This window comes from Macaca mulatta, chromosome 2, assembly GCF_049350105.2.
Source record: "Macaca mulatta isolate MMU2019108-1 chromosome 2, T2T-MMU8v2.0, whole genome shotgun sequence".
NCBI lineage: Eukaryota > Metazoa > Chordata > Mammalia > Primates > Cercopithecidae > Macaca > Macaca mulatta.
Window position 1 is genome coordinate 96,429,058 of NC_133407.1, and position 113,013 is coordinate 96,542,070.

The following is a 113,013-nucleotide window of genomic DNA, read 5'->3' on the forward strand; positions in this document are numbered from 1 at the left end:
TTTATTTTTACAGAAAAGAGGGTGGGAGGGTGTGGTCTTGGCCCTTATAGGACCCTGTGCCAATAAATAGACATGCATCCGTCAGCCTGTCTCTTCCTTCAGTCCTGTTTTCATGGATCCATTCACTCATTCCACCAGTGTCTACAGAGCAACTACTGTATGCCAGCCACTCTCCTCAATGCTCATTTACTCACTCAGCAGATACAGGGGACTGAGATTTGAAGCCCAGAGAAGACAGAGAAAGAGAGGCAGGATGGAGGAATGGAAGGAAGTTGAGTCTGGCTGGGCAGAATACATTGTCTGCTAACTGGTGGCCATAGCCCCATCCCCAGCTGTTCTACAGCTGGAAGGATTTGCTGCTTCCCTCCACTGGTGCATGCAGCCGGGCCTGACACTGAGTCTGGGTAACTACTGGGCCAGGGTCAACTTGGAAGATGGGCAGCCCTTACCCTGCAGTGGTGGGAAGTCCTGGGCGAGGTAGCATATCACTCCCTGAGCTCCCAGAGCTCAAAGCCCTGGCCTCCGCTTGTAGCTGAAAAGACAAACATTTCCTTCTAGCCTCAAAGACTCAGAGCTCCTGAGAGTCACTCATTCCACCTACACGCACTCATCAGGCCTACCAAGTGCCAGGCACAGAGACTGAGCATATGGACTCTACCCTCCAGAGTGAGGGAGGGAAAAGGAACATTGACTGAATACCTCCTGTGTTCCAGGCACCTGTGCTAGGTGGCTCATTTCTTTATTCATTCATCCATTTATTAAGTTATACTTTCATAGGCTTATTTTCAAAAAATATATTGATTTATCAACAATGTGTCAGGCACTGGTGATATAAAAATGAATAGGATAGGTGAGGTGGTGCACCTGTAGTCCCAACTACTCAGGAGGCTGAGGTGGGAGGATTGCTGGAGCTCAAGAGTTCAAATCCAGCGTGGGCAACATAGCAAGACCTCATCTCTTAGAAAAACAAACAAACAAAAAACCTGATGAATGAGAAGTTTCTTCTTCCCTTAGGTGACTCTTCTTCTGTTGGCACTTCCACCTTTATGAGCTCACCTAATCCTTGCAGCAATAGCCCTTTACAAATACTCTAGTCTCCATTTTACAAATCTAACCCTAACTACTACACTGCAGTCAAAGAGAGCTGGGCTGAAATGGAAGCTCTGATAGTTTTGTGAGCTTCAGCTCATTCCCTAACCTCCATGAGCCTCAGTTTCTTCACCTATGAAATGAGAACTACAGCAAAACAGTGGAAAGAGTCCAATCTCAATTATCTTTATTTTTTATTTTTGAGATGGAGTCTCGCTCTGTCACCCAGGCTGGACTGCAGTGGTGCAACCTCCGCCTCCTGGGTTCAAGTGATTCTCCTCCCTCAGCCTCCCAAGTAGCTGGGATTACTGGCATGCGCCACCACACCTAGCTAATTTTTGTATTTTTAGTAGAGATGGGGTTTCACCATGTTGGCCTGGCTGATCTCAAACTCCTGACCTCAAGTGATCCGCCTGCCTCACCCTCTCAAAGAGCTGGGATTACAGGTGTGAGCCATAGCACCCGGCCTCAATCTCAATTCTCTTTAAAACTCAGTGCTCTAGGCGGGGCGCGGTGGCTCACGCCTATAATCCCAGTGCTTTGGGAGGCCGAGGCAGGTGTATCACAAGGTCTGGTGTTTGAGACCAGCCTGGCCAACATGGTGAAACCCCATCTCTACTAAAAATACAAAAATTAGCTGGGTGTGGTGGCGCATGCCTGTAATCCCAGCTACTTGGGAGGCTGAGGCAGGAGAGATTGCTTGAACTGGGACCTGGGAGGTGGAGGTTGTAGTGAGCTGAGATTGCACCACTGCACTCCAGCCTGGGCTACAGATCAAGACTACGTCTCAAAAACAAACAAACAAAAACACAAAAAAAACCTTAGTGCTCTCCAAGGTGCAAGTAGGGATGAGTTTGTTCAGTCTGGAAGGGGAGGAGTGAAGCTCTGGTAATGATTGCTGCTGGTCCTTGGCCCCTTGGTGAATGGCACTAGTATGTGTCCCACAATCTCTCCATAAAGAGCTGTATGTGGATCTCTGTCATGTGACCTCAAAGTGCTGGCTGCCCATGAAAGGAAGAAAGTAGCCGGCTGCTGAGAAAGGAGGAAGGTGTTCTGAGGAACTCCATGACCCGGGGAAAGCACAGCCTGAGTCTCTAAGAGCATGACTCCAGGGTAAATGACTGTGTGTATTGGAAAGAGGAGGGCCATCACATCTGCAGGCCCGGTCTAGCTCCAGCTCTGCCACCCTTGAGCTGTATGACATTAGGCCTTCAGGTCTCAGTATCTTCTGCAGTCTGTAAAACAAGTGAATTGGATGAGACGATCTCTGAGGAACATTTCTGCTTTAATGCTCTAAAAAGTGAATCCATGGGCTTAGCAAATTCCAGCACCCAAAGAGATAGTAATAAATGACTTGTGACATTCAGATGAGATTTATAATGTCAGACAGCATAATGACAGAGGAGAGAGGCTTGGCAGATAAAGCCTTAGCCTTTCCCTGACACCTAATTTCAGAGGCCAGTTTACGATTCTGACAGGCTGGCCAGTGGGGTATTAAAACCTCATGTTGCAAAAAGGTCAAAGTGTCAAATAATGATGATGATGATGGCTAACCTTAATTTACTGAGTCCCTATTTTGCTTAAGCTTGTGCTAAACACTTTAAACATACCTTCTTATGAAATGCACACAACGATTTGCAAGGAGGTTCTATCATTGTCTCTATTTTACAAATGGAGAAACTAAGGGAAAAGATCACGTAACTTCCAATGTCAGACAAGACAGATTGCATTAAAGTTAGATTTGGAACTCAGATCCCCTTAATCACCATCAGTTAGTCTTCCGACACAACAGAATTTAGACTCAAACACAGACATCTGTCTTCTGGGCAATTTCACCATACTTCTGAGTGGGACCATCATCAGCAGATGCATTTCCATGCAACCCAGATCCCCTGGGCAAGGCACATGTGACAACCAGACAGCTTCAGGAAACCTAAGCACACATTAAGCTGAAATCAAGCCAGGGAACACCTGTTTGTTGAACACTCTGCAGGTGCTTGGTTCCAGAGGCAAGGCAAGGTGAACATCAGGTAAGAGATGTAACCTTTACCCTTAGTAGCCCTGTCAGGCTGAGTATGCATATGTAATATGCTCTGGTGTGTCAAGGCAGAAGGGGAAATAAAGGATGGCGCTCCTCAGTGGACACAGGAAAGCAATTATTGGTAAAGTGCTGGGCCATCCCTTATGCAGTCCCATTGATAAGTCTAACTAATTCCCATCCACAATAAGCTAACATATGCCAAGAAGTATGATTTCACACACCTGACAGCACTTTGGAAATGTCCGGGTGGAAGAGAGTCCCTCATAAAACTAAGCACAGTTTTCTGCAATATTGGAGATCCAATTTTTTTTTTTTTTTTTTGAGACGGAGTCTCACGCTGTCGCCCAGGCTGGAGTGCAGTGGCGCGATCTCGGCTCACTGCAAGCTCCGCCTCCTGGGTTCCCGCCATTCTCCTGCCTCAGCCTCCTGAGTAGCTGGGACTACAGGCGCCCGCCACCGCGCCCGGCTAATTTTTTGTATTTTTAGTAGAGACGGGGTTTCACTGTGGTCTCGATCTCCTGACCTTGTGATCCGCCCGCCTCGGCCTCCCAAAGTGCTGGGATTACAGGTGTGAGTCACTGCGCCCGGCCTGCTTTTTTAAATTAAAAAACAACAAAGGCCGGGCGCGGTGGCTCAAGCCTGTAATCCCAGCACTTTGGGAGGCCAAGGCAGGCGGATCACCACGTCAGGAGTTCGAGACCAGCCTGACCAACATGGTGAAACCGTCTCTACTGAAAATACAAAAATTAGCCAGGTGTGGTGGTACGTGACTGTAATCCCAGCTACTCAGGAGGCTGAGGCAGGAGAATCGCTTGAACCCAGTGAGCCGAGATCGCGCCACTGCACTCCAGCCTGGGCGACAGAGGGAGACTCCATCTCAAAAAAAAAAAAAAGTGGTTTTAGTGGATCTGTTATGATTCACAAATGGAGAAACCTGATGATTTTCCAATGCCTAGTTCTGGCCTCCAAAGACAGCCCCCAATGGGTCATTGTTATACACAAAGATGGCCTGAAGATGAATGCAAAGCCATTCATTCATTCATTCATTCACGCATGCATGTATTCTGCAAACATTTATCAAGGCCTACCACAAGCCAGGCACTAGGCTGGAGGCAAGGAGCATAAAGATGAATAAGACACAGTTCCAGGCCAGGCACAGTGGCTCATGCCTGTAATTCCAGCACTTTGGGAGGCCGAGGCAGGCAGATAACTTGAGGTCAGGAGTTCGAGACCAGCCTGGCCGACATGGTGAAACCTCGTCTCTACTAAAAAATATAAAAATTAGCTGGGTGTGCTGGTGCATGCCTGTAGTCCCAGTTACTTGGGAGGCTGAAGCAGGAAAATCACCTGAACCCGGAGGCAGAGGTTGCAGCAAGCTGAGATCATGCCACTGCACTCCGGCTTGGGCGACAGAGCACAGTTCCTGTCCTCCAAGGGCTCAGAGTCTAGGGAGGGAGAGGTATGTGCCAAGCATGATGAGAGCACAAGGAAGAAATGAATAACCTAAAGGTAGGGTAGGAAAAGCTCCCTGGACTGGTGACATGGAGCTGGAGCTCAGAGGATGGGAGAATTTACTAGCTGACAAACAGTGAAAGGCGTTTCATACAGAAGGAGCAACAATGTGAAATGGGCAATCAACTGAAGGGGCAAGGCCTATTCAGAAATGGTGAAGTGTTTAGAATGATCAAAAGGGGATAAGTGAAAGGGACACAATAAGGGATTATGAGTCTGTAGAAGGGTGGTAGTAATAGTGGGTATGAAAAGAGAGAATTGTAAAATCTTCTGTGGGACTAGGTATGAAAGGGAGAAAAGGCTGGGCGCGGTGGCTCACACCTGTAAGCCCAACATTTTGGGAGGCCGAGGCTGGTGGATCACTTGAGGTCAGGAGTTTGAGACCAGCCTGGCTAACATGGTAAAACCCCATTTCTACTAAATATACAAAAAATTAGCCAGGTGTGGCGGCACATGCCTGTAATCCCAGCTACTTGGGAGGCTGAGGTAGGAGAATCACTTGAACCTGGGAGGCGGAGGTTGCAGTGAGCCGAGATTGTGCCACTGCACTCCAGCCTGGGCAACAAGAGGGAAACTCTGTCTCAAAAAAGAAAAAAGAAAAAAAGAAAATAAAAAAATACAATTCGCTGTCAGTCCCAGGAATTAAGAGTAAGAAGGGCCACAGCACAATCTGGCTGTTTGAAGAATATCTCACAAAGAAAGAAGCAAGCCAGTGGAGACAGTGCAATGCTGAGTGCTGCCAGGAGCATGCCTGGTGTTATGTAAGTGATGGCTTTGGGTTGAACAGTTCTCTGATGTGTGAGCTATCCATAAGATACTATAGCTCTACGGCTTAGGCTGTGTTTGGGGGGCAGCATGGCAGGCTTCCAGATGTAATGTAAGGAAGGAGGAAAGTAGGGTCAGGTAATGGGCTGGCCCCGATTGGAGAGCAGTTTGGCCACAAGGCTGGGAGTTTGGTGATATGGTAGGAAGGAGTGCTCCTAGAAAAATACTTTGGATGAAATGAAGTGTGAAGCAGGACATCAGTGTTATCAAGGGGCCTTGAAAAAATGCCCACAGCTGGGCACAGTGACACACACCTGTAATCCCAGCACTTTGAGAGGCCAAGGCGGGTGGATCACTTGAGATCAGGATTTTGAGATCAGCCTGCCCAATGTGGCAAAACCCCGTCTCTACTAACAATACAAAAATTAGCACTGGGCACGGTGGCTCAAGCCTGTAATCCCAGCACTTTGGGAGGCCGAGACGGGTGGATCGAGACTATCCTGGCTAACATGGTGAAACCCCGTCTCTACTAAAAATACAAAAAAGATTAGCCAGGCGTGGTGGCGGGCGCCTGTAGTCCCAGCTACTCGGGAAGCTGAGGCAGGAGAATGGCGTAAACCTGGGAGGTGGAGCTTGGAGTGAGCTGAGATCGTGCCACTGCACTCCAGCCTGGGCGACTGAGCAAGACTCCGTCTCAAAAAAAAAAAAAAAAAATTAGCCAGCATGGTGGCGGGCACCTGTAATCCCTACTACTCAGGAGGCTAAGGCAGGAGAATTGCTTGAACCCAGGAGGTGAAAGTTGCAGTGAACTGAGATGGCGCCACTGCACTCCAGCCTAGTGACAGAGTGAGACTCCGTCTCAAAAAGAAAAACAAAAGAATGGCCAGACATTTGCATTTGGCAAGAGAAACTTGGAAGCTTGAGGGCTTGGAGGCAGGGAGTAGGGGACAAGAATATTTAACTCACCCTGTAGATTTGAGGTAATTGGAAAATAAAATGACAACTGCCTGCTTTCTAGTTGCCAGGCATCTACCTGGGCACTTTAAATACCTCAGCTCTTTTCTTTTCTTTTTTTTTTTTTTGAGATTGAGTCTCACTCTGTTGCCCAGGCTGGAGTGTAGTGGTGCTATCTTGGCTCACCACAACCTTCGCCTCCCAGGTTCACACCATTCTCCTGCCTCAGCCTCCCAAGTAGCTGGGACTACAGGTGCATGCCACCATATTCGGCTAATTTTTGTATTTTTAGTAGAGACAGAGTTTCACTATGTTGGCCAGGCTGGCCTCGAACTCCTGACCTCATGATCCACCCGCCTTGGCCTCCCAAAGTGCTGGGATTACAGGCGTGAGCCACCGCTCCCAGCCTCATTTCTTCATAACAACTTACAAGAGAGATACTTTATGATTCACATTTTACAGAAGCAGAAACCAAGCTGAGAGAGATTAGGTAGCTTGCCCAAGCTTCACGGCTGGTGAATGGCAGAATTTGGTTGTAAATATCAGATCTACCTCTAAAACTTGTGTTCTCCTATGTGTAAAACCCCCAATGTTTTATTTCAAAACATTTCAAACCTACAAAAATGTTGAAACATACTACAACACCTATTCATTTACTCTTCATCTGCAGTCACCTGAGCTTTATTAAAGCCACATCACCTTACCTCCTCTAAGGTACTGGCTGGGGTGTGACTGGTATGTGGCACAAAATCTGCGATCTGATAGAAGTCATGGGGCTGGGCACGGTGGCTCACACCTGTAATTCCAACACTTTGGGAGGCTGAGATGGGCGGATCACCTGAGGTCAGGAGTTCAAGACCAGCCTGGCCAACATGGTGAAACCCCGTCTCCACCAAAAATACAAATATTAGCTGGGCAAGTTGGCGTGTGCCTATAATCCCAGCTACTCGGGAGGCCGAGGCAGGAGAATCACTTGAACCCAGGAGGCGGAGGTTGCAGTGAGCCAAGATCGCGTCATTGCACTCCAGCTTGGGCAACAGAGCAAGACTCCGTCTCAGAAAAAAAAAAGAAAGAAAGAAAAAAAGAAAGAAAAGAAAAAAAAGAAGTCATGGATAAAGAGGAGATTTAGAAAAAAATCCCTCTACAGATGACTGAAGAAAGTGAAAATGTATGGACACCGTGAAGCCAGAGATAGAATAGGCAGAACAGTTATGGACTGTTGAATTTTTGTCTAAAGACCAGCGATGGGGGAGTCATCGGCAATGGCAATGGAAGGTCATGCCTAGAATCCAAACACTGAGTGGAAAAGAGCAACAGGTATTTAAAATGGATTCAGACCTTTACTTCTGTATCTACACGAACATTTAGCCAACATTCATTCAGTGCTATGTTGTACTAGGTGTCTTTCACTCTTCAATGTGTCAGAACCCATAAAATAAGATTCCTAGAAGACTCCTGAGTGTTCCCACTAGGTGAAGGGGAGAAGAGTTACTTCCTTTTTTTCCTCACCTTACACACACACACACACACACACACACACACACACACACAGCCGAAGAAGAAACTCTGAGCCGGGCGCAGTGGCTCAGACCTGTAATCCCAGCACACTTTGGGAGGCCAAGACGGGCGGATCACGAGGTCACGAGATCCAGACCATCCTGGCTAACATGGTGAAAACCCGTCTCTACTAAAAATACAAAAAATTAGTCGGGCGTGGTGGCGGGTGCCTGTAATCCCAGCTACTCCAAAGGCTGAGGCAGGAGAATGGCGTGAACCCGGGAGGCGGAGCTTGCAGTGAGCCGAGATCCCTCCACTGCACTCCAGCCTGGGCAACAAAGCGAGACTCCGTCTCAAAAAGAGAAAAAAGAAGAAACTTTGGGGTTTGCCTAAAACAGTCGAGGGCTTTGAAGACTGGAAGACTGAGCTTTAAATCCTGATTCGGCCAGGCGCGGTGGCTCACGCTTGTAATCCCAGCACTTTGGGAGGCTGAGGTGGGCGGATCATCTGTGTTCGGGAGTTGGAGACCAGCCTGACCAACAGGGAGAAACCCTGTCTCTACTAAAAATACAAAAATTAGCTGGACGTGGTGGCACATGTGTAATCCCAGCTACTTGAGAGGCTGAGGCAGGAGAATCGCTTGGACCCGGGAGGCGGAGGTTGTGGTGAGCCGAGATTGCGCCATTGCACTCCAGCCTGGGCAACAGAAGAGAAACACTTTCTCAAAATAAATAAATAAATAAAATAAAAAATAAATCCTCATTCTACTACTTGATATGATCTCCTCTGTCAAATGGACCTAACCCTACCAATCTCAAAAGGTTGTAAGAAGTGCATGGACTCACTCAAAAGCAGTCCTGACATAAGCGGGTCAGTCACGCTCCTCTAAGACTGCACAGGGAAAGACGAGAAGATAGCGGAGGAAGACCTTGTCTTGTTCTGCTTTTAACTCCAGAACTTGGCGGGGAGCACAGGGCTTTATTGATCGATTTCGACTCCACCTGGCTCCCCAAAGTATTTAAAATGGTAGCCACGGGAATAGCAGAGTACTCTCTTTCAACTGAGTAAGAATATCAAATGAGGTTAATAAGCCGGGCGCAGTGACTCACACCTGTAATCCCAACACTTTGGGAGGCCAAGGCAGGCGGATCACCACGTCAGGAGTTCGAGACCAGCCTGACAAACACGGTGAAACCCTGTCTCCACTAAAAATACAAAAATTAGCCAGGCGTGGTGGTACGTGACTGTAATCCCCAGCTACTTGAGAGGCTGAGGCAGAAGAATCGCTTGAACCTGGGAGGCGGAGGTTGCAGTAAGCCGAGATCGCGCCACTGCACTCCAGCCTGGGCGACAGAGGGAGACTCCATCTCAAAAAAAAAAAAGTTTTAGTGGGTCTGTCATGATTCGCAAATGTAGAAACCTGATGATTTTCCAATGCCTAGTTCTAGCCTCCAAAGACAGCCCCCAGTGGGTCATTATTATACACAAAGATGGCCTGAAGATGAATACAAAGCCATTCATTCATTCATTCATTCATTCATTCATTCATTCACGCATGCCTGTATTCTGCAAACATTTATCAAGGCCTACCACAAGCCAGGCACTAGGCTGGAGGCTAGGAGCATAAAGATGAATAAGACACAGTTCCAGGCCGGGCACAGTGGCTTATGTCTGTAATTCCAGCACTTTGGGAGGCCGAGGCAGGCAGATAACTTGAGGTCAGGAGTTCGAGACCAGCCTGGCCAACATAGTGAAACCCCCATCTCTACTAAAAAATACAAAAATTAGCTGGGCTTGGTGGCGGGCGCCTGTAATCCCAGCTATTGGGCTGAGGCACGAGAATCGCCTGAACTCGGTATGGGGAGGTTGCAGTGAGCTGAGATGGCGCCACTGCACTCCAGCCTGGGCGAGACAGCGAGTCTCCTCAAAAGCAACAACAACAATAACAAAGACAAATGAAGTTAATATTTCACAGTGGGCTAGACACAGTTACACAGACTTTATACAGGCGGCAATCAAGCGTCCTGGACTTCAAGAAATCTACTTTGTCTGTCGCGCCACGCAGCCAACTGGAGTGTCACTGTGGGTTCTATTTACACCGTTATGAGAAAAACCTATGGCCAAGGAAAACTCGGTATCTCGGGTCGCAAACCGCCCATCTACGGCAGCGAGCGTACCCAAACGCCACACGGCGAAGTCCCGCTGGATGCAGGAAACTCCGAAGAGGTCGGGGACCAGGAGTGCCTATGGCGCGAGGGAGGCTGGGAATTGTAGTCTCCGCCTGCCTCCGAGGGCGGGGTCAGGGGGCGGGGCTCTCAGGCCATGTGGGTGGATGGGTCGCCGAGCGCCCCCGGCTCGCCCCGGCGTTTCCGGTCGCGGGTGGCCTCTGGAGGAGGAGGGGCGCCGCGGCCGACGCGCGCGAGGCGGTCTGGGAAAAAGGGCGGTGCGAGCGGGTGCGCGCGCAGCGGGCCGGCAGTGGCGGCGGAGATGGAGGAGGGAGGCCGGGACAAGGCGCCGGTGCAGCCCCAGCAGCCCCCAGCGGCGGCCCCCGGCGGCACGGACGAGAAGCCAAGCGGCAAGGAGCGGCGGGATGCTGGGGACAAGGACAAAGAACAGGAGCTGGTGAGGCGCGACCCCAAGAGCCGGCGGAGGAGGCCGCGGGGCTGAGTCACGGCGGCTCCACAGGCCTCAGGCCCGACACCCAACGACCCCACCGCACCAGGGAGAGGGCGGTTGGGGCGACCCTCGGGACTCCCGGCACCCTGCCTCTCTGCTCCTCATTCTCCGTTCCGCGCTGTCACCTCCGCCGTCTCCACCAACCCTCACCACCGCCGCGTGAGGTGGACTCGGGCGGGTCATTGTCACCTCCGTTTCCTAGAGTGGCTTTCAAGTAGAGCCTCGTTCAGAACCCAGGCTGATTTCCCACCAGAGCTTCCTATTCCCACTGTTTCCTTGCCCACCTGGCCCCTCCTAAGAAGGCAGGCTTATTCTCCACCTGCCCCGGGTAAGTGGGAGGAGGACGTCTTTGGGATTCCTTCTCTTAATGAGCTGCTTCTCCCAACCCTCCAGTCTGAGGAGGACAAACAGCTTCAAGATGAACTGGAGATGCTCGTGGAACGACTGGGGGTGAGTCACGATGTTAACACGATTCGGACATGTTTGGATCTTTCCCACTTGTTTGTTTTATTCTGTTTTGAGGCAACTGCTGTGTGCGGTGGACTGTATTTTAGAGTCAGTGTTATGATGATGTTGGGAGGCAGGAGAGTTACAAAGGGTATTCGTGCAGTTTTGCAGCTTTCTCTTGTGGGAGAAGCAGAGTTCTTAACTCTTAACTTGGGTCATTTGTTTTTGTGCCAGGCAGGGTGCAGGGAGTTGAGGAATCACAGATGAATGAATAAGACACGGCTATTTCCTTGGAGGAGTTGTTAAGTTAAATATCTCTGTATTATGACTTGAAGGGGTGTGACTCCTTTTTGTCTGAGCCCTGTCTTCTCTTGATCAGGAGAAGGACACATCCCTGTATCGACCAGCGCTGGAGGAATTGCGAAGGCAAATTCGTTCTTCTACAACTTCCATGACTTCAGTGCCCAAGCCTCTCAAATTTCTGCGTCCACACTATGGCAAACTGAAGGAAATCTATGAGAACATGGCCCCTGGGGAGAATAAGGTAAAACAGTTTCAAACCTGGTGGAGGCCTAGTTTAGGAATTCCTTTTTACCCAGACCATGGGGGGGCTCATTGTGAGTCACAGGCAGCCTGATAGACCTAAGCCCTGATCTATTTGAGCAGAGTTCATCACAGTCAAAATATCCATAAAAGAGCTGAAAGGAAAATCAACTTCTCAGAAGACACCGTTTCTGTTATTTGTGTTGGACTTTGGGGTTTCATTATAATGGTTTATTTTTAACTTATGTTTAATCTTGGTTTTTCTCTTTCCTTCTATCCCATGCACATTCATTTATCTCTAAAATATGTTCCACATTCAGTCACTTCTGTGCTTGCTGGTACAACCCTCATCCTGGAAATGTTCAGTTTTCGCATGGGCTATTGCAGCACCGCTTAACTGATGTTGCTTTTGTCCTTTGTTCCTACACAGTCTGTCTCTTATGTAGCAGCTATTGTGATCTTTCTCAGTTATGGGTCTTTTCTGCTTAAAACCTTTTAATCGTTTATAATTGCCATTAAAGTAAAATTGAGAGCCTCCATTTTTCTCCACATTATCCCTTGTTTATCACCCTTCAGCTGTGTTAGTTTAAAAGGAAGATAGTGGCTGGGTGTGGTGGCTCACACCTGTAACCCTAGCACTTTGGGAGGCCGAGGGGTGGATCACCTGAGGTCAGGAGTTTGAGACCAGCCTGGCCAACATGGTGAAACCCTGTCTCTACTAAAAATACAAAAAAAAAAAAAAATTAACTGCGTGTGGTGGTGGGCACCTGTAATCCCAGCTACTCAGGAGACTGAGGCAGGAGAATTGCTTGAACCCTGGAGGCAGAGGTTGCAGTGAGCCGAGCGCACCATTGCACTCCATTACTCCATCCTGAGAGCGAAACTGCATCTCAAAAAAAAAAAAAAAAAAAAAATGGAGATAGCAACACCAACCTTGGTTTTTGTGAGGTTTAGCTTAGATAACGTGTTAAATTTCTAGTACAGAGATTGGTATATAGTTAATAGTTAAATTTTGGAGATAACGATCTTGATTCCACAAGGCATGTTCCCTTTATGCTGGACTGTTGGGTTTGACTTCAAAGGACTGTTTTCTTTATAGCGTTTTGCTGCTGACATCATCTCTGTTTTGGCCATGACCATGAGTGGGGAGCGCGAGTGCCTCAAGTATCGGCTAGTGGGCTCCCAGGAGGAATTGGCATCATGGGGTCATGAGTATGTCAGGTAAGATCTTTCTTCTTGGGAATCTGAAGGGGGCCTCTGAGGCTCTGAGATAATTCAGAATTCTCTTGTGGAGAACCATCTGTCTTGGAGTATCAGTGTATTGAATTTCCCAGACACTGGATTCCTTGACCCACAGAGAAGTGCTTCCCCTGAAGCTGTGCTCCCTTAATCGTCTGGGCGTATCTGTAGGCATCTGGCAGGAGAAGTGGCTAAGGAGTGGCAGGAGCTGGATGACGCGGAGAAGGTCCAGCGGGAGCCACTGCTCACTCTGGTGAAGGAAATTGTCCCCTACAACATGGCCCACAATGCAGAGCATGAGGCCTGTGACCTGCTTATGGAAATTGAGCAGGTGGACATGCTCGAGAAGGACATTGATGAGAATGCATACGCAAAGGTCTGCCTTTATCTTACCAGGTGAGTGAACATGATAGGGATGGGTGGCAGGCATGCCCTCCTCAGCACCTCTCTCTCTCTCAATTGTGCCTCCTCTATTTTCCCAGAGCATTTGCTCAAGCATAGCATCACGCTGTAGTTAATCTGTTGATGTCTGAGTTTCTTGAGGACAGAGACTTTGTGTCTTCTTAGTACTAACATCTAGCACAGTGCCTGGTGTGTAGTAGGTATTCATTATTTATTTTGGGTAAGTGAATTCAATGGGGAAAATGAGTGCCTGGCACTTTCTGAATTCTTTGTTACTTTTACTTTTGTAGTTGTGTGAATTATGTGCCTGAGCCTGAGAACTCAGCCCTACTGCGTTGTGCCCTGGGTGTGTTCCGAAAGTTTAGCCGGTTCCCTGAAGCTCTGAGATTGGCATTGATGCTCAATGACATGGAGTTGGTAGAAGACATCTTCACCTCCTGCAAGGATGTGTATGTAGGGAAGAAGTTGGCAAAGAGATAAGCTCACGAATAGGACATTTGCATAAAGAGCTGGGACTTGTAGTTTCTGGTTAGGGCTTGAGGGGTTTTCCTGTGCCCTTAGTGGGCAGTGGTGAGCAGATGTACGGACTCTCTCCACAGGGTAGTACAGAAACAGATGGCATTCATGCTAGGCCGGCATGGGGTGTTCCTGGAGCTAAGTGAAGACGTTGAGGAGTATGAGGACCTGACAGAGATCATGTCCAATGTACAGCTCAACAGCAACTTCTTGGCCTTAGCTCGGGAGGTGAGACTGCCCTTTTTTCATCAAGGCCTTTTTATCATAATTCTACCTGCCATTTCACCTCGCCGACTATACCTCTGACTAGACTCTCCTTGATTAGAATTGCCATTCAGTGGGATAGCAGAAGGGACAGCTGGGGGAGTTCTAGGGGAGCAGTTGTGACCCTCTGACTTCTCTTCAGCTGGACATCATGGAGCCCAAGGTGCCTGATGACATCTACAAAACCCACCTAGAGAACAACAGTGAGTATCCCTCTCTGTGTATGGGAGTTGGGGGATTGTAGTTACGCCCCTTGTATTGGGAGTGATGGCTTGGCCAACATGCTTATCCTACTGAGCTCAGAATCCCCATGAACTTTTTTTCAGGTCACTGCTTGGGGGTATAGGTAGAGGATACTAAAGGACTAGTTCAGAACCAGAAACCAGCTGCCATGCTGTGTTTCTTTCCTGTCCTAGCTGAAACCTTCTTTCCTCTCCCTCCTGTTGCAGGGTTTGGGGGCAGTGGCTCTCAGGTGGACTCTGCCCGCATGAACCTGGCCTCCTCTTTTGTGAATGGCTTTGTGAATGCAGCTTTTGGCCAAGACAAGCTGCTAACAGATGATGGCAACAAATGGCTTTACAAGAACAAGGACCATGGTATAATTCCGTTCCTGCTTTGCCTTTTGTTTTGCTTTGATCACTTCTTTTGTCCTCTTGGAGTCATAAGTTATCTGACAAGGGATCCACCGTGCAGTTCTTTGGAGAGCTCTTTATAATAACAGGATCCTCAGGATAGGACCATTTTAAAACTAATAGATTCTTCCCTGGTATAGGAATGTTGAGTGCAGCTGCATCTCTTGGGATGATTCTGCTGTGGGATGTGGATGGTGGCCTCACCCAGATTGACAAGTACCTGTACTCCTCTGAGGACTACATTAAGGTTCGTCTACATACAGCCTGCTCATGGGGACTTCCCCCTTCCATATTCTATTGCCTAGCAGTGCCTCTCTTGCACTGATGAGGTCTGCCCAGTTTTTAACTCCAGTTAGGGCAGGTGCTGCAGTGAGGCCCATGTTGCATCCTTTGTGGTAAGGAAGGTAGAGTATCCTGAGTGAAGAATCTGTTTACTCTTTATAGTCAGGAGCTCTTCTTGCCTGTGGCATAGTGAACTCTGGGGTCCGGAATGAGTGTGACCCTGCTCTGGCACTGCTCTCAGACTATGTTCTCCACAACAGCAACACCATGAGACTTGGTTCCATCTTTGGGTAAGGTTCCTCACTTTTCTTTCTGGTAGTGCTCAGCCTGTACACTCTGGAGAACAGGAATTGGGCCCTTTACACCTATATTGCCAAGGGCTACCACTACGCCTACTGGGTATCTGACTCTTGGTGAATGTTTGTTGAAATGGTGAATGAATGACCGATTCTCTTTTTGTTCTTTTCTTGCTGCATCCTTGGGTATGTGTTGGGGACCGCCTCCCCATGGCTTTTGCAGGCTAGGCTTGGCCTATGCTGGCTCAAATCGTGAAGATGTCCTAACACTGCTGCTGCCTGTGATGGGAGATTCAAAGTCCAGTATGGAGGTAAGTAGAGGCTAGTGAGCATTTAGAGTAGGTAGAGAAGGTGCTTTGAGTCCTACTTTGATAAATAATGAAAAAGAAGTAAGTGTGTGCATGTGTGCATACGTGTACATGCCTCTTTGTGTGTATTGAGGGGTGTCACCTCAGTGAAACCCCTTGATCTAGAATTCTAAGCCTCTGGTGGTTTTAAGGCTAAAGAGTTAACATTTTAGGCCTGGTGCAGTGGCTTGTGCCTGTAATCCCAGCACTTTGGGAGGCTGAAGTGGGCAGATCACTTGAGCCCAGCAGTTTGAGACCAACCTGGGCAAGACTGTGAAACCCCATCTCTACCAAAAATACACAGAAAAATTAGCCGGGTGTGGTGGCACTCGCCGATAGTCCCAGCTACTAGGGAGGCTGAGGTGGGAGAATTGCTTGAACCTGGAGGTGGAGGTTGCAGTGAGCTGAGATTGTGCCACTGCACTCCAGCCTGGGTGACAGAGTGAGACCCTGTCTTTAAAAAAAAAAACAAACAACAAAAGTTAACATTTTAGTATTGCGTTCTGTCCCTTGGAATGTCTGAGAAACTACTTGGACTAGAGTGAAGTGTAACTTAACACAGCCTGGGATTGATGATTCTCCTTAGTATTACAGACATTGGTCAGCCTTAAATGTTCATACTTGTGCAGCGTCATTAATGGATAAATATAGCATGGTGGCTAGTGGCATAGGTTTTAGAGTCAGAAAGTCTTGAGTTTAAATCTTGCCACCTCTGCTTATAAGCAGTATGATCTTGAACAAGTAATTCATTCTCTTCAGGCCATATTTTTCTCATCCATAAACGGGGATAACAGCCAGGTGCGATGGCTCACGCCTGTAATCCCAGTACTTTGGGAGGCTGAGGCGGGCGGATCACAAGGTCAAGAGATCAAGACCATCCTGGCCAACGTGGTGAAACCCCGTCTCTATTAAATACAAAAATTAGCTGGGTATGGTGGCATGCACCTGTAGTCCCAGCTACTCGGGAGGCTGAGGCAGGAGAATCACTTGAACCCAGGAGGCAGAGATTGCGGTGAGCCGAGATTGCGCCACTGCACTCCAGCCTGGCGATAGAGGGAGACTCTGTCTCAAAAAAAAAAAAAAAAAAAGCAGTGCAGGGGATAACCTCAGGACCTGTGATCCTGGGGTTGTCATGAGGGTTAAATGTCGATAGTATGCAAAACAGTTGACCTAGTGGCTGGCATATAGTATATATTCAATGAGTAATGGCTACTATTGTTATTTTGATCTACCATCAAAAAGGGATTATAAACTAATGTTATTAGTGAGAATATCTTGCAGTGGACTGTAGAAATAGGCTATCTTGAATCTACATAAATGTTTTAATAACTTACTGTGTGTAATACTGATTTTCCTACCTCTAGGTGGCAGGTGTGACAGCTCTAGCCTGTGGAATGATAGCAGTGGGGTCCTGCAATGGAGATGTAACTTCCACTATCCTTCAGACCATCATGGAGAAGTCAGAGACTGAGCTCAAGGACACTTATGCTCGTTGGCTTCCTCTTGGACTGGGTCTCAACCACCTGGGTGAGGGGATGTTTCTATTTGAGCAAAGAGCTGACAGTAACTGGATACAACAGGGAGGGTTTATGTGTCAGGCTGTGCTGGATGGAGGCAAGTATCCTCAGACGCCTTGAATCTGTCCTGTAGGGAAGGGTGAGGCTATCGAGGCAATCCTGGCTGCACTGGAGGTTGTGTCAGAGCCATTCCGCAGTTTTGCCAACACACTGGTGGATGTGTGTGCATATGCAGGTCTGTGTCTTTATGAGTCTGTTTTGTGCTTCCCCAGTGACTCCTCACTTCTTTCTTGGTCCTTATTTTCAGGTTGTTTCTCCTTTCTCCTTCATTGTGATCTGCTCTAGATTCTTTAGACTTATACTGTTTTCCAAAGCATTTCCTTGGTAACTTCTCATTTCTGTCCATTCTCCCTCACCACCCTGATGCAGGCTCTGGGAATGTGCTGAAGGTGCAGCAGCTGCTCCACATTTGTAGCGAACACTTTGACTCCAAAGAGAAGGAGGAAGACAAAGACAAGAAAGAAAAGAAGGACAAGGACAAAAAGGAAGCCCCTGCAGACATGGGAGCACATCAGGTTATATGGGCAGCTGGGCACTTTCAGAGAGGCTGTGAGAAGAGATAAGCATACAGGGGAACTGGGTTTGGTTTTTGCTTTAGAGCCCCTCTGGGTATTGCCACATATTGAAATAGCGTGAGACTGGGTTCTGTATGTAAGGGGTAAGGGTGTTCCCCACAGGATGGCTTTTTATTTTCAGATGGGACTTGAGGCAAGGGTGACTGTTTTTTATTCCTTGAGCTTAGTGGGTTCTGGTGTCTCTTCAATTGCAGGGAGTAGCTGTTCTGGGGATTGCCCTTATTGCTATGGGGGAGGAGATTGGTGCAGAGATGGCACTACGAACCTTTGGCCACTTGGTGAGTATAGCATGAAGAAAATTGGAATATATTGGTTTTGATGACCTGGGGTTCCCCAGCGAAGACTTTTCTGATGGGTTTTCTTGGTGGACAGGTGGTCTTTTTGCTGTGCCTTTTCTTTTTTTTCTTTTTTTTTGGAAACAGAGTTTCGCTGTTGTTGCTCAGGCTAGAGTGCAATGGCATGGTCTTGGCTCACTGCAACCTCTGCCTCCTGGGTTCAAGTGATACTCCTGCCTCAGCCTCCCAAGTAGCTGGGACTGCAGGTGCACACCACCATGCCCAGCTAATTTTTGTATTTTTAGTAAAGACAGGGTTTCACCATCTTGGCCAGGATGGTCTCAATCTCTTGACCTCGTGATCCAACCGCCTCGGCCTCCCAAAGTGCTGGGATTACAGGTGTGAGCCACCGCGCCTGGCCTGCTGTGCCTTTTCTACAGAAGTTAAGACCCCCTTTTACCCATCAGTCCACTCCTGTAATGGAACTTGTTTTTACTGCATTCCTCTTTACTGTTGTATTTTCTTGGATCATCAGCTGAGATATGGGGAGCCTACACTCCGGAGGGCTGTACCTTTAGCACTGGCCCTCATCTCTGTTTCAAATCCACGACTCAACATCCTGGATACCCTAAGCAAATTCTCTCATGATGCTGATCCAGAAGTTTCCTATAACTCCATTTTTGCCATGGGCATGGTGGGCAGTGGTGAGTATCGGGCAGAAGAAGATCATAAACAGATTGGGGGAAGATTTGAGGCCCCTTTTTTCACTTCTGTAATGCTTAACATTTCCAGGTACCAATAATGCCCGTCTGGCTGCAATGCTGCGCCAGTTAGCTCAATATCATGCCAAGGACCCAAACAACCTCTTCATGGTGCGCTTGGCACAGGTAAAGAATAGAACTCTTCTCCACAGAGCATGCCGGGGAAGTATCTGTGGTGATGGAAGGAGGAACATGGAGTGCTGGCCCAGGAGGAAAGATGTGACCACATGGGAGATTTCTGTTTGGCTGGGTTAGGCAATGATTCCTCAGTGGTGACTCCTCACCTCTACTTCCCTCTGTTTTTTTCAGGGCCTGACACATTTAGGGAAGGGTACCCTTACCCTCTGCCCCTACCACAGTGACCGGCAGCTTATGAGTCAAGTGGCCGTGGCTGGGCTGCTCACTGTGCTTGTCTCTTTCCTGGATGTTCGAAACAGTGAGTTCCTGTCAGAAATTTTATATCATAGCATGTAGTGCTCTGACTCCACCCTTTCCAGGACCACTTGGATAATTTAGGTTCAAGACCCCAAGTTAGCTCTGTATCACTCTACGTTCCTGAGATTCTTTGGGCCTTTCATCACCCACACTTTCGATCTGGCCCGAAGAGGCTTGAGGGTGGTGTGCCCTGCATCTGCTCCTAAGTCACTGGGGAAATGTGATTTTCAAGTCTAAGGGCTGTAAGCAAAGTGAGGTGGGGGTATCTCTGGGTTAGTAGTAGGGTATATGAGGGGAGGAGTATGGATTCAGTCATATGACTGAGAGGTTAAAGGGTTAGGGCTGAGGTGGGCTCTAGTGTTTCTGGCCAGGCCTGCCCTTTTGTCTCCCAGCTTTTTGTCCTGTCTGCTTCCCTCAGTTATTCTAGGCAAATCACACTATGTATTGTATGGGCTGGTGGCTGCCATGCAGCCCCGAATGCTGGTTACGTTTGATGAGGAGCTGCGGCCATTGCCAGTGTCTGTCCGTGTGGGCCAGGTGAGAGGTTGAGTAGAGGGGAGGGCTCAGGCTGTATTCCCAAACTGGAGAATGTACATATACTTGCTTTGCTGAAACTAGCGTGGGCAGTGGGTTGTTGCTACTTTTCCATCTTTTCAATTTTCTTACCCTACAGGCAGTGGATGTGGTGGGCCAGGCTGGCAAGCCGAAGACCATCACAGGGTTCCAGACACATACAACCCCAGTGTTGTTGGCCCACGGGGAACGGGCAGAATTGGCCACTGAGGAGTTTCTTCCTGTTACCCCCATTCTGGAAGGTTTTGTTATCCTTCGGAAGAACCCCAATTATGATCTCTAAGTGACCACCAGGGGCTCTAAACTGCAGCTGATGTATCAGCAGGCCATGCATCCTGCTGTCAAGGGTGGACACGGCTGCAGACTTCTGGGGGAATTGTTGCCTCCTGCTCTTTTGTTACTGAGTGAGATAAGGTTGTTCAATAAAGACCTTTATCCCCGACGCCTCTCTGTGTCTGTTTTCTGGGGTGTCATGGCTGGAGTCGAAACTAGGGTAAGGAGTGGAAGTGAGAGGACATTGTTTGGGGCAACTCTGAGTCTAGGTTAGCAGTGGGGCTGCCCTGGATGGAAAGAACTGAGCCCCTCCCCTCCCCTGGGTGGAAAAAACTAAGCCCCTCCTTTCTAATCATCTTCTGTTTGCATTTTCTTAGAACCCTTGAGAAGCCAGTAAATGTAATGGATATTCTTTTTGTTTTGTTTTGTTTGAGACAGAGTCTTGCTCTGTCCCCCAGGCTGTCGTGCAGTGGGGCAATCTCGGCTCACTGCAACCCCTGCCTCTCGGGTTCATGCTCTTCTCCTGCCTCCGCCTCCCGAGTAGCTCCCGCCACCATACCTGTCTAATTTAGTATTTTTAATAGAGACAGGGTTTCGCCATATTGGCCAGGATGGTCTCAAACTCCTGACCTCAGGTGATCCTCCTGCCTTGGCCTCCCAAAATGCTGGGATTACAGGTGTGAGCCACCATGCCCAGCCAGTGGATCTTCCTAGGAGATGCAAACACAAATTTTTATACAAACTCTTCCAAATAACTTTTCAGGGGGCTTGTGGATCCTGTAAATAACCCCCCACTCTCACCCTCCATCACCAATACACCCTCTTCAAGCCTATCATCTCCTGACCTTGGGCTAAGGATGCCCAAGAGTGGGCAGCCTCATACTTTTGTAACTTGACTTCTGTGCTACTGAATGAAAGGGACATCTTTACCTCCCACAACCCTCTGTCTCTCTTGGAAGGCTGCTATTTGAGGGATTTCATCACGTTAACATCTTCTAGGATGTCCTTGTAGAAAGTGGATTCAAGAAGGCTTGACCCTCAGCCTCCCAAGTAGGTAAGGTAGGGTTACAGGTGTGTACCTCCACATCTGGCTGTTTTGTTTTCTGGGTTTTTTTTAGAAATAGTCTTACTCATCACTCAGTCTGGAGTGCAGTGGCACAGTCATAGCTCACTGTAGCCTCAAACTCCTGGATTCAAGTGATCCTCCTGACTCAGCCTCCCAAGTAGTAACTAGGACTATAGGCATGAGCCACCACACCTGGCCTATTTTTATTTTTGTAGAGGTAGGGGTTTTGCTATGTTGCCCACGCTGGTTTCTTGGCTTCAAGGGATCCTTCTGCCTCAGCCTCCCAAAGTGCTGGGATCACAGACATGAGCCAGTGTGCCTGGCCAGTTATTTATTTATTTTTTGAGATGGAGTCTCGCTCTGTCGCCCAGGCTGGAGTGCAGTGGTGCGATCTCAGCTCACTGCAGCCTTGGCGTCTGGGATTCAAGTGACTGTCCTGCCTTGGCCTCCTGAGTAGCTGGGACTATAGGCATGTGCCACCATGCCCTGCTAATTTTTGTATTTTTAGTAGAGACGGGGTTTCACCATGTCTGTCAGGGTGGTCTCGATCTGACCTTGTGATCTACCTGCCTCGGCCTCACAAAGTGCTGGGATTACAGGCGTAAGCCACCATGCCTGGCCCGGTTACTTTATTACTGAAGTTTTTTAGAGACAAAGTTTCACTTTGTGGCCCAGGCTGGAGTGCAGTGGCATGATCAGAGCTCACTGCAGCCTTGAACTTCTAGGCTCAAGTGATCGTCCCACATCAGCCTCTCAGGTAGCTGGGATTACAGGCACGAGACATCAGCAATTTTGGATTGAGTCATCTTGGCAGCCTGTATAAAAAGGTTGAAACAGGACTAAGGAATCCCTGTTGAGCCTCTTTATTGTTCCTGCCATAATCTTCAAGTTAGCATGTGTGATATGATGAGCCTCTGTTATTATATAATGTGGATACAGTAGTTGCCTTACCTGATTTCCAGTGGTGGTGATGTTAAAATAAATTAAAAAGTGATTTGTAAACCGAAAAGAATAATTCTCTCCCAAATTGTGATTTAGGTGATTATGCATTAGAATAAGACAGTTTCATAGTGGCTTTTAACCTTTCACCTTTAGTTCTTCATTCAGCAGTGAATAGCAACCGAGCCTTACTCTGCATCAGACATTAGTCTATGGGGATGCAAATAGAGAAAAAAAAATCTATGCTCAAAAAGTTTAATGCAATGTCAAAACAATTGTGATGGATACCAGGGTGTGAACGAGGTACCCTGGGATCACTGAGATGGGGCCTAAGTGCCTGGGGCGGTCAGGGATGACTTTGAGGAAGCTTATATGCTTAGAGGAAGATAAGTTTGTACAGAGGAAAAGAGGGAAGAATATCGCTAAGGGAGTAGCAAAGGCAAGAAGGAGGAAAAGCTATTTTCAGAAACTTACTGATAATTTCGTTTGGCTAAATGCATAGGGGCCAGGGAAAAGTGTGGCAGGAGATACAGCTAGAAATTCAGGCTCAGACCAGGTTTACAAGAGCTTTGTTGTGCTAAGAATTTGACAGTATCTTTCAATGGGGCCCATTGAATGCAAGCAGAAAAGTGATGTGATCAGCTATCTGGGTGAGAAAGCTAACCCTGGAGAGCAGGAGAGCAGGCAAGGAAAATGAATGCTTGAACTAATGCAGTTGAAATGGGGACATAGGGAAGGGTAGAATAGTTATTTTTTAAAAGATAAAATCAATAAGACTTGATTTTGATCCAAATACCAATAGGACCTGGTGTCTGATTAGATGTAGTGTGTGGATGGAGAAGGAATATAGGATGAATCCCAGATTTTCAGGTTAGGCACTATCCATTAGGTAAGCAACAATATATTTGGGGGACTTGATTGAGTAAGGAAAGTTAACAAATTCTGGCCAGGTAACAAGTATCAGAGTTTGGATGAAAACCCAAGCTATCTGACCTGTGGATTTGGCTCTGGATGATGGTCCCCGGCCTCTGTCAGTGTTTTTTGTTTTTTGTTTTGAGACGGAGTTTCACTCTTGTTGCCCAGGCTGGAGTGCAATGGCAGGATCTCGGCTCACTGCAACCTCTGCCTCCCGGGTTCAAGCAATTCTCCTGCCTCAGCCTCCTGAGTAGCTGGGATTACAGGCATGTGCAACCATGCGCAGCTAATTTTTGTATTTTTAGTAGAGACGGGGTTTCTCCATGTTGGTCAGGTTGGTCTCAAATTCCTGACCTCAGGTGATCTGCCTGCCTTAGCCTCCCCAAATACTGGCATTACAGGCGTGAGCCACCGCCCCTGGCTGGCTGTCAGTTTTAGGATTACTTCTCTTCCGTCCTTATTCTTCCATCCTTACGCTTTTGCCCCTCCGTGGGAGTGTCTGCTCTTTTTATATTTTATTTATTTATTTATTTATTTGAAACAGAGTCTCACTCTGTCGCCCAGGCTGGAGTGCAGTCGTGATCTCAGGTCACTGCAGCCTCCAACTCCCAGGTTCAAGCAATTCTCCTGCCTTAGCCTCTCCACTAGCTGGGACTACAGGTGCTTGCCACCACATCAGGCTGATTTTTCTATTTAGTGTAGAGATGAGGTTTCACCATGTTGGCAAGGGTGGTCCCGAACTCCAGACTTCAGGTGATCTGCCCACCTTGGCCTCCCAAAGTGCTGAAATTACAGGCGTGAGCCAGCGTGCCTGGCCTTATTTTTTATCTTTATTTTTTGAGGCGGAGTCTCACTGTCATCCAGGCTGGAGTGCAGTGGCGCAATCTTGGTTCACTGCAACCTCCCTCTCCCGGGTTCAAGCAGTTCTCTGCCTCTGCCTCTGCCTCCCGAGTGGCTAGGACTACAGGCGTGTACCACCAGGCCCGGCTAATTTTTTGTATTTTAGTAGAGACGGGGGTTTCACCATGTTGGCCAGGATGGTCTAGATCTTCTGACCTTGTGATCCGCCCACCTCGGCCTCCCAAAGTGCTGGGATTACAGGCGTGAACCACCGCGCCCCGCCCACGATCTTTTTAAACTACAAATCTCATACTACTTGGCCTAGTTAGAATGTTTCTATCCTTTTAATTTCCTTTGTTATAGCCCTTTCAATGACCTAATCTAAATTATTTTCAAAGGCTGCATAATTCGTATTGTATCACGATTTACTTAGGCAGGACTGAGTCTTTAATTTCTTTTCTTTTTTTTTTTTGATATGGAGTCTCACCCTGTCGCCAGGTTAGAGTGCAGTGGCACAATCTCGGCTCACTGCAACCTCCGCCTCCCGGGTTCAAGCAATTCTTTGCCTCTGCCTACTGAGTAGCTGGGACTACAGGCGCCCGCCACCAGGCCCGGCTAATTTTTTGTATTTTAGTAGAGACGGGGGATTCGCCATGTTGGCCAGGATGGTCTCGATCTCCTGACCCCGTGATCCGCCGGCCTCGGCTTCCCAAAGTGCTGGGATTGCAGGCGTGAGCCACCGCGCCCGGCCCATGATCTTTTTAAACCACAAATCTCATACTACTTGGCCTATTTAGAATGTTTCTATCCTTTTAATTTCCTTTGTTATAGCCCTTTCAATGGCCTAATCTAAATTCTTTTCAAAGCCTGCATAATTTGTATTGTATCACGATTTACTTAGGCAAGACCGAGTCTTTAATTTCTTTTCTTTTGTTTTTTGAGATGGAGTCTCGCCCTGTCGCCAGGTTAGGCTAGAGTGAGGTGGCACAATCTCCGCTCACTGCAACCTCTGCTTCCCGGGGTCAAGCAATTCTCCTGCCTCAGCCTCCCGAGTAGCTGGGACTACAGGCACACGCCACCACGCCCCGGTAATTTTTGTATTTTTAGTGGAGACGAGGGTTCACCATGTTGGCCAGGATGGTCTCGATCTCTTGACCTCGTGATCCGCCCACCTTGGCCTCCAAAAGTGCTGGGATTACAAGCGTGAGCCACTGCGCCCGCCTTTTTTTTTTTTTGCCAAGTCTTTAATTTCAGTTTCTCAGGCCCCAACCAGCACTTCGCCTTGTACTTAGCATGCACTCAATAAATGGTTGCTTAAAGTATGAATGAACTGAAGAATCGCGGAACAGACAGAGACCCAGAGGGGAGTCGGTCCGGGAGTCTCAAAGTTCGGGAGGGGACACGGGGGCGGGCTGTGGCTGTCATGTGACGGGGCGGGGCAAATCCCATGTGCTCGGCGACGCAGAGCGCCCGGCGCGGCTCCGCCCCCTGCGCCGGTCACGTGGGGGCGCCGGCTGCGCCTGCGGAGAAGCGGTGGCCGCCGAGCGGGATCTGTGCGGGGAGCCGGAAATGGTTGTGGACTACGTCTGTGCGGCTGCGTGGGGCTCGGCCGCGCGGACTGAAGGAGACTGAAGGTAAAGCCGCCATGTCCGGGCCCGACCCGGCCCCCCCACCCCCTCCCCCCGCATCCGCCGCCATCCGGGCCGGGACCGGCCACCCTGCGCCGCCGCCCCGGCGCCCTAGCCCCGCGGCCCGAGCCCGGGCCCCGGCCCGCCAGGGCCCCGATCCCCGGCCCACGTGTGCCTGGCCCGGCCCGGCCTGGCTGCTGGGTGGGGGTGGGGAGCGCAGGGCCGGACTATGCGGGCCCCGCGGGCTGGGAGGGCGCCGGGTTCGTCGCAGCGAAATGCCACCTCGGCCTGACCCGAGGAGGCCCGGCAGCCCACGGGCGCAGGCACCACGGCTCCCGGCCCGCCGCCCCCTCCCCCCTTCGCGGCCGGGCCGCCGGGAAGTGACACGTTGTTCTTTGGCACTGGCCCGCGCTGCGCAAGGAGGGCGCAGGGGAGGGAGGAGGTGGCGGCGGGCAGGGAGGAGCCCCCGGCCCCGCCCGCCCTCCGGGCCGACCCTCACTTGCCTGAAACCGGCTCCTCGACGGCCGCCGCCCGCCTGGCCTTTTAGGGCCTGACTCCCGCCCTTCCTGGCCTACACTCCTGGGCGGCGGCAGGCCTAGCTTCTGGCCCAGTGCGGGTTCCCTGGCGGCAGGCGTATCTTGTGTGCCCCTGGGCCAGGCCCGAACCCGGTGTGCCCGGGTGGGGGGTGGGGACACCACGGCCGAAGCAGCTAGCTCCGTTCGTGATCCGGGAGCCTGGTGCCAGCGAGACCTGGAATTTCCGGTCTGGTTGGTCTTGGGCCCCGCGGAGCCAGGTTGATACCCCTCACCTCCCAACCCCAGGCCCTCGGATGCCCAGAACCTGTAGGCCGCACCGTGGACTTATTCTTAATCGAGGGGGTGAGTGAGGGGACTGTTTGAGTAGACCAGGGGTTGGTTGGAAGTGATGTGGGATTGACAGCATGTTGGTGGGGACAGGCTCTATCTTTTCTGCTTCACCCTCTTGGCATCTCTGGGACTCCGTATGGGACCCAGCCTTGCATCAACCCTTCTACCGCCCCATTTGCCTTAAGCTTGGGTCCTTTCCTCTTCCTGAGCGCCACTCTTTCCCAACAGGTGCTGGGGGGACCCTGATGTGGCACCAAATGAAATGAACAAAGCTCCACAGTCCACAGGCCCCCCACCCGCCCCATCCCCCGGACTCCCACAGGTAATTAGGGAGGAATTAGCAGGGGTGGGGGTGGGGGAGACCAGGCAGTCGGGCAGGAACAGGTTCCAGCCTCTGGATTTTCCTACCCCCATCTGTGTCAGGGCAAAGTGCAGCCGCCTGCTGCCAAATTGAGACAGGGCCCCTGGGCTGTCCCCGGGGGCTGTCACGGGGAGGGGGTATGTGGATTGTTAAGGCTCTTGCCGCAGATCTGCTCCCCTTATTTCACCAGCTTGGGTTTCTGCCCCACCTGGGCTTCCCCTCTTGCTGAACTCTGGTCTCCCCTCTTCAGCCAGCGTTTCCCCCGGGGCAGACAGCGCCGGTGGTGTTCAGTACGCCACAAGCGACACAAATGAACACGCCTTCTCAGCCCCGCCAGGTGAGGGGCTGTGGGGAGGGGAGTAGGGGTTCTGGGTGGGAGCAGTGGAAAGCTTTGGCCAATTTAGGCCTAAGATGGAAACTGGAGGCCCCGTACCTGGCCTTAATCCTCTGTGTTCTTTCATGCGGCTCTGCGCCTTGCCCTGTTGATTACTTACGGTGGCTGGTCCCTTGGATAGTATATTGTCAATGAGGGTGGCATTACTGGGATCCTAGTGCATCTAAGAATTGGGGGCAGTGCTTTGGGCCCTGCTGCCAACTCTTGCTTTCCTATTTGCTCCTTTTACCGGAGGCTGCCATTGCTCTATTGCTCTCTCTGCTTTCTCTTTGGACTGTGGTGAGGTAAACACTTCAGCTGGTCCTTGCCTTTCTCTGTTCCGCAACTTCTTCCTTACTAAGTGGGAGGATTCTTGTCCTGTCCTATTGCCTTCATTCCCTCCCCCCGCCATCACCTTGGGGATAATTCTCTTCTTTCCTGTCCCCATGTGCTCTCAGGGAGGATTCAGGTCTCTGCAGGTAATACCCCTTTCCTAACCCTGGACGGTCTCCTGGTCTCATCCTTACCCTCCATCCTAGTCAGGGGCTAGACACAGGGAATGGGAGTCTTCAGGGTGGTGACTTGTTTGGTGTCCAGGTTCTCAGTTGGACGCCGAGTGATGCATGTTAGGGGCTACATCTTGAAGAAGGCGCATCTGGGGACTGGGAGGCTGTTGCATGTTATGGTTAGCTCCTCATTACATGCTGGTGGAGCAGTGCATGCTGGGGGTATGTTGCCCGAAAGGGCCTTACTTAGGCATGATGCATCTGGGTGTTAGGAAGCCTCTGCAGAGGGGTAGTTTGGTACAGGTGACATGCGTAAGCATGGCAGTGAGAGAGTAAATCTATACAGGATGCAAACTGTACATCTGAATTTGGAGGGTGTGTGTGTGTTCAAGAAGCTGCTTAACCATTTGGTCAAGTGGTCTTGGAAGGATTGGTCTCGATGTTCTGAAGCCCACAGTACTTTCCAGGCTATAGAGACATTGTGGAGTGGCTATGTTTTGTCCACTTCTTCCTCTTTACAATGCCAACTGCTTTCCTCCCTCCTGACAGCACTTCTACCCTAGCCGGGCCCAGCCCCCGAGCAGTGCAGCCTCCCGAGTGCAGAGCGCAGCCCCTGCCCGCCCTGGCCCAGCTGCCCATGTCTACCCTGCTGGATCCCAAGTAATGATGATCCCTTCCCAGATCTCCTACCCAGCCTCCCAGGGGGCCTACTACATCCCTGGACAGGTGAGGCTGGGGGCTTGGAGCCTAGAAGCCACAGACCCATATACTTCTCACTTCCCTCACCCTGACCCTCCAGTTCCATTCCTTTTCCAGAGGTGGGACTTACTTCTGATCATTGCCCAGAGTTGGCTTGTCTTGTCTTGACCTCCATTCTTTTTGGAGTCTGATATGGAACTCATAGCTCCCTCAACTCCTTCTCTCCCCCTCCCCAACCAGGGGCGTTCCACATATGTTGTCCCGACACAGCAGTACCCTGTGCAGCCAGGAGCCCCAGGCTTCTATCCAGGTGCAAGCCCTACAGAATTTGGGACCTACGGTAAGCAGGGGAGGGAGTCGGAGGTGAGATCAAGCCCAAGGGAGCATGTAAACCCATCTGCTGATTTCTAAAGCAGAAGACCCTTCCCAGGCTTGGCTTTTGGTCTAAAAATGATAAAGTTAATAGGTGGTAGGGATTGGTGCTTAATATTTAACTGGTGTTGATTTTGGGGAGAAAATGTGATTCTATTGCCAGGAGAGTTTAGGGTCTTCCCCACATCAGGGAATGTAGAATCAGGTATCAGCCTGAGAGCCTGTTAGTAGGCTTTCCCTATGACACTTCTTCCATGGTTGGGAGCCCATGTAATGCAAATTCGGGAGGTTTTTGTAGCTATTTTTTATTTATATTCTAGGAAAGGATTAGTCTGTTCTTTATGGCAGTGGTTTCCAAGTGTTTTGATAACCTATCAGGAAAAGTTTTGAGTATGAATCTCTCATACACATATGTTTTTGTTTATATGTATGCAAAATTTAAACATACACTCGTGCTTGTCAAAAACAAAACAAGTGGAATTTAGGGATGAAGTTAAAGAATGCGTCCTGGCCGTGTGAGGTATCTTGCCTGTAATCCCAGCACTTTGGGAGGCAGGAGGACTGCTTAAGGCCAGGAGTTTGAGACCAGCCTGGGAAACATAGTGAGACCCTGTCTCTTTTAAAATTTAAGGGGGAGCTGAGTGCGGTGGCCCATGCCTGTAATCTCAGCACTTTGGGAGGCTGAGGCAGGTTAATCGCTTGAGGTCAGGAGTTGAGACCAGCCTGGCCAACATAGTGGAACCCCGTTTCTACTAAATTTTATTGTTATTTTTATTTTCTTTTTGAGACAGTCTCACTCTGTCACCCAGGCTGGAGTGTAGTGGCACAATCTTGGCTTTCTGCAGCCTCCACCTCCCAGGTTCAAGTGATTCTCCTGCCTCAGCCTCCCGAGCAGCTGGGATTACAGGCGTGTGCCACCACACCCAGCTAATTTTTGTATTTTTAGTAGAGACGGTGTTTCATCATGTTGACCAGGCTGTTCTCGAACTCCTGGCCTCAAGTGATCCACCTGCCTTGGCCTCCCAAAGTGCTGAGATTATAGGCGTGAGCCACCACGCCTGGCCCCGTCTCAACTAAAAATACAAAAATTAGTCGGGCGTGGTGGTGCAGTCTTGTAATCCCCACTATTCGGGAGGCTGAGGCAGGAGGATCACTTGAACCTGGGACGTGGAGGTTGCAGTGAACCAGGACTGTGCCACTGTATTCCAGCCTAGGCAACAGAGTGAGACTCCATCTCAAAAAAATGCATATATATTTAAGGGGAAAAAAAGAACGCACCCCACTTTGGAGATAGTTTGCTTTAAGGAATTAATTTTTCTTCATATTGAGCCTAGCTCATAATGTTACTTTGTTTCTTTGCCCCTTTGTAAAGGGCTGGAGACAGGAACTGGACTCAAGTTAAATGGAACAGGGTTGTCAAATCTCTTTCATTCCCAGCCAAAGACCTGGTTCTGTTTCAGGTTCAGAGTATGTGTGTACACGTTGATAGCGGGTGGGGTACCTACATGAGAGTACCTTGTACAGTAGAAGGACAGACATAAGTCCTCTTGGTTGCTGGTGTGTGGTGGGTAAGGAGTGCCTGCCTATGAGATGTGTGTATGTGTGTGTGTCAGTGTTAGGAATTCTTGTAAACGCAGTTCAGACTGGTTCCCCAGCTTTGACAGACACCTGATTCCCTGGGGGAGGAGGGCAGGGCAGGGCAAGGGGCCGGCTGTGGGTGTTGAGAGGTTTTGGGGTGGGAGGTGTCAAGCAGGCATTAGGATATGGTTGGGCCCTGACGCTACCACCATTCTTCTCCGTCCCCCTCCCCCAAGCTGGCGCCTACTATCCAGCCCAAGGGGTGCAGCAGTTTCCCACTGGTGTGGCCCCCGCCCCAGTTTTGATGAACCAGCCACCCCAGATTGCTCCCAAGAGGGAACGTAAGACGGTGAGTAGCAGCGAGGGGCTCCGGGACATCTGGGAAGGGGAGAATCAAGGTCAGATGCTGCTGGGACATTGTGCCGGAAAGAACAGTGACTTGAGGAAGGAGCTGAGAGTGGGCAGAGAATGGGGTCTGTGGAAGGCTCAGGTTCTTTGTAAGATACTAAGATTTTAGCATAGAAGCAGGTCATGGGAAGACTGAAGTGGCTAGCGAGGAAGTTCCTGTGAGACCTGGGTGCTGGGAGGTTGGAAGAACTGTGCTTGCTTTTGGGCTTCTGGTGGCTTGCCTTGGAAATGGTTTGTTTTCTGTGGCCCCAGCCCCCATCCCCACCCGGCCCCCCCCACAAGTCCTGGAAGCTCTCAAGGCCTCCGCCTCTGCTCAGTCCTCAAGCCCTGGGCGTGGTGCCCAGAATAGGGTGCCAGAGCTGGGGAAGCCGCTGAGTCACCCTGGCTCCACCTACTGGATCTGGGCCCTGCCCCCAGAGATCAGGCACACTAGCCACAAGTGAGCCGATTGGGTGCTAGATGGGGGTCTTGGGCCCCAGGGTGTGCAGCCACTGGCTTGGGGACTGCTGGTGGGGTAGGGATGAGGGAGGGAGGGGCATTGTGATGTACAGGGCTGCTTTGTGAGGTCAAGGGTCTCTTAAGGGTGGGAGCTAGGGCAGGGACTACAAGAGCAGCCAGATGGGCTGAAAGTGGAACTCAAGGGGTTTCTGGCACCTACCTACCTGCTTCCCAGTGTGGGGTGGGGAGTTGGCCCAGAGTCTTAAGAGTGGGGCAGGGTGGAGAGGTGGGCTCTTCCTGCTTCCCACTCATCCCATAACTTTCTTTCCCCAGATCCGAATTCGAGATCCAAACCAAGGAGGAAAGGATATCACGGAGGAGATCATGTCTGGGGCCCGCACTGCCTCCACACCCACCCCTCCCCAGGTACTGTCTGTTTTTTGAGCGATACCCTGACTGGGATGTCTGTTCTGCCCTGGACTCCCAAGTCTCTGGATCTTTTCTTTCAACTAAGGGATTTATTTCCCTGCTTTCCTGGATTTCTAGGCAGAGCTAAAGTAGAAATGGCTCTAGTAAAGAAGGGTTGTGGGACTCTTCAGTGCAAACTTGGTAACCCTTTGTGTCCTGCAGACGGGAGGCGGTCTGGAGCCTCAAGCTAATGGGGAGACGCCCCAGGTTGCTGTCATTGTCCGGCCAGGTAAGTAAGCGGGTGGGATGGAACTTTTACGGGGAAAGGGAATGTTGACAGTTTGCTGTCACCTCAATGCTGAGGTGGTGGAGTGACTTGAACTGGGTACCAGAGAAGGATGACTTAGATTTCAGGTCGTGGGATTTTGAGGGTGAATTGGGTTTTGGATGAAAGTGGAAGTATAGCTTAGGTGGGAGATGATGACGTGGGAGTGTTAAGTTGGAAATACCTTGGCTGGAGGATGGGGAGGAACAACAGCAGTGAAGCACTTGCCTTTAGTTGCTCATTCTTCCTTCCTATGGTGCAGATGACCGGTCACAGGGAGCAATCATTGCTGACCGGCCAGGGCTGCCTGGCCCAGAGCACAGCCCTTCAGAATCCCAGCCTTCGTCACCTTCTCCGACCCCATCACCATCCCCAGTCTTGGAACCGGGGTCTGAGCCTAATCTCGCAGTCCTCTCTATTCCTGGGGACACTATGGCAACTATACAAATGTCTGTAGAAGAATCAACCCCCATCTCCCGTGAAACTGGGGAGCCATATCGCCTCTCTCCAGAACCCACTCCTCTCGCCGAACCCATACTGGAAGTAGAAGTGACACTTAGCAAACCGGTTCCAGAATCTGAATTCTCTTCCAGTCCTCTCCAGGCTTCCACTCCTCTGGCATCTCACACAGTGGAAATTCATGAGCCTAATGGCATGGTCCCATCTGAAGATCTGGAACCAGAGGTGGAGTCCAGCCCAGAGCTTGCTCTTCCACCAGCTTGCCCCTCCGAATCCCCTGTGCCCATTGCTCCAACTGCCCAACCTGAGGAACTGCTCAACGGAGCCCCCTCGCCACCAGCTGTGGACTTAAGCCCAGTCAGTGAGCCAGAGGAGCAGGCCAAGGAGGTGACAGCATCAGTGGCGCCCGCCACCATCCTCTCTGCCACTCCAGCTATGGCTCCTTCAGCTACTTCCCCCGCTCAGGAGGAGGAAATGGAAGAAGAAGAAGAAGAAGAGGAAGAAGGAGAAGCAGGAGAAGCTGAGAGTGAGAAGGGAGGAGAGGAACTGCTCCCCTCAGAGAGCACCCCTGTTCCAGCCAACTTGTCTCAGAATTTGGAGGCAGCAGCGGCCACTCAAGGTAAGGATTGGTTGGGCAGTAGAGGTAGGGTGGGCTAGGGGATGTGGTTCCTTGCCCTCCTTGATGACCTCCCGTTTTTGCCATGTTTCTGGGTCATAGAGGCCCTGCAATGGAATCTAAGAACTAGATTAAGGACTTTTAAGCCTGAAGACTGTGATGCAAAGGGGAAATATGTACTTTGGCTGCTTTTTATTTCCCAGGGATTAAGGGTACTCCTTAAATTATTGGCAAAGACCCATGCTTTTATTTATTTTTTAAAATTAGTGGCAGTATCTGTGCCAAAGAGGAGACGGAAAATTAAGGAGCTAAATAAGAAGGAGGCTGTTGGAGACCTTCTGGATGCCTTCAAGGAGGTAAGGGAGCAGAAAACGGAAGGGGAGAGGGCCAAGTTGAGGTATGGAACAGTGGTCATTGTGCAACCAAAACTGGTGTTCTGTTGTTCTAGGCAAACCCGGCAGTACCAGAGGTGGAAAATCAGCCTCCTGCAGGCAGCAATCCAGGCCCAGAGTCTGAGGGCAGTGGTGTGCCCCCACGTCCTGAGGAAGCAGATGAGACCTGGGACTCAAAGGAAGACAAAATTCACAATGCTGAGAACATCCAGCCCGGGGAACAGAAGTATGAATATAAGTCAGGTATGCTGAAGAAAGGGTTGAGAATGACTTGAGTTTTCTTATTAGGGCCAGAGAAGACAGTATGATTGCTTCATTCTCTTCCTCGCAGATCAGTGGAAGCCTCTAAATCTAGAGGAGAAAAAACGTTACGACCGTGAGTTCCTGCTTGGTTTTCAGTTCATCTTTGCCAGTATGCAGAAGCCAGAGGGATTGCCCCATATCAGTGATGTGGTGCTGGACAAGGTTAGTGGCTTGAGTCAGGGAGGGGACGATAAGTTTGTGCTGGATGGATTGGGGAGGAGCCTGAGGTCCTGAAAGAGTAGTCAACTGCTCTAGCCTGCTTCTAAGACCTTTTCCTGTCCTCTTTGCAGGCCAATAAAACACCACTGCGACCACTGGACCCCACTAGACTACAAGGCATAAATTATGGCCCAGACTTCACTCCATCCTTTGCCAACCTTGGCCGGCCAGCCCTTAGCACCCGTGGGCCCCCAAGGGGTGGGCCAGGTGGGGAGCTGCCCCGAGGGCCGGTGAGTGGGGCTGGGTAAAGGGGCAGGTGGGTAAGGAGTGGGAGTGGATGATTCCCCTGTGTCTCAGTGCTGACGGGGAGGGTTTTGCCCTGGAGGCGTGTAGTAGTGGTATCACATATTGTGCTGACTAGTTCCACGTCCCCTCTTGTCTTCATCTCTTGCTTAGCAGGCTGGCCTGGGACCCCGGCGCTCTCAGCAGGGCACCCGAAAAGAACCACGCAAGATCATTGCCACAGTGTTAATGACCGAAGATATAAAACTGAACAAAGCAGAGAAAGCCTGGAAACCCAGCAGCAAGCGGACGGCAGCTGATAAGGACCGAGGGGAAGAGGATGCTGATGGCAGCAAAACCCAGGTACTGGCGAGTCCTGCTTTTGGTCTCTCTCCATTTCTTTTCCATGTCTGCTGTCAGTGCCCTCTTTGCTGCTTTTTGTCCTTATCAGTAGCATCTGTCATGCCTAAGTCCCCACCACTCTCTCCTGTCCCTCTGAACAGCCTGTTCTGAGACCCTCACTGGAACTCTTGTCTCCTCTTCCTCCAGGACCTATTCCGCAGGGTGCGCTCCATCCTGAATAAGCTGACACCCCAGATGTTCCAGCAGCTGATGAAGCAAGTGACGCAGCTGGCCATTGACACCGAGGAACGCCTCAAAGGGGTCATTGACCTCATTTTTGAGAAGGCCATTTCAGAGCCCAACTTCTCTGTGGCCTATGCCAACATGTGCCGCTGCCTCATGGCGGTTAGTTTCCACTGGGTTCTAAATCTTATGGTCTAGTTGCCCATTTCTATTCCCAAGACTCCTTGAGTCCAGCTTCTTGGTTCTCCTCCAACTTGCACCTCTTCCAGCTGGAAGGAGGCACAGCTGGGGCCAGATATCTTCCTGGGTCAGGTAGTTAAAGGCTCTTGGAGGGCCTTCCCTGCCCAGTACTAGTCTGAGTGTGACATTCTCTCCGACCTGCAGCTGAAAGTGCCCACTACGGAAAAGCCAACAGTGACTGTAAACTTCCGAAAGCTGTTGTTGAATCGATGTCAGAAGGAGTTTGAGAAAGACAAAGATGATGATGAGGTTTTTGAGAAGAAGCAAAAAGAGATGGATGAAGCTGCTACGGTGAGAGAAAACCCACTACCGATTCCACTCCCCACTTAGCTCCTTCCCTCACCCAGATTCTACTCAACTGTAGAATTTGGAATGGAAATAGTGGTGTCTTGGGGATTTCTCTGGCTCAGAACTTTTTTTTTTCCTTTTTGAGACAGAGTCTCGCTCTGTCACCGAGGCTGGAGTGCAGTGGCGTGATCTTGGCTAGCCTCCACCTCCCGAGTTCAAGCGATTCTCCTGCCTCAGCCTCCCAAGTAGCTGGGATTACAGGCATGTGCCACCATACCTGGCTAATTTTTTTGCATTTTTAGTAGAGACGGGGTTTTACCATGTTGGCCAAGCTGGTCTCAAACTCCTGACCTCAAGTGATCTGTCTGCCTCGGTCTCCCAAAGTGGTGGGATTACAGGCATGAGCCACTATGCCCAGCCAGCCTGCCTCAGGACTGAGTGCTTATTGCTAAGTTTGGATATCCAGGTAGAAAAGGGTTTTAGCAGAGTGGCTGGCTATCTTTTTGACACAATCCCTGTCATGTGAATGGCAGGCAGAGGAACGAGGACGCCTTAAGGAAGAGCTGGAAGAGGCTCGGGACATAGCCCGGCGGCGCTCTTTAGGGAATATCAAGTTTATTGGGGAGTTGTTCAAGCTGAAGATGTTAACAGAGGCAATAATGCATGACTGTGTGGTCAAACTGCTTAAGAACCATGATGAAGAGTCCCTTGAGTGCCTTTGTCGTCTGCTTACCACCATTGGCAAAGACCTGGACTTTGAAAAAGCCAAGGTAGAGGTTCTTGCATCTGGAGGGGGATGGGCTGAAGCATGCGGGGCTCACTGAGCCACAGGGACGGGGCGGAAGGCCTGAGGGGAGGGGTGGGGCCTGCAGTTATAGGTGAGACATGAGAAGTTCCTGGTCTGATGCCTTTCTCCTCCATAGCCCCGAATGGATCAGTATTTCAACCAGATGGAAAAAATCATCAAAGAAAAGAAGACGTCATCCCGCATCCGCTTTATGCTGCAGGACGTGCTGGATCTGCGAGGGGTGTGTGTCCCCCTCCTCCCCACTGCCAGCCTGCTGCCTCCAGTTTCTGACACTGTCTTGTCTGGCCTTCCCTGACATCATCGTGACTGGCCTTCTGTCTCCACAGAGCAATTGGGTGCCACGCCGAGGGGATCAGGGTCCCAAGACCATTGACCAGATCCATAAGGAGGCTGAGATGGAAGAACATCGAGAGCACATCAAAGTGCAGCAGCTCATGGCCAAGGGCAGTGACAAGCGTCGGGGTGGCCCTCCAGGCCCGCCCATCAGTGAGTTCCAGGCTGGGATTGAGAAGGGAGCAGTGAAGAGACTGGGAGGTTATACTTTCCTCTGATGACTTCCTGTTAGTGCCACGTGTCTGGGCCACTGAGACCCCATGATGGAACTGAGGATCTGAGGAAGGGAGGCTGGGGGTGGCCCAAGGGGAAGGGGCTGCTAAGGTTTATTCATTATTCCAGTATGCCCCTCTTTTTGTGTCAGGCCGTGGACTTCCACTTGTGGATGATGGTGGCTGGAACACAGTTCCCATCAGCAAAGGTAGCCGCCCCATTGACACCTCACGACTCACCAAGATCACCAAGGTAGGGGTGTGTGTGGGAGTGGGTGATTCAACTCAGGTTTAGATCTTCGTCCCCTCACTTTTCTTTTTTTTTTTTTTTTTTTTTGAGACGGAGTCTTGCTCTGTCGCCCAGGCTGGAGTGCAGTGGCCGGATCTCGGCTCACTGCAAGCTCTGCCTCCCGGGTTCACGCCATTCTCCTGCCTCAGCCTCCTGAGTAGCTGGGACTACAGGCGCCCGCCACCTCGCCCGGCTAGTTTTTTGTATTTTTTAGTAGAGATGGGGTTTCACCGTGTTAGCCAGGATGGTCTCCATCTCCTGACCTCGTGATCCACCCGTCTCGGCCTCCCAAAGTGCTGGGATTACAGGCTTGAGCCACCACGCCCGGCCGTCCCCTCACTTTTCTAAGGTTGAGAAGGTGACAACTAAATGTTTCCTCTTAGACTAACTGGTTGGATTGGTAGAGACAGTACTGCCAGCTGTAGAGGGAGGGTGGTACTCCCATTAGTCTGGACCAGTGTTTGGCAAACACACACACATGCCAGATCCAGCCCATTCATACATCCCAGGACCCAGTAGTGGGTTTTTACATTTTAAAGTTGTGAAAAATTAAAAAGTGAATGATAATTTATGCTGTGGAAATTAAGTAAAATGTAAATGTCAGTGTCCATGAAGTTTTATTGGAACACAGTCACAGCCATGCCTTTATCATCTACAGCTGGTTTCATGCTGCTGTGGCAGAAATGAGTAGTTGCAATAGAGACTGGCCCTTTATTAAAAAAGGTTTTCTGATCCCTGGACTGGGCCGTGCACTACCTGTTTGGCTGCATGTGGTGGTGCTGGCCAAGGGACTCACCCAGGTTAGACCTATGACTCTACTCCCCTTTTCTTCTTCAGCCTGGCTCCATCGATTCTAACAACCAGCTCTTTGCACCTGGAGGGCGACTGAGCTGGGGCAAGGGCAGCAGCGGAGGCTCAGGAACCAAGCCCTCAGACGCAGGTACGGAGGCAGTGTCAGGAGCTGGGTGGTGATCCGTCAGAGCTCCCTTGAGGACAGAGCCTTTCCTGTTAGAGAGGCTTTCAGTACAAGGTAGTTAGGCAATGTAGGCAATAGAGGAGGTTTGTGTTGTGGTTCCAGGGATTGAACTGCTTTACTTTTGGGACTGGGACCAAGTGTCTTAAACTGGCAAGTAGGGGATAAAATGCAGGAAAGGAGAAAAATATTTTAATACGGATTTTCTGCATCCCCAGCATCAGAAGCTGCTCGCCCAGCTACTAGTACTTTGAATCGCTTCTCAGCCCTTCAACAAGCGGTTCCCACAGAAAGCACAGATAATAGGCGTGTGGTGCAGAGGTGAGGTTTCCTGGATGTCTTTGTTATTCACACTGGGGGTACCATGATTGGGTTCTGGTTGTTGCCATGGGATGGAAATTCTTCATACCTGTCCTGGTTGGAGCCCTTGGGTTAGATTGGGGCATATTCATTATGCCAAGAACAAGGCCCAACAGTTGCTTAGCATGTTGTGTAATTATATGAGTGCCTGAGCAGTGCAAGTGAGTGAAAATGTGCCTGTCTTTCTTCCAGGAGTAGCTTGAGCCGGGAACGAGGCGAGAAAGCTGGGGACCGGGGAGACCGCCTAGAGCGGAGTGAACGGGGAGGGGACCGTGGGGACCGGCTTGATCGTGCGCGGACACCTGCTACCAAGCGGAGCTTCAGCAAGGAAGTGGAGGAGCGGAGTAGAGAACGGCCCTCCCAGCCTGAGGGGCTGCGCAAAGCAGCTAGCCTCACGGAGGATCGGGACCGTGGGCGGGATGCCGGTGAGAGTCTGGGAGAGGAATGGAGGGAAAAGTGTTGGCTGCCTTGGGACTAGCTGGTCCCTGCTTTTTGAGAGCTCTGAATCTTGTTTGCTGGGAAGACTAAAAAGTCTCTCTAATCTGTGTTCTCTTCCCACAGTGAAGCGAGAAGCTACCCTACCCCCAGTGAGCCCCTTGAAGGCAGCACTCTCTGAGGAGGAGTTAGAGAAGAAATCCAAGGCTATCATTGAGGAATATCTCCATCTCAATGACATGAAAGTAGGCAGTGGGAGCGGTGTGTGATTGAGGAGTGGGCAGGAAGGGATCATGCTGGCAGGCATGGGGTGCATTGTGTGGGTCAGACAGTGACTGGTCTCTTCCTGCTGTGCCCTGCGCCCCTCAGGAGGCAGTCCAATGTGTGCAGGAGCTGGCCTCACCCTCCCTGCTCTTCATCTTTGTACGGCATGGTGTTGAGTCTACGCTGGAGCGCAGTGCCATTGCTCGTGAGCATATGGGGCAGCTGCTGCACCAGCTGCTCTGTGCTGGACACCTGTCTACTGCTCAGTACTACCAAGGGTATGACCAACTTCTCTGGGCCTCCCACTTTTACAGACCCACAATTTTTTACCTCCTTTTTGGGACCCTTGGAACCTTGCATAAGAATATAGGTTCCCTGGCTGGGTGTGGTGAGTCACACCTGTCTTCCCCAACACTTTGGGAGGCCAAGGTGGGTTGGATTGCTAGAGGATCACATGAGGTGGGGAGTTCTAGACCAGCCTGGCCAACATGGTGAAACCCTGTCTCTAGTAATAATACAAAAATTAGCCGGGCGTGGTGGTGCAGTAATCCCAGCTACTCAGGGTACTGAGGCAGAAGAATCGCTTGAACCCGGGAGGTTCAAGGGAGGCCACCTCTGTGTCCTTAGCTTGAGATCATTGTCCCCATGTCTAGAAAGTGTTCCTGGGGGCCAGGCACAGTGGCTCATGCCTGTAATCCCAGCACTTTGGGAGGCCGAGGCGGGCGGATCACAAGGTCAGGAGATCGAGACCATCCTGGCTAACATGGTGAAACCCCGTCTCTACTAAAAATGCAAAAAATTAGCCGGGCGTGGTGGCGGGCGCCTGTGGTCCCAGCTACTCGGGAGACTGAGGCAGGAGAATGGCATGAACCCTGGAGGCGGAGCTTGCAGTGAGCCGAGAGCGCACCACTGCACTCAAGCCTGGGCGACAGAACGAGACTCTGTCTCAAACAAACAAAAAAATAAAACTAAAAGAAAATGTTCCTGGGGGTTCCATAGTTGATCCCTTAGCCATGCCATGTTGCCCCAGAAGGAAGAGTGGGGACCTGGCCTAGAATGTCTTGACTTTGAATTCCCTTTGCAGGCTGTATGAAATCTTGGAATTGGCTGAGGACATGGAAATTGACATCCCCCACGTGTGGCTCTACCTAGCGGAACTGGTAACACCCATTCTGCAGGAAGGTGGGGTGCCCATGGGGGAGCTGTTCAGGTAAGTCCCCTGGGTGGAATTCAGGGGAGGTAAAGACCAGAGGAAAGGTGGTAGGGAAATGTGCTGGGTTGGATACCCGGGTTTGGAGGGAGATGGAGAAGTGGCGAGAGAACTGTGGAGGCTGTCAACATTAGGTTTTTCTCTTCTTGTAGGGAGATTACAAAGCCTCTGAGACCACTGGGCAAAGCTGCTTCCCTGTTGCTGGAGATCCTGGGCCTCCTGTGCAAAAGCATGGTGAGTGAGGGCCAGGAATCCAGAGATGCCTCCCACGGTGTGGTTTTGGCTGTTTGCTGTGGCCCTGAAGCTTCATGGTCCATTGGTGGAGTGGAGTGATGGTGATGGCAGGACTGTGTTGGTACCTGGGAGAGGAAATACTGAGGTGGGCCATCTCCCGCACACCAGTTCCTATCATGAGTTCTGGCCAAGACTGGAGGAGAATGGCAGTCTAAGACCCTATGCCCATGATTGATGCATTTATTTATTCATTTATTGAACTAGGGTTTTGTTGATCATTTATTGTATATTAAGCACTAGGGATACAGCAATGAATAAAACATAAGAAACAAGTTGGTAGAGAAAAAGGAAGAAATGACGGCTTGATAAAAACAGTAAAGTGTGAAATAAAATAGTTGAAGTAGAGTGGAGTATCTTAAGTACTGTGGGGTTGCAAAGGAATATTTCACAATATCTGTGACAGCAGGCTTTCCTCAGGGTGCCGAGGTGGCTTTGTGAAAGTTAATTGGTAACTAGCAAATGTAAAGGCAAAAAGATGGGGAAAAGTAAGTTGAGTGTGGTACTTAGTGGAAGTGAGAAGTTGGGGTGAGTGTGTGCAGTTTCAAGGGTTCAGCCATCTTGAACCTGGAGGAATCACACTTGGGATTTAAAGGAATTGTTATGTCAACATCATTTAAATCTTTTAAATAGATGTGTACCAGGACAAGTTGTTGTTTTTTAACAACAGATAAGTGTATTGAACTATTTGTGTATTTCATCCACTCCAAGGTGCCATAGATTATAAGACATTCTTTATGCGCTGTTAAGAAAGAAAAGACTGGGCCGGGTGTGGTAATTCTAGCACTTTGGGAGGCTGAGGCAGGTGGATCACCTGAGGTTAGGAGTTGGAAACCAGCCTGGCCAACATGATGAAACTCTGTCTCTACAAAAAAATACAAAAAAGTTAGCTGGGCCTGGTGGTGCGCACCTGTAGTCCCAGCTACTCGGGAGGCTGAAGCAGGAGAATTGCTTAAACCCAGAAGGGGCAGGTTGCAGTGAGCCAAGATTGTGCCACTGCACTCCAGCCTGGGCGACAGAGCAAGACTCCATCTCAAAATAAAAAAAGATATATATTGGCCGTAAGATAACTTTTAGTTAAAATATGAAAAAAATGGACATGTTTTAAAATATATGAACTGCAATAATCTTGCTAAGGGCCAGTGCTATCATTCTGTTATAAAGAAAAGAATGATGTCTTCATAGTCTGTTGTCTCTTGCAGAAAATGCACTCAGACTGCTGGTTTTATGAGGATTTTTTAATTCATGTTAGGGGTGGGGTGTATCTGTGTCTAACATTTTCTGGGTTTAAGAAACAAGCATACTTGTTAGAAGTTGTCCCTTCCTAGAGGACTTTACGTCGTTTTTCCTACTCTGGTGTCATAGCACTGTGGTGGACAAGTTCTCTTTTATTTTATTTTATTTATTTATTTTTTCGAGACAGTCTCACTCTGTCGTCCAGGCTGGAGTACAGTGGCATGATCTCAGCTCACTGCAACCCTCGCCTTGGGTTCAAGCGATTCTCCTGCTTCAGCCTCCTGAGTAGCTGGGATTACAGGCACCCACCACCACGCCTGGCTAATTTTTATATTTTCTGTAGAGACAGGGTTTCGCCATGTTGGTCAGGCTGGTGTCCAACTCCTGACCTCAGGTGATCTCCCACTTCCACCTCTCAGAGTGCTAGGATTACAGGTGTGAGCCACCATACCTGGGATGAGTTCTTACTTGGGTGGTTATTTGACTGACGTCTGTGCCCTGCACTAGACTATAGGAATGGAAGGGCTGTGCCTGTTAGTACTTCTATAGCATCTTTAACGCCTAGCAGGTACCTAGTAGGCTTTCAGTAAATATTTGTTGGATTCATGTGGTAGAGCTGTTGGGTCCTTGGAGAGAGAGAGCATTGGTAAGTTGGGTTGGTCTTGTGTTTTCCAGGGTCCTAAAAAGGTGGGGATGCTGTGGCGAGAAGCCGGGCTTAGCTGGAAGGAATTTCTACCTGAAGGCCAGGACATTGGTGCATTCATCGCTGAACAGGTTTGGGGCTGGAGTTGGGTTAATTCTAGCATTTGAGACTGGCCAGTCTTCTTTCGTGTCTCACGTTGGCAACCTTACCTCTTAACTGCGGGCCTTTTCCATTGCAGAAGGTGGAGTATACTCTGGGAGAGGAGTCGGAAGCCCCTGGCCAGAGGGCACTCCCCTCCGAGGAACTGAACAGGCAGCTGGAGAAGCTGCTGAAGGAGGGTAGCAGTAACCAGCGGGTGTTCGACTGGATAGAGGTAGGTTTCTCCTGGATATCGGTAAAGGAGAGGTAGTTCTTAGGGTGGGGCTGGGGGGTAGCAAGAATGAAGACCGAAGGGCACAATTCAGAGTTGCGGGGTCATTTGTTTCTCCCGTATAGGCCAACCTGAGTGAGCAGCAGATAGCATCCAACACGTTAGTTCGAGCCCTCATGACGGCTGTCTGCTATTCTGCAATTATTTGTAAGAGGAACCAGGGAGATGGAGGGGCAAGGGTGGGCCTGACAGACAAGTGGAGGGAGGTGGGTGTCAGCCTTGGCCTCCCAGTTCTGAACCGGGGTAAGGGTATATTGCTCCACTCATCCCTGTCTTCTTGTAGTTGAGACTCCCCTGCGAGTGGACGTTGCAGTGCTGAAAGCGCGAGCGAAGCTGCTGCAGAAATACCTGTGCGATGAGCAGAAGGAGCTGCAGGCACTCTACGCCCTCCAGGCCCTTGTAGTGACCTTAGAACAGCCTCCCAGTAAGAGCCAGGCCACGGGGACAGGGGTGGGGTGGAGGGACTTCCAGACAGCAGGGCATCAGACCCTTCATGGAAGGGTCTTAACCCAGGAAAGGTAGGTAGTCATTAGAGAGCAAAATGCCCTCAGGGTTTCATTCCTTCCTCTTAATGTTTGTGTTGTGTTGTTCCTACCAGTGGAAGGAGTTAGCCTTGAAGGTTAATTGACTGCCTGTTTTGTGCCTAGCTATGTGTTTGATGCCAACAGTGCAGAGGTGATAAATGATAGGATCTTCTCAGTACCATGTGCCCCCATGGCGTGGCACAGGACTGAAATGCTTTGCTTACCTTGCCTCATGTAGTCCTCACAAATGTTTAGGGTAGATGGTATTACCCCTATTTTCCACATGAGGAGACCGAGGTTTCAGTGAACATGTCTCAGGCTATGCATTCAGCACATAGGTATGTGTCAGGGCACTGGCATGCTCACGGAAAGGAAGCCGAGCAATTTCCTGTGCTGGCATGGAGTTAGTACTGGCGCGAGCAATGAGCCTGGGAAGACGGGTCCTGTTGGAGGGAGGACACCTGGTCTGAGGGATAATGGGTGGGAATTCGCTCCACAACAACTGGGAAGGTGGCGGGGAGAATGCTTGAAACGAGGGCACTGTGTGTGTTCTTTCTACCTGTGGTAGGGAGAACTTGACATAGGGAAAAGAAATACTGAAGAAAGGCCAGTGTGGGACAGCACAGCAGCCAGTCCTAAGTGAGGCAAGATGGGGCTGAAGAGAGGGATGTGGGCCTGACCACACAGGGCCAGGTGTAAGCCATGGCCAGAGTCTGGGGCTTATTTAGTCTGAGGGCAAGAAAAGGCCTTTGTGGGATTTTAAGCAAAGAATAAAGGAATTTGATTTTAGTGTTTAGATCATGCTGGTCATAGAGGGAAGAGTGATTTGGAATGGGGTGAGAGTGGATGTGGCAGCGTTAGCACCAGTGGCTCAGCCTTGCTGGTGACAGTGGAGAAGAGTGGGCAAATCAAGAGATACTTAGGAAATGGAGTTGGCAGCTTTTAGTTACACTGGTCTGGGGAGGGGCCATGAGAGATTAGAAGTCATGGATGACTCCCAGGATGGTTTTAAATCATGGTGCATTTAGAGGCCATAGTGTGATGGCGGCATTTGCTGGGGTAGGCAGTGCTGGATCAAGTTGAGTTGTGGTCCTTGAGTAAGGGAATCAAGAGATGTCAGCTCGATAGCTGGGGTATCTGGGTCCTTTTGGAAAAGAAGAGGTCAGGGCAGGAGGCAGCTTTGTGAAATGCTGGCACAGGGTAACTTATATGCAAGTCATAAGAGGATATGGGCTTGCCTGAGGGAGAGTGATAAGGGCCTGAGATACAGCCCCAAGGAGGTGGAGCAGACATACTGGTAGGGACTGAAAGAGGACAGGCCCCTCTGAACAACCAAGGACAGAAATTTGAGGAGAGGGATGTGGTTGGTAATGCTAGATGCTGCTGTGAGCGTTTGTAGGAGCAGGCCTGAAAATGCAGGATGTCTGGAATATAAAATCAGAGGCCACCCTGGCAAAAACAGTATTTAGTGGGGCGGGGGATAGATTCTGGGTCGGAAAGGACTGAGAAATATTTAAGTGAGACAGAAGGGAAAACATCAAGTGTAGACAAAATCTTTAATTAGCTGTAATATAGTGGTTGAAAACGGGTTTTTGTTTTTAGGTGGGAGAAACTTGGGCTTGAAAATACAGGGCAGAGTGCCTAATCGATTGGATGAGGTCCCTGGGTGGGTATGCATGGGATTTGGAGTGTAAGAATGGGATAAGTGAAGGTTCTGCCCTGCTGTGGCCGGTTGCTGTGGGGTGGGGGTAGCAGGTGACTGTGCCCATAGGCAGAGTTTGTGACTTTGAGCCCGGGCATGCCCTGCAGAACATCCTGGCTTGAAGCATTTCATAGATGGCTTGGTTTGGAAAGACTGGTACTGCCTTGTGGGCACTGGGGTGGGTGTGTTTCAGGAGTTATAGGACACGTGCTTGGGAAGGCCACCCAGCAGCTAGGGGTTGAGGAGAAAGAGGGTCCAAACAGGTGATGCTTGAGTTCAGTCCTGAAGGAACGTGACAAGACGAAGTTTCCGGCAAAGGATATAGCATCCACAAAAGTGTCAAGGCCAGAGAAGGTGTGTAGAGGAAATGTGTGCGGAAGGAAGGGAAATTGAGATCAGGAGTTGTCAGGATCTGTTTGGGGGGCAGTGAATTTTCAGGTTACATGTAGCATATATATAGGACTTCTATGTATGATATATATATAGGACTTTCAGCGATTTCCTAAATTCAGGAGTACCAATTCTGAATATAGTTTTCTCCATTAAATACACCATGGGCAGAGACGTTTCAGGCTGCCAAGGTGAGGCTGAGCAAGTTTGTAAGGTTTTTCCGATGGCCAAGTGACTCATTGCTGTGCAGCGGTCTCTCAGATCATGAGATTAGCATCCTGTCAGAGGCCTAGTCACTCTGGAATGGTCACAAATGTCAGGATGGTGCGTCAGGGCCTTGTTTGAACAGTGGAGCCTGGGAGGGGTCCCTGGGGGGGTGGGCTGGGGTGGCAGTGGCGGGTCACCTCTAACTGTTGTCCTGCCTGCTTGCAGACCTGCTGCGGATGTTCTTTGATGCGCTCTATGACGAGGACGTGGTAAAGGAGGATGCCTTCTACAGTTGGGAGAGTAGCAAGGACCCCGCAGAGCAGCAGGGCAAGGGTGTGGCCCTTAAATCTGTCACAGCCTTCTTCAAGTGGCTCCGTGAGGCAGAGGAGGAGTCTGACCACAACTGAGGGCTGGTGGGGCCGGGGACCTGGAGCCCCATGGACACACAGATGGCCCGGCTAGCCGCCTGGACTGCAGGGGGGCGGCAGCAGCGGCGGTGGCAGTGGGTGCCTGTAGTGTGATGTGTCTGAACTAATAAAGTGGCTGAAGAGGCAGGATGGCTTGGGGCTGCCTGGGGCCCCCCTCCAGGATGCCACCAGGTGTCCCTCTCCTCCCCCTGGGGCACAGAGATATATTATATATAAAGTCTTGAAATTTGGTGTGTCTTGGGGTGGGGAGGGGCACCAACGCCTGCCCCTGGGGTCCTTTTTTTTATTTTCTGAAAATCACTCTCGGGACTGCCGTCCTCGCTGCTGGGGGCATATGCCCCAGCCCCTGTACCACCCCTGCTGCTGCCTGGGCAGGGGGAAGGGGGGGCACGGTGCCTGTAATTATTAAACATGAATTCAATTAAGCTCACTGCCTCTCTGCTTTGTGGCCTGCTCCCTCTAGAGAAGGTGTGTATAGGTGGGGATCCTTCCCAGAGCTGGCACTGTAGCGCTGTTCCCTGTAACCTGGCACCCCTCCTGCCTCTTCCCCTGTCCATGATTGCAGGGATCTGAGGTTTCCCAGAAGGTTGGGCCCTCAGGTGGGCTTGATGGTGCCCTCCTGGTCCGGAGAGAAGGGAGATTAGTGATAGGACATTCTTGCTAGACTGCTCTCCTACCAGAATGAGTCAAGCCCCTGTGTGGAGAAGGCTCTTGGATTTCAGGTTGTTTATAGTTGGAGAATCCCTTTATGGCTTCAAGGTGTCATCTGTAAAATCAAGGGGCTGGATGCATCAAGGGAGGCTTTCCGGCCCCGTGTAGTGTGACTCGGCTGGCTTAGTGAGTGTTCGCCACCCCTGCCTTCAGGTGGCAGTCGGGTCTGGGAGGAGAGGACCGGCGTTTTCGAACCCGGCCCAGGCCGCCTCTGCGTGGCCGTGACGTCGCTGAGCCCCGCCTACTTGGGTGGTGACGCGACGGCCACGCCCCCGCGCTTACGTCACCGGCCCGGTTCCCTCTCCGGGGAGCGGCGGCGGACGCGCGGCTCCCACCCCCTCCCCTCTCACGGGCTCTCCCCTCCCCAGTGGTGGCCGCGACCCGACCCTCTGCAAGGCGATGGCCCGCGCCCCCAGCGCAGGCTAGCGTGCCTGGGTGCCCGGCCATGGGCTGTATCGGCTCTCGAAGCCCGGCGGGTCAGGGTAAGAAGAGGCGGCGGCCGGGCACGGGTTGGGGAGTCGGGCTGCGGCCGCCGGTGCGCGGTGCGCGGGCCGCGGCTGGGTGGGGGCCTTGAGGAGGGGGCCGGTGTCGGGAGAGGGAGGAGCCTGCACCGGGAGGCGGGCCAGGCAACAGGAGGGAACGGGAATGAGCAGGGAGGGGGCCAGACCGACTCCGGTTCGCTCCCACGGCCTGCCTGCCTCGGGGTTTTGCAGGGCAGACGCATGGTCTCGCCGCCAGCTGCCGTGTGCCCACTGCTCAGGGTGGCCGGAGACGCACAGCTCGGGGAGGGGCTGGGCAGCCCGATGCCCCCACCACTCCAGCCCGCGGCGACTGGCCTTGCGCGCCCACACACACGCTCCCCTCCGCCTATCCCTCTGCCTTCACTGTCCTGGGAGTGGCCCTGCGCTGGGAACCTGCTTCCCCCAGCCGTGTCCCCATCTTCTTAAAGAGGTAGCCTTTCGGCCCTGGCTAAGCACCTTACCACAGAATTTTTGTCGGACATTGACTCCCCGCTTCAGAGTCAGTTGGTGAAGGGGGACTGAGGCCCCGTTTGAGGCACCTGTGAACACTGAATCACCTCTCACCTATTACAGTTGTTTTAATGTCTTGCCCCCACTCAGCAAAAACAAATCGCCCTACTCTGTGGAGGGAAAGGGGAGCCCAGAGGCAGGCCATCAGGGCTTCCTTCCCACAATGCTGACCCCTGCTTGGGCCTCGGTTTCCGTGGGTGGCCGTGCACACCGGGCCTGACCATAGTCCTGTGCATTGGAGGTGGGCCAGCTTCCTTTACTCGGGTGTCCTGGATTTCTCCACGCATAAGGCCAGGCAGGACTGGGTTTGGGATGGGACCTGGGCCTTCAGGGCAGGTGGTCAGGCCTTGGTGTGGTTGGTACTTGATATTCTTTGGAACTAAGACTGGCTGAGATTTGTACTTCCCTTGAGGAATTCTGGGATTTGTAGTCCCAAGTTAACCTCGTGGCTTTTGAAGCTGAGGAGCAGCTGACTGCTCTGATCTCTTTGGCCCTGCCAAGGCTTGGAGTTCAGGAAGTCATCACTTCCTCTAGTCAGGGGTGAGTTTGGCTGACCTCAGGACTGGCCTCGAGAGCCCTGATTAGGTACCAGTTGGGGGCCAGGGATGGCCTGTAACCTCCTGTTTTCCTTCTGGTTGGTAGCATTTCTGGGGACCAGCAGCTGATTGAGGCTCAGGGATAGAGACGGCTTCTCCAGCTAAAGGTCAGTTGTGATGTACATTGCCTGTTGGCACTCTCTAGGGAATGGGCCTCAGCTCCCCGAGCCCCAGAGAGCTTGGCTGAGCCCTGATGTTCCCACCTCCTCAGAGCCATGAGGCAGGAATGTTCTCCTTATGTGACTAGGCACAGGTTCCAAATGGGGAGGGGACTGGCTCAGCATCCGGAGCCAAAACAGGAATAGAACTGGGAGCTGAGCCTGGAGCGGTTCTGGGCTTTTGGTTCTCCGCATCAACACAGCCAGCATGCCTATGATTTCTGTGCTGGGCAAAATGTTTCTGTGGCAGCGTGAAGGGCCTGGAGGACGATGGACTTGTCAGACAAGTCGCAGAGGTGAGACCAGGGATCATGGATGTGATCTGGGAGACGATGGGAAGCTGAGCAGTAGGGTGCTTAGGTGGAAAAGGAAAATTACTCTGGCTTAGATATTAAGAACCAGGCTGAAAAGGGAGAACCAGGCTGGGGCCAGACAGGGCATCAGGAAACGACTTCAGTGGACAGGGGTGAAAATCAGAAAAAACATCATGAGTTCGTCAGAAAAGAAGAGTAAAGAGCTGTGGACCAGCTGAGGCTGGTGAGAGGAAAGAAGGCAGCAGGAAGAGAGAAGGAAGGCAACACGCCTGCAAAGGGTCCAGGGTGGCTGGTGGTGGTGGGGGGACAGTGATGGCGGAAGAACTCAGTGTGCTTTCCAAGAGAAATGGGTAGGCTGGGAAACGGGGAGGAGAGTCAGAATTTATCATTGTTTGGTTTCACCCTAGGGTTTTGAGGCAAAAATTCATCTAGAGCAGGAAGGTGGCCAGTGGGCTGCCACAAAATGGCCCTAGGGGCCGGAGGGTCAGGGATGTGTGGGATAGGGGCTTTTAGAGTTGAGGAGAGCACTCAGTGGGTGCTGGTCTTCTGGAAGGTGGGGGAGGGGCTGAGAAATGATATGGCAATACCTGATGAAAATGGGGATTTGGGCAGAAGTAGGGGCACAGCTGAACAGCCTTTCCCCTTCCTCTCAGTGTCCTCGGACCCCGCGTGGGCTGTGGAGTGGATCGAACTTCCTCGGGGTCTCTCTCTATCCTCCTTGGGATCTGCTCGAACCCTCCGAGGCTGGAGCAGGTCCTCCCGCCCTTCCTCGGTGGACAGCCAGGACTTGCCAGAGGTGCTGGGCCCCTGGTGGTGGGGGGAAGGAGGACGGCATCCATATAAAGGGGATCTGCAGCCCCCACCCACGCCTGGCCAGCCAGCTTCTGGCTCCCTTTTCCGGCAAGCGGAGGCGCTATCCGGCGGCGGGCCGGGAGGCCGCCCCCGTGCAGGTCTGCTCTGCTCGGCGCTGTGCCAGCGGGCGGAGAGCTCGCGCCTTCTGCGCTGACGTCAGCGCATCCCAGGCCGTATCCCGGGAGACCCTGTTGCATGGTGATGGGTTGCCAGGGAGACATACACCTTTTCTCTGGGCCTGGGCCGCAGCTGCGCGGAGCGCCGGGCACGGATGGCGGCGGCTGAGGGGAGCGAGGCGAGGGAGGGAGAGCAAGCCAAGAAACACCCAGCAGGTGCTCCTCCCCCTAGGCCTGGCTGGAGGCTACTGGCGCCACCCTGGGGGCCCTGTCAGCCAGGTACCCAAGGGGAGGGATGGAGGGTGGGCCTCAGGTCAAGGGGCAGTGTTAGCCGCCCTTGTGAGGGACGGAAACATGATAGAGGAGAGCAATGCCGGGGAGGGGTGCGTGCCTCCAACTTCATTAAGTGAGGGAAACATTTGCTGGGGCTTGTCAAGGAGCCCTGAGCCAAGTACAGGGTGGAGTTAGGAACTTAGGTGCATCAAACTTAGGCCTTGCCATCCCGAGCTTCCTCAGGAGACAGACAAGGGCAATGATGGGGGCGGGGTGTGTCAGAGAAAAGAGAGAGGCTGTCGGCTGAAAGCATTATTAGCAAGTGACACTCGAGATGGGCCTTAAGTGATGGCAAGCATTTTTACAGGTAAGGGTGGCATTCTTGGCCCAGAGGAAAGCTGAGTTCCTTTTCCTGAAGGCAGGTGGGCTGCTTGCTGATAGGGTTTGGTGGAGAAGGATTTTTTGTTTTTTGTTTGGTTTTTTTTTTGGAGACAGAGTTTCACTCTTGTTGCCCAGGCTGGAGTGCAATGGCGCGATCTCGGCTCACTGCAACCTCTGCCTCCCGGGTTCAAGCAATTCTCTTGCCTCAGCCTCACGAGTAGCTGGGATTACAGGCATGCGCTGCCACGCCCGGCTGATTTTGTATTTTTAGTAGAGATGGGATTTCACCATGTTGGCCAGGCTGGTCTCCAACTCCCAACCTCAGGTGATCTGTCTGCTTTGGCCTCCCAAAGTGTTGGGATTACAGGCGTGAGCCACCACACCTGACCTGAGAAGAGGGGTTTTATTGGGCAGAGGAGATCAGTAGTGGATTCAAAGGAGGCTTGGAAGGAGGCAGGGGCGTCACAGAGTGGGATCCTGCAGGGCCTGGGTATGACGCCTGCACTAACCTCACTGGACAGTGGGGTAGCCTAGACAAGATTTTAGAGGTGTGTTGTGACCGGCTGCACTCCAGGAAAACTGTTTACATTATATCTTACCTCATTCATCCAGCCTTTGTATTTTTGTTTGCTTGTTTTTGATACAGAGTCTTTCTCTGTCACCCAGGCTGGAGTGCAGTGGCACAATCTTGGCTCACTGCAACCTCTGCCTCCTAGGTTCAAACAATTCTCCTGCTTCAGCCTCCTGAGTAGCTGGGATTACAGGCATCCGCCACCATGCCCGGCCCATTTTTAAAATTATTTTTAGTGGAGATGGGGTTTCATCATGTTGGCCTGGCTGGTCTCAAACTCCTGACCTCAGGTGATCCACCCACCTTGGCCTCCCAAAGTGCTGGGATTACAGGTGTGAACCACTGCGCCTGGCCCAGCCTATGCATTTTTTTTTTTTTTTTTTTTTTTTTTTTGAGACAGACTCTTGCTCTGTAGCCCAGGCTAGAGTGCAGTGGTGTGAGCTCAGCTCACTGCAACCTCTGCCTCCCGGGTCCCGGTTCAAGCAATTTTCCTGCCTCAGCCTCCCGAGTAGCTGGGATTACAGGCATGTGCCACCATACCCAGCTAATTTTTGTATTTTTAGTAGAGACAGTGTTTCACCATGTTGGCCAGGCTGGTCTTGAACTCCTGACCTCATGATCCGCTCACCTCGGCCTCCCAAAGTGCTGAGATTACAGGCATGAGCCACCGGCACCCGGCCAGCCTATGCATTTTTTTTTTTTTTTTTTGAGACAGAGTCTTGCTCTGTTGCCCGTGCTGGAGTGCAGTGGCCGGGATCTCAGCTCACTGCAAGCTCCACCTCCCAGGTTTACGCCATTCTCCTGCCTCAGCCTCCCAAGTAGCTGGGACTACAGGCGCCCGCCACCTCGCCCGGCTAGTTTTTTTTTTTTTTTTTTTTTTTAGTAGAGACGGGGTTTCACCATGTTAACCAGGATGGTCTCGATTTCCTGACCTTGTGATCCGCCCATCTCGGCCTCCCAAAGTGCTGGGATTACAGCCTTGAGCAGCCTATGCATTTTTAAGAAATTATTCTGTATTCGGTGCTATGCTAAACACTGGGCACTACAGTGACCAAAACAGACTGAATTCCCCAAGAGCCAAAGACCAGTGAGGGAGACCAACAAGAAACAGGAAATGCAAAAAGACCATTATTACTCACTATGATTAAGGGCCACAAATGGGATACATTGACAGAGAGTGATTTGAGACTAAAGAGAGAGGACAGACTACCAAGAAGGGGGCCAGGAAAGCTACTCTGACGAGGTAGTATTTTGGCCCAAACTGGAAGAATGAGAAAGAGCCAGCCAGCCATCAGAATAGTCCAGAGGAGAAGAGGAGCACTACACTCACTACACTTTGGCCTGAGAAAATACATGAGATTGGAGGAGGCTGGGGGAACACCACCTCTGCCGACCTGGGCAGGAGACATTGAGGCCTTGAGAAAGGGCAGTGGCAGTAGGAGTAGAAAGGACAGGGTAGGAGCAGGGAGCTTGCCGGTCGAATTATTAGGTCTTATCAACAGATATGGGCAAGCAAAGCCTAGGGGAGAGTTGATGGTAATGCTGAGGTTTGGAGCCAGGCTGGATGGGAGAATGGTGGGTGATGCAAAGGAAAGAGGTCAGGAAGCAGGGCTGTATGTGGGGAGAAGGTGTTGGGGTTTGGTTTCCATCTTGCTGAGTTTGCCAGAATGTGGATGGGAAGACCAAGAGGAGGAACAAGGGGCAGAGGGGAGGGGAACCTTTTTTTTTTTTTTTTTGAGACGGAGTCTTGCTTTGTTGCCCAGGCTGGAGTGCAGTGGCATGATCTCAGCTCACTGCAAGCTCTGCCTCCCAGAGGCAGAGTTGAGTTCCAGAAGCTGAGTTCCTTTTCCTGAAGGCAGGTGGGCTGCTTGCTGATAGGGTTTGGCACGCCATTCTCCTGCCTCAGCCTCCCGAGTAGCTGGAACTACAGGCGCCCGCCACCACGCCCGGCTAATTTTTTGTATTTTTAGTAGACATGGGGTTTCACCGTGTTAGCCAGGATGGTCTCGATCTCCTGACCTCATGATCCACCTGCCTTGGCCTCCCAAAGTGCTGGGATAACAGGTGTGAGCCACCATGCCCGGCCGGGGAGGGGAATCTTAAAGAAGTCCTAGCCCAGGTGCGGTGGCTCATGCCTGTAATCCCAGCACTTTGGGAGGCCGAGGTGGGTGGATCATGAAGTCAGGAGTTCGAGACCATACTGGGCCAAGATGGTTAAATCCCATCTCTACTAAAAAATACAAAAATTAGCCAGGTGCGGTGGTGGGCGCCTGTAATCCCAGCTACTTGGGAGCCTGAGGCAGGAGAATTGCTTGAACCTGGGAGGTGGAGTCTGCAGTAAGCCGAGATCACGCCACTGCGCTCTAGCCTGGGCGACAGAGCAGGACTCCATCTCAAAATAAAAAAAAAAAAAGAAGTCCTGGATACCACACTCTTCTCCCTTCCTCCTCTTCCCTCTCCTCAGAGGTCCCACTCGTGGTTTTTCATTTCCTACCCTGCCTCCATCTCCTCTGGGTGCTGGGAAAGTGGAGGATTAGCTGAAGTTTTGCTTCTTGGGGCCTGTCTGAATCTCCGTTGCTTTCTGCGAGGACATAACTCACCTGTCCTAGCTTCTTATCATCTTACATTTCCCTGTAGCCACTGGGACATATGTGCTGTTCCTTCCTAGCTCTTGTCTCCTCATGCCTTCGCTGGGGTATGGGCATGTTAGGGGGAAGGTCATTACTGTCAGAGGGGCACTGACCTTCTAATGGTGTTATCCAAGGTGAATGTTGGAGACACAGTCGCGATGCTGCCCAAGTCCCGGAGAGCCCTAACTATCCAGGAGATCGCTGCGCTGGCCAGGTCCTCCTTGCATGGTATGCAGCCCCTCCCGTGTTTCTGGCCACTTTGTCCTTTCTCCTCCGTTTTGCACAGTCCCTTTGGAACTGTTTCCTGTGAGCACATGCTGGGGTCTCCCCTTTCTTCTCTCGCTCAGGTGAATCTCAGCCCCTTCTCCCACCCAAAGGTTCACATAGATCCTAACTACTGCCACCCTTCCACCTCCCTGCCCCTGTGCTCCCTGGCCTGGTCCCTTACGAGGCTTCTCCACCCTCCCCTGTCTCCAGGTATTTCCCAGGTGGTGAAGGACCACGTGACCAAGCCTACTGCCATGGCCCAGGGCCGAGTGGCTCACCTCATTGAGTGGAAGGGCTGGAGCAAGCCGAGTGACTCGCCTGCTGCCCTGGAATCAGCCTTTTCCTCCTATTCGGACCTCAGCGAGGGCGAACAAGAGGCTCGCTTTGCAGCAGGTGGATGGCAGAAAGGGAATAAGTTACACTCTTTGCACAGGGCTGCTTTTTTTTTTTTTTTTGAGACGGAGTCTCACTCTGTCGCCCAGGCTGGAGTGCAGGGACGCAATCTCAGCTCACTGCAACCTCTGCCACTCCAGTTCAAGAGATTCTCCTGCCTCAGCCTCCCGAGTGGCTGGGATTACAGGTACCTGCCACTGTGCCTGGCTAATTTTTGTAGCTTTAGTAGAGATGGGGTTTCACCGTCTTGGCCAGGCTGGTTTTGAACTCCTGACCTAGTGATCCACCTGCCTCAGCCTCCCAAAGTGCTGGGATTACAGGTGTGAGCCACCGCACCCGGCCAGGGCTGCTTTCTTGTCTCCTCAGGTCTGACGTGGGGGTTGGAGTCTTTCCATACCCTGTTTCTCCTCTCTCCTGTCTCCAAGCTGAGCCCTAGACTTAGCTCACCTTCTCTGCTTATGCGTTCTGTCCCTGCGACAGGAGTGGCTGAGCAGTTTGCCATCGCGGAAGCCAAACTCCGAGCGTGGTCTTCTGTGGATGGCGAGGACTCCACTGATGACTCCTATGATGAGGACTTTGCTGGGGGAATGGACACAGGTGAGGGACATCCTGGGCTATTGCTGTGGTGGATCCGGCTGATAGACCTTGGGATTCATTCAGAGCCACACCCAGAACACTCAGCCTTTGGAAGGGCAGGGGAGAGGGGCAGACTCAGTCCAGGCAGGCCTGGACACTCCAGGGACAGGAAGGCTGTCCACACTCACGGGTGGGAAATGAGCAGAGAGAAATGGAGTCGTTCCTTTCCCACAGGTGCTGAGGCCTCTCTGCCTGTCTGCACAGTTGTGCCTTGCAGTCCTCAAAAAAAAAAAAAGCCAAAAGACCTCAAGGACACCTTCTGTGCAGCCACGTCTCTGGGAGGGTCTGCAATGCCTTTGCCTCTTCATCTCCAAGGCAGGCTTCTGGCTGGCTGTGGCAGGGCAGATGAGTTGCAGTGCACAGCCCAGCACCTTGCAGGGCTGCATCCCAGGTCAACAGGAAGGCATGCTGGGCCTGGAACACCCACGGGCCGTGCTGGCTCCAATTCAGCATCCTTGCATTCCAGCCTGTGGGCCTTTCTCCGGGCCAGTGCTTGCAGCGGGGACCCTGCAGGGCTCTGCAGCTGTGTTCGGCCCTCTCATCTTTCATTCCCTAGACCACATGGCTGACTTTCTCTGTAGCTTCTGGGCTCAAGTCTCACAGGCCACCATTCCCCACAACCTCTTTGCCTTTGAAGATTACCTCTACCATCCCCTACCCCTCCAGTGAATTAATAAGTTCTCCAAGGCAGGCAATACATGAGAGCAGGTTGGAAACTGCTGCTGTGGTCTGGGGGGTTGATTTGGATGTCTGAAGCCAAGATGGAACCTTAAACCACAGGCATTTTTGTTTGATTGAGTTCCAGGCCTACTTTGACCCCTGGAGTAATGATAATAACTAACATTTATCCAAGGCTGCTACTAGCCATGTGGAATCTTTGTGCAAATTAGAAAAAGGCACCCCTTTCTCTGGCAGGCCAGGGCATGCTGCTTGGTGAGCAGAGTATGGGTTAGATTTTGCTATCTCTCACTGCCTTGGACAGGCCCTGTTGTGTGATGAGCAACCTGTATGGCCATATGTGGTGACCCTGCATTTACTGCTTGTTTACTGTGTGCCAGACACTTTTTCTTTTTTTTGAGATGGAGTTTCACTCTTGTTGCCCAGGCTGGAGAGCAATGGCACAATGTCAGTTCACCGCAACCTCCGCCTCCCAGGTTCAAGCAATTCTCCTGCCTCAGCCTCCCTAGTAGCTGGGATTATAGGGATGTGCCACCACGCCCAGCTGATTTTGTATTTTTAGTAGAGATGGGGTTTCTCCATGTTGGTCATGGATCCCTGAGATCCTTACCTCAGGTGATCCGCCTGCCTCAGCCTCCCAAAGTACTGGGATTGCAGGCGTGAGCCACCACACCCGACTGTGTGCCAGACTCTTGTTCTTGTATTGTTAGAATCTCCATCTCACCATTAAGGAAACTGAGGTCTCAAAAAGTTGTGACTGGTTCAAGGTTACCCAGCACCTACCTACCACCCCCAGAGCTATGCCAGGGGTGGAGTGGGGCGAATGTGGCTTCCAGGTTGGCCAATTGAAATGAAGCCAGCAGGACTATCTTCTTTTCTCTTCCCCTCACAGACATGGCTGGGCAGCTGCCCCTGGGGCCCCACCTCCAGGACCTGTTCACCGGCCACCGGTTCTCCCGGCCTGTGCGCCAGGGCTCCGTGGAGCCTGAGAGCGACTGCTCGCAGACCGTGTCCCCAGACACCCTGTGCTCTAGTCTGTGCAGCCTGGAGGACGGGTTGTTGGGCTCCCCAGCCCGGCTGGCCTCCCAGCTGCTGGGTGATGAGCTGCTTCTCGCCAAACTGCCCCCCAGCCGGGAAAGTGCCTTCCGCAGCCTGGGCCCACTGGAGACCCAGGACTCGCTCTACAACTCGCCCCTCACGGAGTCCTGCCTTTCCCCCGCTGAGGAGGAGCCAGCCCCCTGCAAGGACTGCCAGCCACTCTGCCCACCACTAGTAGGCAGCTGGGAACGGCAGCGACAAGCCTCTGACGTGGCCTCTTCTGGGGTGGTGTCCTTAGATGAGGATGAGCCAGAGGAACAGTGACCCACATCATGCCTGGTGGTGGCATGCATCCCCTGGCTGCTGCTAGGGGCAGAGTCTCTGTGCCCAAGTGTGGGCTCAAGGCTCCCAGCAGAGCTCCACAGCCTGGAGGGCTCCTGGGAGCGCTCGCTTCTCCATTGTGTGTTTTGCATGAAAGTGTTTGGAGAGGAGGCAGGGGCTGGGCTGGGGGCGCATGTCCTGCCCCCACTCCCGGGGCTTGCCGGGGGTTGCCCGGGGCCTCTGGGGCATGGCTACAGCTGTGGCAGACAGTGATGTTCATGTTCTTAAATCAAAATGCCACACACACATTTCCTCCTCGGATGATGTGAACCACTAAGGGGGTTGTGACTGGGCTGTGGGGGGGTGGGGTGGGAGGGGGCCCGGCCACCCTCTACCCTCCCCATGCCTCTCTCTTCTCTGCTTTTCTTCTCACTTCCAAGTCCACGTGCAGTGCTTGATAGAATCACTCCCACCTGGAGGGGCTGGCTCTTGCCCTCCCGGAGCCTATGGGTTGAGCCGTCCCCCAAGGCCCCCTGCCCAGCTGGGCTTGTGCTGTGCTTCATTCACCTCTCCATAGTCTCTAAATCTTCCTCTTTTTTCCTAAAGACAGAAGGTTTTTGGTCTGTTTTTTCAGTCGGAGCTTCTCTTCTCTAAGAGGCTTTGGAATGATGAAAGCATGTACCCTCCACCCTTTTCCTGGCCCCCTAATGGGGCCCGGGCCCTTTCCCAACCCCTCCTAGGATGTGTGGGCAGTGTCCTGGCGCCTCACAGCCAGCCGGGCTGCCCATTCACGCAGAGCTCTCTGAACCGGAGGTGGAAGAAAGGATGGCTCTGGTTGCCACAGAGCTGGGACTTCATGTTCTTCTAGAGAGGGCCACAAGAGGGCCACAGGGGTGGCCGGGAGTTGTCAGCTGATGCCTGCTGAGGGGCAGGAATGGTGCCAGTGAGTGACAGTCATGAGGGAGTGTCTCTCCTTGGGGAGGAAATAAGGTAGAGCCTTTCTGTCTGAATGAAAGGCCAAGGCTACAGTACAGGGGCCCCGCCCCAGCCAGGGTGTTAATGACCACGCAGTGGAGGCCTCTGGCAGATCCTGCATTCCAAGGTCACTGGACTCTAGGTTTTTGTGGTTGTGGGAAGGGTGGGTGGCTTTAGAATTAAGGGCCTTGTAGGCTTTGGCAGGTAAGAGGGCCCAAGGTAAGAACGAGAGCCAACGGGCACAAGCATTCTATATATAAGTGGCTCATTAGGTGTTTATTTTGTTCTATTTAAGAATTTGTTTTATTAAATTAATATAAAAATCTTTGTAAATCTCTATATACATCTGGTCATTGGAGGTTCCAGTTATAAACCCATCTTAGTTCTACCCCTTTCCCCTCAAAGGGGGAGCAGGGGTCAAGTGACCCTGCCAGGGCAGGGCTGATCTTCCTGCCCCTGGAAAAGTTGCTGTAGGTGGGCAGTGGGTCAGATTCCAGGTAGGATAAACTGGGAGAAGCTGGCACCCCAGGTCTGGAGGGGGCTGGGGTTCAGCCTCCGGCTGTAGCTGCCTCCTGCCTTCCCAAGGCAGAAGGAATGAGAGATGCACATTCTGGGATGACAGGCATGGCTAGCACCATCCTAGGCCACCCACGAGGGGCTCATTGGCATTTGTCATCGCTGTCGGAAGGGCTGCCCTCCCGGGGGAGGCCATGACGGGAGTGGGGCCCCCAGAGTGCATGCACCTCAGTGGTCTCCGTGTCACTGCTGCTGGTGGCACTGTCTCGGAAGCTGGCGAGGGGCGGCCGAACTTTCACACCCTGTGCTGTGACAGAGCCCTCGATAGCCTTCCGGAGCTGGAAAGGTGAGAGGGACAGATGTCTGGACCCAGAGCTCCTGGCTCAGACTCCTCCCCACCTTCCTCCCCAGGTGAGCTGGACATAAGTTTCCATGCCTTTTTGGAAGTGGAGCAGTTTTGTAGGCCACCATCACCTCACCTCCTTTAGAGTAACGATTCCAATGAGTCTGCCAATACTGGTGACATAAGCATGGTCCACTCCCAGCAGTGAGAAGATGGTGTGAGTCTGCAGTGTGGGAAGAAAAGAGATTGGACTTGATGGACAATGGGCAGCTCTAAATGACAGGCCACAGGGGCCCAGGACAAGGTTGGTGTGGAATAGAAGGGGTGCCACAGATTGGGAGGGAAGGAGACAGGACTGCTGGAGGGAAAATAATGACAATAGTAATAGAATGTTTCTGTGTCCAGGCCTCAGAAACTTGATACTCAAAATCCTTATGTTGCTTATATTGACGGAGAAATAGGATGGGGGAAGAATTCTTAGCCTCATGTTAGAAAGGGGGATGCAGGACAGAACAACTCTTCACATGTGAAATCTAGTGATTGGCCAGGCTCCATACTAGGTCTTCATTATCATTTAATTCCAGTACTGTCCTGAGAACTAAGCATTAGGAGAAGCAGCATGGGGCTCAACAGTGAAGTGACTTGTTCCGGGCAGGTCATCAGGAGTGGCTGTGCAGCCCCAGTCACTTTTCATCACACTAGAGAGGGACGCATAACCCCAGTCCTGTTTAGTAGCAGATATACCGAGAAGAGAGAGTCCACACACACCTTAAGGGCACCGGGGCCCTGAATCCCTCGTTCCACTGCTTCTCAGTTGCCCTCCTACCTGGCTGGCCAGGTTTGGAGTCTCCCGTGCTCTGGCATTCCAGTCTTGGCCTGAAGCATGCTATGCTCTCATACAGTCTGCCTTTTCTAGGGTCCAAGCAGTATCCCAAGTTCTGTTGAGATGCAGCTTGCAGTCCAGGAGGACAATGGTCACCCCCATCTTCCCATGTTTTCCTTTTTTTTTTTTTTTTTTTTTTTGAGACGGAGTCTCGCTCTGTCGCCCAGGCTGGAGTGCAGTGGCCGGATCTCAGCTCACTGCAAGCTCCACCTCCTGGGTTTACGCCATTCTCCTGCCTCAGCCTCCCGAGTAGCTGGGACTACAGGCGCCCGCCACCTCGCCTGGCTAGTTTTTTTGTATTTTTTAGTAGAGACGGGGTTTCTCCGTATTAGCCAGGATAGTCTCGATCTCCTGACCTAGTGATCCGCCCATCTCGGCCTCCCAAAGTGCTGGGATTACAGGCTTGAGCCACCGTGCCCAGCCTCCCATGTTTTTCTTGCTTTGAGCCTTCCCCTAAGCTTTCAGATATAATCACCAGCGGTTCAGAAACTGTCAGCCAGTTCTCCTTATGCTTTCAGTAGATTTTCTTGGGGACAGATGTCTTGAAAAATGCTCTCCTGACTCAGCAGTTCCTGGAATTTTTGGCCTATCATTTATCTCACTGTTCTGAGTTTACTTGTAAGCCTCTTGGCTTAATGTTTGAATCAAGACAAGCATAATAACAGCTTCTTGTGTACCAATTACTCAGAACTCACTTAAATTACCTTAACACTTTTAAAATGTTCTTACACATTTGAAATTCTTTAGGGAAGGATTTCCAGAACCTTCCTAAATTTCTCCACCCATGGCATGATAGTACTTAGAGGGGCAAGAAGTTCAATTTTAGAATAAGCTCTTCCGGGCGCGACAGCTCATACCTGTAATCCTAGCACTCTGGGAGGCCAAGGTGGATAGAATGTTGAGCCCAGGAGTTTGAGACTAGCCTGCAATATGTGAAACCCTGTCTCTACAAAAAGCCAGACATGGTGGTGCATGCTTGTAGTCCCAGCTACTTGGGGGGCTGAGTTGGGAGGATCACCTGAGCCCAGGAGGCAGAGGCTATAGTGAGCCATGATCATGCCACTGCACTCCAGCTTGGGTGACAGAGTGAGACCCTGTCTTAAAAAAAAAAAAAAAAAAAAGTTCTTCTGTGTTCCTTCGGTACCTATAACACAGTTGTCATGTGGTTAGCGATTCCTCCTCCTATCTAACTTGAGTCCTGTGTGCTACAAGTTAGCTTTAATTTCCTTGTCTGACTTCAGAGGGAAACCTTTTTATTATAAGGTTTCCTGTGTTAATAATCCCTTAGACTTGTCTTCTTATGGTCAAATAACCCCTCTCATCTTCTCCCAAGGAGCCTATTAAATAGTTCCCTTGAATTTTCTTTTTCTCCACAATCGTAATCAGGTGAGCTTCTGGCTGGTGATATGCCTTTCAGGTTTGCAAACCACTTGCCCCTGACAGTCACCAAGCCTTACGAATCCACTTCCTGAACATCCTGGCCATTACTGACTCTAGCCTCACTAGCCTCACAAAGACTGGGGCTGCAACAGCCTGATGGGTTCTCCTTTCTGCCTCCCTTCCCTCCAGTCTGGCCCTGCTTATTCTATGCACTTTGTCAAACCTGAGTACAGCCCAGACTCCCTAGAAGGCCCATGAGACCCTTCCCAAGCCAACTCCAGCCTGTCTTTGTAGCCTCACAGTCTACTGTGCACTCTAGCTTCCAGCCTCCAGCTTCACATAATCACTCTTCTTTTTCTGAAAACATTCATTTCTTTCACACTTCAGCTCTTCTCTCATTATTTTTTTAAACATTTTTTTAGTTAAAAAAATTTTTTTTGGCCGAGTGCAGTGGCTCATGCCTGGCCAATATGGTAAAACCCTATCTCTACTAAAAATATAAAAACTTAGCTGGGCGTGGTGGCATGCTCCTGTAATCCTGGCTACTCGGGAGGCTGAGGCAGGAGAATCACTTGAACCTGGGAGGTGGAGGTTGCAGTGAGCCAAGATCACACCACTGTACTCCAGCCTGGTGACAGAGTGAGATTCTGTCTAAAAATAAATAAATAAATAAATAAATAAATAAATAAATAAATAAAATTTTTTGGTTAGAAGACAGTCTTGCTACGTTGTCCAGGTTGGACTTGAACTCCTGGGCTCATGCAGTCCTCCCACCTCAGCCTCCTGAGTAGCTGGGACTACAGGTGTGCACCACCATGCCCAGCATATGCTATCTTTTAAAATTCATCTCTCAGTATAAGTAGTAGTAGTAGTAACAGTAATTCCTAACATATATTGAGTATTTACTGTGTGTTAGGCCCTATTGTAAGTGCTTCACATGTTTCAAGTCCTGTAATTCTTAGAAAACTCAGTGAGGTGTGATCCCCATTTTACAGATTGGGAAAGTGAAGCACAGAGAGGCTAAGAAACTTACCAAGGTACACAGCAAGCCAGCATGTAGCATAGTGAGGATTTGGGTTCAGTTGGTCTGGCCCTAGCATTGGCCCCACTCTGGCCTTTACCATTGCTTCTCCGTGAGTGGCTTCTGAATGAATTAATTATTAGCTGGCACAGTGATCTCCAGTTGCACGGGTTCCTAAGTAGTCTCCAATGTTTTCTGTCTCTTATCTGAATGTTCCCCTCCTGAACTTAACTGGGTGACTACCTATTGATTCCTCAGGCCTGTAAGGACATTTTGAGTTCTAATCTTTTATGTTCTTATCACTTCTAGTTCTTTGTACTTTTGTTAGTTGGTTCCTCAAAGGCTTCTTCTCTTCCTCTGATTTTCAAGTTTGTAACAAATGTCTACTTTGTTCTTTTTCATTTGATTTAATTATACATCACGGAACCCATTGGAGGGCCCATACTTCTTGGGCTTGGGAATAGTGAACTGACACGGAGAGGGACAACATGGCCTTCTGAAAGAATCCTGGGAGCAGGGCCAGGAAATCTGGGCTCTGGGCCTGACTCTGCTGGGCTGACTCAGGCACATTACCTCCGTGCTGCATGCCTCAGTTTCCCTGTGTATTAATATGGTTAAGACCACAGGCTTTTGAGTCAGACCATTCTAGATTCCAGGCCCAGTTCTGCTAATTATTATTATTTTTTTGAGATGGAGTTTCGCTCTTGTCATCCATGCTGGAGTGCAGTGTCGTGATTTCGGCTCACTGCAACCTCCACCTCCCACGTTCAAGCAATTCTCCTGTCTCAGCCTCCCAAGTGGCTGGGATTACAGGTGCCAGCCACCACACCTGGCTAATTTTTTGTATTTTTAGTAGAAATGGAGTTTCACCATGTTGGCCAAGCTGGTCTCGAACTGCTGACCTTAAGTGATCCACCTGCCGCAGCCTCCCAAAGTGCTGGGATTACAGGTGTGAGCTACTGCACCAGTTCTGCTACTTATTAGCTGTGTGTCCTTGTGCAACTTGCTCAACCTCTCTGAATCTCAATTTTCTCATCTATGAAAACTGGAACATAATATCTAATAGTGTGGTTGTGATGATTCAACACTTGAAGAGCTTAGCACAGTGTCTGGCACATAGCAAGCATTCGAAAAATGTCAGCATGATCATCATCATGAAAGTCTGAGGAGTAAGATCATTGTGGAAAAGCCTCAGAGGTTTTGGGAAGAAAGGCTTTAGAAAAAAGCCCTCTCAGGCCTATTACCTTTTTTCTTGCAACTGCATTGCAGTTTGCCACTCATCCAAGGACTTCCACGTTCCTTTATTACCTTTTACCTTTTTGTTTCTCTTTTGTCCCCTATGCTTCCTGCCTTAGTCTCCACTTGTCCATGCTATGCTGGCTCTTAGGCAAAGTTTGTGTGTAAGCTAAATGCCCAAGCTGCAGGTTTTGGGCATGTCTACCTGCTGCTTATCCCCTCCCCCAAACCCCCCAACGCTTCAAGGCTTGTACATTATGCCTGTCAAAAATTTAGCTAAAACACCCCTTGGCTTCTGCTGGGTCCCAGGAGCCACTTTACCCATGCAGGCTGCCCTCCTTAGGAGTCCTGGAAGCAGAGAGCTCCTGGCCTCCTCTGGTGTCTGCCTCACCCACCACCAGGCAGTCTACTCAGTTCCTCGCCCCCATTTCTACAGGCTGCTTTGCAGTTCTGCTGAGCCATCTTCCTGCGTCCCCACCAGTTTTCCTTCGGCCCACATTAAGGCAGACTTTCTGGGGTCTGACATTCCAAGCCCCCCACTGGGTGTTTCTCATCTTTGTTTATCTCTTCTCTGCAGTCTCCCCACCCCTACTTGGATGTTTGTTAGCTTGTTTATTGGATTTTCTTATCCTGCCTGTTTCTCACCCATTTTTTTCCGCATGGGCGTATCAACCTTGTTGGGCTGTGGTGGCCTCCTGCCTAGCTCTGACCCTGGGCTGGCCTTCTGGCTTCCACCCAGCTCAAGCCCTGTCTTTGTTGCTTCTTTGGTCCAGAGTTCCCTCGAGGGCAAGGCTGAGCAGAGGAAAAACGATGCCTGGCTCCACCACAGAGCAGGAGGAGGCTGCTCCCACCTCCCATCATCCAAGCAATATGTCTAAAAAACATCTCAGCACTGAGCCAACTCTCTTCTCCTCCCTCCTTCCCCACTGGCCTGAGTCCAAACTTGTAGGGGGACCAAGATCCCCACTGTGTCCTGAGAGCCCAGGCCAGCCCTGGGCCAGGCTGCTGGCCCTACCTTGTGCAAAGAGGTCCGCTCCACCAGCTGGAAGGGAGCAGGATCAATTTTGCAGTCACTGAAGTTGACAGGTTCATCTAGTTGTTGCTCCTCCCACTCCAGAATCTGAGGGGAAGAGACTACGAGGGTTAGGGAGAAGGTGCCTGTAGCTGACCTCACCTCCCTGAAAGCTGACTTGCCCTTTTTCCAACCCTGTGGTCCCTCCCATGGGGACAGCAGCCAACATGATGACTGAACACACCCAGAAAGAAACAGGGTCCAGAGTCCAGTGGCACCTTACCTCTTCAGGGCTCATCTCGCCTTCCAGGTCCGCGTCACTCTAGTAGAGAGGGAGGGAGGCTGGCAGCTAGGGGCTCTGGAGTTTATCCAGCCTAGGCCCTGCCCTCCCTGCCCGGTGCCCCCGAGCTGCTGGAAGAGCAGGCATACTTACTGCCAGGGAGATTCGGACCCGCTTCAGCTTGCGCTTCTCACAGGATTCCAACTTCTTCAATTTTGTTAGAGCCAAATCAGAAAGATGAGGAGTTGAGGTTATAGGGAAAGGGGAGGTGAGGGGAAGTGGTAGAGCCCAGGGGGAAGGGCATGCCGCAGGACCCGAGCTGACAGCAGGGAGGGCCGAAGGGCAGGGAGAATAGAGGCAGGCACTGCAGGGTTAATGATGTGGTCTCAGCATTGGCGAGGGAGCTGGGGAAAAAGCAAGCTAGGAGGAGAGGCTCCAACCACTCACCTCTGAAGCAGCTTCAGGGGGTGGACTGCCACAGAAGAGGCTCCGGAGGGCAATGCTTGCCGACTCCGCGCTTCCTGTGTTCCCAAACATAAGGCCCCAGGGGGCAGTGTCATCTTTGGGGGAGAGGACCAGGAAAGGTAAGGAAGACAGGGGGAGAGGTATCGTAGTTCCAGCCCTGGCCCATGTGGGCAGCCTCTTCCAGCTGGGATATGCCCCAGCAACAGGGCTGGGCAGGGACTCTAATGGATCTCAGTAGCTTGGCTGAGGCTCTGTTGACACAGGAGAGATGGGCTTACCTGTGGAACTCTCTCCAAGGTTCCTGGTGACACTGGGCCCCCTCTTGAGTGCAGGCTTTAGGGGCTTGTGGGTCTCCCCCCGGGCTGCCGGGAAGCCTGAGTCTTCTGTGTTCACCTGCATGGGCAGGAAGGGGCTGGTGGGGCCATGGCCCCAGACCACCCTCCCAATCAGTCTACACAGAGACATTTAGGAAGTGTTTGTGGCTTCTCCTCTCACCTGGAAGCAGACAGAAGCCTCAGGGCTAGGGGGACCCTCCTGATCAGATGGTGGAGAGGTCTGGGTGGCTCTGCGCTCCTGCATGTGCTGCCGCCGGCGGGCTGGGCTCAGCTGGGCCCCCAGCAATGCCACCACCTGTGAACGCTCGATGGAACCCAGCAGAATCATGGACTCTGGACAGAACAGGTGGAAGGACTCAGGAGCTGAGAGGGAGCCCTCCAGCCCCGTCCTTCTCTCACACTCAAGAGTGGGGCCTTGCATTCAGGCCACACACCAGAGGGAAGCCCCCACCTGGCAAGTGCTGGCCCATTCCCTTTGGAACCAAGGAGACCAGTCCTGAGCTCCCTGCCCCTTCCCGAAGCTTCGACCCTTGGAGATGCCCCTAGCACCTGGACCCCCTCCTGGCCTCACCAGGGGACTCCACTAGGGCCAGCATTCGGCCCTTGGTCCTGTGCAGTGCCAACCGCAGGTCCCGGAAGGTGCAGCTGAGGGCCACATGGGGAACATCCCGCACCATGATGTCCTCCACACGCACCCGGTACTGCCTGGGGGCCGAGAGGGGCGCTTGGTTTATGGTCAGCATGGGGAGAGTTGCCCAGAGCATTACCATCCCAGGGCCACAAGGAGGGCTCCAGAGCCCATCCATGGGGATGGGGGCTAAGGGCCAAGGGGTGCTCCCACCCTTCTTTCTGAACAGCAGGGGCCAGCTACAGTCCCTCCGGGGTGTGGACGAAGGTGGCTCATCTCCCAGCTTCATAGGCTCCAGGACCTTGCTGGAGGTGGGTGTAGGGGGATCTAGGATGCCCTCTGCCCCTCACCCACAGCCCCCTTGGCACCCAGCCCTCCGTACTGGTGGCGGCCCCAGCCCAGCTCAGGCAGGTAGGGCAGTTTCTTGATTCGGATGATGCTGTCATAGAGGGAGGGCTGTAGACTCTGGGCGACAGCGTTAGCCAGGATGACGGCGATCATGACAGGCAGGATATGGGCAATCTGGCCTGTGAGCTCGAACACGATCACAGCCGTGGACACTGTGTGTGTCACCGCTCCTGCCAACGCAGCCGCCCCTGGGGACGGTCACACTCAGTCTCCTCAGGGTGCCCAGGCCCCAGAAGACTCTCCACAGCCGGGGCAGGTCCTGAGTGGGTCCCTCAGGGCTGCCCAATACAGTCCTGGGATTGGGCCTGTGCTTCTGATGGAAGCCTGCTTTCTGCCAGCAGGGGGCACCAGAGTCTCAGACCCTGTGGCTGGGGCGTGGGTGGGGGGGTCTTCCAAGGCTGATGGGACCTGAGGCACTTACCAACCACAGCGTAGCCCCCAGGCACAATCCGGTATGTGCTGCTGTCTGTATGAATTCCATCTGGGAACCAGGCAGCCATGCTTTCGCCCACCAGACGCCCAAATGCTGCTCCTTCAGGGAGGGGGGTGGGAAGAGAAAGAGGCAGTGGAGGGGGAGGGCAGAGGGCACTAGGAAGAGAGAGGGTCAGAGGGTGAGGGAGGGGCCAGTGGGTCATTCAGTGCAGGGCACAGCCCTGCGGGGTCAGGGTTCAGGCTAGGGCTGGACCAAAAACCCGCTCTTGGGCAGAGGGATGGCCCGGGGGCGGCCAGAGGGTGGGGAAGGTGCAGGCCCGGATAGCAAGCAGCTGAGAACTCACCAATGACAAAGACAGGCATGAAGGCGCCACAGGGAACTGGGATGGTGGTGGCCAGTGCAGACATCCAGAACTGCAGGCAGGGGGTGGTTCAAAGGCGAAGAGGCTCCACCTGGCCCCAGGCAGCCCACAACTCCACCCAGGAGAAGTCTACCTCGCTGGTCAGGTAGGCATAACCCTCCCAACTACCCCATAATCCTCTCAGCTACCCCGGAACATCCCAGGTGATGGCAAGGGGAAGGACCCTGGAAGCAGATGGCTTGGGTTCAGATCATCGCTCTGCCCTCTAGCTGTGTGACTTTGGGCCAGCTACTTCACCTCCTTGTATTTCGACTCCCCATCTTTCAAATGGGGCTAAAAATAGTGTCTTTCCCATGTCACTGTGGAGAGGCTTCAAGCAGTGAGCACTGCATGGCAGGTGCTTAGAAGGGCAAGCTATGTAAAGGTTAGCAGTGTACACATGAGGAGCCCACCTTCATGAGAATGAAGATGACCAGGGTGAGGAAGACGTTGGCACGTGGTGGGTTCCAGGCCTGTGAGGTGCTGGGTGGTTCTAGCTCCTCCACCAGGCCCTGGTGGACCCACGTCCGATTGTCAAACAGGGTGACCAGCGTCTCTTTCTGTGAGAGCTAGAGTGAACAGGGTGCCTCAGGCTGGGGAACCAACAGGATGAAGGGAAGAGGCCATGGCATCCCATGGGGAACAAGGGGTCCCACAGTCACACTGGGGCTGTTGGCTTTGGAGGGAATGCCTTCCAAGGGAAAGCACAAACTCCTGTTCTGCCTGTGGTTACCTGTCCAGCCATGAACTGTCCAAAGCCAGGGGGGAAGGTCAGCGTGGAGATGAGCAGCGTCACCAGAGCCGGGAAGAGCAGGCGTCTAGAGTCGTAGGTTTCACGTCAGTCGTGGGTGGCCAAGGGCTGGGTGCCCTCGCATATCTCAGGGCTGAGGTCAGAGCAGAGCCTTGGCTCTTTCATGAAAACACTCAGTCCTGACAGAAGGTCTCCTCTGCTGTTTATGATATGATAGCCCCAAGGGTGATGGTGGACTGGAGTTACTCTAAGTGCAGGGGTCTGACCCGAAGACCTTTCTGTCAGCCCCTGACTCTGTAGGTGGGTAGCAGCAGCAGAAAGTCCATCCTCCAAGCCCTCCCTGGGGCCCCTCCGAGTTGTTATTCCACCCTCCGCCCTCAGAAGCCCATCTGAAGGGCATATTGTGTGGTGGGGTGGAGAAGTTTCTGCCTCTGTTTGTCTCTCTGCGGTGACTTAGAGTGAAGGTCAATGTTGGGGGAAGGTGGGGGTCACTTGTGAAGTTGACCAGAGGTGTGTAGGGAGCAGGTTCAGCTGGGTGCCCTCTCTCTGAAGGATGTCAGTCCCAAGGGAAGTCATGTCTCAGGCCTCCTCACTCCCAATTCTCAGGGTCACACTGACAGAGTTGTGTTCTGGAGATAAAAAAAAAATCTCGGCCATGCACAGTGGCTCACGCCTGTAATCCCAGCACTTTGGGAGGCTGAGGTGGGCGGACCTGAGGTCAGGAGTTTGAGACCAGCCTGACCAACATGGCAAAACACCGTCTCTAATAAAAAATACAAAATTAGCCAGGTGTGGTGGCACATGCCTGTAATCCCAGCTACTTGGGAGGCTGAGGCAGGAGAATAGCTTGAACCCAGGAGGCGGAGGTTGCAGTGAGCCGAGATCGCACCATTGCACTCCAGCCTGGACAACAAGAGTGAAACTCCGTCTCAAAAAAAAAAAAAAAAAACAACCAAGAAATCTCGTCCATCCTCATGGGTCACGGGGGCAAACAGGCTCAAACACTCTCCAGGGAGCATTCCTATATGGGCCAGGCCAGCGGACCTGAGGAGGCCTTAGTCTTTGATTCCCAAATGTCCTCTGCCACTGACTATAAACTTAAAAGTGCCAATTTTCAGGTAATTCATATGAACATAAAAATGCTCACTCAGCCTGGAAAATACCCTGGCTGATTTCTCAGGGGAGTGCCTGTTTTGACTGGGCCACTCTCTCGCCATCACTGTCCCCTGACCTACTGCGGCCCTTATACAACCCAAAGCAGCCTGGAGAGGAGCCGAGAGCCACTCACTTCCTCATGAGGAAGCGATTGATGGTTTTCTGCTTCCGCATCACCTGGACAATCTTCCGGTTCAGGTAGACAAAGAGGGCTCCACCGAAGCCACTAGCAATACTGGAAAGGGAAGAGGCACCCGACTGAACAGGAGTCTTCCGGAAACCCCCCCTCCTCTCCAACACCCCCAGGCCCCTTAGCTCCTCACCCAATGACAGCAAAGGCTGGCAGCTCCTGCAGGTCAAAGGGGAAGTCGAGCCGGAATCGGGTTTTGAAGAGGGCCGTAATAGTCTCTAAAGGGAAGAATAGCAGAGGGAGGCAGGCCTAGCCTCGTGGGCCCCCTACCTGGCACCATCTCGGGCTGCCCTCATCCCCTGGGTGCCCCCCACCTTCATCCCGGTTCCAGACTGCCAAGACCCGGAAGATGAAGGCACTGAAGGTGGCAGCGAAGAAGCCCCGCCAGTAGTTCCGTACCGCGAAGAAGGTGGAGGTGACCTCGATGCTGAAGAGGACGCCTGTGATGGGGAGGGAGACCGTCACTTGAGGCCTGGGCCTGGCCTAAGGCCTCGGACCCAGAGAAGAGGGGTCAAGGAGGAGAGGCCAAGGGCAGGGTTGTGGGGCTGGACAGACCTAGGAGCCCTGCCTACCTCCAATAGGTGCCGCAAAGCAGCAGCCCACCCCCACGGCACAGGCGGCAGCCAGCATCTCTGTGTTCCGGGATTCATTCTGGCGAGAGTGGTGGCAAGAGGGGGTCAGCCGTGGGCTCAGCAGCCTCTGCCCCCCACTTCCCTCAGGGTTCCCCTTACCTCATAGATACCCCCAAAGAGGGAGAGGAACTTGCTGAGAAGGGCAGCACACATGCTTGCGATATGCACAAAAGGGCCCTGCGGGGTGGGGCAGGCCATGAGTCGGGAGGGGGCCCACCCTGACCTTGGCCTGGCCTCCTCTTCCACCAGGAGGGACTCCTTCATTCCCCAACCTGCAGTTACCTCTTTGCCAAGCGGCATTCCGCTGCCCAGGGCGCAGGTCAGCCCAATGACCTTAGCTATAAAGGTCTTGAGTGTGAGGTATTCTTTCAGCACCACTCCCCGCAAGATGGTCTTCATCTCAGGGATGCCAGAGCCTGGAGAGGGAACAGTCTCAGGAGAGGCATTTGGTGTGCCTATTTCAGGGGTCCCACCTCTGCCCTCCCCTTCTCTTCTAACATACCGACAGCCTGAGGGGCCAGGATCTGTGTGAATCCGGCTGAGAAAGTGATGAGGACAACAGGGTAGGTGACCCAGGCCAGGTACTGGAGTAAGATGCTAGTGTTCAAACCCCGGGACATCCACTGCTGGGCTGTGGGAAGATGACCTGCTGGACCCCCAGTGCACAGACCCACTACCTGCCTGGCCAGTGGACCACGCTGATATGACAGGCTGTCCCAAGGAATACATGTCAGGGTATGGGGGAAGGAAAGGGTCCCTGAGGGCATTCACTGGGACAAAGCCCAACCTAGGCAAGAGGGTCACTTGGAGAGGGGACACAAGAAGCTGTACCCTATGGGAGTGGCTGAGAAGATGCCTGAATCTGGGCAGTCAGACTGGCTGGGGAAAGTGGTCAGTGGCCAAGAAGCCAAGATGCCTTCCTCCACGTCTAGATGAGTGTGGCATGGACGCAGGAGGTTTCTTCCCAGTCCTCCCCCTGCCAGCTGTCGCCCTCACCTTGCAGACAGGCAGCAATGGCATAGTCCATGGCCCAGCTGACCAATGCCATGAGGAGCCCCAGCAGGACCAGGAAGATCCAATCTTCACCAACCCTGGATACTAGGAACTTGTGGCAGCGGACAGAACAGACTGGATGCAGGGAAGGGAAGAAGGGGGAGGCTGGCACCAAAGTGCTCCTACCCCTTTTACGGCCCCCTCAGCTGCCCCCTCTCCCCCATCAGCAGCTCTAATGGCCTCTGCTCCCCTCAGCATAGCACAGCCAGGTCCCTTGCCCCCAACCCAGTTCTCACTCCGGCATTGGGCACAACGGCTCCGTCCATATTCCAAGAGCTCTGGGGCAGCCCGAGGGGAAGGGGGACCTTTCCAGGGTTCAGGCCCTCCCAGGCGAATCCGAGCAGCTTCCTCTTTGGCAAAGGCCCCAAGGTCCTGAGTGTACCGGCCATACATCTGGAGCAACAGGAGGGATGGGGGCATTTGAGGTCATGGGCTGAGTGGGAATGCAGGGAGGGTTCTTAGAGCCTCCACTCCCCTTCTCCCAGCCCCCACATTGGATATCCCTCTTGAACGCACAGTTCCCACTCTGGCCCAAGGTGTGGGAACAATGCACATTGCAGACTGTGGGGGCTGTCCTGGCCAGAGTGATGGGGACAGCCAAGGTACAGGGACACAGCTCTGGGGGTGGCAGAATAATCAGTCCTCTTCTCACAGGCCTGGGGCTGGGGCACTGAGGAGGAGTGAGAGGGAAGCCCCAGAAGAGGAAAAGATGGAAAAAACCTGTGGCACAGTCTAGAAGTGGGAGGTGGGAAGGTCAGGGAGTAAGGGATGATCAAGGGCACATGGGCAACAATAAGAGCCTCATGGAGCTAGGGGCAGCTGAGTTGGGCCCAGGAAGCAGGCGCAGCCCCAATCCTTATCACGTTCCTGCTGGGCCTCTGGCCTGTGACCAACTCAGCTGCACCCCTCCCACCCACCCTAATCCCCTTGTCCCCATTCTCCACTGCCACCCCCACCAGCCTGCCAGCCCAGCTGGGAGTGGAAAGCCTCTTGCCTAGGGTGGAGAGGGCTTGGTGACCTCAGCCCCACTATGGAGCTGCACTGAGCCCAGTGGTGGGTTGGGGGACAGCGGAGGCTGAGGATGGCTGGGCTGTGACTGTGGATGCTGGGGTGATGGGACCGGAGAGTCGCCTGAACCATGGCTAGACCTGCCAAGCTGGGCGTGTGTTGGGGGGCGGGGAGGAGTAGATTCCGGCTGCCACCCGCAGAGCTTCGGGACACAAAGGGCTCCTGTTGGGGCTGGGATTGGAGGGGGGGAGGAAGGGAGGGAAAGATAGAGACAGAGAGGGTGAAAGATAGAGAGTGAGGAAAGGGAAAGCAAAGAGAAGAGAAGAGAAGAGAGAGAACTAGAGAGGAGAAAGGAAAAGAAAAAAGAGAGGCAAGGTGAAGGGACAGAGAAGAGAAAGAAGGGGATGAGAGAGGAAGAAGTCGGAAGGAGGAAGAGAACTGAGAGTATTAAGAGGCAAGCACGGTGTAGGAGGAGGGAGACGAGAGTGGGAGAGAAAGACAAAGGGACAGGATGGGGAAGGGGGGCGGGGGCAGGCTGGAGCACCGAGTGCCGGGGACAGAGCTCGACCCTGAGAGCTCATTCCAGAGACAGCTGGAAGGGACGGAGATGGAGAGGTGGTGGCTGGTGTTAGGAGGCACCATTTCAGAGGCCAGGTGCCTGGCTTCCTTGACCATGCTCCTATCCTGGTCTGGGCCGATTGACAAGTGTCTCCTACCCCATCCCAAGGGTTGGCCCCTTTACCCTTGCTCTATTCCCACCTCTCCCTGTCATCCTGATTCATCCAGCTACTTTCTCCTAACTGGGCACCTCCCAGACTTAGTTACAGCCTCTCCTCCCCAAGACGTTCCCTCCCTGCCACCTTCCTGGGCAAATTCCAGCCCAAGCTGGTAAAAAGGAACCAGGGGCCCCTTCCTTTCCTTAGGGCTTGGGTCTTCCACCCCAGTGACATGAGGAGGGTCACGTGGCTTCTCAAACACCAAGTAACAATGGGGGCGATAAGTTGGCTCAGAGCCCAGGACCCCTGCTTCTAATGAGGTCAGGGGACACACCCAGCGGTGGGTGGGGGCTAGATACCCCACATCAGCATGGACAAAGGTTCCAATTCCCACACCCATTCCTGCTTCACCCACCCTCCCTAATGCTCCTGTCCCCTAGAGTGGCAAGCCACCTTTTTCCAGAGTCAACTGAGGGGCTCCTAGAGCCAACGCTGGGTGTGGAGCCCCCAGAGGTAGGGTCTGGGGCGGACCATCTTTCTACACACTAGATTCTATGCTTAGCATGGTGCCATGCACGTGGCAGGGACACAGAGAATGTCTTGGGTGGTGGAAACTTCAATGGTGTGAATGGTGCCGCGGAAGGGGCAGTGGGGTGCTAAGACTTGGGCCCAAGTGGTGAAGGGGAGGAGCAAAGAAAACGTGCATGTTGGGGGGGTCAGGGGAAGGACACCTGGGACAAGTACCTGGTGTCCTTGTCCTCTGCAGGCCCTCAGCCTCAGCCAGAAACCAGCATGCAGTTTCCATCCCTTCGGCCCTGCAGCCTCAAACTTCCAAGCCTCAGTTTCCCCAGCTCAAAAGGCTGGGACAGGATTAGGGTAGGCCCCTGGTCCTCGCGCTTCCCAGGGTAACCTGGAGCGGCGGTCCCGGAGCGCACTCCTCGGGCTCAGCTCATCTTCACTTACCAGGGTCTGCTCGTACTGCAGCGCCCGCGGCTCCATCCCTTCCTCCGCCGCCGCGGCCGCCATCTCCGCGCACTGCCCTCTCGCCTCCCTCAGCGGCTCCGGCTCTGTCCTGGACTTGGCTCCCGGCCCGCAGAGTCAGCGCAGGTAGCCGTCCCGTCCCCGCAGCTCCGGAGGCCGAGAGCAGAGTGCGGCGGGCCCCCGGCGGGCGCCGCTGGCGCAGCCTCCCGCTCGCGTCCCCTCCTCGGCGGGCGGGCAGAGGGCGGTGCCCTCTGCGCTGCTCCGCCCGCCGGCCCATCCGGAGGGGACGGCCCAGCCAGGCTGGGGTCCGTGCGGGGCCTCCCGAGAGGCGGCAAAGGGCGCTGGGAAGGCGTAAGCCCGCGCCGGCTCCCTGCAGAGGCCCGGGTCGGAGAGGGGCGCCCGGGAGGGGCGGGTCTACTGGCACGTGGAGGGGCCCACCCGGGTTCGCAGTTCCCAGTGCCCAGGCAGGAGGGGCTGCAGACGCCTGAACTCCGTAGGGGTTGGGGCTGGGAGCTGCGGAGCTGTCTACATCGGATTCCTCCGGGTCAGCCCGTTAGGAGCCGCCTCCCCTCTGTCCCTCCGAAGGGACGAGCGGCCCAGACAGGCCCAGGAAGGCCCCTCTGCCCCGTCAGGGGTGAAAAGCAAAGCTGGGAGAATTCGGAGGGAATTGGAGCCGTCTTCCTCATCCTTCCTTTTCTCGGGGCTCCCCTGGGGAGGTGCACTTGGAGCAACCCGGCCTACGGGGTGTGCAGGGGTGGAGGTTGGGGAGGGCACCGGAAGGGGTAGGCCGGAGGGAAGGGAGCTCCAGGTGCCGGGAAGTCCACTTCTGGGACGCGGGCGTGGGTCGCTTCTCCCTGGTTGGGCCCAAGGAGGAACCAGAGTCGCTGCTTCCATCTCTCCGCTTTGGGGGAACCGCCTGCTGGTGCTCTGGGTTCTCTATCAGGGGCTGGTGAAGGATAGAACAGATGGCAGAGCGCGCGCAGGGTGGATGGGCAGCATAGAGATAGTGTGAGAGGAGCGAGGGCAGCGCCCAGGAAACGCACAAGTGTGCGGGACAGCCAGCACCAGGAGGAAGGGGCATTTGGGAGGCAGAGGAGGGCCTCAGGGGGCGGGGGCAGTGCCCGGGAAGGGGGAGCCTTGTGATAGAAGCCAGTACCCAGGAGGAAGGGCCAGTGTGAGGGAAGAGCTGGTGTCCAAGGGACAGGGCAGTGCCAGGCTGAAGGGGCACGGAGGGGATCCGTGTCCAGGAGAAGGCAGTGGAGGACTAAGTTGGAGGGGTAATGCCCGGGGGAGGCGGGTGGCGGGAGCCAGGCTGAGGGGGCGGTGACGGGGAAGACAGCAGGGCCTGGGGGAAGCGGGCAGTGGTGGGAGGGTGCAGTACGAGGGGAGGGGACAATACAGGCTTTCCTCTTCTCCATAGCGACATCATGGCAAATTCCCAAACTGGACGGATCCGGCTCGGGTTACATCCAGCAGGGCCGAGCCGGCCCGGGCAGGCCCCGGGGTCCGCGGTGCCGGCTGGAGGGGCTGGGCACCTCTGGGGCGGGGTTCTGCTCCACCTGCCCTCGGCGCGGACTGTGCCCTAGGCGGGCACGCAGACCGGCGGGGTAGGGCTAGGGCCCGGCTTCTCTGGGCCAAGGATCAAGGTCCCTGCCTGGGTTAGGCCCCCACGACTTCCAATCTTCGGGACCCGGCCTCTGAAGAGGGCGCAGCAGAGCCCCAGCTGAGCGCTAGAACCCGCTCTACAGCCGCGGGAGGTTGGACCTATTGTTTCCCCGCCCTGGGCGGGGCCACCTGGACGTGAGACCCGCCCTCAACGCCGAAGCCTCTCGGGAGCAATCTTTTGGGGCGGAAGTTAAGTAGCCCCGAGCGGGAGTCTGTGGCGGAAGTGGGCGCGTTACCACTTGTTTGTGCGCATGCGCCACTCTTGTCTGGCTGCCGCGCATGTAAAAGCTGGTTTTGCTCTTCTCCCCTCTTCTGCACCAGAGCGGGTGCGCGTACTCCCAGCTGTGGTCGCCCGCTCACCCCTTCTGCTGCTCTCGTGGCCCCCTCGCGATGGCGGGCATCCTCTTTGAAGATATTTTCGATGTGAAGGATATTGACCCGGAGGGCAAGAAGTTTGACCGAGGTAAGTAAAGTAGGTAGGGGCGATTTGGAGGAAGAGGCTAACCTCGCGGACATGCCCCTGGACCCCGTGTCCACCCAGCTCTTGTGGCCTGCCCCTACCAGCAGGTCCTGATGTAGGGACCTCCCTCAGGAAACAATTTATGGATGAGAAAAGGGAGACTCCCGAGCTTTCTCTGGCTTCACGCATGCCGTGCCCGGTGCCTAGGTGGCCTTTTGTCATGGTGCTGGCAAACTCCTGGGCATCTTTATAATCGCTACCTGCTCTGTGCTAGACACTGTCTTGTGAGACCAGCCTGGCCAACATGGTGAAACCCCGTCTCTACCAAAAATACAAAAATTACAGGCGGGCGCCTGTAATCCCAGCTACTTGGGAGGCTGAGGCAGGAGAATTGCCTGACCCTGGGAGGCGGAGGTTGCAGTGAGCCAAGATTGCGCCGCTGCACTCCAGCCTGGCAACAGAGCGAGACTCCTCAAGAAAATGAGAGTCCTCATGAGGTGGGTGGTGCCTTCCCCATTTTTTTCTGAGAGAGTAATCCACCCAAGGCTTCACAGCGAGTAATCTGACTTCAGAGCCTATATTCTTGTATTGCCCTCATAATCCTTAGCGCTTTAAGTCTTCTCTGAGTTAGAGTTAGCTGCTTGGTATATCCTTTTTTTTTTTTTTTTTGAGACAGAGCCTCGAGCCCAGGCTGGAGTGTAGTGGCACGATCTTGGCTCACCACAACCTCCGTCTCCCGGGTTCAAGCGATTCTCTGCCTCAGCCTCCCAAGTAGCTGGGATTACAGACATGCTCCACCACGCCTGGCTAATTTTGTATTTTTAGTAGAGACGGGGTTTCACCACTTTGGCCAGGCTGGTCTCGAACTCCTGACCTCAAGTGATCCACCTGCCTCAGCCTCCCAAAATGTTGGGATTACAGGCGTGAGCCACTCCACTGGCCTACACCTCTTAATTTTGTCATCTATCAATAATTTTCTTTTTGATGTCTCATTCTTTGCCTGGAGACTCAGATGTTTTCAAGACGGATACCAGTTCTTATACATCTTGATAACTCCCCTCAGCACAGTGCCTGTCATAGAAAGAGGAAACCTTTGGATGATTGAATAACTTGCCCAGAGTCAGGTTCTCAGTCATCCAGGCAGGCCTAGAACCGGGTATTATTTGCTGCTGAAGTATCTTTGGTTGTTTTCTGGGGATTACGTTCACTTGCCACAGTTTTTCTCCCCTTTTCCTTCTTGCATGTCTGGTTCTGATGGAGCCTGCATTTCTATGAGAGCAGATGAGAGACCAGTGGTTGTAGACTGGGTTAGATTGAGTATTCTGTTGCATACAATCCCACACTGTAGGATCTGCCTTGGGCCTGGCAATACCTCTGTCACTCTTTTCCTGCTTCTCCCCAGTGTCTCGACTGCATTGTGAGAGTGAATCTTTCAAGATGGATCTAATCTTAGATGTAAACATTCAAATTTACCCTGTAGACTTGGGTAAGTATTGAACACAGACAATAATAAGAGGCATTTTGCCGCTTCCGCTATTCTTCACTCTCTGATATTGCTGTTATTTTCAGGTGACAAGTTCCGGTTGGTCATAGCTAGTACCTTGTATGAAGATGGTACCCTGGATGATGGTGAATACAACCCCACTGATGATAGGCCTTCCAGGTGAGGTAGTGGAGAAGGTAATACTTGGAATATGCCTTGAGAACTAAGTAGATAAGTGATATAGAAAGACTCTTCTTTAATTCCTGGAATAAATGATGATCAGCAGAATCTGAGTAACCTTAAGGAAATTTCTGCACTTAAGAATTCAAACAGGCCAGACACCGTGGCTCACACCTGTAATCTAAGCACTTTGGGAGGCCGAGCAGGAGGATTGCTTGGGTACAGGAGTTCAAAACCAGCCTGAGCAACATAGCGAAACCTCACTGCTACAAAAATAAGAAAAAAAGAAAAAAAAAAAAAAAAGGCTGCACATGTTGTCATATGCCTGTAGTTCCAGCTACCTGGGAGGCTGAGGTGGGAGGATTGCCTGAGCCCAGGAGGTTGAGGCTGCAGTGAGCCATGATTGTACCACTGCAATCCAGCCTGGGTGACAGAGTAAGACCCTGTCTCAAAAAAAAAAGAAAAAAATTCCAACAACCAGGTATTTATCTATAACAGTGATTACATGCTTGTGAGTTGTAGCCTTTTGAAGGCTGAGGAGGTGACTGCTGAGTGCCCTAGGCTATGTGGGTCTTGTGTCTTGGGAGGGAGCTTGGTGTGATGGAAAGACTTTGGCACCCCACTTGAGTTCATTTCTCAGCTCTATCACTTATTTGTTGAGTAACCTTAATCTCCTTCAGCCTGTTTCCCCATCAGTAGAATAGAGATGATCATGATCATGCCTAGCTCACGGGGTTGCTGCGAGGACTAAATGACATCATGTTTGTTTGTAATGTGCCTTTTTTTTTTTTTTTTTTTTTTTTAGACGGAGTCTTGTTATGTCGCCCAGACTGGAGTGCAGTGGCTCAATCTCGGCTCACTACAAGCTCCGCTTCCTGGGTTCACGCCAGTCCCGAGTAGCTGGGACTACAGGCGCCCGCCACCACGCCCGGCTAATTTTTTTATATTTTTAGTAGAGATGGGGTTTCACTGTGTTAGCCAGGATGGTCTCGATTTCCTGACTTCGTGATCTGCCCGCCTCAGCCTCCCAAAGTGCTGGGATTACAGGCTTGATACACTGCGCCCAGCCGACCAGTAACCATTTTTAAATGGGATTTTTTATATTGTTAATTACTGTTAAGAATAACTTTGCTGCTATTGCTCCACAGGGCTGACCAATTTGAATATGTAATGTATGGAAAAGTGTACAGGATTGAGGGAGACGAAACTTCTACTGAAGCAGCAACACGCCTGTAAGTTACATAATCTTATGAGGTTCTTTTCCCTCTCTGTGTTCTGAGACTTTGAGCTATGCTCCTGCTTCCTCTGTTGGGTCCCTCTCCTCAGGCACCTCAGACCTAGGTAGGAACTAGAAAGAAATGGTTCTGAGAGCAGTTTCCAGTCTGAAAGGTAGACTGCTCTTTGTCAGGCCCTCCTGGCCCAGCAGTCCAGATGAGAAACTGGTTATCTTACTGTGTAAAGTGCAAAGGAGACTTGCTTCTCCAGAAACAAATGCAGCATTAAGTGATTATCCTATTAGGCTGTGTGTGTGTGTGTGTGTGTGTGTGTGTGTGTGTGTGTGTGTGTGTGTGTGTTTTGCTACTCTGTAACCCAATCCCTAGTTCCTTGGTTTTCCTGTCCAGCTATTTTTTCTTTTCTTTAAAATCTTATTAAAACAATATGTGCTTTTTGTAAGCAATTTGAAATGCAGAAGAGTAATGTGAAGAAGGAAAAAAAAAAGTCACCTGTAATTCCATACCCAGAGATAACCTTTTACATAGACTTTTTTGCATATCCTGGTGTTCTGTTTTTTCCTTTGAGACTGTGGTGTTTATTATGTTTTCTTCTGCTCTTTTTGCTTAACATTATGTAAAATATGTTTCCCCATGTTAGTGTGAAGCTTTTCTTAAATGTTTTAATAGTTGCATAACATTTCAGTAAGTGGATACATCTTGATTCATTTGACCATTCCCCTGATTTGGGGCATATAGGTGTTTTCCACCTTCGCTAATATAAAGAACAGTGCCTTGCACATATCTGTACATTGATCTTTGTCAGAATTTTGGTTCCTAGTGACAAAACAGTAGAAAGATGCCTCTTCTTTTTCTTAGGCTGAGATGGAGAGCTGCTGAGTAGCAGTGCTCCAGACTCATGGGATGGGGCCTTCTGTTTCAGCTCTGCCTATGTGTCCTATGGGGGCCTGCTCATGAGGCTGCAGGGGGATGCCAACAACCTGCATGGATTCGAGGTGGATTCCAGAGTTTATCTCCTGATGAAGAAGCTAGCCTTCTGAACCTCGCCGGAAGCCAGCCTTGCTGCCTAGTCACTCAGGTCATCGGCATTGTTCAAGCCTGAGTGGCAGCCAGTCTTGCTCACCTGTTGAGGAGGGGCTGGCTCACTGTCCACTGTGGTGGCATCTTTAACTGGCCTGCACTCAAAGGGAAACTGACTCGCCTGTGAAAGACAGTGGGAAAGCTGCAAATGAATCAGAAGCTTTGTGTATATGATTTTTAAATTAAACTTTACTTTTTCAGACTGCCCCTCCCCTTTTTGTAAAAAGTTCATTTACTGTAAAATCATTTTTTTGCAATTTGTCTGTGGTGTACTGTTTCTGGCCCACAGCCAGCTGATCACTTGTCAATGTAGGATCTATTCCAGCCTTTTGGTATCTGGGTTCAGGGTTATCTCAGTCTCCTGGCTGACTGTTCTCAACATTTATCCTCCAATGCGGTTTTCCGTTTGGGAGAGAGTGTTGTACTTTTGGCTCCTGAGGGTACCCCAGGCCCAGAAGATACCACCCATTTGGCGCGGAATTTTGAATTGGCAAGGAGCCCTGCTCGGGTCCTTCCAGCACTTTCAGGCTCTTAGGAAGTCAGTTCACGCTGACTTGATTGAGTCGCTTGCATAGTCTAGAAATGTTCATTATTTTTATGGAAGATGTGCACAGAGGCTTTTAGCCTTTTAGGCATGGGAGATGACTATGAAGAGAGTAGGAGGAGAGGACTTGGTGGTTCTGGAAGCAGCTGGAGGAGCTGGCTCTCTACATTCCAGTGGGAGGGAGGGTAAGTGGAAGTGGACAGGGCAGCAATACCAATGAAGCTGGCGGGCCAGAGCCAGGACAATGTGGCGGCCTGACTACAGTCACTAACTTATGAGTGGGGGAAGAAAAACATTAAGGAAATGGCTCTGATGATAAGGACTCCTTCAGCATGTGAGCTGGCTCTTCAGCCTGGCATTAGGGGTCTCTAGGAAAGCATATGGGGTTCTGTTTTCCCCTAGGAAGTTTAGGGTAACAATCCAAAGAGATTCTCTGTGTATTAAACAGTTGTCTGTTTGATCTGGTTTTGCCTGGGAGCTGGTTCCCCTGCTGGGATACCTGGGGTATTTCCTTCCCCATCATTTTCAGGTCTTTACGTGAGGTGTTAGAAATCGTATTTAGGGAACTGGGTTGAAAATGAATGGCCTCAGCAGGGAGGAGGAAGAGGTGTTTCTTTTACCTTACTATGGAGTAGGGGGAGTAGATGTACTGGGGGTTGGGATGAATTTTTGTGAAATCTTAGAACCTTTCCATGGGGTGGGTTTTTTTTGTGGGGTTGGAGAATGACAAATGAGAGTGAGATGAATGAATTACCAGTAATAGTTTGTAGGTTATCATAGATGGTCCTGGGGTAGGAGAAGAAAGAACTAGTAGAGCGTTGAATAGGGATAGGAGTGTTCTGGTTGTAATTGTGTTTTTGTGTTAGTGGGAAGAAGGGATGGGACCAACGAGACTGATTTGGGAATGGATTCGATTTGTAATAGGGCAGGTAAGTTCATACTGGAGAAGTCCATGAGTTATTTGCATTTGCCCACAAGTGGAGTAAGTCAAATGCCAATACCAGATGCCTGGTGACATTTGCAGTTTTGCCATTCTTTTTTTTTTTTTGAGACAGAGTTTCACTCTTGCTGCCCAGGCTGGAGTGCAATGGCGTGATCTTGGCTCACTGCAACCTCCGCCTCCCGGGTTCAAGCGATTCTCCTGCCTTAGCCTCCCAAATAGCTGGAATTACAGGCATGCGCCACCACGCCCAGCTAATTTTGTATTTTTAGTAGAGACGGGGTTTCTCCATGTTGGGCAGTCCGGTCTTGAACTCCCAACCTCAGGTGATGCACCACCATGCCCAGCTAATTTTGTATTTTTTAGTAGAGATGGGGTTTCTCCATGTTGGTCAGGCTGGTCTCGAACTCCTGACCTCAAGTGATCTGCCTGACTCGGCCTCCGAAAGTGCTGGGATTACAGGTGTGAGCCACCACACCTGGCCCTGCAGTTTTGCCATTCTTGTCTCTCATCCGTCTGTGCTGGGAACCCATCATTCTCTGGTCCCACTGGTATATCGTATCCTAGGTGCTGGCACTTTCATGTGCTACAAAGTGTTTCGTTTGATTATTAAATTTAACCTAGCTCAGTATGTCAGTAAGTTAGTTTCCACTTAACATTCCCTTGATTGCATGCTGGAATTTGTAGTGTGAATGAACTACTTCCCTTCCATGCAGAAACTGACAGCATTTGAGATTTGGACATTTTTGAGCTTTGTGCATTTGTTGATTCCTTCTCTAGGAAAACTATTCTGTCCATGAAGGGAGAGAGGGACATGGCGAGATGTCTAAATTGGTCACCTCCACCAAGAACTTTGGTTTTCTACTCAGAACTCTTTTTTTTTTTTTTTTTTTTGAGATGGAGTTTCACTCTGTTGCCCAGGCTGGAGTGCAGTGGCACGATCTTGGCTCACTGCAACCTCCGTCTCCCAGGTTCAAGACTACAGGCATCTGCCACCATACTCGGCTAATTTGTCATATTTTTAGTAGAGACAGGGTTTCACCATGTTAGCCAGGATGGTCTCAATCTCCTGACCTCATGATCTGCCCGCCTTGGCCTCCCACAGTGCTGGGATTACAGGCGTGAGCCACCGCGCCTGGCCCCAGAACTCTAATTGTTACTCTTTAAGGATTTGTATGTCTTTCCCAGTAAATAGAATCATTAAATGACATATAGGACTGTGTACCACACTGGGGAGAGTATGGACCCTAGAATGAGGTTGGACTAGGGTGTTTCTTCTGCCCATAGGGTGTGTAACCACTGATAACTCACCTGGCTTCTCTGAGCCTCAGTTTCCTCATCTCTAAAATAGAAAAGATAATACCTGCCTTACAGAGTTGTGTGAATGTTACAAAAGGTGAGGTACACAAGGTTCCTAGTGCATTGCCTTACATTCTACTGCTTTGGAATGCCTTTGGTGACCCTGCGGTATTTGTGGCAGTGTTTGGGTTTCTGGGTTCCTGGCTCCTCTACCTCCATGGTAGCCTTTCCTTCCTCAGGGGTGAGGGAGAGCAAAAAGCTTCCACTAGTTTTCCTACAGGAACCTCTGGCGGTAGCAGGTTGACTTTTGCAATGGAATTTGTGTTTTTGTGCAACATAAACCTCCTTTTCCTGAGCACCAAGGCAGCACTTATTTGCAAAAACCCATAAGCCTGACTCCTTTTTAGAGATCCCCTAGCAGAGTTTATGGTGGTCACACAGGGCTGCTTTTTAGATGCATTTGTGGGAAGTGGGAAATGAGCCTTCGACTTGTACTTGACTTGTACTTGTTTTCCTGCTGTGTGAGCTCAAGAAGCCTGACTCATGCCACTTCCTGCACTTCCCCCTGACCTCCACAGGAGGGAGGCAGGCGTCCATGCCTGGCAAAGCCTCCTGCTGAGCTGCCAAAGCTCTAGCTGTTTGCTCAGCTGTCACATCCAGGTCCTGTCTTTACTGAACTGTCTACACAGCTTTACCTGGGGTGTGAGGCTCTCCAAGGCTTCCTGTTAGCTTTTTTGTTGGGGGTGGCAGCGTGAGGGGGATCTATTGCCACTCTCGAAGAACACGTTTCCCTTGTTTTTCAGGGAGCTTTTGGGTGCTCTCATTTATTCCTTATACAAGCTCAGTTTTGTCTATTGTATAGGGACAGCATCTCTGAGAGGCAGCTTATTCATTTCTCAAGAGGAAAGATCTGTTAAGAATGTGGGATCAGAGTCCCACTGAGAATGATAGTAAAGGGGATGGGGGCATTGGAAGGCCTTGAACTTGAAGCAAAGGAAATTACCCTTTCTCTGTTTTCTGATGCAAGACCTTTTCTGATGCAAGGTCTCTCCCTCTGTTCAAATGCCAGGCCAGCCCAGGCCTTTGCAGAATTGTCATAGAAAAAGAGCACATAGAGAACGAGTGAGTTGCAAGTTTCTGCAGAAAACAGACCAAAGATCTAGCTGCTCTGATGAATATTGTTGATAGCTTAAAAAAATAGCTTCTGAAGGCTTATAATGTACAGTGAAAAGTGATTCCCTTTTCAGTCCTGTGTATCCCTTTTACCAGGGCTTTGGGTTTCAGGAGAAAGTAGGAAATCTTGTCCAGTTGTCTCCCAGGGGCTCCCTGCAGGGAAGGGAGCTGTACATGAGACAATGCTGATGTCGGCAGTGTCTGAGAACCTTACCCTTCCTGAGACAGATTCTGGGAGTGGGTGTGGGATGTGTTTAGAAGAGGGCTGGTAGGGGTGGGTGTTGGAGCAGAAGGGTCAGGAAGCAGGGGGTGGAGCTGGACCACAGGGGAGGGCAAGGTGGGTGGAAGAGGAAAGAGTGTGTACTGTCCAGTAGGGGGATGGGTTGGGGAAGGAGAATATCCAGGCTGGAGGTTGGGTGGCAGGGAGCCTGTGTCTGATGTTCCTGGGGAAATGTCCGGGGCTCCTAGGGTCCTGCGTGAGGGTCCAGGAAAGAGTCCACGAGTTCCATTCAAGAGTTTGTGTATCCTGTTCAGGTATCCGGGGATTTGGTCCAGGGACCTGGAGGTTTGGTTCAGCAGACCAGGAATCTTGGCTCTGAATCCCTGCTGCCGCTTCTGAAGTCCAGAGCCAGTAGTTCTGGCCGAGGCAGTGAAGTTTGTCTCCAACAATCCAGAAGTCCTGTTTGGGAGCTCGTTCAGTGTGAGGACTAGAGAGGTTCTGCTGGGGACAGCTGTGGTGGGTGGGGCCCGCCTGACGCAGAGGGTGGGCCCTCCTACAAGCAGCAGGAAACGCACCTTTCCTCGGAGCAGGTGTTGGAAGCTCAGGAAGATGGCATTGGGATCCTTGTGAGCTGTGGTCCTGCCCTGTGGAGGAAGCTGAGGGCAGAGGATGGTCCTGAGGCCGAAGACCAGGGCCAGATCTCAGGCCTCCCTTGTCTAAGTAGGAAAAATAGGATACCAGCACCCAGGCATTGTGGCTGGCAGGGAGCACTCTTAGTAGATCAACTCTTCTGCCCTTGAGCTCCCTGGAAGACCCCTTCTTCCCTCAGGTCTTCTAGGGGGACTGAGTCAGAAAAGAACAGTTTCTACAGATCCCTTGACTGGGGACCTACCTGGGTTCCAAGGAGGCTCTGCAGGGCCCCGAGGAGGAGACGGACCTGTCCAGAAAGCTGCCCCAGAAGGGATGAGAGGCAAGTGGGTCCCAGTTGTCCCCGTGCTGCCATCACTCCCTCCAGCAGAAGGGTCACTGCTCCCAGAATGTCCTGTGCCTTGGTCTCCTCCTGAGAAAGAGATGGAAGACAGAAGTGCACTGCCTCAAAGGGCACACTAATAGCGGGTGGGGAACCTGTAGGAGTAGCCAGCAGAGTGAATCATATGGGCTGAGAATTGGACAGGACCAAGGTCCCACCCAGGGCAGGAATTCCTTCACAGTATCCCGACAGCTGGTCATCAGCCTCTGCTTCAAAAACTCCAGGGTCCGCTAGTCCAGCCTGGTCTTAAACTTGGTTTCAGTGAGAAGAGCTCCTTTTTTTCTTACGTTGCTGAAATCTGCCCTGTTATAGCTTTTACCTCTTGGTTCTAGTGCTGCAAATTTACTCTTTCTGCTGCAAAACCTTAGGATCATTTGATTTTTAAACTGAATGAAGGCCGGGTGCAGTGGCTCACGCCTGTAATCCCAGCACTTTGGGAGGCTGAGGCAGGTGGATCACCTGAGGTCAGGAGTTCAAGACCAGCCTGGCCAACATGGTGAAACCTCATCTCTACTAAAAATACAAAAATTAGCTGGGCATGGTGGTGGGCAGCTGTAATCCCAGCTACGTGGGAGACTGAGGCAGGAGAATTGCTTGAATCAGGGAGGCTGAGGTTGCAGTGAGTTGAGATCGTGCCACTGCATTCCAGCCTGGGGAATAGAGTGAGACTCCGTCTCAAATAATAAATAATAATAAATAAATAAACTGAATATAGATATGAGACTCTATCATAATGATCATAAGGATGAAAAGAAAGGACTAGAAGGGACCCATAGGAACTGCCCTTCTTCCCTGACTCAGTACTGAGGGAAGAAGGGATGCTAGGGCTCTTGGGGATAGATTTTAGTTTTTTAAATTATTGCTCATAAAACATGCTCTGGTCTCTTACTGTTCAGGCTGCTGCTTTCTGGACACGTGTTAGTTTAATATGGTCTCTCTTAACAAATTAGCATACGTCTTCAGGGGGATGTCCAGTGTTCAGGCCAATATATTTAAGTGTAGTCCCCTCGGAATAGAGTTCTCTAGGAGCATTTCCACAATGGGGATGCTAAACATCGAACAGAAAAGAATTACTAGCTTTAAGAATAGCTGCTTCAGTAATGTTACATGGCAAGTTTGGGGGCAATTTAATTCTTTCAGATCCTTTTCATAGGAAGTGCTAGGGCCAGAGGCTTAAATGATGGAAGCAGGGCATTGTGGCCTGAAAGCTGGCATAGGACTTTACTCATTAATTTACACATGTAGAACTTTTTTCTTTTTCTTTTTTTCTTTTTGAGATGGAGTTTTGCTCTTGTCGCCCAGGCTGGAATGCATTGGCATGATCTCGGCTCACTGCAACCTCTGCCTCCCAGATTCAAGTGACTCTCCTGCCTCAGCCTCCTGAGTAGCTGGGATTACAGGCATGTACCACCATGCCTGGCTAATTTTGTATTTTTAGTAGAGACGGGGTTTCGCCATGTAGGCCAGGCTGCTCTCAAACTCCTGACCTCAGCTGATCCACTCGCCTCGGCCTCCCAAAGTGCTGGGATTACAGGCGTGAGCTCCCGGCCCACATGTAGAACTTTTTATCTCTGTTATTTCACCTTGTTTTTGACCTAGTCTTTCAGTGATTTGAATCTTGATTCAGTCTTTTGTTATTTTAGTGGTACTTCCCAGCTTTGTGTCATCTGTGGATGACATATGAGTCTTACTTCTTCATGCCAATTTAAGAAGATTGAGTGGGAATAGGTCAAAGGCATGGCCATGAGTGATTTCTCTCCAGCTTTTCATAGTGTTCAGCTTCAAATCTATTCACATATTGGACCTGCAAGCCATCATCTTATCCACAGGCTATCATTATAGGTGAATGTAGATTGGGTTAGGGTGGCCAAGCTGAAGGTGAGATATTTTTAAAAAGCTCAAGAATGTTGGAGAATCCATGGGAAGCAGTAGGAAACTGAAGACAGGACTTAGGGAAGCCAAGGTTAGGAACGGCTTTCTTACCATCTGGGTTTTCCATTCTCCCAAGCTAAAGTCCACAGCAGGCAGCAGGACAGGTGTGGGTAAAGGGTTAACCTCTGGGCACAGGCTCTGTTGAAAAAGATTGTTGGGGGGAGAAGGGAGCTGAAATAGAGAGGGCTATGGTAGCCTAGTGAGAAGGGTAGTCCTCCATGAGTACTACGTCTAGACGAGAGCTTTTAAATGATGGCTGTATTGCAAAGATTAATCCTTGTCAGGGAGTGTGATCAGTAGGTGGTGACAATATGGGAAGAATAGTCATTGGCTCAAGGAGTTAGAGGAAGTGGTGTCTTCCCGGGAGTATGGGTCTCTTACCAGTTAACGCAGATAAAGGGGATAATGTTGGGAGTTCTCACCAGTCTGCTGTGAAGGACACGGGAGTCACGAAGCAGTTTACTGAGGACTCGGGGGTCACAGGCAGGAGGAGCCGGGCTGGACAGAGTTAGCCTTGCAGTTAGGAGAAGCATGACCACGAGGAGCAATTCTTAGATGAGGAGAGGTGAGGTTGAAAGATGAGGAGGAAATCATTGTCAGCTGGTATTCCAGGAATTCCCATTCAGGACCCAGACCCGAAATCCAGGGAATCCACCCCTCAGACCCCTTATTTTTGAGAGAATGGGTTCCCCCAGCTCCCTGCCCCTGCAGTGTGTCTCCTTTCTCTCTCCCTTTCTGTCATGTTTCCATCTGGCCCTAGCCCCTCAAGAGTGTTCTCACCAGTCAGCTCCATTCTGGCCGGGGTGTCTGGCTGGCGTGGCTCCCTGTTTGGGGCCTCTCCCCTGAATCCTTCCTGGGGCCATGGAGGCGGCTTGGGCTCTTGCACTTCTGGGCAGAGTAGGGTGGGTCAAAGGCGGGCCAAGGATGAGGAATCTATCCTGAAAGTGGCAAGAAGAGTGAACATTTAACTGAGTTTCTAGGAAGAGACTGCCTGGCAGGGTGAACAGATGCTGGGGAGGGCTTGAGATGCTGACCAGCCTGGAACTGCCAAAGGCCTGACTTCTCTCACATTTTCTTGTGATGAAAGCATATGGTGTGCCGGGTGCAGTGGCTCACGCCTGTAATCCCAGCACTTTGGGAGTCCAAGGTCAGGAGTTCGCGACCAGCCTGACTAACATGGTGAAACCCCGTCTCTACTAAATACAAAAAAATTAGCAGGGCATGGTGGCATATGCCTGTAATCCGAGCTACTTGGGAGGCTGAGACAGGAGAATCGCTTGTACCTGGGGGGTGGAGGTTGCCGTGAGCTGAGATCCCGCCATTGCACTCCAGCCTGGGCAATAAAAGCGAAACTCCGTCTCAAAAAAAAAAAAAAAAAAAAGAAAAGAAAAAAAGAAAGCATATGGTGTCTCCTTTTTGTCAGGCCTCCTCAGTGAATCTGACATGGATTTGTTGCCGCCTACCCCTGCTGAGAACAGCAGGACATGGTATGTATACATACATATCTTAATTGGCCTTAAATTCTGAGCAACCTTGGTTGTTAGGTCAGAGAAAATCTGGGATAGGGATAGAGAAGGAAAGTATTGTGGCTTCAGCCTGGAGAAGAGAGTGGAAAATGGGATGCAGGGCCCGGGTGAGGAATTGGCAAACATGCACTATATGTTGAGGGGTAACTTTTGCAGTGGGGAGTGGGGCTGGGGTGGGAAACTGCACAAAGCTGTAACTGGGACCACTTAGAGGTCAGGATTAAGGGGCAGTATGGGAGAAATTAACCTCTATTCTTTCCCTATGTACCCCCACACATAAAAACCTCTGGAGCTTTTCTTTGGACTCCAAGTCCTGAAATACTCCATTATCTGAGGTTAAGAGATGGGCTGACAGTCCTGGGACTTCCTTCCTGAGACCAGCTACCCAGGAAGGGGCACCTGCTGGGTGATGCCCACCTTAGGGGCTTACCTTGCCTTTGTCGCCCACTAACATATCTGTCTCATAGCTCACACCTGCCTCCCTGCCCCCTTGGCAGAACCCCTTCCGGTTCCTTCACAGGACCCCCCACATGGCTTCCTCCTCCTTTCACAAGTTGTGCAAAGAGGCTTGCACCTGATTCAATATTGGGATTTCCTGTAGGTCTGTCAACATGCATGGGCCCTCCTCCCATTACCCTCTCCTTGTGCCCTGGCTTGCCTAGCCCAGCTTCCCTAGCGCCAGATTCAGAACCTTAAGCTAACAAGGAATGACCAGCTAAAAATGGGGATTGGGGATGTGTCCATCTTAGTACTGTGTTCACTAAGCCCGAAGTGCAACTCCCTCTCTTATTTTCTCCCTGGGCTCATGTCCCCTTTCCTTAGGGCCAGTCAGGGCTGTGCTGTATTCCACCAAGTAAGTGATCAGTCCCTCAGAAACCAGCACCCCACCCCCTACCCCTGCTCTGCCCTGCTCCTCCCATTCTGGGAAGGCTACACTCTTCTCGACAAAGGTCAGTGCCTGTAGGTTCCAGTTTGCCTGCCCCTCCCCCAGCTGGGAGACCATTTCTCTTTGCTGTCCTTTATACCCTCACATAACCCCACACCCTGCTGGCCACTCACCGGGTGGAGAAGGGCTCCAGGACCCAAGTGCACAGCAGGCAGCCCTCTGGGGAGCAGATGGGTAGGAAGACATGTGGCGGTGGGGCACAGCCCCTCCACAGCAGCAGGTCACACGCCTGCCTGGGCCACTTCTGCCCAATCAGAGGAGGGAACCACCAGACACTGGCGAAGGCCCCCGGAAGTGACGCCTTCTCTTCCCTGGAGCCCCTGCCTGGACCAGGGTCCACTCCTCCACCCACACACACCATGGAGAAGACTTGGATAGGGAGATTCATCTTTTCCTGGACATGGGCAACCTGGGACCTGGAGGGGGACAGGAGCAGAGGTTTTTTTCCAGGAGGAATCTGGCAGGACATTTGTGTCAGTGGGGAAGAAGCCCAGAAGTCTTGTTTTAGATTGGTGAGGTTTTCACTTCCTGGTTATCCAAATTTCTTTTCCCTGGACATCACACCTGCTGCTGAAATCCAACAGGACACTTGCTTTCCTGTTTTTCTTTCTATAACCCCCTAGGGGGTCTTGTCTTGTTATACCCCTTTTCGAAGTGGGAATACGGATATTGCCCACATGAGAGAAATCTCCTGTTATGGGCTGGTGTTATGGGGAAAGGGTTTAGACTGGTTGAGAGGACTGTCAGGTGCGGGGCGCATATATGTGCGCAGGCATGAACCGGGTTAAGCCTGGGCTTAGGTGCTGGTCTGCTGGGGTCTAGTGACTTGGAGGGCTACACACACAGCTCTCTGTGCATGGGGCCCTCCTTTGCTTGTTCTGTCTCCCTCTTCCATCTCCTACCGTTCCACATGTGACAAGAGGAATAACCAGGCCCATGTGTCCCTGTCTTAGGAAAGACAGCTGCTGGACCTCCCCCGCAAATACCTCCCTGCTGGCCCCCCTTTTCCTTTGGCCCTGGCTCTAGCTCCTTTGCTTTCTTCCTAGTCCCAGTCTCCCCACAGTCTCTGTCCTCAGGGGTGTCCCAGCCTGACCTTGTTCCCATCATCCCCCTGTCCCCTAGAACTTCCTCAGACTCTCTCCTGTTCCTCCTCCCCAAGGATGGGCATGTCTGCTGAGAAGTGTGGCCTAGATCCTGGAATTTTCCCGACCAGCCAGACGAGATGTCTCCCAAGATTAGGAAGGAGGGTGCTGGGATAGCTGGGAGGATAGTGGGTGTGTGTGGGTGGGAGAGACAGGGAGGCAGGCATGACCACTGGAACTAAGAGAAAGGAGGCTGGGAGTGGGTTGGAGAGGCAGAGGGTCCCTTGGGTGAAGGAAGGGGGTGAGGAAGCAAGAGGGGATGGTCGAATGGGCCTGAGGATAAGTTACAATGAGAGAGAGACACTGTCATTCCACAGAAAGGGGAATGCTGCCGCTTTCTGGCTAGGTCCGTGTCCTGGGTAACACAAGAATGAGGAGCGACCTCAGAGAGGAGGTAGGGAGGCAGGCTAGGCAGTGAGAGAGGGTGGTGAGGGTTTGAGGGGCGCTGTGGGCCGGGGGAGATCGGCTGATGGGCCTTTCCTGTACGTTGTCATCTTTTAAGACAAGTCTTCATCCTTCGGGCGGAACCGGGTCCTGCTCACTGAGCGGTCCAGGCCTCAGGCCTAGCCTCTGCCCCTCCCTGGCCTGAGGCTCCCCTCCTGGGCTGGACACCGACCTCCTGGTCCAGCCGCCCTGTGGCCGCCAGCAGCGGGGGGCTCCGGGCCCGCCTCTCCTCCCCCTCTTCGCGCCCCCTGGTCCCTCCCCTCCCCCTCCCCCGCTCCCCTTCCTCCTCCCGCTCTTCCCTCCTCCCCTGCCCGGTCCCAGGCCCTCCCTCCCCTCCCCCACCCGCGATCCGGGCCGCTGCTGCTGGGCCGGACCCCCCGGGCTCAGCCCGGCCCCTCGCCGAGCTGCCGCCGCCGCCCCGTTTGCTGAGGAGGAGGCCCCCGGCCGGGGCGTCGGGCGCGGGGCATAAAACGGGCCGGAGCCGGCGCCCGGGGCAGTAGAGCCGCGTACGGCCCGGGTCAGCGCCCGACTGCCCGCGCTCCTCCCGGCCGCTCCTCCCGCCCCGCCCGGCCCGGCGCCGACTCTGCGGCCGCCCGACGAGCCCCTTACTGCACTGCCCCGGCCCCGGCCCCGGCCCCGGCCCCCTCCCGCCGCACCGCCCCCGGCCCGGCCCTCCGCCCTCCGCACTCCCGCCTCCCTCCCTCCGCCCGCTCCCGCGCCCTCCTCCCTCCCGCCTCCCCAGCTGTCCCGTTCGCGTCATGCCGAGCCTCCCGGCCCCGCCGGCCCCGCTGCTGCTTCTCGGGCTGCTGCTGCTCGGCTCCCGGCCGGCCCGCGGCGCCGGCCCTGAGCCCCCCGCGCTGCCCATCCGTTCCGAGAAGGAGCCGCTGCCCGTTCGGGGAGCAGCAGGTAGGTGGGCGCCCGGGGGAGGCGCGGGCGGAGATACGGGCTCGGGGCGAGTCAGCGCCAGTCCGGAGGGGGCGCGGGGCGCAGGTGGCTCGGCGCGGCGGGCCGCCCGGAGGGTGGGCGGGGGCTGAAGGGCGCGGTGCCCGGGACCCGGGACCCGCGGGCAGCCCCGGGGGCGGCACACGGCGCGAGCTGGGCAGCGGCCTCCAGCCAAGCCCGTCCCCGCAGGCTGCTCCTTCGGCGGGAAGGTCTATGCCTTGGACGAGACGTGGCACCCGGACCTGGGGGAGCCCTTCGGGGTGATGCGCTGCGTGCTGTGCGCCTGCGAGGCGGTGAGTGAGCCCCGCGGCCGGCCCGGGCCCTGACTGGTGGGGAGCGCGAGTCGCGCGGACGTCGAAGTGCTGAGAAGGAGCCCAGTCGGCAGATGTTGGGGATGCTTTTCTGGTGGAGGAAGGGGAATCAGCCCCTTCAAGTCTTAGGTGCTGTTACTGATCGCCCACTCTGTGTGAGGCTCTGTGCCAACTCCGTTTCGTTCCCAGCTCACCTAACTCCCATGGCAGCCTTGCTAGATAGCGAGAGTATTATTATCCCCATTTTCCAGACAGGGACCTTGAGGCCCAGAGAGACGAAGTAGCTTGTCTAGGGTCACGCAGATTGTAAGTGGCAGAGCTGGCTGACTCTGCGGGACATCCTTGCCTGGGGGTCTCATCAGTTGGCTTCTTGCGCTCACTTGGGTTTCCCGCCTTTTCCGGGAGCAGCTTCAGTGGGGTCGCCGTACCAGGGGCCCTGGCAGGGTCACCTGCAAGAACATCAAACCAGAGTGCCCAACCTTGGCCTGTGGGCAGCCGCGCCAGCTGCCAGGACACTGCTGCCAGACCTGCCCCCAGGGTAAGGCTTGCTCCGCCCTGCGGGGAGGGAGGCAGGGCCAAGGTACTGGGTCCTGGGCCACTTGGATGGGGCTTCGGACTGGCCCTTCCCACGGCCAGCTGAAGCCCGTGTTCTTACCCCGCCCCCTGCAGAGCGTAGCAGTTCGGAGCGGCAGCCGAGCGGCCTGTCCTTCGAGTATCCGCGGGACCCGGAGCATCGCAGTTATAGCGACCGCGGGGAGCCAGGCGCTGAGGAGCGGGCCCGTGGTGATGGCCACACGGGTAGGGGGCTGGCGAACAGCGGGGTTGTGGTTGAGGCTGGGCCACCAAAGCAGCGTTTGACAGTGCTCAGGCCATCTTCCTCCCGTCCCAGACTTCGTGGCGCTGCTGACAGGGCCGAGGTCGCAGGCGGTGGCACGAGCCCGAGTCTCGCTGCTGCGCTCTAGCCTCCGCTTCTCCATCTCCTACAGGCGGTGAGAAAGGGGAAGGAGCAAGGAGGGGTCAGCTGCTGGCCAGGAGGGAAACTGGGAGAGCTGGGAGGGGCTGCTTTTGGCCCAGTCTGGCCTCACCCGACCTCTCATTCCCAGGCTGGACCGCCCTACCAGAGTCCGCTTCTCAGACTCCAATGGCAGTGTCCTGTTTGAACACGCTGCAGCCCCCACCCAAGATGGCCTGGTGAGATGATGTCATTTATGAGCACTTGTCCAGTCTGGGCACTGTGCTGAGAGCATGCTCTGCATTGCCTCCAGTGGTCCTCACCACAGCCCAGTGGGAGGAAGGCACTGACATTATGATGACCATTTTACAGAAGGGGGAACTGAGGCTCAGTAGGAGAATGTGATTTGTTCAAGGTCACACAGCTAGTAAGTGGTGCAGCCAGGACTGGAACCCAAGCATCTGGCTCCAGGGTTCTTTCTTAAGCTTCCTAGGGCACCCTGGAGGTTCCTTTCCATGTTCCTTTTTCATGAGGCCTGCCTGGACCTCCTAATTGGCCTAACCTGCACAGTGTCTGAGCGTAGGGCCTTCTTGTCTCTCTGCTCCAGGTCTGTGGGGTGTGGCGGGCAGTGCCTCGGTTGTCTCTGCGGCTCCTTAGGGCAGAACAGCTGCATGTGGCACTTGTGACACTCACTCACCCTTCAGGAGAGGTCTGGGGGCCTCTCATCCGGCACCGGGCCCTGGCTGCAGGTAGGGAGCAAAGAGCCCTGGGCATGAAGTTCTGAGTTTTCTCTATCCCCAGGAAAGGGGAGGGGGCGTTCTGACGGGCTCTCATCATCCTCCCTTCCCCAGAGACTTTCAGTGCCATCCTGACTCTAGAAGGCTCCCCAGAGCAGGGCATAGGGGGCATCACCCTGCTCACTCTCAGTGACACAGAGGACTCCTTGCATTTTTTGCTGCTCTTCCGAGGGCTGCTGGAACCCAGGAGTGGGGGTAAGTGGGATGGGGGCAAAATACGTGAGAAGGTTAGGGAGAGCACCTGTCTCAGAAAGGCCCACATGTGCGGCCTTGCAGGACTAACCCAGGTTCCCTTGAGGCTCCAGATTCTACACCAGGGGCAGCTACTGCGAGAACTTCAGGCCAATGTCTCAGCCCAGGTGAGCGGGGATCTGGCTCTTGCTGCCACCTGTCTTGGCCTCTTGCTATTGCCCATCACACCCTGCTCTGTCCCCAGGAACCAGGCTTTGCTGAGGTGCTGCCCAACCTGACAGTCCAGGAGATGGACTGGCTGGTGCTAGGGGAGCTACAGATGGCCCTGGAGAGGGCAGGCAGGCCAGGGCTGCGCATCAGTGGACACATTGCTACCAGGAAGAGCTGCGACGGTGAGGCAGGGCGGGGAGGGCCTGGTGCCCTGGGTGTGCACAACTGAGAGGCACAGACACGTGCCAGGGAAGGGGCCAGGGTGGGTATGGGAGAGATCCTGAGGACTGGGGGTGTAAGTGGCCATGGGTAAGCCTAGCCTCACCTGTCTTGCCCCTCCATAGTCCTGCAAAGTGTCCTTTGTGGGGCTGATGTCCTGATCCCAGTCCAGACGGGTGCTGCTGGCTCGGCCAGCCTCACGCTGCTAGGAAATGGCTCCCTGATCTATCAGGTAAGAGCCAGGGGCTGCAGAAGGTAGGGGAGAGGAGGGGTGGGCAGCAGGCCCAGGCCTTTACTGCCCCTCCACTTTGCCCTCCTTCATCCCTGCCCATCAGGTGCAAGTGGTAGGGACAAGCAGTGAGGTGGTGGCCATGACACTGGAGACCAAGCCTCAGCGGAGGGATCAGCGCACTGTCTTGTGCCACATGGCTGGACTCCAGCCAGGAGGACACATGGTGAGGGCTCCAGGTTGCTTTACCCCAGGGCCCAGTGCATGGGCTGTGGGAAGCCAGGTTGGATGAGCAGGGATGTTCATTATCATCCACTCACTCATGGATTCTCCCACTCATTCTTTTATTCATTTGACTTTTTTTTTTTTTTTTGAGATGGAGTCTTGCTCTGTCACCTGGGCTGGAGTGCAGTGGCGTGATCTCGGCTCACTGCAACCTCTGCCTCCCGGGTTCAAATGATTCTCTTGCCTTAGCTTCCCGAGTAGCTGGGACCACAGGCATGCGCCACCATGCCCAGCTAATTTCTGTATTTTTAGTAGAGATGGAGTTTCACCATGTTGGCCAGGATGGTCTCGATCTCTTGACCTTGTGATCTACCCACCTCGGCCTCCCAAAATGCTGGGATTACAGGCGCCACTGCGCCCGGCCTGATTTGACATTTTTAGTGAGCCCCAGACTAGGGACTAGAGTACAAAGCAAATCAGATGTAGCCCCTGTGCTCAGCAAGCTCACAGTCAAATGGGAGGCACTGGACCTGGAGAACAGTGTCATAGGCCACATAGTAGTAATTGTAATGGCAATGGTTGCTACTTGTAGGGCCTTTCTATGTGCTAGGTGCTGAATTGGTGGCCTTACATATTTTTTGACTTTCACAGTACGCATTTTATAGATGAGGAAGTGAAGGCTTGGAGAAATTAAGTAACTCTTCAAGGTGGTTACATAGCTAGGAAGTAGCAGGGGAGGGCCATGAAACTGGGCCTGTCAGGTCCTTATCCTGTGTTTCTGGTGTGTGGAAGTGTGTGTGGGTGGAGTGGGGGCACAAAATGACCCAAGGTTTCAGAACCTTGGGCTCGTGTGAGAGCTGAGGAAGGCCTGTCCTCCCCTGTCCCCCCAGGCCGTGGGTATCTGCCCTGGGCTGGGTGCCCGAGGGGCTCATATGCTGCTGCAGAACGAGCTCTTTTTGAACGTGGGCACCAAGGACTTCCCAGATGGAGAGCTTCGGGGGCACGTGGCTGCCTTGCCCTACAGTGGGCATAGCGCCCGCCATGACAGTGAGTGTCCTTAGGGGTCTATCGGCCCCTTGGTTTCCTAGAACATTTGAGGGATGGTGGCAGACAGCCAGAGCCTGGTGTGTCTTTCTTCAGATGCGTTTCCGGTTGCCATCTGAAGGTGGGGACATATAGGGTGGCCCTGCTGGCAGACTCTTCCTGTTGCCGAGGTGCAAGGGTCTAAAACTTGCTGCTCTCCAGGCCCTGGACCTATGGACAGTGTCTAACAGCTCCTGGAATGTGTGCTGGGGAGCTGGGGAATGCTGGGTTTGAGGGCTTGCCGTAGGCCACCTTCTCACCTGTCATCTCTCCTCTGTCTGGACCCAGGGCTGCCTGTGCCCCTAGCAGGAGCCCTGGTGCTACCCCCTGTGAAGAGCCAGGCAGCAGGGCATGCCTGGCTCTCCCTGGATACCCACTGTCACCTGCACTATGAAGTGCTGCTGGCTGGGCTTGGTGGCTCAGAACAAGGCACTGTCACTGCCCACCTTCTTGGGCCTCCTGGAACGCCAGGGCCTCGGCGGCTGCTGAAGGGATTCTATGGCCCAGAGGTAAGGATGTGATGGTAGGCGGCTGCTTGGAACATTTCTGCGTTTTAGCTTGAAGGGCTGTGTGGGCCTATGGTGGGGGAAGCAGAGAGCAGGCAGCCTGGTATAGAAGAGCTGGCGTAAATAAAATAAATTAAACAGTGATTTGTAGGCTGGGTGCAGTGGCTTATGCCTGTAATCCCAACACTTTGGGAGGCCAGGCAGGTGGGTCACCTGAGGTAGGAAGCTCAAGACTAGCCTGGCCAACATGGAGAAACCCCATCTCTACTAAAAATACAAAAGTAGCCAGGCGTGGTGGTGCATGCCTGTAATCCCAGCTACTCCGGAGGCTGAGGCAGGAGAATCACTTGAACCCAGGAGGCGGAGGTTGCAGTGAGCCGAGATCGCGCCATTGCACTCCAGCCTGGACAACAAGAGCAAAACTCCGTCTCAAAAAAAAAAAAAAAAAAAAAGGCTGGCATGGGCTTGGGAGTCAGATAGACCTGGGCATGACTCTGACTCAGCTTTTTATTATTCATTCTCTTTTCTCTGTCTTTCTTTGGTGGGGTATCTTGGATAGTATGTAATATCCTGGACCTCAGCAGGGTAGGTGGGATGGACTAAGCCCTTCAAGTGGGGTGAGTTCTCATGGACTTGGAGTCCGAGAGACCTGGCTTCCAAGCTCCACACTATTGCCAATGGGTTTTGCTACCCTGAAGACTTTATTTAGCCTCCCTGGCTCTCAGTTTCTTCATCTGTGACTTGGGGAAGTAGGCTCAGCCCTAAAGTGCCTTATTCCCATCCTTTTTTTTTTTTTTTTTTTTTTTTTTTTGAGACGGAGTCTCGCTGTGTCGCCCAGGCTGGGGTGCAGTGGCGCGATCTCGGCTCACTGCAAGCTCCTCCTCCTGGGTTCACGCCATTCTCCTGCCTCAGCCTCCGAGTAGCTGGGACTACAGGCGCCCGCCACCACGCCCGGCTAGTTTTTTGTATTTTTAGTAGAGACGGGGTTTCACCGTGTTAGCCAGGGATGGTCTCGATCTCCTGACCTCGTGATCCACCCGCCTCGGCCTCCCAAAGTGCTGGGATTACAGGCTTGAGCCACCACGCCTGGCCTATTCCCATCCATTATCCTGTCTCTGTGCAGGCCCAGGGCGTGGTGAAGGACCTGGAGCCGGAGCTGCTGCGGCACCTGGCAAAAGGCATGGCCTCCCTGCTGATCGCCACCAAGGGTAGCCCCAGAGGGGAGCTCCGAGGGCAGGTAGGTGGGGAGTGTGGACAGTGGGGGCAGTGGGGAGGGTGCAGAGTTGGGGGGGCACTGTGTGCCCTTGTACTAGTCACTTGCTGTCTCTGAGTCCTGGGGGGTGGTCATATCACACCTCCCGGCTGGTGGGGAGGATGAAGACACACAAGCTACATGAGGAGGCTGGCAGCCCAGCACCCTATTCCTGGCAGCTGGAATGATTGTGGAGCGAACAGCATCCTCCTGGGCCACCGCCGCGCTCAGGGTGCCGAGGTGTCTGCTGTTGGCCGGCCAGCTGCCGCTGGTAAAGACGCGAGGGGGAGCCCCAGCGCCACCTCAATTGGCCTCTCCTCCCAGGTGCACATCGCCAACCAATGTGAGGTGGGCGGACTGCGCCTGGGGGCGGCCGGGGTCGAGGGGGTGCGGGAGCCGGGGGCTCCGGATACAGCCGCTGCTGCGCCACCTGTGGTGCCTGGTCCCCCGGCCCTAGCGCCTGCCAAACCTGGTGGTCCTGGGAGGCCCCGAGACCCCAACACATGCTTCTTCGAGGGGCAGCAGCGCCCCCACGGGGCTCGCTGGGCACCCAACTACGACCCGCTCTGCTCACTCTGCACCTGCCAGGTAGGAGGTCCTGGAAGGGCACATTGTGTCCTGGGATCTGGGGCAAGGGGCCTGGACTCTCCTGTCAATGCCTCTGTCCCTCTCTGCAGAGACGAACGGTGATCTGTGACCCGGTGGTGTGCCCACCACCCAGCTGCCCACACCCAGTGCAGGCTCCCGATCAGTGCTGCCCTATTTGCCCTGGTGAGTTCCCTGCAGGGGAGTGGAGGGAGGAGTTGGCCTAGTGTGGACCGGTCCTTTGGGGAGGGAAGGAGGTCGGTCACCCTCTGCTTTCACCATTTCTTTTTTTTTTTTTTTTTTTTTGAAACGGAGTCTCACTCTGTCGCCCAGGCTGGAGTGCAGTGGCCGGATCTCAGCTCACTGCAAGCTCCACCTCCCGGGTTCACGCCATTCTCCGGCCTCAGCCTCCCGAGTAGCTGGGACTACAGGCGCCCGCCACCTCGCCCGGCTAGTTTTTTGTATTTCTTAATAGAGACGGGGTTTCACCGTGTTAGCCAGGATGGTTTCGATCTCCTGACCTCGTGATCCGCCCGTCTCGGCCTCCCAAAGTGCTGGGATTACAGGCTTGAGCCACCGCGCCCGGCCTGCTTTCACCATTTCTTTGGCTCCACAGAGAAACAAGATGTCAGAGACCTGCCAGGGCTGCCGAGGAGCCGGGACCCAGGAGAGGGTGAGCTGGAAGGGTGCGTGCAGGGTGGAAGGCCCCAGAGGAGCCATTAGGTTGAACCAGGAGGGGGACAAGAAGGGGAGAGTATATAGGGGGTGGCCTGAGGGGCACAGATTCCAAGCAATGCCTGACAGAACTCATTAGTGTTACTGGCCCCCAAATGGGCCCTTGTCTTAGGCTCATGTGGGGGTGGCCTGAGGCTCAAGGCTTGGTTGTGGGCCCAGCTGATGAGCTCATACTAACGGCCGCTGGGCCCTGTTCCCCACCAGGCTGCTATTTTGATGGTGACCGGAGCTGGCGGGCAGCGGGTACGCGGTGGCACCCCGTTGTGCCCCCCTTTGGCTTAATTAAGTGTGCTGTCTGCACCTGCAAGGTATGGCCACCCAATCTTCTCTGGTGCCATAACCCAGCGGGGTCTGCAGAGATGGGGAGGGGCTGCCAGGTGAGGAAGGCCCGTCCTTGCTGAGGAGAGCTAAAGGATCAAACCGATATGAGAAATTGGCTCTGAGAGTTGCGCTCTGAGAGTTGGCTTCCTGTGGGAAAAGGAACAGGGCTGACCTGGGTGTGGATTCTGGCTCTGCCAGCTAACTAGTGCCGATGACCCTAGGCACCTTCTGTCCCTGAGCCTCACTTTCCTCTCCTGTAAGCAGATATGATGGCAACTACCTTGCAGGGTTCCGATGAGAAGCTGAGTTTAGGTCTATAAAGCAAGCCCGGGCCTCTGAGTAAAAGGCCACAGAGAGACTGCATCTGAGGTGTGGAATAGGAGAGGGAGCGGGCAGGAGGTTTATGTGCCCCCTGCCTGACACTCCTTGCTTAATGGATTCCCTACAGGGGGGCACTGGAGAGGTGCACTGTGAGAAGGTGCAGTGTCCCCGGCTGGCTTGTGCCCAGCCTGTCCGTGTCAACCCCACCGACTGCTGCAAACAGTGTCCAGGTGAGAGAGGTGGCTGGGCACTGAGGCCTCACCTTTGGGTTGAAGCAGGCCTAGTCCTCGATGAGGGGAAGGGTGCTCAGCTAATTGAGCATTTACTGAGCACTGCTCTGTGCCTTACCTGGAGCCAGGACTCTAAATGCTGTGGAAAGAATGTGATATTCTAGTGGGGTATGATGGGTTCTGGTTCCTCCTCCATCCATCCATCCATCCATCCATCCATCCATCCATCCATCCATCCATCCATCCATCCCTTCATCTGTCCATTCATCTGTCCACCCACCCATCCAAATTTATCACCTACTGAATGCCAGAAACTGCTAGGTGCTGGGGATTCAAAAAGAATACTCAAAAAACCAGGCTGGTCCTCCTGGGCTGACCCTTTCTCTTTCCCTCTCAACAGTGGGGTTGGGGGCCCATCCCCAGCTGGGGGACCCCATGCAGGCTGATGGGCCCCGGGGCTGCCGTTTTGCTGGGCAGTGGTTCCCAGAGAGTCAGAGCTGGCACCCATCAGTGCCCCCTTTTGGAGAGATGAGCTGTATCACCTGCAGATGTGGGGTAAGTGGGGAGACTGGTCTGGAGTAGGGAGGCCTTCCCAGGGAGGTCCCTGAAGAAGCTGAAGGCCACTGTGGGGGACCCTCAGTGTCTGCTCTGTCTTGTACCAGGCAGGGGTGCCTCACTGTGAGCGGGATGACTGTTCACTGCCACTGTCCTGCAGCTTGGGGAAGGAGAGTCGATGCTGTTCCCGCTGCACAGCCCGCCGGCGGCGTAAGTGAGGGAGTCCAGGGTCAGCAGCTGTGAGTGGAGGGCTGACCTGCCCGTGGGACTTCTGATCAGGAAACGGAGCATTCAGTGTGTGCAGCAACAGTGCAGCCTGCCTCACAAGTGCCATTCCAATCCACCCTCACAGCAACCTGGTGGAAGTGTTATTTATACCTTTTCTTTACAAATGAGAAGCTCAGAGGAATTAAGCAACAAGATGAAGGTCACCCAGCTGTGTGCACTGACCTGTTTAGAAAATGCTGGCCTTTCTGGGACCAAGGCAGGGATGCTTTGCCCTGCCCTCCATGCCTCTCTGTGCCTCTCCACTCCCTCTCCCCTCCTCCAACATTCCCTCCCTTCTGTCTCCAGCAGCCCCAGAGACCAGGACTGATCCAGAGCTGGAGAAAGAAGCCGAAGGCTCTTAGAGAGCAGCCAGAGGGCCACATGACCAAGAGGATGGGGCCTGAGCTGGGCAAGGGGTGGCATCGAGGACCTTCTTGCATTCTCCTGTGGGAAGCCCAGTGCCTTTGTTCCTCTGTCCTGCCTCTACTCCCACCCCCGCTACCTCTGGGAACCACAGCTCCACAAGGGGGGGAGGCAGCTGGGCCAGACCGAGGTCACAGCCACTCCAAATCCTGCCCTGCCACCCTCGGCCTCTGTCCTGGAAGCCCCACCCCTTTCCTTCTGTACATAATGTCACTAGCTTGTTGGGATTTTTAATTTATCCTCACTCAGCACCAAGGGCCCCCGACACTCCACTCCTGCTGCCCCTGAGCTGAGCAGAGTCATTATTGGAGAGTTTTGTATTTATTAAAACATTTCTTTTTCAGTCTTTGGGCATGAGGTTGGCTCTTTGCGGCCAGGAACCTGAGTGGGGCCTGGTGGAGAAGGGGCAAAGAGTAGGAGGTGAGTGAGAGGAGCTCTGACCCTTGGGGAGCAGAAAGAGACCTGGAGAGGCAGAGGATAGTGTGGCAGTTGGCTGACACACCTGGGTTCCACAGATGCTCCTTGAGATGGTCTAGAGACTCAAGAATTTAGGGAAATAGAAGCAAGTTTACTTTCCCACATCGCTGGCATGTTTGCTAACTTCATGTTTGAAGTTGCTCCAGAGAGAATCAAAAGTGTTACCAGCCCCTTTCTCTCTCTCTGCCTCCCTCCCTCCTTCCCTCCCTCTCTCCTTCCTTCCTTCCTTCCTTCCTTCCTTCCTTCCTTCCTTCCTTCCTTCCTTCCTTCCTTCCTCCCCCCCTCCCTCCTTCCCTTCCCTTCCCTCCCTCCCCTTCCCTTCCCTCCCCTCCCCTCCCCTCCCCTCCCTTCCCTTCCCTTCCCTAACACCAATGGGGTCTTGCTATGTTGCCAAGGATGATCTTGAACTCCTAGCCTCAAGTGATCCTCCTGCCTTGGTCTCCCAAAGTGTTGGGATTACTGGCATGAGTCACCACACCCAGCCCAGCCTCTACCTTCTTTGTCTAAAGTGAGGCAAACACTTTCCTGTTTTTTTCCTGGAAACTTGTGTTCTGGACCAGTTCTGGGGCAAACTGGGGTCACAGTGGATTGGAATCAGCTCTGGTCCAGCTTTTGGTTGCGCTTACGTTGAGACCAAAGTATATGGAGAATAAGACAAGACCCTCCTGCCCTGTTACCCTCTTCTCTCTCCCCTCCCTCATTCCTACCATCAAGACCCAGGCATTCTGACAAGCTCTAGGAAATGAGAGTATCAGAACAGAAATCTAACAAATGTATGTAGCTGCAGATCCATCTTTCATATAAACAATGTGGAGTCAAATGAATCTGGGATTTTATGATCTGGCAGGGCAGGGGAAAGGGAAATCATAGCTTCCTTATAGAGTGTTAGGCATGCTGTGTGTGGTTAAGAAGTTATTGTCTTAGCCCATTGAAGCATCGAGTTCCAATTCTGCTGTTAACTAGCTGAGTTATTTAACTTTCACGAACCCCTGTTTCCCTTTTATAAAACACATGCTATCCGCCTCACAGGATTCAATCAGAACACGTGCATTACACAGCTCAGGGCCTGGCATGTATTCGCTGCAAAAGGCACTCTCCCTGAGGTGGGATTTGTGGGGCTGGTTTGGAATGAAGGCAGGGGAGAACCGCAGGGAGGAGAGTGGCCATGGGCTTCAGTTGCATTTGGCAACTGATATCCTGCTGAATGCTTAGGGGAGAGGAGGGGCTGGACTGAGGATGCAGGGATGATAAAGATGGGGATAACAACTTGGACCAGAGCCCTGGCTCTTAATAGGAGGATCGTGAGGGCCAGATAGGGATAAAAAAGCAGCAATATTCAGCACGGGGTTAAGTGTGGGAGTGAGGCACCAGTTGTGATATGATGAAGGTTTGGCCCAGAAATGGTCCACTGACAGCGTTGTCCTCCTTGCTGAGGAACTTTGGTGGGAAGAAGGGTTGGAAAGGGAAGTTTTGATCCTTGGATTTAACCCGAGTTTGTTTCTGACGGTCACGACACTAGGGGAGGGATAGAGGCAGGTGAGTCACGGTAGGATGGCTCGGTGGGCGCCACCGAGCTGGAACCACAGGCACCAGGTGGGATTCCGAGCAGGCCTCAGTGCACGTGAGTGAACCAATGAGCAGGCGATGGGACCAGGCAGAGCACTGTCCTCTTTAGACAACAACCCTTGAAACACCTTTCCCATCCTAGCCTGTGTTCCAACCAAAGCTGGCCAGTCTCCAGGCCCTGCCTGAGCCCCAGGGAAGTGGTATGGTGACTCAGAAGGGCCAGCCCTGTGCAGTGTGTGAGGAACTTCATTTCAGACCTGTTGGAAGCCCTGATGTTCAGAGACCTCAAGAACATCATTCATTTTTCCCATCCATTCAATGCCCATTCAATGCCCATCCATTCAGTGCCCCATCCGTTCCCCTCAGGCAACTGCACATCGGTTAGACAACCTTTCCCTTTCTGGAAAACCAAACCAAAAACCCTACAACAGCAGCAAAATCCAAGCAGAGGCCCATTTTCCTGGGTTTCATATTTCAGGGTCTCAAAATGGTTACCCGTAGTATTTAAAATTTGATCTCTCACCCTGGGGTCAGTCAGGCCTTCTACATTGCAGAGGGTTTGACTCGACCACCGAGCTTTTCCAGCAGGGATGGTTCTGATACACCATTTTTTGAAGAGAAAACTCCTTCATGTGCAGTAATCTACTTTGCCAAGTTCTCCTTGTGCGACCACCTCTTAGGCATTCCCTAGTGACACTCTGCCCACTTTTAGTATACCAAATCCAGATTGTGCTAAGGTAGGTGATGAACACAGACCAGTTTGGAGCTATGGCATGGTGGTGCTGCTGGCAGCCATCAGTTCACGTTTGTCCATGTCACCAGAGCAGGGTCTGTGCAATGACTTAAGAACAATAGTTTTCAAATCTTGGCCATGGATATGTGAAATTGTCACAGGGCAGAGGGACAGATGGGAGTTCCAGGGACCCCCTGGGAGTGGGGAGGGCCGAGGCAGGCGGATCACCTGAGGTCAGGAGTTCAAGACCAGCCTGTCAACATGATGAAACCCCGTCTCTACTAAAAATACAAAAAGTTAGCCAGGTGTGGTGGCGGGTGCCTGTAATCCCAGCTACTTGGGAGGTCGAGCCAGGAGAATCGCTTGAACCCGGGAGGCAGAGTTTGCAGTGAGCTGAGATCATGCCATTGCACTCCAGACTGGGTGACAAGAGCGAGACTCTGTCTCAAAACAAACAAAGAAACAAACAAACCAGGAAAACTAGCAGATATGTTCCTTGCCAGTCACGACCCATGGTCATAAGATGTTTACGGCTCAGGAAACAGCTTCACAATGCCTGCAAAGACAAACTCCTATGACAGCAGAATGTCCTGATGTCCCCATATCACATAACAATGTATGCTTTTATGATGGTTATAGTCAGGCTTTGATGCACTTACGCACTAAAATGCCAAGGCTAGTTTTCTTTAAATCAGCAACACAATAAATGTCATGCTGTCAGCCCCCCACATGTAGACACAGCTTAGCTTTTACATGGATAAGAACCCTATATAAGAAAACCTTAGGCCAGGTGCGGTGGCTCACGCCTGTAATCCCAGCACTTTGGGAGGCCCAGACGAGTAGATCACTTGAGGTCAGTAGTTTGAGACCAGCCTGGCCAACACGGTGAAACCCCTTCTCTACTAAAAATACAAAAATTAGCCCGGCATGGTGGCGCACGCCTGGAATCTCAGCTACTCCGGAGGCTGAGGCAGGAGAATCGCTTGAACTTGAGAGGCGGAGGTTGCAGTGAGCCATGACTGTGGCCATTGCCCTCCAGCCTGGGTGACAAGAGCGAAACTTCGTCAAAAAAACAAAACAAAACAAACAAAACAAACAAACAAAAAAACCTTAGAAGAGGCGTTCCTCCTCTTGCTTTCTGAAGACACTCTATGCTGAAACAGTAGCTTTCAATGAACGATCTCTTCTCACCGCACTCTGCGATTTGCCTTGAATTCCTTTATGTGCAAGATCCAATAACCCTCTCTTGCAGTCTGGATGAGGATCCCTTTTTTTGGCAACACTTCTGACACAACAAAAGTGGCAGAAAGGAGAGGTCTTATCATGTAATAAAATTAAGGCAAAGAAGGATTTCTCTGGGCATGCTGAAAGAGACACAGTTTTGCTTGTCAAATATTAGGTAGTCATAGATGATGTGTGACGAAAAAAGCCTGTGTGTACAGAACGCCTACATAGAGGATATTATGGAATGCTGGAAATACATTGTTAGGGATGACAAAAGGGGAGGACTTATTAGAGACTGTGGAATGACTGTGCTGCTCTGAGAATGGAGCTTACAACATTGTTTGACTTTGATACGTTTTCACGTACAAAGGGACCTGCCGGAATTATTTTTGCTCATCATAAAAGTAAATCGTCGTTAACAATTATGGTAATATACAAATATGTGAGAAAGAAAGAAAAATCCACCTGTTATTCCAACTCCTGGATAGCCAATCACTCTTGAAAAAAGATTACTGATGGCTGGGTGCGGTGGTTCACACCTGTAATCCTAGCACTTTGCAGGGCTGAGGCAGATGGATCACCTGAGGTCAGGAGTTCGATACCGGCCTGGCCATCATGGTGAAACCCCATCTCTACTAAAAATACAAAAATTAGCCAGGTGTGGTGGTCCGTGCCTGTAATCCCAGCTACTCAGGAAGCTGGGGCAGCAGAATCATTTGAACACTGGAGGCAGAAGTTGCAGTGACCCAAGATCGCACGATTGCACTCCAGCCTGGGGGACAGAGCAAGACTCCATCTTAAAAACAAAAAAAAGGCCAGGCGTGGTGGCTCACGCCTGTAATCCCAGCACTTTGGAAGGCCAAGGCGGGTGGATCACGAGGTCAGGAGATCGAGACCATCCTGGCTAACACAGTGAAACCCTGTCTCTACTAAAAATACAAAAAATTAGCGGGGCGTGGTGGCGGGCGCCTGTAGTCCCAGCTACTCAGGAGGCTGAGGCAGGAGAACGGCCTGAACCCAGGGGGCGGAGCTTGCAGTGAGCCCAGATCGCGCCACTGCACTCCAGCCTGGGCGACAGAGCGAAACTCCGTCTCAAAAAAAAAAAAAAAAAAAAAATCACTCAGTATTTTTCTAAGTTTTAGTTAGTGAAAACTTCATTACTCAGCTTTGGCCCCACTCCCACTCCCACGCCAGTTTCTACCCCTACATTGCCTTCTGCAGTGCCTTGATCCTCACCTGGGAAGGGCTGTGATGTCCCAACACAGGGTATTCGTGCGATAGCTTCAGGAGCAGGAGTGCACTTCTTTCTGTACAAATAAGGAAAGCTATGGAGTACATTTAAGGGAAATCTGACCTTTTGCATTGAGAACAGCCGGGGAGGTACAAAAACAAAAAGTTTGAAAAAAATCTTCCCTAGCTTAGAGAATTGGGCAAATTTTCTGCAAATTGCCTAGAGCTCCCTCAGGGGAATCCATGCTTCTCAGCTGATGGGTGTTGAGCAGCAGAGATTGGCCAGGACTCCCGCCGTTCCTTGGGAGGAGTCATTCACAGTTTTTTCTTGTCCACCTGCCTTGGCTGGGCTGGCTCAGCCTCTTTTGCAGCCTCCGCTTTTGGAGTTCACCATGCTCCACTGAGGTGCCAGGCCTACTGTGGGGACAGAGACTCCTCACTCTCTCATTTGTGCAGTGGGACAAGCCGAGGGCACAGATAGAGGCAGCCGATGTCAGTGTAAGGGATGCTGCCTGACAGGCATCGAACTGGATACTTCTCCATGCAGGGGCAAAAAGGCTGCTGTCGAGGTCCTGGGAAGACATCTCCATCAAGTACATGTGCTTCCAGCCCAGCAGCTGGCGGGTTTCATGAGCCTGCCTGGCCAAGAGGCCTGTGAGACTGGAGCAGGTGGTCATGGCTGTGACCTTCCACACTCATGGTAAGAACACCCTGGAGATCACAGGCAAAGCTGGCTGGTGTTGCCTGTCTTCCTGGTGGCCCGGCAGCTTTTAACATGGTGGCCTGGGTCCCTGACCAGTCCCCACTCTGAGGGAAGGTGGGGAAGAAGGAGGGAAGCCAGGGGCATTCTCCCCAACACTAATATAAAAAAGGAAAGGACTTGTCCTTTAGGAAGGAAAAAAAAGAAAGGAAAACAAACAAACAAGAATTTGTCCTTTAAAACCTGAACCTTTTGTGGTCTTTTCTGCCTTCTATAGGGTAGCAGTAGAGACGTATTCTTTTTTTTTTTTTTTTGAGACGGAGTTTCGCTCTTCTTGCCCAGGCTGGAGTGCAATGTTACCAATTTCTTGCATATAAGAAAAAAACCTTTTAAGAACAGGCATATCTAAGATCCAAGTTTAAGTTGTTTGCATTGTTGTGATATAGATCAGTGTTTTTTTTTTTTTTTTTTTTTTTTTTCTGAGACAGAGTCTCGCTCTGTCGCCAGGGCTGGAGTGCAGTGGCCGGATCTCAGCTCACTGCAAGCTCTGCCTCCCGGGTTCACGCCATTCTCCTGCCTCAGCCTCCTGTGTAGCTGGGACTACAGGCGCCCGCCACCTCGCCCGGCTAGTTTTTTGTATTTTTTTAGTAGAGACGGGGTTTCACCGTGTTCGCCAGGATGGTCTCGATCTCCTGACCTCGTGATCCGCCCGTCTCGGCCTCCCAAAGTGCTGGGATTACAGGCTTGAGCCACCGCGCCCGGCCTCTTTTTCTTTGTATTATTTTTATTTTTGAAATAGAGATGGGAAGTCTCACTATGCTGCCCAGGCTGGTCTTGAATTCCTAGCCTCAAGTGATCCTCCCACCTCAGCCTCCTAAAAATGCTGGGATTCAGGCGTGAGCCACTGCACACATGGTCTAGACCAGTGCTTCTCAAGCATTCATGTGCATGTGAATCATCTGGGAGTCTTGTTGAAATGCAGATCAGAAATGTTGATCAGAAGGTCTGGGGCGAGGCCTGGGATGCTGCCTTGCTGACAAGCTGCCAGGTGATGCTGCTGCTGTTGGTGCAGGAACATATTACGAGTAACAAGGATGTGGGCAGCCTATCACCTGACATTTTTGGCAAAATCTGCCATACTACAAAGCTTCATATAAGTGTATTCACTCAACTAATATTTATTGAGCATCTTTTGTCAGGTAGTGTCTTTTTTCTTTTTTGAGATGGAGTTTCGCTCTTGTTTCCCAGGCTGGAGTGCAGTGGCACGATCTCAGCTCACCATAACCTCTGCCTCCTGGGTACAAGTGATTCTCCTGCCTCAGCCTCCCAAAGTAGCTGGGATTACAGGCAATGTGCCACCATGTCTGGCTAATTTTGTATTTTCAGTAGAGACGGGGTTTCTCTATGTTGGTCAGGCTGGTCTTGAACTCCCGACCTCGGGTGATCCACCCGCCTCAGCCTCCGAAAGTGCTGGGATTACAGGCGTGAGCCACCACGCCTGGCCTGTCAGGTACTGTCTTAAGCACTGGGGGTTCGGCGGTGAATTAAACCAACAAAAATCCCCGCTCATGTGGAGTTTATAGTCTAGTGGGGAAGATAGTTAATAAATATAATGAACAAGTCAGTTATATAGTGTGCAAGAAGAAGATAGTGCTATGGAAAAAATAGAGCAGGAGGAGAACTGGGAATTCCAGAGGGAGAAGATCTGATTGCAATTTTATTTTATTTGCATTTTGTTTGTTTTATTTTTTGTTTTTTTAAATTGTCTTTTTAATTGGGCTTGGAGGCTCACGCCTGTAATCCCAGCACTTTGGGAGGCCGAGATAGGCGGATCACTTGAGGTCAGGAGTTCGAGACCAGCCTGGCCAACATGGTGAAACCTCATCTTACTAGAAGTACAAAAATTAGCTGGGTATGGTGGTGCACACCTGTAATCCCAGCTACTTAAGAGGGTGAGGCAGGAGAATTGATTGAACCCAGGAGGTGGAGGTTGCAGTAAGCAGAGATCACAGCACTGAACTCCAGCCAAGGTGACAGGGTGAGACTCCGTCTCAAAACAAAACAAAACAAAGCAAACAAACAAACAAAATATATATATATATAATTTATTTATTTATTTATTTATTTATTTATTTTTGTCTTTGTTTTTTTCTGGTTGAAATTTTAAAAGGGGTAGTCAGAGAATGCCCCAGTGAGGTGACATGGAACTAAAGCCATGGGGATATATAATACTTTTTAAAAATTCATGAACGTGACTAAGCTCCTTGTCAGGAGAAATGAAGGGAAGAGACCTGCCGTAATGGTGAGATTCATGTGAAATCAGTAGGTTGGTAAATATCACAGTAGGAGAAGATCCTGGATATTGGGGTGAGAACTGGACCTCTACAAAAATAGAGGATAAAGTCCTGATTCAATTATATTTAAATCTCAAAGGACATAGTGTTTCCTCTAACATTTAAATGGTATACTATGTAAAGATGAAATATGACCAGACTGAGCATTAAAGCAATAGCTACTACCTGGTAGAATGAGGTCACATCCATTCATGGGTCAGTTATGCTTGCACGAGTTTGCTTACAAGATGCAACCCACCCAGGCATTTGCCAGTCTGGAAAAGGAGAAGAAGGGAGGGGTATCTACTCAGGACTAGGAAGGGACCCTATCCTAAAATCTCCACTTAGGAAGAATTGCAATTTAAGCACGTATTTTGTGGTCAGAAATATGAGAGGCCAAAATGCCACATGAAGCATAAATTGGTTTCCCAGTTGGCAGACAAGGGAGGCTGGAGTGTGAAAATCTCACTGAATGCCACCTAAAGAAGCACTGGGCCAGCAAACACAAAGAAGCTCCTGGAAGCTCTGAGGCAAGGGGTGAATGTGAAAGAAGGGGAACAGCTGGGCGCTGTGGCTCACACCTGTAATCCCAGCACTTTGGGAGGGTGAGGCAGGTGGATCATGAGGTCAGGAGTTCAAGACCAACCTGGCCAACATGGTGAAACCCTGTCTCTACTAAAAATAAGAAAATTAGCTGGGCATGGTGGCATGCACCTGTAGTCCCAGCTACTCGGGAGGCTGAGGCAGAAGAATCGCTTGAACCTGGGAGGTGGACGTTGCAGTGAGCCGAGATCATATCACCGCATTCCAGCCTGGGCAACAGAGCAAGACTCAGTCTCAAAAAATAAATAAAATAAAATAAAATAAAATAAAATAAAATAAAATAAAATAAAGAAGGGGAATAAAGGAAAGGTGGTGGTGAGGGGAGATACCCAGTGGACCATCTTGGAAGGGGAGGCTCCAGATACTGGAGGACAAAAGATGCCTCATTCTCCCCCAGTAGCTCCAGCAGCTGGAACCAGCCCAGCCCATTTTTCCTCCCAGGGGAGTAGGGGCTCACCTGTGGAGAGGCCCAACACCCTTCCTTCTGATACCCGCCAACCCAGGTCTGAGGACGTCTAAACCAGATTTATAATACTTTCAGGATCCCACCACCCATCCCTTTGGCAAAAACATTACTGCACCTGCTGGCTGATGCTTGAAATTCCTTCAGTAGAAGTTTTTCTTCTCAAACTGGAAGATGAGAGTTTTAAAATGCTAATGACTAGTTAAGATATTAGGTCATCTGTTAAAGTATAATCTATCAGTCAACAAACGTGAATGATTATTGTCAGATCCCACTGCTTTTTTTTTTCTTTTTTTTTGAGACAGAGTCTGGCTCTGTCTCCTAGGCTGGAGTGTAGTGGCACGATCTTGGCTCACTGCTACCTCCGCCTCCCGGGTTCAAGCAATTCTCCTGCCTCTGCCTCCCGAGTAGGTGGGATTACAGGTGCATGCCACCACACCCAGCTAACTTTCGTATGTTTTAAGTAGAGATGGGGTTTTGCCATGTTGTCCAGGCTGGTCTCAAACTCCTGACCTCAGGTGATCCGCCTGCCTTAGCCTTCCAAAGTGCTGGGGCTCACAGGTGTGAGCCGCTGTGCCTGGCCCCCATTGCTTTTTTTTTTTTTTTTTTTTTGGAGACCGAGTCTCACTCCATCACCGAGGCTGGAGTGCAGTGGCGTGATCTTGGCTCACTGCAACCTCTGCTTCTGGGGTTCAAGCAATTTTGCCTCAGCCTCCCGAGTAGCTGGGACTACAGGCGCCCGCCGCCATGCCTGGCTAACTTTGTGTATTTTAGTAGAGATGAAGTTTCACCGTCTTGCCCAGGCTGGGCAAACTCCTGAGCTCAGGCAGTCCACCCGTGTGGGCCTCCTAAAGTGCTAGGATTACAAGCATGAGCCACCGTGCACGTGGTGGATGGGTTTTTGATGAGAGGGAGGGTTAGAGAAAGGGATGGATAACTGAAGGGTAAGGAGGTAGGGGTATGGGGACATCACAGCCAGCAGGAACATGTACAGCGGCTGGGCTGTTTACCTTCAACAGCTCCACAGAGGAATAGTCGCTGTGCGGGGAGGAATTTCTGTCCTGAACATCTGTGTGCTCACCCAGCTTAGTGGGAACTCTGCCACTCAGACATATGATTCACATCAACTGTGTTTTTCATGAGTTTTTAGAGACTTTCTTTTTTTTTTTTTAAGCAAGGCTGACATCATTATGAAGGAACTTTTTTTTCTCATAGGTTCCAGCCAAGGTACCACTGGAAATGGCACCAGGGAAGACCTTCAAAAGAAGGGTTTTTTTTTTTTCCCCTCCTCTCCTCCACGAATAGGTGAATGAAGAGACTTCCTGACATGGCTGAAATAAAAAATTATAGCTCTTCATTTTTGACTGATTGTAGATGTAACAATTCTCCATTGGAAAAGTTTCAGAAAACAGAAAAGTATAAACTGAAGAAAATTTAATTACTTAATAAAATTAGAACTGCAATTCAGAATGAGCCTAATTTACCTTTGATTTTTTTCCCATCTTTTTATCCTGAACATTATGATGCCATGATTTATTTCAAAATTTCAGATGGTATTTTTAGTGAATCATGCTTTTTAATTATAAAAATGTTTCCTTGAAGTAAAAAATTTTGGTTAAAAAAATCAAACAACAAAACAAACTAGGAAAAATTCTTTGTGAAGAATATAGAGGTTTTTTTTGGAGTTCTTCTTTCTGTGTGTTTTGTTGAGTTTGCCTTGTGTTTATAGTTTTATATCTCTTTTCCTTGCTTGACTCTATTACTGCACACATAAGTTTTGCCATAGATTGTCAGAATTTTAAGAGAAACGATGCTAGGCCGGGCACAGTGGCTCAATCCTATAATCCCAGCACTTTGGGAGTCTGAGGAGGGCGGATCACTTGAGGTCAGGAGTTCAAGACCAGCCTGGCCAACATGACCCTGTCTCTACTGAAAATACAAAAATTAGTGGGGTGTGGTGGCAGGTGCCTATAATCCCAGCTACTTGGGAGGTTGAAGCAGGAGAATAGCTTGAAACCAGGAGGCAGAGGTTGCAGTGAGCTGAGATTGCACCACTGTGCTCTGGGGTGACAGGGTGAGACTCCTTCTCAGAAAAAAAAAAAAGAGAGAAACAATGCCAGGTGGCTGCTCTCTTTGCACATCTGGATGAAGACCCAGAGGCTGAGGTGACGCTGAAACTCCCCAGCCTGAGCCCCATCCAGCTGATGGCAAAGCAGATACTTCGCGACTGTGCCTTGGTGAGAAGTGAGTTTGGACACCCCAAATGAACTGCAGTTGGGAGCAGCTCCCAGCTCCAGCTCCAGCTCCCTGTTCACTTTCCAAGAGGTGGCAACAGCCAGAAGGAGTCTGAGATGCGACTCCCAGGGAGGAGGGGTCGCCCCTGAGGATCAGTCCAAAGCTGCTGCAAGGCTGGACGCCCTCTGTCCACGTAGCTGTGGTTACCTTAATAGTTTGCAATGTGTGTATTCATTTTGGTTGCCAAGAGGACTCAGTTGAGTAGATGTGGGCTCTGTA

At 52.2% G+C, this 113,013-nt stretch overlaps 8 protein-coding genes, 1 long non-coding RNA gene and 2 other non-coding genes across 130 annotated transcripts in view; 9 read left to right on the plus strand and 2 right to left on the minus strand.

The window, feature by feature from the left end:
• Nucleotides 1–84, plus strand: part of ECE2 (endothelin converting enzyme 2) — an 18,593-nt gene extending 18,509 nt beyond the window's left edge. For all 17 annotated transcript variants that reach the window (XR_013413717.1, XM_077991864.1, XM_077991865.1 and 14 more), the window contains one exon: nt 1–84. This exon is cut by the window's left edge. The gene's annotated coding sequence lies outside the window, so the exon portion shown is untranslated.
• A 10,229-nt stretch (nt 85–10,313) lies between these two features.
• Nucleotides 10,314–20,140, plus strand: PSMD2 (proteasome 26S subunit ubiquitin receptor, non-ATPase 2). 3 transcript variants are annotated; one of them, XR_013413716.1, is made up of 21 exons: nt 10,314–10,480; nt 10,928–10,984; nt 11,361–11,525; nt 12,624–12,745; nt 12,935–13,159; nt 13,456–13,614; nt 13,765–13,909; nt 14,088–14,148; nt 14,395–14,541; nt 14,718–14,824; nt 15,022–15,149; nt 15,379–15,466; nt 16,867–17,029; nt 17,153–17,254; nt 17,449–17,628; nt 17,822–17,932; nt 18,465–18,633; nt 18,722–18,816; nt 19,000–19,126; nt 19,544–19,662; nt 19,799–20,140. XR_013413716.1 is itself a non-coding variant. In XM_015131463.3 (21 exons), the coding sequence occupies exons 1-21, from the start codon at nt 10,346–10,348 to the stop codon at nt 19,979–19,981; spliced, it is 2,727 nt and encodes a 908-aa protein (XP_014986949.1). In that variant the 5' UTR covers nt 10,314–10,345; the 3' UTR covers nt 19,982–20,140. The 3 variants fall into 3 exon arrangements, 2 of the variants coding, with proteins under 2 accessions (XP_014986949.1, XP_077847971.1); XM_015131463.3 differs by having other exon boundaries at nt 17,449–17,594; nt 17,849–17,932; XM_077991845.1 differs by having other exon boundaries at nt 12,946–13,159; nt 17,449–17,594; nt 17,849–17,932.
• Nucleotides 20,141–25,296: 5,156 nt separating this feature from the next.
• Nucleotides 25,297–46,177, plus strand: EIF4G1 (eukaryotic translation initiation factor 4 gamma 1). Of its 50 annotated transcripts, none has more exons than XR_013413697.1 (33): nt 25,297–25,365; nt 26,181–26,241; nt 26,454–26,547; nt 26,837–26,923; nt 28,015–28,191; nt 28,405–28,504; nt 30,351–30,463; nt 31,294–31,386; nt 31,591–31,657; nt 31,956–32,771; nt 33,036–33,124; nt 33,217–33,403; nt 33,492–33,625; nt 33,754–33,912; nt 34,082–34,267; nt 34,454–34,651; nt 34,874–35,020; nt 35,551–35,787; nt 35,941–36,045; nt 36,152–36,311; nt 36,523–36,623; nt 37,497–37,599; nt 37,851–37,953; nt 38,185–38,417; nt 38,554–38,672; nt 38,797–38,969; nt 39,776–39,901; nt 40,054–40,280; nt 42,104–42,202; nt 42,310–42,444; nt 42,567–42,648; nt 42,785–42,925; nt 45,550–46,177. XR_013413697.1 is itself a non-coding variant. In XM_077991782.1 (33 exons), exons 5-33 carry the CDS (start codon nt 28,129–28,131, stop codon nt 45,729–45,731), a joined length of 4,536 nt encoding a protein of 1,511 aa, XP_077847908.1. In that variant the 5' UTR covers nt 25,297–25,365; nt 26,181–26,241; nt 26,454–26,547; nt 26,777–26,933; nt 28,015–28,128; the 3' UTR covers nt 45,732–46,177. The 50 variants fall into 50 exon arrangements, 42 of the variants coding, with proteins under 42 accessions (XP_077847908.1, XP_077847896.1, XP_077847898.1 ...); XR_013413702.1 differs by having other exon boundaries at nt 26,181–26,237; nt 26,837–26,933; nt 34,079–34,267; XR_013413698.1 differs by having other exon boundaries at nt 26,181–26,237; nt 34,079–34,267.
• Nucleotides 32,827–32,905, plus strand: LOC114676601 (small nucleolar RNA SNORD66). The gene has a single exon (XR_003727653.1). It is a non-coding gene; the product is annotated as a small nucleolar RNA SNORD66 (small nucleolar RNA).
• On the plus strand, nt 36,368–36,443 carry LOC114676600 (small nucleolar RNA SNORD66). Its single transcript, XR_003727652.1, has one exon. It is a non-coding gene; the product is annotated as a small nucleolar RNA SNORD66 (small nucleolar RNA).
• A 571-nt stretch (nt 46,178–46,748) lies between the features above and the next one.
• On the plus strand, nt 46,749–58,030 carry FAM131A (family with sequence similarity 131 member A). Of its 8 annotated transcripts, XM_015131434.3 has the most exons (8): nt 46,749–46,945; nt 47,177–47,414; nt 48,137–48,197; nt 49,216–49,358; nt 53,520–53,613; nt 53,863–54,045; nt 54,526–54,642; nt 56,252–58,030. In XM_015131434.3, exons 5-8 carry the CDS (start codon nt 53,544–53,546, stop codon nt 56,719–56,721), a joined length of 840 nt encoding a protein of 279 aa, XP_014986920.1. In that variant the 5' UTR covers nt 46,749–46,945; nt 47,177–47,414; nt 48,137–48,197; nt 49,216–49,358; nt 53,520–53,543; the 3' UTR covers nt 56,722–58,030. The 8 variants fall into 8 exon arrangements, with proteins under 8 accessions (XP_014986920.1, XP_077848013.1, XP_014986919.1 ...); XM_077991887.1 differs by lacking the exon at nt 47,177–47,414 and having other exon boundaries at nt 49,216–49,809; XM_015131433.3 differs by lacking the exon at nt 47,177–47,414.
• CLCN2 (chloride voltage-gated channel 2) lies at nt 57,969–73,690 on the minus strand. Of its 14 annotated transcripts, none has more exons than XM_077991855.1 (24): nt 73,502–73,690; nt 71,051–71,207; nt 70,758–70,889; nt 70,264–70,299; nt 70,044–70,177; nt 69,861–69,938; nt 69,702–69,780; nt 69,444–69,569; nt 69,263–69,347; nt 69,073–69,174; nt 67,767–67,851; nt 67,447–67,602; nt 66,977–67,046; nt 66,622–66,732; nt 66,175–66,388; nt 65,736–65,869; nt 65,325–65,497; nt 65,108–65,222; nt 64,812–64,885; nt 64,518–64,568; nt 64,368–64,406; nt 64,088–64,192; nt 58,689–58,775; nt 57,969–58,547 (listed from the first exon to the last, which is right to left on the minus strand). In XM_077991855.1, the coding sequence occupies exons 1-24, from the start codon at nt 73,562–73,564 to the stop codon at nt 58,353–58,355; spliced, it is 2,601 nt and encodes an 866-aa protein (XP_077847981.1). In that variant the 5' UTR covers nt 73,565–73,690; the 3' UTR covers nt 57,969–58,352. The 14 variants fall into 14 exon arrangements, with proteins under 14 accessions (XP_077847981.1, XP_077847980.1, XP_077847978.1 ...); XM_077991854.1 differs by having other exon boundaries at nt 64,518–64,571; XM_077991852.1 differs by having other exon boundaries at nt 64,518–64,571; nt 66,622–66,681; nt 70,264–70,392.
• A 1,000-nt stretch (nt 73,691–74,690) lies between these two features.
• On the plus strand, nt 74,691–79,876 carry POLR2H (RNA polymerase II, I and III subunit H). Of its 5 annotated transcripts, none has more exons than XM_077991917.1 (5): nt 74,691–74,796; nt 77,047–77,130; nt 77,214–77,307; nt 78,456–78,539; nt 79,462–79,876. In XM_077991917.1, exons 2-5 carry the CDS (start codon nt 77,082–77,084, stop codon nt 79,577–79,579), a joined length of 345 nt encoding a protein of 114 aa, XP_077848043.1. In that variant the 5' UTR covers nt 74,691–74,796; nt 77,047–77,081; the 3' UTR covers nt 79,580–79,876. The 5 variants fall into 5 exon arrangements, with proteins under 5 accessions (XP_077848043.1, XP_077848042.1, XP_014986921.1 ...); XM_077991916.1 differs by lacking the exon at nt 74,691–74,796 and adding an exon at nt 75,443–75,656; XM_015131435.3 differs by lacking the exon at nt 74,691–74,796 and adding an exon at nt 75,443–75,647.
• A 3,686-nt stretch (nt 79,877–83,562) lies between these two features.
• On the minus strand, nt 83,563–92,599 carry THPO (thrombopoietin). Of its 8 annotated transcripts, none has more exons than XM_077991895.1 (8): nt 91,759–92,002; nt 89,343–89,645; nt 87,538–87,695; nt 87,180–87,307; nt 86,809–86,895; nt 84,688–84,855; nt 84,371–84,451; nt 83,563–84,254 (listed from the first exon to the last, which is right to left on the minus strand). In XM_077991895.1, the coding sequence occupies exons 3-8, from the start codon at nt 87,548–87,550 to the stop codon at nt 83,871–83,873; spliced, it is 861 nt and encodes a 286-aa protein (XP_077848021.1). In that variant the 5' UTR covers nt 87,551–87,695; nt 89,343–89,645; nt 91,759–92,002; the 3' UTR covers nt 83,563–83,870. The 8 variants fall into 8 exon arrangements, with proteins under 8 accessions (XP_077848021.1, XP_077848022.1, XP_014986917.2 ...); XM_077991896.1 differs by lacking the exon at nt 91,759–92,002 and adding an exon at nt 90,847–90,943; XM_015131431.3 differs by lacking the exon at nt 91,759–92,002 and adding an exon at nt 92,449–92,599 and having other exon boundaries at nt 83,563–84,451.
• CHRD (chordin) lies at nt 91,217–101,516 on the plus strand. 22 transcript variants are annotated; one of them, XR_013413712.1, is made up of 23 exons: nt 91,217–91,721; nt 91,947–92,050; nt 92,477–92,606; nt 92,738–92,866; nt 92,958–93,057; nt 93,172–93,259; nt 93,628–93,769; nt 93,872–94,012; nt 94,094–94,176; nt 94,254–94,401; nt 94,564–94,670; nt 94,774–94,893; nt 95,783–95,939; nt 96,264–96,484; nt 97,605–97,718; nt 98,058–98,321; nt 98,411–98,504; nt 98,935–99,004; nt 99,258–99,361; nt 99,823–99,925; nt 100,326–100,480; nt 100,588–100,690; nt 101,054–101,516. XR_013413712.1 is itself a non-coding variant. In XM_028843904.2 (23 exons), exons 1-23 carry the CDS (start codon nt 91,574–91,576, stop codon nt 101,107–101,109), a joined length of 2,868 nt encoding a protein of 955 aa, XP_028699737.2. In that variant the 5' UTR covers nt 91,217–91,573; the 3' UTR covers nt 101,110–101,516. The 22 variants fall into 22 exon arrangements, 9 of the variants coding, with proteins under 9 accessions (XP_028699737.2, XP_028699738.2, XP_028699735.2 ...); XR_013413714.1 differs by having other exon boundaries at nt 101,057–101,516; XR_013413706.1 differs by having other exon boundaries at nt 98,935–98,991; nt 100,566–100,690.
• A 5,451-nt stretch (nt 101,517–106,967) lies between these two features.
• LOC144339075 (uncharacterized) lies at nt 106,968–111,856 on the plus strand. The gene is made up of 2 exons (XR_013413731.1): nt 106,968–107,100; nt 111,715–111,856. It is a non-coding gene; the product is annotated as an uncharacterized LOC144339075 (long non-coding RNA).
• Nucleotides 111,857–113,013: the final 1,157 nt, after the last annotated feature.

What these genes read in the sequence shown, in the direction of transcription:
- PSMD2 (XM_015131463.3), top strand. Translation starts at nt 10,346, where the DNA reads ATGGAGGAGGGAGGCCGGGACAAGGCGCCGGTGCAGCCCCAGCAGCCC. An exon ending in TGGCCCCTGGGGAGAATAAG is followed by an intron (nt 11,526 to 12,623) that starts GTAAAACAGTTT and finishes TTTTCTTTATAG; the next exon opens with CGTTTTGCTGCTGACATCAT. An exon ending in TGGGGTCATGAGTATGTCAG is followed by an intron (nt 12,746 to 12,934) that starts GTAAGATCTTTC and finishes GCGTATCTGTAG; the next exon opens with GCATCTGGCAGGAGAAGTGG.
- EIF4G1 (XM_077991755.1), top strand. Translation starts at nt 26,189, where the DNA reads ATGCCCAGAACCTGTAGGCCGCACCGTGGACTTATTCTTAATCGAGGG. An exon ending in GCCTCCTGTGCAAAAGCATG is followed by an intron (nt 40,136 to 42,103) that starts GTGAGTGAGGGC and finishes TGTGTTTTCCAG; the next exon opens with GGTCCTAAAAAGGTGGGGAT. An exon ending in GTGCATTCATCGCTGAACAG is followed by an intron (nt 42,203 to 42,309) that starts GTTTGGGGCTGG and finishes TTTCCATTGCAG; the next exon opens with AAGGTGGAGTATACTCTGGG.
- FAM131A (XM_001098413.5), top strand. Translation starts at nt 48,457, where the DNA reads ATGCCTATGATTTCTGTGCTGGGCAAAATGTTTCTGTGGCAGCGTGAA. An exon ending in ACAGCCAGGACTTGCCAGAG is followed by an intron (nt 49,359 to 53,519) that starts GTGCTGGGCCCC and finishes GTGTTATCCAAG; the next exon opens with GTGAATGTTGGAGACACAGT. An exon ending in TGCTGGGGGAATGGACACAG is followed by an intron (nt 54,643 to 56,251) that starts GTGAGGGACATC and finishes TTCCCCTCACAG; the next exon opens with ACATGGCTGGGCAGCTGCCC.
- CLCN2 (XM_077991847.1), bottom strand. Translation starts at nt 73,564, where the DNA reads ATGGCGGCCGCGGCGGCGGAGGAAGGGATGGAGCCGCGGGCGCTGCAG. An exon ending in CATGCCTGTCTTTGTCATTG is followed by an intron (nt 66,733 to 66,976) that starts GTGAGTTCTCAG and finishes CCCTCCCTGAAG; the next exon opens with GAGCAGCATTTGGGCGTCTG. An exon ending in CTGGGCTGGGGCCGCCACCA is followed by an intron (nt 65,870 to 66,174) that starts GTACGGAGGGCT and finishes CTCGGCCCCCAG; the next exon opens with GCAGTACCGGGTGCGTGTGG.
- POLR2H (XM_015131435.3), top strand. Translation starts at nt 75,575, where the DNA reads ATGGCGGGCATCCTCTTTGAAGATATTTTCGATGTGAAGGATATTGAC. An exon ending in GGGCAAGAAGTTTGACCGAG is followed by an intron (nt 75,648 to 77,046) that starts GTAAGTAAAGTA and finishes GCTTCTCCCCAG; the next exon opens with TGTCTCGACTGCATTGTGAG. An exon ending in ACTGATGATAGGCCTTCCAG is followed by an intron (nt 77,308 to 78,455) that starts GTGAGGTAGTGG and finishes ATTGCTCCACAG; the next exon opens with GGCTGACCAATTTGAATATG.
- THPO (XM_015131431.3), bottom strand. An exon ending in GAGAATGGAAAACCCAGATG is followed by an intron (nt 84,856 to 86,808) that starts GTAAGAAAGCCG and finishes TCTCTTTCTCAG; the next exon opens with GAGGAGACCAAGGCACAGGA. An exon ending in AGAGCCTCCTTGGAACCCAG is followed by an intron (nt 84,452 to 84,687) that starts GTAGGTCCCCAG and finishes CTCTGCCCTCAG; the next exon opens with CTTCCTCCACAGGGCAGGAC.
- CHRD (XM_028843902.2), top strand. Translation starts at nt 91,574, where the DNA reads ATGCCGAGCCTCCCGGCCCCGCCGGCCCCGCTGCTGCTTCTCGGGCTG. An exon ending in ATGGCTCCCTGATCTATCAG is followed by an intron (nt 94,671 to 94,773) that starts GTAAGAGCCAGG and finishes CCTGCCCATCAG; the next exon opens with GTGCAAGTGGTAGGGACAAG. An exon ending in GAGCCGGGACCCAGGAGAGG is followed by an intron (nt 98,992 to 99,257) that starts GTGAGCTGGAAG and finishes GTTCCCCACCAG; the next exon opens with GCTGCTATTTTGATGGTGAC.